The sequence below is a fragment of the Carassius carassius genome, chromosome 40 (assembly GCF_963082965.1).
Source record: "Carassius carassius chromosome 40, fCarCar2.1, whole genome shotgun sequence".
In the NCBI taxonomy this organism is placed as follows: Eukaryota; Metazoa; Chordata; class Actinopteri; order Cypriniformes; family Cyprinidae; genus Carassius; species Carassius carassius.
Window position 1 is genome coordinate 26,096,338 of NC_081794.1, and position 110,281 is coordinate 26,206,618.

The 110,281-nt window shown below is 35.7% G+C and overlaps 1 protein-coding gene across 1 annotated transcript; it reads left to right on the top strand.

Moving 5' to 3' along the window:
* Window positions 1–8,957: 8,957 nt before the first annotated feature.
* Window positions 8,958–94,634, top strand: tcerg1l (transcription elongation regulator 1 like). Its single transcript, XM_059532786.1, has 13 exons — window positions 8,958–9,265; window positions 13,196–13,342; window positions 13,954–14,134; window positions 33,991–34,167; window positions 77,258–77,383; window positions 80,945–81,027; window positions 82,437–82,525; window positions 87,524–87,675; window positions 89,270–89,345; window positions 90,564–90,672; window positions 90,887–90,976; window positions 91,310–91,428; window positions 93,189–94,634. The coding sequence occupies exons 1-13, from the start codon at window positions 9,008–9,010 to the stop codon at window positions 93,343–93,345; spliced, it is 1,764 nt and encodes a 587-aa protein (XP_059388769.1). The 5' UTR covers window positions 8,958–9,007; the 3' UTR covers window positions 93,346–94,634.
* The last annotated feature ends 15,647 nt before the right edge of the window (window positions 94,635–110,281 follow it).

Sequence of the window (110,281 nt, forward strand, 5' to 3'; positions counted from 1 at the left end):
ACCACTTTAAAGTGTGTACATTATGATAGAGTTGGGCTTTAAGCATAAAAAGTGGTGTTGTCGCAATAACAGTAGGTCAAAAATCATAGAAAATAAAGAGAGCAGTTTTGCTATTGAATCGGTGACGACTTTAAAAGTAAAAGCTGTGTTTGTTTACATTACCATTTTTCTTCCCATGTGTGTTTATATTTAATTCTTTCCATCATAATTTTGTTACTCTTGTCAGCTAGAAAATAAAACTGTATGAAGAACGTCATGTAAATTGAAAGTAATGCGCAGCCCTATTGGAAAGCCGTCCATCGATGTGCAGATTCGTCATTCGAATGCTGAATGGTAATATAAGAGGCAGGACAAAAGCATTATCGTTTTCCTAGAAGATTAAAGCTGTGTCTCTTCAGAAAGTGGGCCACAGGCTCTCTAAGAGAGCATCATCGATCTCCAGTGTTGAGCTCGGCTGGTTCCTCCGTTCAGCTGAGGAGGCTCATCACAGTCTTATTCTTACTGGGTCTTCTGTTGCCTTGATGCTGGGTGCACAGGGATAGAGAGTCGCTAAAAAGCCTGGCATTTAGTATTCAGCATCAGCAGCGTTTGAGCAGGCAGCAAAGAGATGAGCTGGAATGGGATTGGATTATTTCAGAAGCATTTTTATGGCACAGAAATTGAATTTGCCTTGCCCAAGAGCTCATGAGACATTAGATGCAGGCAGTCATCAGCCGAATATTATTATGAGTTTAGAACAGAGCCGGCTAATGGGAAGCTAGTGGCTGCCAAAGGAAGAGTGCAAAACTGCACATAGCCAATTATCTCATTAAACTAGCCTGCTTATTAAAGCAGTATACGGGCGAAACCATGCGTGTTGGTGCAGTCTGCATTATACTTGATCACTTCTGTGCTTTTTGGATTTAGATCTGGGACTGGCTCCAAAGCTTCTTGTTTGTTCCAGCAAATATGTAAGGCAGAACATCTCATTCCAGATTGATTTTCTCTAGTATAACAAGTCCTGATTTCCTTCAGTTATATACAGCTGACAAAAGATGGATCTGATACATGATTGAGAGCAAATCTAAGATTGTACTGTAGATGCAGATCAGAGGGTCAAGATTCGACTGGTTTGTCCCAGCAGAAAGATCCTGGAATAACATAATTATGTGGTCAAAACATTGATAGACATTCAAAATTAGCCATGCATTTTCTGAATAAATTATGAATATTTGTTTTTTTCTTTTTTTCTTAAAGGATTTATATTTTTATTTAGCGTGGATGCATCAGATTGATCTAAAGTGAGAGTAACGACACATAAAGACACATTTAATTCACATAAATCTGGTTGTTTCTGTCTAAGAATCATGAAATAAATATATAATTTATAATAATAAATGTTTCTTGACATTGCTGAAAAAACAGCTTTGTCATTACATGAATTATGTTTTAAATTTAGAAACATTTAATTTATTTTAAATGGCAATAATTTTGTACACAAGTGTGTGTGTGTTCACTTTAACTTGAGTTTATTTTTTGTTAAACTATTATTATTTATTTTTTTATTACTGTTCAATTAATTTTTATATCAGTTTTAGTTTTAGATCAGTTTTAGTTTTTATTAATTTACAGTTTGTAATTTTAGTGCTTCAACTTAAACTTATTTCATTAAGTTGCCGAGCCATTTTTTTCACCTAATATTTTATATATTTTTATTTTAGCTTTATTTTAGCTGTGTTATTTAAGTAACACAATGTTCAATATTTTTAGGTCATAGTTCATAATGCATAAAAAATGTTAATTGTGAGAATAGCTTTTGCATCATTTGCTGCAGAGGCCAATTGCCTTGATATTTTGCTATCTAATGCTTTAATATTCAGACATTTAAATTGTGACTGGAATCTTCTGGCCACTTTATGCAATTTACAATGTGGAACATTTATATATATATATATATATCTTTCATTTCATAGCCCTAGCAGCATTAGCAATGAAGCATCAAAGTGTCTTTTGATTAGGGTTATGATCAGAAAGGAAATGTAGGTCATTTATAATAACTGCAAAACCATAGTTTTGCTTTTGGGTCTTTTTTTTCCTGTCTAAATGGAGCATTAGCAGACGTTTCTCAGCTCCTGCATGGCAGGTTAAGCAGATGCCTGCTTCTTTAGATAAAGTGTGACAGAACCTGAGCGAAAGGTAGGAGCTGATTTGATCTGAGGGTTTATGAGACTCTTGGGGGCTGAATCTACCCTGCCAATTCCAGTAACAGGCCTCCCGTATGACCACTATCACAGATGTGCCAGGGTCCACAGGGTATCATGGGTAATTGTAAGTGAAATAGAGCAGGCTGGCTTCATGATGGAGTAGCCCTTGACTCCACCGTGTGCAAGATAGAGTTTAGAGATGGAACGCTGAAGGAAGAAAGGAACAATTCTCTTGATTTAAGCTGTCAAATTTGACAGGTGTGGGGGACAACGACAACAGTCCGAAACATGAGCCATTTGTTGTCTGTCTCAAACTCATAATGTGCAACACAATCAATTACTGTGAGAAGCATTCATCAGTCTAACAAATTTCATATTATATCTTTTTTCACACACATCATCAAACATAGCATTTTTTTCTAGTTATTTCAATGGGGAATGCACATACTGTAAAATACATGCGCATAGTTACCCTTCTGACTATGATAATTACAGAATCATAATTTCCTCGCTTTCAGTTTATCGCATGGGCTAAAATCCACCCTTTTGTTTCCCACTCCTAATGGATGCATTTATCAAACCTGTCTTCCCACATGGCAAAGGTGTCACCCACCCTTCAGAGTCAAGGACCACTCAGAGTCGACCAGGGTCCTGAACACAATGAGTGATGTAGTTATGGGTCGGTGTGCAGGCAAAGCCACATGCCTACCTTCGCCAAATAAAGTCAGGCTGTAATTTGTCCAAAGTGGCAAGGGATACAGAAAAGCACTGAAGCAGTTATCTGCACAAAACACATTTACCCACACTTACCTTCTTTAATGTTTAATTGCCCCAAAAAAATTTTTTACCTCACAAAAACAAACACCGATTTGTACAGGCATGCTTGGAAAGGAATTTGTCATGAACATCTACAAAAATCTGAGACATGATAATGTGAGTATAAGTAAATGTAAAATGCTTTCTTACGAGGTCAACAAATTCACAACAGTTACAAAACACAGTCACAAACACGCCATGCATTAGAATGTCCTTAAACAAGCTTTATTCAAGGACAAAATGGACTACCATTGACATTTGGTGTGAAACGCACACATACTGGATCGGTGTGGTGTTTAGGTGCTGTGTTTTAAGGTGTCAAACACGCTGTCATTGGCAGAGCGAGAGAGCGGGGGGAAGCTGTCCCTAAAGGAATCACATACTGTCTGCGTGTCACACCAAACTGCTGTTCAACCACCTGTACTTTGCAAGCAGGAGGAAAAAAAATGTCTGAAGAAAATCTAATTTTCTGCTACTTGAAGATGCTTTTGATGGATTTATGGTCAAACACAATTTATATTTCAGAGAAAAGTTTCAATGTTCCTAAAGATCGCAAAAGTACTGTCATGTTTACACTCTGTCTCGTGTTACTGCTCACCTTACTTTTCAAAGTTGCTTTCATGAGTTTAATTGTAAGCAGGGGCGTCAGACTCGGGGTAAAACCAGTTCTGATTACCAGGGCCCCAAAGGAAGAGAGGGCCCTTGAGAAGTCTGGAATATATATTTTCGGGGGGGGGGGGGTTCATTAGGACTGCCAATGCATAGCAATTTGCATGCATGCAATTTTCTTCATCATCACTACAATCTTCAGTGTCACACGATCCTGTAAAAATCATTCTAATATGCTGATTTGCTGCTCTAGAAAAATTAAGTTGAAACAGATTTGCTGTTTTGTCACTGTGTCACTATGTTTTCCTCCTAGAAGTCAGAGGATCAATCAACACTTTCCTGAATAGGAGAAGCGGTACATCAATTTTCCAGTGTCTGCAGCAGCTGTGGTATGAACAAGCACTTCTGTAATACAGCACCAGTGATGGTGAATATTCCCGTTCCAGAATCTGGCAGGACAACAAACAATCAGAGCAGAGGGAAAACCTCTAACTGGTTCCCAAGTGATGTCTAAAAGAGGTTTGTGGATAATCAGAGCGCACATGTAAATGACCAGGTTCAGGAAGAGTGGTATCCTCAGGCTATATCTCCATCAGGCATTATAAATACCAAATAACTGACAAAAACTCAACAATATACCCATTATACACATTCCACTTGTAGTTTATCTGCTTGGTTTCAATTTTCGTTTTTGTTTTAATGAACAAACTACACAATAATTATCTTTAAATAAATTAATTTACAGCTGCATTTTAATTAAATTATTTTAATATGATTTACTTTAAATAACTTTAATCATCTTACAGCTGTATAGGAGGCTCTCGCATGTTCTGTTGACACTGACACTTGTTTTTTATGTTTGGAGTCATAGAGACCTCAATGCTATATTTCCAAAACATATTTTCCATTGATGCTTTCTTCCTTCCTTTAAACCTCTGTTATATTCTAGCAGACATGCATTTTATTTTCCATATATATGACTCAAATGCCTGACAGAAAACCTTAAAGGTTGACCCATAATACACTTTCTTGGTCTTATTGTGAACTTTTCTTTTCATATGAAGCCTAATTTACGTTTAACCCCTTCTCTACCACAACATATTCCACACCCACATCAAGTCCCATCCTACATTTTTTTCCTCATTGAACATTCTGTTTACCTAAACCAAAAAAAAAAAAAAAAAACTCATGCTAGACTTATTTTGAGGCTAGACTTTTTATTTATTTATTTATTTTTTAATGGAGAAGTATTGGGAAACCTGCTCAAAAACAGTTATTTTTCCAATTTCGATTGGTGGCATGGATGACGCAGAAACAACACACTTCAGATTTAATTTTTACATATTTTTGTGTAATCAGTAGCAATACTGATTGATTGATAAATGTTCACTAAACACATAAGCATTCTCAAGAGTATGTTCCGCTGTGCATTAATAATTCTTAAATTATACAAGAGTATGTAATTGTGTCCAGGCCAGGGCATAAATACACCAGAATGACCCTGTAATTAACCTCGCCATGTGTTCTGTCTTAGCATAATCATTCGTCCAGCTGTGAGGGCATTACCATTCATGTTTTCTCTGAAACAAATAGCCCAAAGCCTTTTAATGTCAAGGCAATATGTTTCAATAGTCTTGCGGGCACTTACCAAGCCAGTTCCTCTGGGTAAGACACAATTTACAATGGATCGTCTCTTTTTAATACTATTAAAATATAAATTAATGTCCATGCATTTATAATTTTGTTATCAGCCTCTGCTGTTGTTCAGGTAACCAAGGTGGTGATTGTTGCACCTGCTTTCTAAATATTATTGTAATGCTCAAAATATTCTGACACGCTTACCCCACGCTCACAGAATCTAAAGTAAGACCGGCCTCAGGCATTAGACACACTGTGTGATTGAGAGTAAGGTTTTAACCAATCAGAAATGGATGGAAAATTTCATTTCTGCATCCAGATTTTCCCTTCAGAGAAATAGCGGCGGATGATCCAAACAACTCCTACGGCAGACCCCAAAACTGGAATATCTCAAAAGAACAGCCCCAGTCAAATAATCTCTATCACCACAGCACTGGCAGGGCCATATTCTGTGCCACGGACAGCCGCGGGTATCCAGCCTCTCTCTCCAACCAATCTAGGAGGACGAATGAAAGGGGCAACAGTCCTTAATTATGAGCGCAGATCCATTTTTACAAGGACATGAAACAGAGCTGCTGGAGAGCCTGGGGTGTGAGACCACACAGCTATGAAAATCAAGATTATTGTTGGAGAAAATTAAGAAGTCTTCGCCGAAGGGTTCCCTCAATGTCAAGTCAAATTGTTGAGTTCTCACTTACTCCAAGTACTCGAGAACCTACCCCAAATAGAAATCGGTTTGGACCACTTATCACCATAAATGAAAAATAATTCACAAAAGCACCATGAAGAACCTAGGGTTATGTGCATACTTCAGGGACACAGTGGTTTGGTTCATAGATTATACACTGTGGAAACCAGTCCCCATCTGTGCGCCACTACACCATTTCACACTAGACTCCAAACTAAAGCCTGGTTCACACTGCAGGATAATGAGGCCGATTTTAGCCCCGATTGACACCTTCCGACAATCTTAAGGATGCTCCGATTATCGTAAAATAATCTGATCAGATATTCCTGCCGTGTGTGGTGTGTTAAGACTGCTCTCCTCTGCTCGGAAGGACGTCGGGAACGCTCCGATCTCAAATCGGGGATATCCAACATGTTGGATTTATTTGGCCCGATTTCTTCTCGTGTGTGGTGTCCCCCGAGGACAAACGATCACGCAGCCTGTGGAATGTGGCATGTAGCCAATCAGAAAGCGAGGTGACGAGGCGGCGAGGAAGTACCGGGAAACAAAACCAAAACAGCCGGCGGCATGGCGCACCAGAAAGTCCGGTGGACGTCGGAGATGGAGGACTTTGTCTCCACTTCTTTGACCATCGCCTTTTTTGTTTTTCTTATGGTTTTTTTTCGGTTACAAACTATGGCCACTGCATCCTCTTCGTCCGCCATGATTGTTTACTCTGAAGTAACGTTTGATCTCGAGGGATTTTGCGAGATTTCCCGTCTGACCTGGGAATGCTCGGGAGTCACATCGGTTCGTGTGTGATGTGTTGATTTTGCCGTGTGGCTGCACACCACACACTGTATGACCAAAACTGTTAGACCCGTGATTTTTTACCGCCATGTGTGGGGTCTCTCAGGTTTGGAAATTCAGCCAACAATTTTAAAATCGTCCCGTGTGAACCAGGCTTACGGCTTGGCTGTCAAATCTACTTACGGTGTAATTTTTGTTTGCACACAGCGTTTTGTGACATTCACAGGAGTCTAGGTTGATCCACTCACCAGGAGACGCCCAGTTGTGGGCAAAAGAGAGAAAAAACTTTGTATAACCTCAATTTGCTTCTGTATGGCTGTTCAAACATCCCCCTTGGCGGTATAAGAAAAATATGATGACTTGTGCTTCAGAGTCGCCATAGAGGATTGATTGATAAGAAAAAAGTAAAGAAAAGCTCTTTGGCTCTGAGGCCCCCCATTGACCAAGGCAATATTCAAATGCAGACTAATATATTTCCTGCTGTAATGATGACAAAGCTGCTTGTGTTATTGCTTTTATGACCAGAAGCACTTACAATAGATAAAAAAAATAAATAAATAACCATGATCATTTATTTATTTATACATTTTTTTAGCTTAATTAAGTATTTTGAAATACTAATAATATTATAAAAGCCTTTATTAATTATTATAAAGCTCGGACCTAATCACAAACTGGCAAATGATTTTAAGTTGTATAATTTATTTGAATGCTAGCTTCAATATGTCATGAACTTTTCAGATATTTGTTCATTTTAAATAAGTTTATAAAAAACAAAAAACAAAAAAAACTTCCAAATAAGTTTTAAACAAGGTAAATCGTGTCACTGTTAGCAGATTAAAACAGTTGTCACAATATTCTAATCATCCCAATTCATCAGAGTGCGAGTTGCGCGTCCTGACGCACTGTGTTGTGCTGCGCACGGCGCCATCAGACCCGCTCAGAAAGCAAATGCACCCGGTCTGGACTGTCAAGAGGACTTTCAGCAGAGCAAAAACACAGTCGAATCTGTTCATCATCGAGGATTGTCTACATAACACACACAAGTTCTACAAGCATGATGAGAAACGGGGGATTATAATGTAATGAGGGGTGATTTTGCGATGCTTTACGAGGCACCACTGCAGGAGGCTGGAGAATCATCGGCTTGACAGTGAACAGATTTCTACGAGATTCCCACGGAGCTCTTGTAAGCGAGATGAGCAACCCGCGGGTGTAATCGTGCACATGGAAAGCGCGATCCACGGCGCGTGAACGCACGCACGGCGATCCGTGTATTCTCTGCGCTTTGGACACTTAGGACACCTTTCTTACTGGATATTCTTAGAAATCTTCGACTGTAGATACGTTTCAAGATTTAACTTACCTGTTTGTATTGTGTGTCATTTATTTATTTCCAGCGAAACACCAAGCGACAGATTATGTTGAACTAGAAGGATTTTTCAAACCCCTCATAGGTGAGTTTGCATCTAATTTTTGGTGCATCTTAAAAAAAAAGGGCCAGAATAACTTTTTTTTTTTTTAAAGTTAGGACAGCAAAGCTCTTGATTATTGTTTAAGTCCATGCACGTGCTGCAGAATTTTAGGAGGGGGGTCTGTTTATTAGATTTCAATGTACTTTTTAATTTTAGTTTTATCAGATTCTGATTTCCGTGATAGCAGTTTAAGGTTTAGGATTATCTGTGGAGAAAACAGGCAAGTCATGTGGTGATGAGTTCTGCTTATGTGGTTAACATAATTTATGCATATGCGTTTTTGTGCTTTTGTTAGGCCTATGTGCTAAAATAAGCATTACTTTCAGAGACTTTTGGACAGCACATTAGAAAAAACACGTTGGTTTATTTTAGTGAACGAGCCAGAATAACTTTTCCATTTTCGCTTTTTTTTTTTTGATAATGCGTTTCGCATCCACCTGTTTTAGCCCATGAGCATGCATGTGCTGCAGAATTTGGGAGGGGAGTCTGTTTATTATGTTTCAGTGAGCATATGTTTTATTCATATTCTGATTCTCAAAGTAGGCCTAACAAAATGAGTTTTGCATGTTTACAGCAAGATTGTCTGTGACCAGTGCACACGTTTGCTTATACAGACTCTTACGGAATTCTCTTGAGTTTTTACCATGCATTTAAATAAATAAATAAATAAATCCGTCTATTTTTGTCGCTGGGGTGCGGCTAAATATGCGATATCTAGTTATCTTTCTGATTTTGTTTGTTTTTTCCAGTGTCACAGCTTTCTCGGTATCCATCCATCCTTCTTTTGGGCTATATAGAATGCAGCACTAATGATCCCGGTCCAGCGCGTTAAAGCTCAGCCTCAGCTGTGGCACGTGAGCGCCGAAGCTCCTCCGTGGCTATGGATGGTCCCAAACTCCTCCGGACTGTGTCGGGCGGCTCCTCCCGTGCTCATCTCCTCTCGCCCTCCTCCGGTGATTCAGACGGTCTCGGGATGGCAGATGTCCTGCGATCCGTTTGTGCCCGTGATGCGCGCGGCCGCCGCGGAACCCGCGACCATCAGTCAGTTCTGTCTGCCCAGTGTTCAGGTAACAGGGCTTGAAATAAAAAGCCTCGCTTTCTCTACTGAACATTTATATGAAACTGAGCTGATACATATATAACAGTAACGATAATGAATATGATAATACAGATAGCAATATGTAGAATATAGACAGGATGTTCAGTCCCCCGTGTTTTTGCACCAGAAACATTTGCTTCTATCAAATCAACTGAAAACTCATAGGGACTTCTTTTTCACTATGACTTTGTTTTGCTCTTAAAAGTTTTTGACTTTTACTCTGTTGCTGCAGGGTAAGGCTTTAGGACCTCTATGGAGTTACATGATGCCAACAAAACATACAGTATGCCTTTAATTTAAATTCTGGCAATGTCCTGAAAAGTAATGAATTATTACTGGAGATTTTACCTGAAAGTAATGTTAAGATATAGCACTATTCAGCTTATTACACAATACCCCGTTGATTAAGTGAATGTCAGTACTGAAATTGCTAAAGAATTAAAGGCTTTAAGATACCATCTTGATGCATTAAACACCCCAAGTACTATTTTCTTTTTTGGTGTGATGACGTGTGATTTCGTATTGAAACAGCAATCTGGGGTAAAAACTGAAGGACTCGTGCTTATTTTTAAATAGCCAGAAGCCTTTAGTTTGCATCACACCTGCCCTAATGATTTGCTACTTGCTGTTGAGATCTCAGAGAGAGAAAGATTCTCATTCCAGAAAGCAGTTTATTGGGGGGAAATAAAGAAAATGTATACAGCCCTGTGGAAAAAGATGAGTCATACATAATTGTGGTCAATTTTCTAAGAAAACACAATCAATTTTACATGTGTATATTTTGTTAACTTGTAGGAGAGCATTTGGAAGATCTCAGAGGAAACAAACAGACTGAAATCCACAAAACTTGCATTTTGATCTTAGTTTGTTGCTGCTGTCTTCACATGCTGTCTGGAAATTCTTATTTCTCACTTCAGAAGTCATAGGGCAAGTCAAGGGCTTTCTTGTTGGAAGGAATATGAATGGTGGAGGACACTAGGTTGATTTTTTGCCAGTTGGGGGAATTCCAAAGGGAATTGGAAAAATCTCATTAAAGCCAAATGTATTAAACATATTTCACATCTAGATAGTTATCTAGTCATAAAGTTTCTGTAAAATAAGTGTTGTTTTTGCTGTGTAAAATACAAACAAAATTCATCGTTATTTATATATGTAAATATACAAGACTGTATTGGCAAGAAAAACCAGTGAATATGTTGTTGGAACAAAATGTAATTCACTAAAGCAATTGTTCTTTTAGTAAAAGTCTATGGTTCACCTAATTCACATATTCAAATTATGTCAGTTTCCCATTTGTAAAGACAACTTGAGCGGCTGTTCATATTCAGTTTCTAACTGGGAAACTGGCATTTATGATAATAAAAATAACATGTAAAGACAGTATAACTGGCTCAGGTCGAATATCATGTCACCTATTAGTGTGTGCATGCGGTGAGTAATATTTTGCTATCTTAATCTATGTACTTTTCCTTTTTGTACTTTTTTTTTTTTTTTTGGTCAAAAACATTATTTTTCTGTGGTATTAGACAGTGATCCTATAGTAATTTTTGCATAAACATGATGTGCATCTGCCATTTGTTCAGTAAATATAAATATGCTGTAAATCGCTACTTTAAAAGTAGTGTTTTCCAATCACTGGCACAAAATGAAATCTCTTCATTTGAGCATTTGGAATTTCTGTTGTAATGAATTAGTCAAGGTGACAAGGTCAAGGTCTTGATAAAAACTTGAAACAGTAGTTCCCTTTTTTCAGATGGACTGGCAGCTGCTAGAGTATGCCTTTAGTAATATGGCCAGGAAGGACTGAAATGTGCAGGACAATATTTGATTTTGATAACATCTGATCACTTTTGGTGAACTGATGCCACCCTTAAAGCAAAAAAAATCTAAATTCTGTGCATTACCTCCCTTCATCTCCACTGCTTCACCACTAGAGGTGCTGCGCTAAAGATGACCCTTACATCCGCAGTTGGTTCCCCCTCACGACTCAAACTCAGCGTGACATTTAATCTGTGTGCTGGGCAGAGGCATGATCACCACTGCTCCACAGCCCTGGCATTGAGCACTTTCACATCATTAAAGTACCGTTCAGAGGAGGTGGCAAGCATGAACTCAGTCGCACTGTACTGGAACCATAGAGAGAAAGAGAGAGAGAGAGACAGTGGGAGGAAAGAGTATATTATTTAAACAGAGACTTCAGTTGCAGACAGCCTTCAGAAGCATTTGATTGACTGCTACTGCAGAGAGGCATTGACGCAGAGCCGAGTGCAATAGAACAGCTGAACGCAGAAAAATACAGCATAATCTGCAGAGAACTTTCCTAGCTTCAAAGTCAAAGTTTGGATCAGGAATGGGTATTAAAAGGCTAGTTTTGATTTCATAATGAAATAATTGTTGTTTGTTTAAACTGAGTTTGAAGGGCAGCCAAAAACAACAGTATCTGACAATGAAGATAATCTTGAATACATGGCCTTCAGATCATCACATTTCTCATTCTTGAAAATAAAAGTTGACCGTCAGAGTGGCTTGTTTTCCACAAAGAAATTCAAAAATTTATTTATTTGTTCTTTAGAAAAAATCTCTAAACTGGTGATTCAATGAACCTTTTTTAGGCCATTTTTTTGCCAAACAAAAAACAAAAAAAAATATGTGTGGGGGGGGGTAGGGCGTTCCCAAAGGAACTTTTCAGTAAATGAGCAATTAATTATTTATTTATTTATTTTTTGTGATTTTTTTTTTATGTATTTACCTCTAAAAGTACCATATTTTTATATAGAATATGCTTATTTTTAAGTTATATTTAATATTTCTGATACTTTTATAGTAAAAGATTAAAATTAAAATAAAAGATTAATAATAATAATAATAATAATAATAATAATAATAATAAAATCCCAGTAAATTCGGACAGCCAAAACCTAAAACTTTTGATGAGTTTGGTGACATCTGGTTACATATGGTATAAAAATATAAAAAATATCAATAGCCACTACAGTATATGGCTGTAGTACTCAATGGCGGCATATAGGCTGAAATCTATAACCATTTGTAACAAACTTAACCTGTTTATTTTTAGGTTTTATCACAAGTTAAATGTGTAGAATAATAATAATAATAATAATAATAATAATTATATATATTTATTTATAATTTTTTTTTCTTTGTGTTGGGTGGCACTATAGAAAGATGCCAAAATATGCTTACAGACAAATCTGACCATGCTATAAGGAAAAGACAAAGTAGGAGAAACAACAAATCTTGCAGTATTATTATTATTATTATTATTTACTTTGAAGTGTGTGTGTGTGTGTGTGTGTGTATGTATGTTTATTTGTGTGTTTTTGTGCATGCAAAGTGGCTCAGTTGCACACACACACACACACACACACACACACACACACACACACACACACACACACACACACACACACACAGCTATTTTTCTTAGTATAAAGAACATTAAAAACAATATTTTTAGAACCTTTAATAATAAAAAAAAAAAGGTTTTGAAAGGTTCCATGGATGTTAAAGTTTCTTTATTGAACCACTGATGCCAGCAAATGAAGTGAATTTCCCAATCATCTCACAGTAAAGAACTACTTACAAGAGGTTTAGTGGATTCTCTGTTCCAGAAAAGTCTGCTGCCATAAATGTCATGAGGGAAAACCATTTCGTGTTTTGTGCTGATACTTGGGAACTTATCACTTCTTCTGTTGCTGTTGGTTTAGAACAGCAGGTGTTATTCCAAAAAGACTTCCAAAACATAAATGACCGAAGTGATTTCTTAACATCTTTCATTCCAGCCAGGCCCGATGCAGTTCTTCACTTCTTCTTAATGAGATGGATCAGAATAGATCTCAGCGGTAATTTGTTCTTCTCTTCTGCTTGGCTTTCCCAGTGGGAGATCCCGTCCAGGCCTCATGTGTTGGGTTTCCAACCTTCTGCAAGTGTGGATCTACTTCCAGTGTTTCCTCATGTATACCGGACGGTCCTGCCTCCACATTACAGCAAGGGCTGGGTGGAAAAACGTGTGCCTGACTACAAGGTAAAAAGAAGCATTCATGGGATGGTATTGATTATATTTTGTGAATCTCACGAAACCTGTCAAGAATGCCATATTTCACCTCTAAATCAAAAGAAAAAAGTAATTATAAGCCTAGTTGCTGGAACATACAGTTATATTATTTATTATCATAATTCAGAATGTTTTCTCCTAATCTTTTGTCATTACTGATGCAAAGAGTCTCATCCTGTTTAATGCAAAAAAAAAAAAAAAAAAAAAAATATATATATATATATATATATTTAGTAAATGCATAGTTTTTGTATGTAATATAATATAATATAATGTATTTTTATATAATATGGGTGTAATTATAAATGTAATTACAGAAATTAATTGCAGATGTAATTACATACAAGTATTTAAAAATATATTAGTACAATGTAAAAGCATGCATGTAAACAATAAGTGCATTGTATGATTAATTTAAATGTAAGTACATAGTAGTTAAGGCCACCTAATATAAAGTGGGTCCATGCAGTGTATATTTAATGGAATCCTCATATCCGCTCTTGGGCAAATAAGAACAACTCTTCTGGGGAATCTCCATTTTTTCATCATTCTGTAACTGATTTCTCTTTTCTTATTTGCAGTTTTATCTAAACAACACTTTAGCTCTTGAGACCACCTGGATCAGTCCGGAGGAAATGGGAATTTTCCAGCATAAGGAAAAGCCACTGCTGCGGACAAATCAAACAGCGTTGAGCATATCTAGGCCAGCTGCAGCGTCCAGGAATATCCACACTCTACTTTTGACACCCAGGCGCGTTTCAGGTAGGAGGGAGAATTTATGATCCCAGCACCCATTTTCCTACCTTTGTGATTCTGGCTCGCTGTTTGGCTAACATTCATCAGAGGGCTTTATAGAAATGCTTTCTGTTTCCTGTTTAGTCCCTAGACTCTTTCAGGTTCTGCTTCTAGTGCATCTGCTTGTCTCATTGGTTTCTTTTTAAACAGCTTTTACTTTGTTACTTTAATCTTCTTATTTAACTTGATATAACAATATCAGAGGATTGTCAGCTGAGATTTTACTGAGCAAATACCCGAAGCGAGGCTGTCACTCCCTCCGTCTGTGTGTTTGTGTGTGGGAAGAAAAGGGGTTTGATTTGTGCTTATGAAATGAAACCAAAATTAGTTCAAATTTCAGCTCTTTTTAATCATAGTTTGGTTTAATCAACCAGAGCGTGCACTGAAGTCTGCTTAAGAGGGCTTAATGAAGACCCATAATGAGTATGCAGTACAAGCGAATTATGCTATTTGATTCTGGTAATCTGACTAATGTATACTACACGCTTTATATACCAAGCATCTTAGGGTCATTCCTGTTTTGCGGAATCTTTTGAACTCTGAACCTTTGAAATATTTAATAATGCATGTGTTTAAACTAAAGTGTTTCTATAAATGAGTGTAGCTGACCCTTTTATCCCTCTGTGACTGTTAGTATACATTATACATACGCTTTAAGACATTTCCAGAGTGCAGAATTGGCAAAAAAATGCACTTACACATGATTTCATACATTTAATCACACAATGAAAAGAAAATGAAGAGAATGGAAACATACAACTAAAGTTAATTGAACTCAGTGATTGACCAGCACAATCCAATTCTAACTACTTTACATTTTGGAGGCTTGGGATTTGAATTCTAATCTTTTTGTTTGTTTTTTTTGTACGATTTCATTCAGCATTCGTTTTACAGCCCAGTGATGTTTTGTTTAGCGGTGGACTTTTATGCTTAGATCGACAAACCCTGAACTAAGCAAGAAGCACCATTTACATATTACACAAAAATGGTGGCGAATGACAAGTATAGCTTAAAAAAACTTTATTTTAGGTTCCAATTCTCACTATTAACTAACCATTAACTATGACTTTTGCCTCAATTAACTCCTTATTTGCTGCTTATTAATAGTTTATAAGGTAGTTGTTAAGTTTAGGGTATTGGGTAGGATTATGGATGTCATGCATTATATGTACTTTATAAGTGTCACGATCATTAGATGGAGTACCCATGAGCTTCAGTAGAGGGCACTCCACTCAGGACCATTCCACCCATCAACCACCAGATGTCAATTGGACACTAGCACCTCTCATACTGTTGCACCACACCCGAACTACATTACCCATGAGTCACTGCATCACAATCACCCTGCCAAACCTGCACCTCATTCATCAGCCAATTTCCTTGCCACACCTGCACCTCATTTACACACACACATAAAAGCAGCACACTCACTCTCACTCACTGCGAAGTCTTGTTTAGCCAGTCTGACATTTCCGAGCGTTTTTCCGTGTTTGTTATTCCTGTGTTTTGACCTTTGGACTGTGTATTCCGACTCTGATTCTCCGCTGCCTGTCCCGATCTCTGCTTGTTTCTGGTTACGATTCTGGTTATCCCTGACACACCTGACGCCGTTCCTGATCTCTGCCTGTATTACCTTTCTGTTGAATAAATGCTGAATATGGATTGAACGCCTCCGACTCCTTGTTACAATAAGCACTAATAAACAGCAAATATGTTAATAATAGACATGCTAATTAGCAACTAGTTATTAGTGTGAATTGGACCCTATACTAAAGTGTTACCAAAAAGTTTATAATGTCATAAATGAAGTTGCTTGGATATGCAGTAATCAATGCATTTGCATTGCATTTTTTAATGTAAATGTGAGTCTTTTTGTGTTTATGAATTATATTAGGCATAACTTGCATAAAAACACAATGTATTCTTGTTCAATCATGGTGCCACCTATTGGTGTACATGTAAAAATAACATTTCATTTACTTGAATGCATTGAGTTCAGAAGTGGGAAAACAAGGTTTAAAACAAGGTTATAAGCTTAGATTCACACCACATAAACTTTGCTCTTTACAAAAGAAACATCATCATGCAAAAGTTTGTGAGCTCCGCAATCCAAAAATGAGCGAGCACGGGGATACTAGATCAGATCCATTTTGTGGAGATGCATTTATATGGCAAAGTGTGAAATCTACACACCCAGCAATCCAATCAATCAAAGAGCATGAAGTGACCCCTTAAAATATTACATTTACCCACAGTGAACAAGTTAAATTGAAAACAGACCAGGGATCCAGATGCAGCTGAGCGATGTATCATATAGCGCTGAATTTAATTCCAACCACTCTTGCCCTCCAGCAGAGCGCCAGTCTGCTACACCTGTGCTCTTCCCTGATCACAAGTCTTTAGCTACAGACACTTACAGGTAAGCAGTGATGAATTAGATTGCAGATGCACTCAAGTGCCGTTCAAAGATTAGTCCTTGTGAGATGAAAAGTTCACTCCTGTAGAGGGTTTTCTGTCTTTCAGATGGCAAAGTCTGTAATGAGAGGAAGTGAATGGAATATCTTAGCAGCAAAGTTCCTGCACAAGCTCTGTGAGACTGAGGCTGAACTGACGATAAAGATTTGACCTTTGCTACTATGCCTTTACATGTTTAACACTTCAAGTGTGCTTTAGAATAGAGTGAAGTTTTGAAAAGTGTTAATAAAGACAATAGATATTCTGAACAATGTTAATGTTCTCCTGGTAACCTTCAGTTCATTTTGACTTATAAAATAAAATCAATATCACTTGAAAAGCTCAACTTCTACTAAGCAGGAAAAACATGCTAATACTTCTTGCTGTGAACAATTTTCATATCTTAATGCCTATACAATTATTTAGCAAATGAATGTGACATGTCTTATGAAAAATATATGAATGCAGATACAAATGTATTTATAAATGTTTAGTGGTCTGTTTAGACAGGATTTATTTAGCAAATTGTGCATATAATAATAACAATAATAATAACTGCATAAAATATTATTACATAATATAATTAAAGATTATTATATCTATATGGTTATTTATAAATATTGTTTACATTAAGATATTGATTTTGAGGTTGAATATTATATTTAAAAAGAGTGTTATGTACGACATATAAAAAAACTGCAACAACAATATTAATAATAAATACATATATAATTATTACAGACATTAATTGTAAATATTTTTCAATCACGATATTGAGTTTTTTAGAATAAATATTAATAATATTTTAAAAGAGAGTTATATAACCAGAAAAATAAGTAAACAAATATACTTTCGAGTGAACATGCAATGATTATTCATTATATTTGAATGCTTTTCATTATTTATCAGACATATTTCAATTTAATGTATTTTAATTCAGCTTATAAGACTGCAGTTATATCTCTTTAGAGTCCAATCTAAAGATGCAGTATTTTGTTTTGTCTTCTTGTAAAAATATCATTCGCTCAAGGTTGTCTTGACTGTTGTTCTCCAGCTGTTGTGTCAGGGTAAGTTAAACTGTCTGAAAAGAGTTTCTCTCTAAATGCTGTCTCAATTTCTCTGTCTCCGAACAGCTCGAATTTGTCTAGCCATTTGGATCGTAATTAAATTAGGTTAAGAAACTGTACATCCATGTTACCCTGCTGTAAATGTGCCTTTGATGCCTTAACTTGCAGTTTAGATAGGAAGCTCATTCAGGGAGCAGAACTACTAAGTAGTATGTGTTTCTTTAGTCAACCCAGCCATGTCCAATATAGTTTCATTCAGAGATTTCTATTAAGAGGCTATGAGAGATGTATTCCTGACAGTATAAGAGAGAGTATATTTGTATGTGTGTGTGTGTGTGTTTATAGAGGGGGTTGAGATATAGTCAATATACTTTTTTAACACTGAAAAACACTGGTGCATCTCGACTAGCAACTGAGCTTTGACAAATGGTCTCTTTCTATAGCCGATGACAGTTGTTAGACGTATACCACCCTGAATAATCTCTCGCTCAAGTTCAGACTCTCTCCACAGATGGAGCAGTAACCCAGTTTGAGTCTCTCCAACCTGTAATGTATATCTTTACCCTACAGTAACTGTGTAAAGATGTAAAGCCATAGAAAACGCTGATTTAAAGCTTTCCTTCCGGTCAGACAGATGAATCATACCTTTGACTAGAATCAGATGCAGACTCTAACTCTAGAGCATTAGAACCGTCTACAAATTCAGTTATCAAACTTCAAAGTCAATCAAAATGAATTTGAAACCTACTTCACTATACTAAAATATATGTCCATATTTGTGTTGTCATTGCATGTTTTAAAGGAGCAATGTACCAATTCTGTCAAAACATGCCAAATATAATTTGTTATTCACTGAAGATGTCTCAAATCTCACTCTTTATTTTGTCTATTTAGAATCATACTGAGTTAATGCATTCAACAATTGGTGTCAATCTTCAATGATGAATTTGAATTTGAATAGGGACACACGTGAATTAAAGGTCACGGTTTTTTGAAGCTTTGATTGTGTTTACAGTGTGAAATATAACATGTGTTCATGTTTCATATGTAAAAAAACACAGTATTTTTTACACAATTAACTTATCTGTATAACGCTGTTTTCACTGTCATAAAAACGGGCTGATGTCTTCCTTGTTCTATGAAGTCCCTCCTTCAGAAATACGTAACGAGTTCTGATTGTGCCAGCGGTTCCTGTGTTGTGATTTGACACCAGCTGAGCGCAGGCTGCCCTCCTGGAAATGCGATTGGGCTAGTTTTGGACCTGGTTTTGAGAAGCAAGTGGGCAGGATTTGTTTTGAAAACCTGGCAATCCTGATCTGAACGCACATGCTGGAGATGTACTTATAATCACAGGAGCGTTTTTACTGACGAGATGCGCATGAAAATTGCATTCAATTTTTTTGCACAGCCCTACCATCTAGTTAACAAAGCTAAACTGCGTTGCCCTTTGTGTAATAAGTTACAGAAACTGTAAACGCACCAACTTAAATAATAAAATACACTTACCGGTTGTGGTCCATAAACATCGCCTTCTCCAGAAGAAGAGAGAACTGCTCAATCTTTCAGGAATAATCTTTGTGCGAATCCGGCATTAAACTGATTGAGATTGAGGAAGCTGTCCTCAGCAAAATGTGCTGCACATAGTTTTACATGTGGATTATAATTTTCGGGAACCGAGTTAAACATAAATTGTAACCATTGATCTCTAAGTACAGCATCCCTGGGAAGGCCAAACAAAGATGATTGGACTCAGAGATGAAAATAACAGCATTTCGATGACATGGCGACAAACACACTACAAACACAACAAGACCACGCCCCCTTTTTTGTGAATTCCTGTGGGCGGAGGTTAGTCAAAAACGGTTCTAGTGACGTCATCACTGCAGGAACTAGAGGGATGTAGTCAAAACTGGTCGTTCGATGTAGGCAAATTCTGTTAAATAAAATATCTCGCTTGGCATTGAACTTTGAGCTTTAGAATTTAACAGATATTATTTATACTCTAACAACAACATTAAACACTAACTAAAGTTTAAAACATGGGATCATGAAGAACGGGACCTTTAAGGTCTTCCATAGAGCAAAAGATCAGATATATGATCAGATAATAAAAAAAATCATTATCTTGCACTGCCACTCAAATGTTTGGTATTGGTGTGATTTTTTAAATATTTTTAAATTATATATGCTTATGCTCACCAAGATTGCATTTATTTGATTTATCTGATTTGATTTATTTTTAAATATTATTATAATTCAAAATAACGGTTTTCTATTTGAATATAATTTAAAATATTATTTATTCCTATGATAAAAGCTGAATTTTCAGCATCATTACTCCAGTCTTCAATGTCACATGCTCTTTCAGGAATCATTCTAATATGCTAATATGTTGCTCAAGAAACATGTTTTTTTTAGCAGTTGTGCTTCTTTATATTCAAGAAGTAGCATTTATATACTTTGTTATTAAGGATTATTTGATGAATAAAAAGTTCAAAAGAAACCATGAATCTCTACACAGGAGCAGGTATTGGAGCTTCAGTGTAGCGTGCGCTTAACCTAAACCATCAAGGTTTATGTGGTTTTGAGGTAATAAAGAAAATATTATGATGGAAATAACAGATGTGGGTGTGAAAGTAAAGTCTGCTGCAATCTGTCAAACACTTCTACGGTTTGTGGTTGCGTCTGTATGCTTCATAAACCAAAAATCATATCTCTACACCCCATCACCCAAAAAGCACCAGGAGCCTGTTTCTGTGGCTGAAAAATGTTGAGATGGGAGGAAATTACTTTTTTTCTTTTGCATATGAACATCTACTTGTTTCTTTTGGTTATGAATATCCACATGGAGTTTGACAGGCAGTGTGTGATTGAAATATATGGAAACTTATTTCCTCTACAGGACGAAAAAAAAAAAGTAATTTTGTTTATCTCACAATTCGGGGGTTCTTTTCTGAGTTTGTGTGTCTGTGCATTTCCTCCACAAAAAAAAAAAAAAAAAACACGGAATTGCAGAGTTTACATCTAGCATTTCTGACTTTTTTCTTCTTCAGAATTTTGAATTTACATTTCACAATTCTTACTTTATTTTTCTTTGAATTCCGAGTTTACATCTGGCAAATTCTAAATTTTTTCTCATAATTCTGGGTTTACAGTACATCTTGCATTACTGACTTTTTAAATCAGAATTCTGTTTAAATGTAACAAATTCTCAGAATTCAAAAAAGTCATTTTTCAGTTTACATCGCAATTCTTACTTTTCCTCAAAATTATGACTTTGCATCCTTCAATTCTTACTTACTTTCTCAGAATTGTGAGATACAAACTATATAATAACCTTTTTTTATTTTTATCCCACAGCAGAATCAATCTACAGAAGTGCTAAAAAATCGAATTGGACACTCAAAACTGTTTTTAAATATGCAAAACTTTCCTTTTATGACTCTTTTGGGGCATAAAATAAGCATTTATTCATCTGTTGCCTGTCTTTTTCTTTAGGCCACAGGCAAGTTGCCTGAGAATTTAAAAGTTGATCTTTGATCTGGAGAATTACAAAATCTACTTGATATTTGTCTTCACCTTTGATAAGCTTATCTCGACATGAAGGTGAATGGATCAAACCATTTTCTTGCACACACCTCGGTGTCAGTTACAAAGCGATAGTTATTCACCCTCAGCACAGCAAAGCTTTGGGAAAAATCTGAACTTCAGAAGTTAGATGTCTGTGTCCGGGAATCAGCTGTGGAGTTGTATTGAGAGTTGTTCTTACAAAGCATCCTCACGGGCTCGAGCCGTTGATGAGCGTTAGCCGAGGCAGTAATTGGTGCCAGAGGGTGTGCGGCATTCTCACAATCGAACAGTGTGAGGAAGTCCAATTTGTGTCCTCGTAGTCACACTTCCTTACCGCAGGGAGAAGGAAGTTCTTGACGTCTGCAAACACATCCACACAGGTCAGCAGCAGTTAAAGAGCTTTTTCCCTCAGGTAACAGCTTACTTTATTAGGGGCGCTAGATAGTCTCAAGATAAATTGATGCGGCACTCATAGCATTTCCCTGTCTAAAAAAGGATTGTGTTGTTCCTGTCATAGTGCTGATGTCTGTCATACTGTGGTGTTTTCCTCAACTTTCTCGATTTTAATAAGCCTACTTCTACAGTCTTAGTCTCACGTCACGCCCACAGTTCTTTAACAGATTGTCTGATGCACATTTCGTACAAAACTGCTAAATACAATTCAGTCGGAAGTTGCGATCTGCTGTCTGGTATTGGGGAGAATGCTCTGAAGAAGAACTAATCAATGTATTTATCAAAGTTAATAGATGTATCACATTTGGCAAAGATATCATTATTTTAAGATACTTAGCTGCAAGTAGAAACAAATGTCCACAAGCAGAACTGTATATTATGCTATTACTATTCAGATATAATCATGCTGAACTTTCTCAGTATGATTCTCTTCAGACTGTTTGACAGTTGGCAGATGTTTCACCTGAAAATACACATGAAAAAAGATAATTGGTAGACTTTTTTAAAACAAATTTCCCCTGAAAGAGACAATTAGCTAAATGTTCACCTTTCACTCTAGGGTGACCACCTGACAATAGATCTGTTGCGGGACAATAGGTGCGATTTTGTGGGACAAAGCGGGACATGTGTGAGACAGATACATTTACTACTGGTAAATACTGAATTACAGTGTAGGGCTGCCAACTCTAACGCATTCGGCATGAAAATCACCCAATTGACACTTTTAACACCCTCTCACACTCACACCACACGTGTGTTTTCTCACGCAGTGAAAAGCACCCTCAGTTTAAAACTTTAATAATAGGATACTGGTGAAACAGATTTGGTAAACGCTCTAGTGGGCATTTGTGTTTGCGCTCTGGAAAGCGCCAAAAGATTGTATTCACAACGTGTTTTCGTAGCACTGAGCACAGTCATAACTGAAAGAACATTTTCTTTTTTTGTTGCTCTTATGATGCCTTGTGAAATATCTTTTACTTTACAGAATTATCCAGAACATGGGCAAGTTTGTTTTCAAATACAAAACAAATATTTTTCCCTTCAAAATTTGCCTGTATTAGGCAGTTGGCAGATTTTTCACCTGGAATTTTGCCTGAAAGAGATAATTATCTTATTGTTTTTACCTGAAAATTCAGATGAAATAGACCAGTGGCTACATCACATCATAGTTTCCTGTAGCTTTGATTCCCAGGGGGCTGCATGAACTTAATTTAAAGTTTTGAACCTGACTGGTTCATAATGTAGCTATCAAAGCAACACAAGTCCAATTTGGATAAAAGCATCTTCCAAATGTATAAACGCAGAAGACAAAACTTCACTCTTTAACACCTCTTGTGGCAGCAGTAAGAATTACATGTTCACCTACATTTTTTAATGAACTTCAGTCTGACATTTTGGAATGATGTACAAAATCCTGCTTGCGTAGCTTGAAACATCTGTGTACACATACTTAGAGTTTGTTACAGGCTTTAGAGATTAAAGTAAATAAAAATACAATTTGCTTGCATACTTGTTATTGGAGGGAAACAGGTATTTGCCATATGCTGTTCAGATGTAGCCTTTGATTTGCATGTCATATTAATTATAGGTTGTTTAATAATATTATTTTTTTCTTTTCAATAACGCAAAAGAAAATTAGAATGCTTTTATATTCTGAAAATGACTGGTGAAGCTGCAAGCCTGAAAACTCCAACATTAAATCGTAGCATAATGAAAACAGAGCAAATCAATATCTGAAGCAAATAATTTCCTGAGATTCGGGCATTCTTCATCCACCCAACACAGAATCTGCCGCCAGCTATGCATTCCAGGTCCAGCATTAATAATCTGTGTTCTACAGTGTTTACATCCAACCAAAGGAAATAAGAAATATGTTCAGTACAAAATAGAAGCTGTAATAGCTCAGACTTATATTTCCATCTTCAGTGCAGTTTCATCCCCCAGGGCCAACTCCACCAAACTCCACCTTCTGAAGGTTCACATGTCTGTTCAGCGGAGTAAGTTATGTATCAATCCATAATAGTACTTGTGCTGGCTGTCGTGTACCGATAAACCAATATTTTATGCTGATTTATTTGTCGTATGTTCGTCCTTTTTTATTCACATCAGCGTGAAAATTAACCCTAACCCTAACCCTAACCCCGTGCCTTGTGAAAGTATTTAATCCCCTTCGGTTTTTTTTTTTCACATTTTGTTATGTTGCAGCCTTGTGTTAAACTGCTTTAAATTACTTTTTATTCCACATTAATCTACACTCCATACACCATAATAGCAAAGCAAAAACAGAACTGTCACAACTTTGTACATTTTTAAAAATTAAAAACTGAAATAAGTACATTGCATAACCCAGTACTTAGCTGAAGCACCTTTACAGCCTCAAGTTTTTTGGCTATGATGCGTCAAACTTTGCTCATCAGCATTTGACAATTATCTGCCATTTTTCTTCTCACCTCTTCTCCTCTCAAGCGCTGTCAAGTTGGATGATGGCAGAAGCACATGTTTAGGTTTCTCCAGAAATATTTGACTTGGTTCAAGCTCAGGCTGTGGCTGGGCAACTCAAGAATATACAGTACACAGTGTAGTCTATAAGCCACTCTTGCTGTGTGCTTAGGGTCACTGTCCTGTTGAAAGGTGAACCTTCTTCCAAGTCTGAAGTTCTGAATGCTCTGGACTGGGTTTTCATCAGGGCTATCTCTATATTTTGGTGCATTGAGCTTAACTTCTACTCTGATGAGTCCCTTAGTCCCTGCCGCTGAAAAACAGCCTCACAGAACAAGGCCGCTCCCAGCACACTTTATGATGTTCTCGTTAACAAAGTTCGGGAGAAGCGCGTCAGATACTTAGCCTAATCAACACAGGTGGACCACAATCTAGTAATCAGTCCCACAGTATAAATATTGCTGACTTACCTCTATCCATTGACGGTTAATCAGCATTCGATTCGCTCTGTCTGTCATCCTATCACAGACCCAATCTTCCTTCCAACGAAGAGATCTGTACCGGGGTTTTTCAGATCTGCCACTTTTTCCGGACCCACGATCACTCGTACCTTGCCAAACACTTGCTGGCCGCAAGCGAGTCTCATCCATCAGATGTCCCGATTATCGACCTCCCGTCGGATGTCGCAAGAGTCTCCTTGTCGGTCAGCCCAAAAATCTTTTTATCTGCCAAACTGAGAGGACCCAGACGTCCGTCGTCCTGAGTCTTAATTTCCAGTCGGAGGCTTCCTGGGCTCTCTCAGTCAGCCATTTGCCCTTCGGCCTCTGAATAGCAGGGGCTTATCAGCCAGTAATATACCACGCCACTCCTCCTCATCAGCCGGTAGGACTCACCGTTCCAACGCTGTGAGCCTCCGTTGAGCATTGGCTCGAGCCCTACCGACCGGGCGCCTCTAACCACATAGTCCAGTACCTGCAGCCGGTAGGGCCTACCTTCCCAACGCTTAAGTCGCTCCCATTGGAGTACGTAGGCTCTTCCGGCCCGCCAACGAGTTGACTTCTCAGAAAATAAAATCAGCCCCCGCCAGAACTCAATGCTATTTTGGGGGGCATTCTTAATCTGGGGCCTGTCCTCTTGTCCATTTGCTTTTTGGGGGGTACTCAAGGTTCGGGCCGTTCCTGAGCTCGGAGCCCTTCCCCGGACAGCACGCCAAATACACATACCATACCTCAGCTAATTATATGTAAGCGTGAACTCGTGAAACTTTTGGGATGCTACTTTGCAGGTGATGAGCAGAACTGGTTTCCTTCATGTGATTCCTTTCCTTCACATTTTGCTTGGAATCGAGGTTCATCAGGCCAGAGAATATTGTTTCTCACAGTCAGAGGGTCCTTTAAGTGCTTTTTTGCTTTGTTTTTATGCATCTTCACTGAGGAGAGGATTGAGTTTGGCCACACCACCATGAAGCCCAGATCGGTGGAGTGTTACAGTGATTGTCCTTCTGTATATTTCTCCCATCTGCATATATGATCATGGAGGTCAACTAGAGTGACCACCAGCTTCTTGGTCACCAGTCTAATCAAGGCTCTTCTCCATCAATTGCTCAAGGAAGAGTTCTGGTTGCTCCAAACATCTTTGATTATGGATAATGGAGGCTACATGTCACGCTGTCTAGTCTCTGTTTCCCTGGGTGTCCACTAGTGGGCTCACTTCCCCTTAGGCACTTCACCGTAGGCACTAGAATTCCACTAGTCTTGTCCTTTCATCACAGTAATTGCACTCCTGCTAATTGCACCAGGTGCCTTCACTCTATTGTCATTAGCCTCCCTATATTTACCAGTCTTTTCATGTTGTCTGTATGGAGTCCTTTCCTTTCGTATCCCAGTCTTCTCGTCCTCCGAGATTCCTCGTCTTCCGAATTCCCATTCCTGTTCCCTTTCTTTGTTTGTTTGTTTATGGACGGCATTCTTGTTTTGACCCTTATTTAAAATAAATAAATAAATAGTAAAATGTGTAAAAATGTATGAAGCTATAAAATTAAAATAATAAAATTTGATAATTATATATCTATATACAGACCAGTTCGAGTCACTAACTCAAGATTTGATGGCAGTTTTGTGATCGTTTTTGATAGATTTTTTATTTTTTTTGCAATCAAGAGAAATATGTGTTTTCTTTTTAGTGTCTGTATTTCGCAGTGGCCAGTCTTTTGTTATTTATTTTGCTGAATCACTGTAGAGATTCCGTAAAGATGCATAGCACTGCTGAATAATGGTGCAGGAAACATTGAAATTTAAATGAAAATTATTTGGTTCCTGTATTTATTATTATTATTATTATTATTATTATTATTATTATTACTTAGACTAAGCAATCAGTCCAAACATAATACGTTTTGTAGCAATTAATGAATATAAAATTGGAAATTTAAAAAAAAGCCTCCAAATAAAGGTGATTGAGGCTACCAGACTAGTTCAGGCTTTATTTTAGCTCCCTTGCTGTCATTCATTTATCATCTAATGGGTGGAAGCATTAAAATACATCCTTAGGGCTTTCTGAAAAGGACTTGTTCTGTTGTGTGCATTTTCAGGATCTACAGTGTGGTTTCTAGGCCAGAAAGTCATTTTTACTTTAACCCACCATTCCTCTGCTTCACAGACCTGCTCCGAAATCTCATTTTTCATCTTCTTGAATTTTAGCCTGGTCTTATTGACAGGACCTAATGGAACGTAAAAAGTCACTTTGGTTGCCTTGTCAAGAAATACGCAGCTTCTGGAAAATAGAGTTTAAAAGTTGAGCAGGCCATTTAGAAGAGCGCAGTGAAGCGTTTTGGCCCACCTTAAATGGATCACGCCGAAGCTCTCGTGGGAGCTTTTAATGAGGTTTTAAACACCTTCACATGGAACGTTTCATGTTCCATTTTGTGCCACAGTAAGATTCATAACCAAGACTTAAAATTTGAGAAATACTTCGATCTCATTAGAGATAAAGGCTGAAATCAATAACATGCCATTCATGCTAGCACATCAAAATATGTAGGAAACAGAAAGCAACTCTGTTTACTCTAGCTGTGCCATAAGAATCCACCGCAGTGCAACAGTCACACGCTCCTTCGCATATGACTCCAGCTAGTTCAAACAGAATTCTTCCCATTTGAAATAAGAAACATTGATTTGTCTGACACACTTTCACTGCAGACTATGTGTGAATACTAATTATATACTGTGGAATTTTATTGGTATATTCCAGGATGTGAATGAAAGAATGATTGTGAATGAAAATAAATGTCTACAAAATAGTTTTTTAGGTCATTTTCAAGGGCATAGTCTGTTGAGTGGTGTCTGAAGCAAACCCATAGGAATTGAACTGATAGTTTGCTCTTTTATATTTTAAGAGACATAATGGAGCTCTTAAAGTAGTTTTATTTAAGTATATCAACAGATGGTTCTTTTAAAAATACTTTGAAGTAAAATTACACACAGATGAGACAATTGTTGATATATACAAAATAATTAAATAAGAAATGGTTGAGTTTTGACTTTTGATTGCACACTTGCATTTGAGTTCGTTTGGGTCTCTCTCTCTCAAAAGAATCCACAAACCAAGTTCACTGGAAATACATGACTGCCTACATACATTTCTGCAAAACCTGAAATGTTTTGCTCTGGGTAAATTTTGCTGCATTTTTCAGGTGACATGATATTACTTTTTCTCCATTGCTCAAAGTCACATATTTCCAGTCACTTTATGTCAAAACATTTTTAATTGGCCTGATATTTATACACCATAAGTCACTATCTGAATGCATATTATTCACAAAATCCATGCAACGACTTTCATTGATCGAAAGTGTATATGCAGAGCATGCAGCAATACTTTTGCCCTCCATTAAGACAAATCAGCCAATCAACACAATTTAAAATCAATACATATTGGCACCTGTTCATATCCTGGCAATGCATTTGACCTCAGCCAAGACCCCTAACCCTTTCCTGGGTTTTAATTTTAATTCAAGTTTAGCGCTTTTTATGACACAAATCATTGCACAGCAAGTTTACAGAAAATTATGTTTCTACAAAACTTAGTTGGAAAATGTATTTAATTTGGGTCAAAATGACCAGAACACAACATAAGGGATAGTGTGAAAATCAGGTTTGCCATCAGGGATTTTTAAGCCTCTATGTCAATGGAAATATTAAAACACACAGAAAGAGCTGATCAAACTGTCAGAGCTCAGAGGAAACAGTGGAGCGTTAGTAATGTATGAGCAGAATTAGATGATGGTTATTAGATTTCCTAGTATTACTGGTATTAGAGCTGTAGTCAGTGGTAAAAGACAGAGAAATGAACACGTGTTGGATTTGCCTGACTGAAAGACATTTCAGAGTTATTAGATTAGAAAGGCAAACATTATTTTATTCTAACAAGGCAGATTAACTGTACAAATTATGATCAAGAATAGTTTATCTAAAAATGAGCATTCAGTATTTATTTTCTTACCCTTGTCTTTGTTGTGCTTCTACCAAACTTCTTAACTAACTTTATAAATGACTGTTGAAAGCCTCTTTTTCAGGCAGTTACCGTCGATCCATCCACTTTTACTATGAAAAGAGGTGCTCAGCATTATTATCTGGCCTTTGTGTTGCATGAGGAGTCCGGGGAGACAGATAGCATAATTCAGCAAAATAAGATGTTTTCAGGGAGAGGGTATGAAGTAGGTGGTTTGTTAACCAGTTAAATGAGGGAACAGTGGGAGGACAGCACAATGAGAGAGACAGAAACTCCAACACTGAGCCTCTTTGTGAATCAAGATGATGGCACACGTAAGTAGCCGAAAGTCTCACAAGTGCAATCACTCGCCATTTCAGCTCCGCAGCAGGACGGACATCTCTAGAGCGCTGAAGGCTCCCGCTACATTTACCCTTGTCCTGGCCTGAATCTTTAATGCTCAATTTGTCTGAAACAAGACCCCCTGACAGAGATGGGAGAGACTGGTAGAAACATGTCACACTCACACATGAACACACACACACACACAAATAAAAGGGTGTTTCTGCACCTATTTGCAATTTTGGCCCTGTGGACTTTTAAAAAGGAAGCTCTCTTAAAAGTTTGTGGGTTTTTCTTAAAACACTTTTTACACTCTCACTATTTTATTTAATTTGTCTACTGACAAAGTCCAAAATTTACATCCATAACAGTAGTATTCTGTCTTTCATTTACACACAGTCATTTTATGCTTATTTATATACTATTTTAGTATTTATTAATATTCTGAATTATCTTACATTTTTATATTTCAGTTTCATTTTCATTTTAGTGTAAGTTTTAGTAACTTTGTTTATATATATATATGGATAGATAGCTGTAATTTGTTTTAATTTCAGTGATTGTAGTACTCCAGCTTCAACTTTTCATCCAATATTTAAATTTTATAATATTTCAGCTTTATTTCAATTAATAGAAATTATTATTATCATTATTGGTTAAAATAGCGATTTATTCATTATAATAACGGCACAATTTCCACTGAATCCATAATTATGTAGTAATTATGCTATGGTGAAAACAAAATTTTAAACATTTAAAGTTCATTTGGTTTTTATTAATTTCAGTATCATGATATTGTATATTTTGATCTTTAATCTTTTTATTGTCTTGATGCAATGCTCCTTGTAGTTTTTGTACTTGTGGAAAGTTGATATAAATATGTATTCACAAAAATATTAAAATGGTTAAAATGTTTATTGTTTGTTTTTCACTTTTTGTTCAGATTATCATGTTTCATAAATATAGGCCTTCTAATTAATGTCAGATGACAGACATCAAATGTTACTATTTAAATATTACAGCATTTGAAGTATCTGGGACAAGGCTTAAACCGTAAAATCTAAAGGCTCATATATATATATATATATATATATATATATATATATATATTAAGGCTGTCACGATATTAGATTTTTCATATCACGGTTATTGTGGCCATAAGAATTCACGATATCAATATATCGTGATATCTATAGAAACCTTGGGGGAGGGGGGATACTATCAAGTTCAACGGTATGATGAATAAATATTAATGGTAACACTTTACAATAAGATGTCATTTATTAACTAACATGAATGAACAGTGAGTCAACAATACATTTATTACACAATTTATTAATCTTTGTTAATATTAATAAAAATAGTCGTTCATTGTTCATGTTAGTTCATAGTACATTAATGTTTGCAAACACAACTTGAGATTTTAATAATGCATAAGTAAATGCTGAAATTAACATGAACTAAGATTAATAAATGCTGTGAAAATATTGTTCATTATTATTTATGTCATTTATATGTGTTAAATTATGTAATTAACTAATGAACCTTATTGAAGAATGACCGCAGATGAGGCATTAAGTGCATGGCACTGAAACCAACTTAACATTTTACAGAGTTTAATGTAGAAATGTGGTCGCTCAGTTTTTCAAGATCAGTTTTAATCATGTAACTGTTAATAGATTTGAACGAAGAAATAAAGTGTTACTCCAAACAGGCGATTTATTGCAAATAAAAAAACAAAGACAAGTAAAGAAAACGCGGTACTTATTAAGATAGTCACCCTTTAAGTATATGAACACAGAAAACCGCTGTTAATATGTTATATAATATTTCCCAGTCTATGACTTGTAAAATAATGTCAACTTACTCTGATGAACACGGCTCTCCTCAGAGCAGCTGTGAGCGCTGCGTCGTCTTCTTGTGTGACAGTGTCAGCGTTAAGGCACAATACTGCCACCTGGGCATTCAACCAGGTACTGGCGCTTGAGTATTTAAATGTGTTGTTATCATAAGAGAACTGTTCATTTTAAATATTGAGGTATATCGTCACACACGAAATTAACACGATATCGATAATTGTTGCTTTGAATATCACGGTTATCGTCAATACCGGTATATCGCGACACCCCTAATATATATATATATATATATGTATATATATTCACATTTCTGGGACAACTCGTACTGTAGCTTGAATGATCTCTTTAGATATACTGTATATTATCATGGGGGGGATGTCAGAACAATCATTGGCTGTAGTTCAAACGTTATTTGTGAAAGCATATATTGTAAGGACTTGTTTTGGGCAGGTTTGAGGACACTTAAAGGAGAACAGCAATAATTGCTCCCCTGGAGACTGGAAAAAAATGGCCTCATTCCTGCAGCCTTTGGCCACAGCAGTATTTATAGTGTATCTCCCTCTTTGTTAAGGCAGAACCCAGCACCAAAATAAAGAAAGATATTATATACTGTATTAATATACATGTACATATATATACGAGTGCTATTTATTGACCACTGTGTTACTTTTTAGGATTTACCTCTGTTGAAGTCACATGGTGTGCTGGGCTGGCTTTCAAGCTAAGCTCCCGGTGGATGTATAATTCAAGGTTTCTATTTCATGTCATGTCTGGAGAGAGCATCTCCTGATGAACGATGCATTGTTTATGTGATCTGTGCACCTGTCACTTCATCTCCAGCGGCTAGGTGTTTAAGTGAAGCGCTTAGACCCACATTTATCATTACTATCAAGCTAAAAGGTTAGTAGAGTTTAATCTGCAGTCCCCATACCCTTTGCTTGGGCTGTCAGATGACAGACTATTCCTTCCCCCCAACCCTCAGTTGTTTTTCTCCTTCTAAAGCATTCTTGCAGTATGGGAGAGTCGATGTGCTGGAGCCGTTCCATATGATTTATTCCCCAGTGGCCTGATTTCCAGTCCAGTACATGTGCATGCTAACTGCTCTGGTTGGCTGTGATCCGCCCACTCAGTACCATTTGATAAAGTGTTTCTGCTGCTTATTGTGGAAGAAGCACCCGCCTGCTTACTCCAAAGATCTCTTCAAGGTTTCGTTAAATAGCATTTCCCTCGCTCAGGGAAGGCAGGAGCTGAAAACAGTGGAGATGAGACGGGCACATGTGTGTTAGCTCACCCAGGTGACTAATAAAGGATCATCATCATGGTTTTGACAACACAGTGATGTTTGGAGCATTTAGAGCATGACTGTTACTATCTTTGAGCTGCCTTATTTTTCATATTTTTCTCCTTCTAAGGCTTTTCAAAAAGATCTGCAATAACAAGCTACAGTATGAACCCATGCGGCCAGATAAATCACAATGAAATCTTAATCTGAACCAAAATATTTGAAAATAGTGCAATCAAGGCCAGGCGATTCAGTGTGTTACTTGCTGTTTCTTTGTCATTATTGTATTTGTGAAATTGACTGGTAATTCCTGAGTGAAAATTATTAAAAATAAATCACCACCATTTTTTTTTCAGTGCACTTATTGTGTATTTTGAAAAGATGTACAATCATTAATTTTAAAACATGAGCCAAAGCAACCAGATGAACCAGATGAAACCTAAAAAAAGGAAAAAATCGTGAAGAAATGCACGAGCCCGCATAGTTTTGATTTTAGATCTTTAGATCAAAAATTCATATGCTGAAAAACAAAATTGATGTAAAAACAATTTTCAGTCCGAAATTACTACTAGATTTCATATATTATTACAAACTGCAAGTAACACATTGATTTAATTTGAAATATAAAAATATTTTTATTAACAGTGTAGTTATTAAAACCATTTTACCATTATACTTCTGCCTTGTACAGGATATAAAGAGATGGTAGAGCTTGCAGTAAGCAACAACAAGGTCATGGCTTTGATTCCCAGCAAGTGCACATACTGATAAAACACATAACTGGAATGCCATGTAACTTCATCCACATAACTTTCATGCATTTGCTACAAACTATATCTGTCAAAAGCATAAATGCATTTTAGCTTGCAGTGTGTTCATAACAATACTCAGTTACAAATCACATATTTTCTAATGTGTCTAATGTGCAGTTATAGAGTTTGTCTTGTTCATGCACTCACATATAGTAGATATTAGTGTGTGTGTGTCGGGGGGGATTGTATGCTCAGATTTGATAAGGCTTCGATGAAACACAAAGGCAAAAGCCCATAAAAAATATTTGGTAGCCAAGAACAAAGACAGGCCTGCTCACAGTATCCAGTGGGAAGAATACACATACTTTATGTTCAAATCTCCACTGATGCAGATCATGGAATTATCTCTATTTATAGACAACTATCTCTATATTATAGACTCATTTTTAGACAATTTTTTTTTTTTTTAGAGTTTAAAGCCAAAATGTACCCTCTTTGATTTCTCACAGTCACATATTATGTTTTTTAAGCAGATTATAGATTATAATGATTAAAACTGATTAAAATCACTTCAGTATACAATTAACACCTCCAAAAACATTATGCATTTAATGTCTGCATAAGAGTTTGTGATCATCTTTTCTTCCCTAGTATGATGTATATGCAAGTGAAGCGTTTTTTTTTTTTTAATAAGAAAAAAAAAAGTATGGTGGGATTTCATTTTGTCCATTGCGAACTGAATGGATCGTTATTTGTTAATTGCTGTGCTCTCATATGATTATGCTCTGGTATAATTTGATTAAAGTTTATGAGGGCACATGAATTCAAAATAATAGTTATGTGCACACATAAATCATAAACAATACAGTATTCCATAAAAAAAACTATTTCCATTTAATGGTAACTTTAAATAGTCAGCATGATGGAGTAAAAAATCCACACTGACTCACAGTACTGAAGACACATTTTTTCCCATCCTAGTTCCTAAGTGTAGCGAACAAAATAAATTTTTCTCAGCACATTTCATTAGAAAAGTTCTAGCAGAAAATACTGTTAGGCATTGTTCTGCAAAGCACAGTAATGCACTTCTTTTATCCATCTTTATTTCTCGTTTCAGGTTGTCCTATGGCCATTAAGCGAGTAGGAAGTTCTAAACGGATCGCTCTGGCAGCAGCAGCCATGATGGCGATGGATTCTGACGTGACACAGGGACCATCTGTCTCTTCTGCTCACCCTCTCCACCTGCTCTCGCTCTCACCCCTCAATCTTCCCTTTCTAACGTCACCTCACACAGGTAGGAATACAAAAGAAAATGCTTTCATTAGTGTCCTTTTGCTTGTGAAAAAAAAATCCCCAAAGGTTGCTTATCAAACACTGCCGCTGTTCCAAAGGATTCTATAGCTGCGTTTTTGGGGAGTAACTAACTAAAATAGCAATCCCTTTAACGCAAAGACAGAAGCTTGGCTGTTTTCAAATCTGTGAAGATTTTCTAGTAACATATTGTGATAGAACCGTACAGTGGCACGATGGCGAATATTTTATTGTTCAGACGACTCGGGTGAGTGGATAATTCAATGACTTACTTGTAAGGACACATGTTTTGTAACCGAATTGAATTAGGGATTCAGTCACTGTTTGCTACCTACTGTGACATAATGATAAGATCAAAAGAAAGAATCACAAATAGAACAGATTTTTATTATTATTATTTGTTTAATTTTTAATTAATGTACTCATGATTTTGCATAAACCAAAGATTACATATTTGGTTTGGTGCGCACAAGATTGTCTTGACTAAATTGTACCGGTAAATCTCTTTCATCATCATTGCTTCAGCTTTTTTTCTTCTGGCTCAGGTTTAAACCAGCCTGCTTTGTGTTGTTTTGTCTGACCCACTTGGTATGATTCTTGGGTTCATAATGAGGGCCTGCTTTCTCACAAAGCTTCTGATGTCCTAATTGGTGAATTGTAATTGCAAATGCCTTTCGTTATGCAAATATCACAGTTTTTTAGTCAGGGGTTGTCAGAAATAGTCTTTTTCCATCACTTTAAACTCAGCACGCATGAAAAGCAAGGTTTTACAGTGCATTTCAGTAAAAATGATTTAGTGTGTTTGCGTACACATTTCTGTTTTGAGTTTTAGAGGAAATTTGAGGGTTTTATGGTTGTCAATTTGGACTTCCCCAAGCAATTACTAGAAATGTTGCTGCTTGAGCACCCATCTTCTTGCTGAGTTAGTTTTGGTGTTGTTCTTACCATAACATTCCCATTTCTCTGAAAGGAGTAAGAGTTTCACTTTGCTGAAGTGGACATGTTTAAATCAAGGGTCACTGCATAATGACTGAACTGAATTCGAGTACGGCCGTGAAACAGACAGAGCGTATCCTTTTTATTTTCCTGTCTTTCTTTTTCTCACTTTCTCTGCCTTCATGCATATTGATTAACTGTTTCCTTCCTTTGTTGTTCAGTGAACTTGTTCAGTCCCTCTTGCGGCTGGATTGCCTGAGGTGAAAAACCATGCGCAGGTGTCAATAAGAGTGTGTGCATGAGTCTGAGTGCAGATCTATATATTTTATGAGCAAATGTATTTATTTTTCAGCTCTGGTCTTGTACTGTATGTGGGTGTGAGGGATGAATTCTCTGCTGTGAATCAATAGGAAATGCGGCCGTGGTTGTCAACATACCCTGTATGGATGACAGGAATCCTCCCCTGGAATTACTTCCTTTTAGCCAGGCCTGAAAAGCAACATTAAAGCAAACAGGCCAGCAAACCCCGAAGGGCTCTTAATTTAGCTCTAACGATGTATATGCATGTTTGTCTGATGCTGTGGCAACTGGATCACTCTTCATGTCTGGTCCACGCAGCATCAGCCCACTGCATGTGAACTGTAATGATGCTTTAAATTATTCTGATTGCAATGTAGTAGTTAAGGCAGAAATGATTATCGTACAGTTTGTGTGAGGGGAGATAACGGAGGTGTATTTCTCTCTCTGGATGCAGGGTTTAAGGATTGTATCTTACATAAGACACAGAAGGGAGCGAGCTGAGTAGATGGTCTTATTTATTAACCTACAGTACAATCCACATTGCAGATATCATTCTGTCTACAGCCTACAGTTGACTTTTAAGTTAGCATCTTAATGGAAATGGAATCTCAAGCTTGTGCATCATACAAATAGCGGTACTCATGCTTTATCGATTTAACTACACTGCATTGGATGAGAACAAAATCTGAATTGAAAATGGATAGTGACACTAACTTGCAAAATCCACACCATTATTAAATTGAATTGAAACAACTTTGAACTGACTTGAGGTCAATAGTGGCACTACTATTTTCTGTCCTGTATTTGTTTCATAACTGATGAACATTGACATGTTATTTAACTGAATTTTAACATGATTATCTTCTGTAGAACTGCTTTATAGCTAAAATTCTAAAATTTTATGTTTTATAATTGATTCATTTGAAAACATTTACAACATTATTTCCTGTTTATTAATGTGAAGCTGCGCTGAAACAATCCGTGTTACTATTTAAATAAATATGAAAAAAACATGTTCCCAATCTAATGATGAAGCATAAAAATACACAGCACATTCAAATACAGTCATTTTTAATCGCGAGATGAATTTTATTAATATTTTTATATTTTTAAATTCTGAATAAATAAGTATTAAATATTTATATATATATATATATATATATATACAGGACAGACCAAAAGTTTGGACACACCTTCTCATTCAAAGAGTTTTCTTTATTTTCATGACTATGAAAATTGTAGAGTCACACTGAAAGCATCAAGGGCTATTTGACCAAGAAGGAGAGTGATGGGGTGCTGCGCCAGATGACCTGGCCTCCACAGTCACCGGACCTGAACCCAATCGAGATGGTTTAGGGGTGAGCTGGACCGCAGACAGAAGGCAAAAGGGCCAACAAGTGTTAAGCATCTCTCGGGGGAACTCCTTCAAGACTGTTGGAAGACCATTTCAGGTGACTACCTCTTGAAGCTCATCAAGAGAATTCCAAGAATGTGCAAAGCAGTAATCAAAGCAAAAGGTGGCTACTTTGAAGAACCTACAATATGACATATTTTCAGTTGTTTCACACTTTTTTGTTATGTATATAATTCCATATATAATTCCACATGTGTTAATTCATAGTTTTGATGCCTTCAGTGTGAATCATAGTCATGAAAATAAAGAAAACTCTTTGAATGAGAAGGTGTGTCCAAACTTTTGGTCTGTACTGTATATATATATATATATATATATATATACATCAAACGATTTCTTTCACTTTGTCTGGCAACTAAAATGCATTTATTTCCATCATAGATGGCAAGCACAGTGCATTCATTTCATGCAATGATAACTTTGAAAGCCAATCGGAAGGTATTTTAGAATAAATATGCTGCCTACCTTTTGGAACAACCTTAATGACAGGAGCATGCTTATGATGCCTTAAGTTGTTGCATATGTATGCAGCTCACTAGGTTTTGAAACAGAGCCAACAAGGAGTTTTGTGGATGCTGAATTATGTCATAATAGATGCATGATTTTGAAGCAGATGTTGATATTATATCAATATGAATGAGTTGAGTTTGATCTCCTTATATGAGTTTATTATGGTCTCTGTCAGTGCCAACGCTGTGAGGAGTCTTTTAATGCCAATGGAGGCGGATTTGAGCTCCCTTCAAATGCCTGAATTATAGGAGTCCTACACATCTGTGCTGAGAGATTAGGCTTTCAACCGATGCCCTGAATGTGACGCCATTGTTGCCAAACCAATTTTTTCCCTGCAAGTAAATGATAGAGGAATAGTATTGTATGACCAAAATCATGTATCACAGTGTGAAAAGTTTTTGAGCAGGATAACAGTATCAGCATGAAGTTGAGTAAATAGAGACAGAACTATTTCTGTGTTTGTGTCAGAGGCTTTTTGTCTATTTATGTCGAGATGTTGCAAAATAAGTTGAACTAATATGTTGTCTGCCAAATTCCCAAAGCTCATGATGTCTAGATGCCTTGTACTGATGTGGGAGAAGTTGTTCTTGGCTCAGACATAAAGATGTGTTTCTGCAGTGATAAAAACAAAAAGAAACAAAACTGCAAATATCTGAGTCATAATTACAGCACATTACATCATATACAGCTGTGATCAAAATTATTCACACCCAATGTAAATATGATTAAAATAGGTTTTGAAAATAGATCTGCATCGTTAATCCTTTTGATCTTTCATAAAATATATATTTTTTAATAATTTCAAAAAAAAAATTAATCAGAAATGTTTCTTGAGCAGCAAATCAGAATGTAAAAATGTTTTCTGAACGATCATGTAATAATAGAAAATAGTTATTTGAAATTGTAATGATTTCTTAATATTACTGGTTTTACTATATTTTTGATTGTATTATAGTGTTATTTTAAAAACTTTTAAACGATGATGTAATTCTGTCTCTGACTTAGAAATGTGGATGGAGTTTTGAGTCTGTGTTATGCAAATGCCACTCGTGGAGTTTTTATGACTTATACAAGGTGTGACCCACCAAAAGCCAAAGGCCGAAATTTAAACAAGCTGGGCTGCTGAATGAGGGGACAATTATGCAAATTACATTATGTCTGATAACAGCAGCATTAGTAGGTCATGATTTACATAAGAAGTGTATTCACTGCTTGGGAGATAACACTTTAGAGATTATTTTGGAGTTTTCTGAGAACACCTTCCCTGATAAATCGTTACTGTGAATGAAGGAGATAGAGCGGATGAGTCTATGCTCTCTCTCTCTCTCTCTCTCTCTCTCTCTCTCTCTCTCTCTTCTGCTAATTTCCTAATTACAAACTTAACTCAGAACAGTAGTGGGTCAGTCCAGAGGGTCAAGATGGTTAAATACCATAACTACAGCATTCTGCAGACAAAACATGTGACATTATATTAACATGCATATTTTAGGGGTGTAATGTTTCACAGAATTCACGGTTCGGTTTGATACAATACAGTGGTACGTTTTCAATATAGAGGTGGGGGGATACATCGCAATGTTGGAAATATTTCGGTTTTAAACCATAATGTTTAAAGACGTTTGGAATGTCTTAAAGGTCACGTTCTTCGTGATCCCATGTTTTAAACTTTAGTTAGTGTATAATGTTGTTGTTAGAGTAAAATAATATCTGTAAAATTCTAAAGCTCAAAGTTCAATGCCAAGCGAGATATTTTATTTAACAGAATTCGCCTACAAAAAACGACCCGTTTGAACTACATCCCTCTAGTTCCTGCAGTAATGATGTCACTAAAACAGTTTTTGACTAACCTCCGCCCACAGGAATACACAAAAAAGGGGGCGTGGTCTTGTTGCGCTCCGACGGAGAAGAGGAAGAGCTGCGTTTGTGTTTGTCGCCATGTCGTCGACATGCTGTTATTTTCATCTCGAAGTCCAATCACCTTTGTTTGGCTTTCCCAGGGATGCTGTACTTAGAGATCAATGGTTACAATTTATGTTTAACTTGGTTCGCGAAAATTATAATCCACATGTAAAACTATGTGCAGCACATTTTGCTGAGGACAGCTTCCGCAATCTCAATCAGTTTAATGCCGGATTCGCACAAAGATTATTTTTGAAAGATGGAGCAGTTCCCTCTTTGTCTGGAGAAGGCGTTGTTTATGGCCCACAACCGGTAAGTATTACTGTTTTTTTTTGTATTTTTGATCAAATAAGTGCAGGCTTGATGAGCAGAAGAAACTTCTTTCAAAAACATTAAAAATAGTAATGTTTCCAAACTTTTGGTCTGTACTGTATATATATATATATATATATATATATATATATATATATATATATTTATTTATCAATATATATTTATTTATTTATCGATATATATAAACTTTTTTTAGACTTTAAAAAATGAAATAATTGAAGTTAACTTAAAACAATTTTCATATAAACAGATTATAAGAAATAATTTAAGTTAACTTAAAACAATTTTCATATAAACAGATTATAAGAAATATACAGTGCCCTTCAGCAGAAATATACAGAAATTTAAATTTAAGTTATAAAACACTAATTTCTACATGAAATATAGATGAATCCTTAGCTTTAAAAGTAATTGATTTGTTCCTTGTTTTTCTCTTTTTGATGAACAGCCTTCAAGCAGCTGGTTATTAGCTTGTTTTGGCTGCTATTTCTTTAAGAGCTGCCGCTGCTGAACGTGACACGGGTCTGACAAGCATCGCATTTTCTCTCAACTATTTTTACATTTTCTCACTCACTTCGTCTCTACTAATGAACTGACAAGTTAAATCAGGTGTGTAATATGAGGGCGACAGTGCTAGGCTGCTCCAGGACAGTTTTGAAAACCATTTCAGAGACATGTTCTTAAATGTGATTCATGTGAATTATATTACATGCGTGCACAGTTTTAAGGCAGCTTTAATCACCTTTTTGGTAACTTTAATGACTTAACTGACCACGACATTGCATGCATGTCGTTTAATGCGTGCTTTGATATAAAATGATAAAGACTACAGCGCGCATCAGCGCTTTTGTGCTTGAAATTGAAGATCACACACTGCGAGCACAGTACCGTTTCCACACTAGTTTGAATAGTGCCTGTCATGAATGAAGTGGAGAGAGTGTGAGTGTGTGTATATACAGTATATATATATATATATATATATATTCATAGAAATGCATGGCTAAAGTAGTTGCATAACCATATAACTTCGCCAAATGATTTCAGTTATTTAAAAGGTCCGTCCAGCCTACGACAGCAAAATAACCAAAATTCATAACAAAACTGATTGAGCAACCATTTTCATTATATGGAACCTTTTATGCAATAAAAAGATTCTATGAACGTTAAAGGTTCTTCAAGACTCTTAAAGTGTGGCATGGACTTATATTTTAGATAAGAGCATCTGCTAAATGAATAAAATTACATATTTTTAAGCAGTGCAAATGTTATTAAAATTGTTTCTTGAGCAGCAAATCATACTGCATATTGCCATGATTTCTGAAGGATCTTGTGACACTGAAAACTGAAGCAATGATGCTGAAAATTCAGCTTTACCATCACAGCAATAAATAACATTTAATATACTAAATATACTAAAATAGAAAAGTTTAAATGGTTATAATAGATGAAAATGTTACTCAGAGGTTTTTCCAAAAACATTCAAATTAAATGTAGAGAATCCAATCTTTTGAATGGTAGTATATATATAAACACACTGTATATATGGTAAAGGCTTTTGCTCAGCCGCAGCTCTCAGCTCTCCCAGCTCTGGACTTGTGGACTGCTTGTACTACTCTTGTTCACACTGATCAGGTCAGCCTTACAGCTTTAATTGATTGAAAAGGTCACCGGAGAGTGATAAAGAGCGAGAGAGGGAGGATGATTAAAGTGGAGAGGTCTCTAGCAGAGCTTTCATTAATATTACGCACTCAGACCGAACTAAGAGAGATTCACTAATGACTCTGAGGATGCTTGCTATGAATTTGGTACCACATTTAGATGAGCGCTTTGCCCCCTGGAAATTCCCTGCATGGATTCCTGATTTAGCAAATCTATCAGGCTTGCATGACACCTTAAAATTGCTCTAATGTTAAATACTTCCTGCTGTTCCAGTTACATGTAGATAGACTACAATAAAACAATTAGAGGTTGATTTCAATAATAATAATAATAATAATAAACAATTATTATTATTATTATTATTACTAGTAGTAGTGGTATATAGTAAAATGCAGTTGTTCTCAGGAAAATAATGTGTAGTAATAGTAGAAGTAGTAGTAATAATAAAAAATAACCTGATGATAACAATGATGATAAACAAAATGTTGTTATTACTAATACTTTATTTTTAATTATATTATCAGTAGTAATAGTAAATAGCAAGTGAAGAGATTGTGAAGCAAAGGTAGCTGTGTATAACAGACATCTTTTTCAAATTACAAAAGTTTATTTATACATTTTTAAATTAATCTTTTTGTTATACTTTTATACAATAATGTGGCATAAGGCATGATTTTGATGCTTGTATACTGCAAGGCAACAAAGGTGTATTGTTGTCTATCAAATTATATAATATTAGTATATGTCTGCCTATGACATCTTTGAATAGTAATGCTAAGGGTGCAAAGGAGTTTTATTGTTTTTTGTTGTTGTTGTTGTTTTTCTTCTCCAGATTATTGACAGCGTGAGCATCATTCTCCACCAGACAGAGAAGAGATCAGGTGCAAATGGCACATTTGAATGTGTGCCAGTCAGTTATTCACTGTGTCGCTCGGTTGTAATTTGGGTATTTTGGCATCACACTCACTCACGGCTTCATTACCTGTGATTTGTTTCTGAGCAGCTGTACATTTGTGTCAGCGGTGGCTAAACTCACCGGCACCGCAGTGACACTCTGGCTTCAACACGTTTTGTGTTTTATTAATAATTGAAGACCGGATTGAACTGCTAATTTCACTGGTAATGTGATTCACTTAAACAGAATGAACATAGACAGATAAACTATTGAATCCTTATGTCATATTCAGGATGTTCTTTTTTTGACAATAATGACTAGAAATGGTACAATAGTTGTTATCCAAGCCCTGGTTTGCCGTCCTATTAAAATCAAGGGTCTGATGTATTTGCAGACTCTTTTCACAAGATGTATGCCACTGAGCCTTTGATATATGAAATTTTCATCATTGGCTTCATTCGGTTTGCCGAGCAGGAGCCATTCTTATTCCAGGGCAGTGGCTGTACTGTTAAAAAAACTAGTTAGTTTAACTATCAGTACAGAAAGAAAGAAAGAAAGAAAGAAAGAAAGAAAGGCTGTTTAGGAGTTATGAAATTGTCACTGATGCCATGAATATGAATCATCTTATCCTCTAATTTGCATCCAAAATAATCAAATGAGTTGAAGTTAAATTCATGTGTGAAGTTTTAATTTAATGCATTATCCAATGAAATAGGCATTTCCATTCATGGTTAATATTTAACCCATTTTTTATTTATTTTTTATTTATTTATTTATTTATTTATTTATTTAATTTAATTTAATTTAATTTAATTTAATTTAATTTAATTTAATTTAATTTAATTTAATTTAATTTAATTTAATTTAATTTAATTTAATTCTTTTTTTGTCATTTACTACTTCAACTTAAACTTGTTTTATTTCAATTAGTAGCCAAGGCAGTATTTCTGATTTCAATTTAAGTAAAAAAAAAAAACATTCATTTAATGCTTAATTTATAAGTCCACTGAGGTATGAAGTATGAAAGGCCAAAATATGTGGAATATTATTTATTTATTTATTTTTATTTTTTTTACTTTTTTTTTTCTTTTTTTTTTGGCATAAAAAGTAAGTTTCTTTTTTGACAATGTCTGTTTATTTTTGCATTCAAAATAATCAAATGAGAAATGAAGGTTTAATTAACTGGATTATCCAAAAATTAGCCATTCTTACTTGGTTATTTAATACTGAAACTTTTTCAAATCTAATTTCAAAGAAAATTGAAGCAAACATAACTACTAAATGGCGCATTTTTCATTTTGTTTTAGTCATTTTGTCATGTCATTTTGTATTTATTTTCTATTTCTATTAAAATTTTTGATTAAGTTTTAATTGTAGTCATTTCATTACTTCAGCTTGGCTATTAAATGTTTAAAAATTGTATTTATTAAAAAAAAATCAAGCAAAAACTATTATATTGTCATAAAATGACTCCTACAATGGTATCAGATTTTGGTCATTTAGGTGTTTGGATCTTCTAAATGGCTGGTCATCATGTTTGATGATATGCTATTTTCTAAACACAGCACCAGATTGTCTTCCAACAGAGCCCATAATTACAGTTTTCTCTGAAGGAATATTTTATTGCTTAATTGACAATTCAAGAAAACCCTCCTGTAGATCACTGGGACATTGATTCTCACATTGTTATGCTGAACAGTTGGAGATTTTGCAGATTTACTGTCTGCAAACCAGTTTCCCATAGCACAGAGAATTACTCACCAACCGAAATCAATTTAGCCTGTCAAGTTCCCTGCTTGCCTGAGCCGCTGAATAAAACTCTTATCGTTTTTCCATTCCTACTGTCTCCCTGTTTTAATGTGGGCTCATATCTTATCAGGATAGATGCCCCCACAATTTCTAAAATGAGTGAACTCCACCAGTATCCTATTGTTTGGATGGAGAAAAGAAAGCTATTACCAGTGGCTCCTGGACAGCTGAAAGAGTTCTGAACTCTTCTTCAAGACTTCTGAAGAGGGTCACTCCTTTCCTCTATATCTGTCCCTTTGTAAGCCTCCACATTAAAATTCCCTTTCAAATTTTATCATCAAAAGGTAGGGAAAAAACTCAAGTCTTCAAGCTGTGTTTCTGATTGGTTGTCAGAGTAGATGAGGGTCTAATCTCTGTGGGTGATGTCCTAATCTCTGACCTCTGTTTAGCTTTCACTCGGGTCCCTCAGCGGAATATACTCAAGTCCGCTTCAAGGAGAGTCTTGAGCCCACCACGTCATGACCCATTGGAAAGTAAAATCAAGAATGATGTTTTAATAGCTCAGTTGTTAGTCCTAGACAGCAATGAGTTCCCTGATTAAGTCTCCTGATTTTTTTTAATTTATTTTATTTTTTTAATTCAGAAGAGTTCTCAATATAGTCCACAATCAAAAGTCAAGATTTCAATATAAAACTTTATAAAACTTTTCAAAAGGTTATTTGAAAATGCCTCCTTTATTTTTGTGCATATGATAAATACAGTAGAACATTTTTTGCATTATTTATAGACTAGTTAATAGTATGCTTTTATTTTTATCAAAAAAAAAATAAATAAAAATAAGTAATTTTATGTGCCCTTGGTATTTTATATTAAGATTCCTTTCTTTTTAGCTTTTATTTTTATTTTTCATTCGGTTTGCCGAGCAGGAGCCATTCTTATTCCAGGGCAGTGGCTGTACTATTAAAAAAACTAGTTAGTTTAACTATTTAAATATTTTTTATATTTCAGTTTTAGTTTTAGCCATTTTTTCAATTTTATTTAAACCAGAGCCATATAGAGAGAGAGTTGCGACAACTCCATTGACTCCAATGGAACGCTTTTTTACAGCAATGGCGGCTCATGGAGCCTCTAAATAGTTCCCGGAAGAAGCAGCAAACCGATGCTGTGCCGTAGAGATGCACCAGGACAAACCGTTTGCGACGCACTTTTAAAAGGTAAGACGTTTAAATAATAAGATTGTATATTATCAGTACATCTTCATAACAATAAATTGTAAATTAAAACCTTCTAGTAGATTATCACTCATTAAATGAGTAGATTTAAGGGATGCTATCAGATAACTAACAGATTAGGCTAGGATTGGAGTTGAATAAAGTTAGTAACGAACACCCTATTAATTGTAAAATCTGTTAATTCATTTTCATCCATCGTGTTTGGAATTAGACAAAAAGGAGTCTAAACATATTTTTTTTTTTCAGGGTGGGGAAAGTTAGCTAACGTTACATAGCCTATTACGTTAGTTCAATATAACGTTTGACCGCGTGTGACAGCGGTGAGGGGAAGTGGTAAAAATTAGGTTATAAAGTTTGTTCCTTATTACACGTATTAAATAATTAAATTCCTTAATAAAAAAATGCACGCTATTGATATAAATTTAGAGTGAATTGAGTTTGCAAAAACATGGGTGGAGTGTTTTTAGTCATTGTGATTCATTGACTATTACCTGTCTATATTATCTAACCTGTCTATATTATATAATACTACTGTATTATATACTTAAACTTGTTAGTGTATAAAAATAACATACAGTAACATTCTGTGGGTGCTGGTAGGTGGAGGATCAGTGGTGCCACTGGACTGTTCTGTGATGGAGCATCAGTGAGGATGCAGGTCAGGAGAGCTGAGGGTACCTTTTTGAGAACTGCATTTTCATTCTTTATTTTTCTTAGTGCTGCCTTTGCATTTTTTGATATTTTTTCTTGTCTCTTAAATTTTTTTAATAGACCCAGGTAACTGGCTGATGGTTCACTGGAATGCTGACTGACTTGCTGCTGGTTGACTCGGCAGTGTCACCTGTCCCTGTCTGTCCTCTCTAGCCATGTCCTCTATTTCTTCACTGTCACTTTCCCCTCTCTGAGTGTCCTCATTCTTTTTTTCCTCAACTTTTGAAACTGATAGAGGCAGAATACATGGTATTGCTAATTTTAAATATTGAAAATATCACATCACTTCAAAATGAGAAATATTACTTCAACTAGTACGAGTTTGTACTTATTATATATGTATCACCTGAAATAATATAGCTGTAATCAGCAGCCATTTGCTGTATGTTTACAGGTCTAGGGGTGCATCGTGGAGCAGGGCCCTCCTCTTTTTGACCACAGGACGATGTACAAAGATTGTGGGAATAGCATCTGGTCTCAGCCTACTCTTGAATTTTTTGGTCATGACAAATTTGTTTGCCTCAAAATGAGCCTGCAGTGACGAGTTTAGTTTCCACACACAACTTTTTTTTTTGTCTACCCACATACAGTACATATCACATGGTGGTTAAATGCACAGTTATAAGTAACACTAATGTCTCACCTCCCTGGGTTTTGCAAGGCTTTGCTTGTTCCTTATTTCTAGTAAATAATTTTCCATGCAAATAAATCTAAGTATAATTACCTAACAATTTTTTGTTGTTGTAATTTTTATTTATATTTAAATTGCTCCTGCTGACTTGAGCCAACCATTATATTCTCCTCTCCATGTCAGCGGGGAAGCCATACATTCGCACACCTTTCTCTGACCGAGTGTAGCATCCCCATGCAGCACAGTAAACCATGGTGGAGACTATGCAAGGACAACATGAAAGAAAGGACACATACAAAATGCTTGGCATGCTAATAAATTTATTAGAAATGTATTCATGAATTGCTGTAAATAGTTAATTGCATTTATTTGAATAAAAATACAAAGTAATCTCGTAATATATAATTACAATTTAAAATAACTGTTTTCTATTTTAAAATGTAATATACTCCTGTGATGCCAAGCTGAATTTTCAGCATCATTACTTTTGAATGGCAATGTACATGTTTATATATGAGTATGCTTAAGTTGTTTTAAACCTTTAAAGTATTGTAAGAATTATACATTAGATATAATATCTATAATACATAATTATATTACTATATGTAATTGTAAGAATTATAAACAGTAAGCTTCATTTTACATTTACTTAACATGCTAATTACTATTGCTAACAGTTAATTGACCAATAGTGCGGTGCGAGCTGAAAATCACCTGTCACCAGCCTGTCTCTGTACTACCTGAAAGTCATCAATATGACATTAGTTAACATGAGATCAGTAAAAAAAGAACAATATGTAACGTAAAAAGGCAAGAGAAACCCGTGTTTATACAACTTAACGTTAGCCTGAAATAAGTTACGTTTTTAAAATAACGGTAATTGAACACTAATCTTCAAAAATGACCTGATTTGATATTTTAAAAGCAACATCGCTAAAACTACATACTCATGCTACATACACATGTCGTTGTGTTGTATAAAAATATAAAATAAATGCATTTATTTACCAGAAATCGCAGTTCTGTCACTCTACTCTATCAGTTTGAATGGCCGCCAACGCACTTCCTGGAACTATTGGAAGTCGACACGAATCACGTGACAACCAAACATTTCGAACTTCTGTTGTCGCAACTCTCTCTCTATATGGCTCTGATTTAAACTAACTTTATTTTTTAAGGCAATACTTATCGTTTTCATTTAAAATCCAGTTTTTCATATAATAATATTTATTAGTCCTCTGATGTATAAAATATAACCTTTTTTTCTGCAGGGATTTTTGTGATGTGTATATCATAAATACAGTGAGCATTTTTTTATTATTTATGTACTATTATAGTATTTATTATTTTATTCATTTTTGTTGTTGTTCTAGTTAGATCTTGTTAAAATCAAAATACAACATTTATTAATTAATTAATTAATTATTATTTTTCCTCCAGGTAATTGTTAAGGCAAATATTTCTGATTTCTGCTTTTCGTGAAATGTATATATTTTATTTTAGCTTTATTTATAAACATAAATGAGTTTTAAGTTTTAATAATAACAACACTTCAGTTAATTCCAAATCTGACCACATTGATGATTTGAGATCGATTTATTATTATTATTATTATTATTTTTATTATTATTATTATTATTATTATTATTTATTCAATCCTGTAAATAACAGAACATTTTAGGATTACAAGAAAGTTGTGAGATAAAGTTTGTGAGTTAAATACCTTTTTTTAGGTCAGTATTCAAATGTAAGTAAATTTGGGACACTAGTCATGTGCCCTTAATCAGATTTACAGATTTACCATCGAAGCACAGGAGACAAACCATTGACTAAAGCATTTTCAAATGCTACTTTTCAATTCAACATTTCACACAGTTTGTTTTTGTGCAAATAATTTATAAAAACAGGGGGAAAAAATATTTGCAAAACAGTAGTATTCTCATTTGTGGTCCCACGCTTTTTGGATCCCATGCACTATATATATGCATTTATGCTATGTTCTGTGCTTATATTTTAAACGCAGAATCATGAATAAAAACAAGCAGGTACAGAAAGAGTTGGAGTTAATAGCAGAGTAGATGTTATATTCAGGAACGGACCTTTATCTTTACATAATGTGTATGTCATTTTATTCAAATAATGCACCATAAAACACTACTGTGATCAAGTAGAAGTGTTGAATAATGTATTAAATGCCTGCCATAGTCTAGAATGAACCGACACACATGGCTTTGTAGGCTTGAGTTCTCACTAGGAGTCTGTGCTGATGGTGAATATGACATCTAATGCAACCAGAATATGAATAGTTAAAAAAAAAAAAATCATCTGTAATCAGATTACTGTCATTTAAATCAGGGTGTTTTTTCCTCACACCATTAGCGTCAACCCTCACCCTAGTTCTGTGCAATTAAGTGGGGAGCTGAAGGCAGACTAATTATATTAATTTTAATTATGTAATATGCCATCATTATTATATTTTAATATTTGTTTCATTGTACTTGATAGTGAAATGTAGATTGGGTTAGCTGATTATGACAGACAGGACGCTTGGTGTGGCACTGCTTTCTCTCCAGAAAAGGCCATCTTGAATTCCCATGCTGGTTTATGCTGGTTAGCGCTGGTTTATTGAACCAGAACCAAATTTGAATAGTTAAAGTAGGGATTTAATTAGGATTTCTGAATTCTGGTGCCCTTGGCAGGAACCGGCAGTTCTGAGTGTCATTCTGGGTAATTCTTACCGCTGGCTGTAAGATACTTTTTTTTTTGCAATACTACACATAAAATGTCCTTGCAGCTGACAGATATCACTGAAATAAGTGTCCTGAGAAATCACACCTGTCTCTGTGACAGAACCAGATTCTGTTAACAGCAAAAAGAAGAGTCAGGGGAACAGCCCACACTTTTTTAACCAATCAGAAACACTTACTGCCTGTTGAATCATTTTGTGCATTGGAGCTTCTGACATCTGACATGTCAGTTATCAGACTGGTGGAAATTAGTAAAGCGGCACAAATTGCTTTCAGCATGGTAGTCTGGCCTGCTGGTTTCTTTTGATATAGTATTATTTAGAACAAACTGCAGTATGTTTGTGTCTTTGAATATGATTATTATGGCAGCTGTTCACTGCTGTATGTGATGACAATTTTCATTGTGGTCCATTTAAATTTTCATGTTTCACAAAACCATTCACAAATGGTACATTTTTGTTAATCTCTTTACATTTATTTGTGGATCGTAATCTATTTATTTGGAATTAAGCAACAATTCTATCTCCATAAAAATATGCCCTACACCAAACAAATGCAATGCCAAAAACTCATATGTACTTATTAGTACGTATTACGCATCTTGCAAAGTTTTTGCCATGAGATCAGGTAGACTTTAAAATAGTAAGCTTTTAATGTATAAATTACAATGTATTAAAGTCAACACAAAAATACTATAATAAGTTACTTCAGTGACATCACTGATTTCAATGATGAACTGCCTTTAACTGTTTTCCTAATGAATGTTGTTCAGTTGCTTTGACACAATGTATTTTGTTTAAAACGCTATATAAATAAAGGTGACTTGACTTGACGTTACAATATTCATGTATTATAGGTCAAATTTTAACAGGGTGTCCGCGGGGTTTTAAAAAGTATTAAAAAGTGATAAATCAAAATTGTCAAATTTAAGGCCATTAAATAATCAAAGATCTTTCGTCTCCGTCTCAACGTATGTTTGATGCTGACGTCATATTCAGTGGTCGTTCGGCATCATCTCAGAACACTGTGCGCTCAACAGAAGTGGCTGGCTTACGTTTTATTTTAGACTTGCTTCAAGGCATATCTTCAACGACTGGACAACCATCGTCGTCGTCATGGGCAAATGCAAGTTTTCTAATAGCTGGGTTAACGACCCAGCGTTTAAGGACTGGCTCAGGCCTGTAGTAGGGAATAACAGGCAGGCTTGTAAAAAAAACATCAATGTCAACTGGATGGGAGCTAACGCACTTTGGATCTAAGTTTTTGGGACATGGAAGGGCCGAAGATTTGTTGTATCACATAAAGGTTAGTTCTTTTTTAATATAACCCTCATTTGAAGAGTTATTTATTCACAAAGCTTTTGTATATTATAGGATGATGTTGGCTAATTTACTGTTGGTTACACAAAATAATAAAATTGGCTAAAGTCCTGCAGTTACTTGAATGAAACCTGTAAGCCCACCTGCATTTATTGACCTGTGGGGTATATCTCCAAGGTACAAGAAAATTGTTTTTACTAGTATTTTGTTAAATTCAACAACTTATCACAGTTATAGAAATGTAATATTTGGCTCAGGTTTTGTTGTTGGAAAAAAACACTAAATAATTTAATTGCTGAATTACCAATTATTAATTGAAATCAAATGTGTATGCAGTAATGCTTCTCCTTAACCAACCTTTGTGAATGTTGAGATCTATTTTACTGTGTCTGAATGATTACTTATAACAGATTTCCTCCTGGTGTTGATTCACAGGAATGTGTCACACAATTGAATATGAGGCAACTGCTATCAGTTGGAATGGATGGCCCCAATGTGAATTTCAAGTTGGTGGATCTACTCCAGAAAGAACATGCAGAGCTCTATGAAGGTGCCCAGGTTGTCACTGTTGGAAGCTGTGGACTTCACACCGTCCACAATGCTTTAATGGCAGGCTTTACTATGTGGCAGTTGGAACAACTTCTGCGAGCCATGCACTTCCTCTTTCATAATGTGCCTGCCAGGAGAGAAGAGTTCACCAGTTCATAGAAGATGCCAGTTTGTGAATCCGCAACAGTTCATAGAATCCACAACAGTTCATAGAAGATGCCCGTTTGTAATGCATCAACTTGCAGTGAATGCCAGCCAGTGTGCTGGAACTATCCATTCTCTCCATTGCACATTTTATGTAGTTTGTTTTATTTTTATTTACTAAGTGAAATAAATGTGCAATATGTTGTCAACATCAGTCTCTACATCTATTCTTTTTTGTATGTTATATATGTCAAAATCAAAATGTAAATAATAGAAAGGTCGCTGATTAACACTTGCAATTCAGTGTCGTGATGGTTTTAAAAAATATTCTGAAGGTAGTAAAAAGGGTATTAAAAAGTAGTAAATTAAACTTAAGGATTGCTGTATATACCCTGTTTAAGTGCAACTCTGTTTTATGTAATATCTAACTGCTTTGTTTTTCTGTCCACCGAGGTCGAAAGCAAGCAGTGTCCATCAAATCCTTTTCATGCTCTTCTTTTTTAGGCTCCTACAGTTTCTCCATGCATAGCAACACTCATTCATATGTAGTTTGGTCCATAGAGTTACTTTGCCGTTTTTATTTTGTCTGTTTTTAGAAACTATTTCCACTCAGGCTCGTGAATGGAGCAGCCAGCTGTGACGCGAATAATGTTTAATTCACAGAGCAGTCAGACATAAAGTGCTGAGATAGTGCTCCCACTGAATTCTGTTTTGATACCAAATTTATCACAGCTTTTCTGGCAGGCCTATTGTAAGTCTCTGAAATGCCGGTGAAGTCCTGCAACCCTCATAAATGGATATTCAGCGGTATGCACAGAAACGGCTGTATTACAAGTCTTTGTGTGTTATGCATCTGATTGATCTGTTCTACATAGGTCTATATGCAGAGCCACAGAAGACTGGTGTTGTTCTGAAGAGATAGGCTTTTGTGGGCTCTGACAAACAGCACTATGTATATCTGCTTCTGAACCCACGCCAACCCTGGTGCTCCGTATCAGACAGGATGTCCTGATTTGTATCTGCTCGCTGTGAGTGCTTCTTTAGTTGGCCAGGTGAATGACAGCTCTGCTATTCTCTGAAGCGACAGCTGTTTTTAGACCTGTGCTGGGAAGAGCTCATTTTTTCCACAGTTAAGTGTGAATGGAAGAACGATAGAGAGACATAAGGAGAATCACAGCTAAACAGAGAGGCTTTTAACTGATAAGTCATGTGTCTCACACTCTCGGGTGCGTGAAAAGAGCGTGTTGGGTCACGGTGCAGAAACGCCATCCCAGGTGCATTATAAAAAGGTCTTCTGCAAATCTGTGTTCTTGTGGTGGGAAACAACCTCAACTGACCTTTTGCTTTGAAAGAAGCTGAGGTTAGCATGCAGTCTCATTGCTACAATATGTCTATGCTGGACTGAATAGCTCGTGGATTTTATGATTCATTGATTCATGTGGTTATGGCACTTTTTTGAGAATACCTAGTTATACACCGAGTACCTTTCTAAGTTTGCGGTAAGATTTTAAAAATATATTTATTTGATCAAAAATACAGTACAAACTGTATTATGAAATGTTAGTACAGTTGGTTACTTTGATACACATTTAAATTTCCAGCATCATTTCTAGTCTTCAGTGTCACAATATTCTTCAAAAAATCACTCTAACATGCTGATTTTGGGCTCAATAAAATGAATGATTGAATGAATAAAATGAATAAATACTTTTGAACACAGTGAACATTATGTGCTTTATAAGTACTAATAAATGGCCAGTATGCTAGTATTATGCATGATTATAAGCAACTAGTTAATAGTGATAATTTTTCCTTAAAATGAAGTGTAACCAACATTCTAAATGTCTTTACTGTCATTTTTTATATAATGTGTGAATAAAAAAAAAAAAAAAAATACTGATTGCTGATGTCTGGATATATGTGTATATATTCACTTATATTTTTATATATTCAGTCATTTGAATTCAACAGACAGTAACTTCAATTTTCTGAATGAATCTACAGTATGTTTGTGAATAAATTAGTTGAGTCAGTGTATGATTCTTTGTCTCATACAGACATGGTTTATTCTGGTTATTGCTGTTAAGCTATTTAGGAACCTAAACCACAACATACGATCGTGACTGGACCGACATGCTTTTAAAAGTACATCATGTCACTACATACAGTATTCAACTGTATTATGTACAGTTAGATTATAGTGCTCTACTTCCAACCCTTTTTCATAAAACATGCCTCACAGTGGACTCTGTACGGCCTCCAGCCAAACCCACCAGCTCGTTTCATCCATTTTTCTAGGCCGAGATCATTCCGTCCGCCACATGGGCATGCTCCTGAATTTCTCAATCAAACTCGGGTCTGATAGTCCCTCCGTTAGCACGACTGCAGATGGATGACTATAACACGAGAGCCACGGTGCCAGCCATTGGTCCATGATGGAGTTTGAATAATTTAATGGTTGGTTTAAGGTCAGGATGGACTGGGCTTCAGGGCTTACTGTTACATATAATAAGGCCACTGTTGCATTATATTATTGAATATTGCAGAATCTTCCTTTTGAATCACTGCCAGCGCTGGGTTGATTTAGCACAGATGCTATAATTCAGACAAAACACTCAGGATTTGAGAGTGGGTTAGTGTTAGCATTAGGCTGTGGAACTGTGCCATGAATGAAAGCTTAGGGGGGTCACAGCAGATGTGCTCAGTTGAAGAACCAGTGAAAGTTCAAAATTCTGAAGGTTGCTGCTGAATGAGTGGAGGATGATTACTATGAATTTTAGCTATAAATACATGGGATATGTCTGTAATGGTATACTGCCATACTATAACATGATGCAAAGTACACTTTGTTAAATACGGTATCCCATATAGTGCACCTGAAATCACCTGGCATTTGGTGATCAAATACTATTTAAAATTTTGCTCAAAATTGGAATATATGCAAAACAGTAAAGTCATATGAGTAAAATATACAATACAACAATCTTAGGGCCGGTTTTACTAATGTCGGGATTTACTAAAGATGGCCAGTGACAAATTAGTGCTGAAAAAGCATTTGTATGACTTTTCAGATACAAAATTTATGGGAGGAGATTAATTAAATGAATCATGCAACAGTAGGTGAAAAGTATCTGGATGGCTTACTTCTTCCAGCAAGATTCTGAAATGCGCATTTGAGGAACACTTTACAGTTCCATGAGGCCATGCAATGCAGTAACACAAGGCAATCCAACTGGCACTGGTAGGTCACATGACAGTAACAACATGCCTGATGTACAAATTTCATTCATACTACATAGAACATTTATTTATTTTTTAACAGTCACAAAACAAGTTTCAAACCAAATGTAGTGCCTAGACAGTAGTCGACTTTGGACACAGCCTTTTTGTTTAAGTACTACAACGCAAAGTGTGTTTTGCATGGCATTTTTAGAATGCAATACACTAGTATTCTATTCCAAGCATAGCGATAGACTGACTTCAACACACTGAAGCCAGTGTAAATATGTGTATGAGTATGTGGGTGCATAATTGGCATACTTAAGTTAAGTAAACTCAAGGAAAATTCATTTTTTAACAAATGTTGCTGCATTATGTAAGATGAAAAGTGAGAACTCATGTTAGAATGCCCAGTACAGTCTCAGAGACAGATACAATGTGATCAAGATCACCTAAAAATTATAATTCTGATGTGATTTACTCAAACCATTTATGTATGTATTTCTACTGTGGAACATTTGGTCTGATCCATTCCTCACACAAAGCTATCATATGGCTTCGGAAGACTTACAGTGAAGAAAATTCTCTAAAAAACATTTAATGTTATATTTTACTCAAATAACATTTTTTAATAATTAATATTTTGGCATTGTGATGTTATTTTATTAAACTTATTTCTGATTATTGGGATGCAAGAATGGGTTTAAATCAGTAAAAAAAAAAATTAGTTTATGCAATGCAAAGAAAGTCACATGTGGATGTTGATAACAGAATTTGGGTGTTTTGGGTGTTGGGTGAACTATTTCTTTAAGAAAAGCATTGTTTGTGTGTACTGTATGTAAAATCAATTCTTCTTTCCTACAATTGGTCTTGTTAATGTAATATAAGAAATACTTATCAAGTAAGTTTCTAACTGAAATGGCATTGTTCCTGCAACATTGCTTCTATAGACCTTTTTTTTTGATGCAGTCAACAGAAATGCAGGCCTTTTAATGGCAAATCCATTGCCACATGTGAGAACAAGCCCCTTGTGCTCTTAAACCTGATTGGTTATAAAATTTTAATTGCGCTGAACCAAACATCTTTATCACGCCATTGTTTGTTTAGATGGGAAGCTGATTACTAGCTGAGGTCTGGGTGTGGGGAAATTAGCAGGCACTAGAGGCTCTGTGCACAGATTGCACTCCGTATATTGAAAATGTGCTGCACGCTTTCATTGCACACAGTTCAGACATCTCCGTCTCATTTTTCATGTCATTATTTTCATACAATGGACTGTTGCTTCCTAGAGAGCAGAACTTATTCTGTGTCATTGCATTCTCTCTACAAAACATTGGGTGAATAACAGCAAAGAATCACTAGAGGTAGAGGCACTGAAGGACAGTGTGGATTGAATGTATTTTAGTAAACAGAGAGCATAGCTTTTTGGAGTGAATGAATCAAAGTAGAGATAAACTTATCATGCTTAATAATGCCATCTCTCTCTCTATCTCTCTCTTTGGAATGCAGTAATTAAAATCAACAAGAAATGGTTTTAGGCTATTTAAATATATACATAAAAAATAATAAAAAGGCATTTATTAATAAAAAATCTACACTACTGTTTCTAAAGTTTAGATTGGTTAAATATGTTAATAATAATAATAATAATAATAATAATAATAATAATAATAATAATAATAATAATAATAATAATAATAATAATAATAATTGCTTACATTTATATAGTGCTTTTCTGGGTACAGCTCTTTACATGAAACGGGATGGGGAGGGGGGTTTCTCCTCAAACACCACCAGTGACATTAATGACTCTCTTGCACTCACAGCAGACTTTAGTTGATCAAAAATAATAGATTGGAAGTAGTATATAGGGAGTTTATATTTATAAAATAATTATAAATAATTATAACAATATATTATTATTAAGAATTATTTATAAAATAAGTATTTACTAATTCAATGCACTGTATTCTCTAAATAACTTTTGAAAAGTGCATTAAAAACAAAGGAAATTGCATTAAGAATAAAGGAATAAATAGGGTTGTTTTTTTATTTATTTATTTTATTTAGTGTTTATCATAATCTGATTTTGCAATAATTCCAGCATATTTGCAACTAACTGTAAAAAAACTAAAAATATTCCCTGAGAAACTACATGATATGGTGGCCTGTCAGCCTGGCTGTAAATGACATGTAATTAAGGCAGAGGAAGTCATTCGTATCTATCTCAGTTCCTTCTCTTCTCCTTCAGATCTAGATTACGGTGTGACTGTCTGTGTTTGACGGTCACTCCCACACTCAGAAGTCTAGATGAGAACTGCAGGCGCGTGTTTTTTTTTTTTTTTCAGCTGATTTGAGATATATTGCATTTCTGGAATGGATAAGGATCCTTTCTGAGTGAAAAGCCATTCGACAGACTTACACTTGCTTGAAGCTGATCTGTTTTCTACTCAGGAGCGCTGCCAGCATCACATGAAAACCTATAAGAGAGAGTGCGAGGGAGAGACAGAGAGAGAGAGAGAGAGGAATCAAGAGACAGTGATAGCAGGAGGTTGAAAGAGGACAGATTTGAATAATTTGTTATTGTAAAAGAGATTCTAAATTTGCTCTGAAGTGAAAGCAATGTGACATTGAATTGCAAAGCCAGCCAAAGCCTTTTTCCTTGTTTTTTTAGAGGTAAATTTCAGGGAGCCTTAACCTGGTACAGACTTTTCAGGCTGTGACAAAAGAAAGGACTGTATCACAGCTGAGCTTTCCGATATAAGAAATGAATTTGTTCTAAAATCTCCTTGATACAGCGACTCTCTTAAGAAGACAAATGAGAGGAGATTAATGAAATGTCGCTGCATAATGTCCTGAATTGATGCAACTAGTTGACACTAGTCTCATGGTTTTATTCAGACCCTCTCTGGGCTCTTTTCAAATGAAAATTAGAAATCTGTTCTGCCTGTTCTCCATCATCTGTAACAATAGATGGGTCTCTGCATTAGAGCGACTAAAGCTTCCTATTTATGCCATTAATTTGACACTTTAACTAACTCAGACAAACAGACATCCCCCAGACTTTACCCGTTGTGCTCTCCAGCCTAGTGGCTTTGACAAAACTCTTTTGTTTGGACCCCAAATCAACATACTCCTGAGGCAGTTGCTTCAGTAATTAGATGAAGCTAGAACGATTGATCAAGGTTTGTAAGGCCAGGATCAAAATGAAAACATTTAATCAAAGGGATGCTCTGGAAATCAGGTTGGGGAACTGCAACTTTTCTCATGAGCAGCAAAGACTGCTTTAAAAGTGTTTTTGTCAGGTTGCAAGCACACAATCATAATTCAAAGTAGTCAAAGAGCTAGTTGTCATGTTATACCCAAGAAATTGCGGGTAATATTCACTATAAAATTCAAAGAAACAGCAAGTAACACATTAAATTAAATGGGAAATTTTGATGGAAAAAGACTGTATATCTTTATTTTTAAAATGTAATCTAATGATCTTTGTTATATTTACAACAAGGACTAAAAGTGGAATATTATGATGTAAAATTACATTTTAAAATATATTATAAAGATTATTTAATCATGTGATGCATGATGCATTTTATATAAAATTGTACTATTCAAAAGTTTGGGGTCCCAACTTTTGTAATACTTTTATTCAGCAAGGATGAATAAAAAAAAAATCTAAAGTGTCAGTAAAGCACTTGATAATGTCACAAAATATTTTGGTTTCAAATAAATGCTGTTATTTTAAAATTTAAAATGAATAATATAGAAAAACGTGATGATGAAATGTTTGTTGAGCAGCCAATCTGCATATCAGAATGATTACTGAAGGATCATGACTCTGAAGACTGGAGTAATGATGCTTAAAACTTCAGCTTTATATCACATGAATAAATTAGTACATTTTAAAATGTATTCAAATATAAAACAGTTATTTTAAATTGTAATAATATTTAGATTTTACTGTATTTTCTTGATCAAATAAATGCAGCCCTTTTCATGAAAAAAGATCTTACCATCCCAAGAACTTTTAAACGGTAGTGTATTTATATAAAATATGGCAATGCCTTAAAATACTGTCTTCGTAAGCAGCTGACTAGGTTTTGGACAAGAGCCATTGTCTGTCTTCTCGCATCCCTCAATTCCACTGCTGCCTTTCATAGATTCCACAGACACCCGCAGCAGAAAGTTCCTGCTTTATTTTTAATGAATCCTGGCTCAAAGTTGCCCTCCTGTACTCTCACCATGAAGTCTGTTCCCCTCGTAGCACTTGAATCCTCCCACATTTACCTCAGCGCTACACAAACTCTCTCTCTCTCACTGTATCTTGACCTCGCTCTCCATCCTACATATTTTCATACATATTATTAGACCTCATTTTCCAACAATCTCTCTCTCTCTGTACTCTACTGCAAATTATCACACTCTCTCCTCAAGCTGCTCATCTCTCTGCTCTCCTTCACTCCACTACTTCATATGTACTTCATGTCAGAATCATCTCTGCTTGAACGGCTTCTAAAACAAAACGGTTTTTCTCTCCAAAATAATTGTTATGATAATGCTTGAGCAGTGTGTTTTTGGTGTCCAATCATGTTGCTGTTGCAAAGAGTCTTTATATAGTATACAAAGGATTCCATCTTTCTAGGTAAAGCATTTGGACCAACAACACAATATATACAACAATTCAATAAACAACAAGTAAATATTGAGTAACTTAGATTTCATTTGAAGTTACTTTGTCGATTTAGCAGAAAAACAGAAAACCGAAAAATAAACCACTGTGGGTCTCAAAAAAAAAAAAAAAAAAACGGCTTTCTTGAAAGAATGAATAAGTGGCTTTGAATGAATCAGTTGAGTAAATGACTCATTATGAAAAGTGAATCATTATCAAAACAATCAGTTCGAAAAGAAAACATTTATTTTAAATTGTAATTATAGTTCACAATATTACTCTTTCTGCTGTATTTGTGATCCAATAAATGCAACCTTAGGAAGCATAAGAGATTTCTTTATATAAAGATTTTAGAGTGTATTTTATTACAGTATTCTGTCTTTCCAGCTAAATCAAGTAAAACCCAGACATTGACTTATGAAACAGTTAGTTTTGCCACATTGAAAAGTCTGTATTTAGTAAACAGAAGAGGCAGAATCACAGTTTTTCGCAGGCCTTGTGTATAATTGTTTCAAAGTCAGAAAGTCAAAATACACCCACACTATTTGTGAGAAAATGACTATGTGTACAATGTACTTGACATTTATGTAAATGATTCTATATCACATCCAGTGTCTAAATAGCACCTGTCACCGCAAACATCACACTCCCACATAAAGTTGTTTTATGTGCATTAGAGGCTGTATTTATAGACTTCCTAGATCCTGACTTGCACTGAACGCATCTTATTCCGGCCAAGAAACACCCACAAGAAGAGGCTGTCTGTTGACATGTAAAGTGACTATTCACTATAAAGTGATGCACTAATTAATGTGTTGTAGTTGCTGTTCACTTAAAAATAAAGGTTATTTATTGGCATTTATGTTCTTTATGAACATCCACCTTTAAATGTTCTTTAGATTATTTAAATGTTCTTTACACTAAGACATGTGGTAATTTTTAAGAACTGTTTAATGAAAGATTCTTCAGGAACCAAAAATGGTTCTTACGGATCACAGTGGATAAAATATATGGAGTGTTTTCAGTCTGTTCTGCATCTAAACACTTTCTGAAACACATACATATAATTCTGATTTGTGTGCGAGTTCACGAGTTTGTGTCAAGCATGTTAATGCAAGGCTCAAGGCAGGTTGAATGGTGAGGCTGATGCAAAGTAATTAGGCCTTCAGAGATGTCAATTAGGCCTTTAGAGAAATCAAGACTTCAGTCTGAGGCTTCACCTGGCCACTGCTTGAAAAAGGCTGGGTGTAAATCAGCTCAAGAAACCTTTTTCAGTATGTGTGTCAGGTAGACTCAAAGAGGCATTAATGTGTCAAGCTAAATCTATTTGATAATGGTCACTGGGATGCCCATACACATCACAAAGGCTTTACATCATAACCAAATGTGAGATGCATGTATTGAATGAGAACAGTGAGCTGTGGGGAGATTTTCAGCGAATAACCTACATAAAATTATGACATTTTCCTTACACAAATCTATTATATCATTTCATAAGACTTGGAATATAGAGCATGAGTCATATGAACTGCCTTTATGCTGCTTTTATGGTGTCTTCTGGCTGTATTCTGTTATTACAAACTGGCATATGAAATAAAGCTCTATGAAGTTTCTCCTGGAGTTTTTGGAGTTATATGTAGACTGGTTTTACCACGAAAGAAAGAAAGAAAGAAAGAAAGAAAGAAAGAAAGAAAGAAAGAAAGAAAGAAAGAAAGAAAGAAAGAGAAAGAAAGAAAGAAATTAGAATTTTAATTGCTACTTTTTATTTCACAATTATTGTTTTTTTCTAGCAATTCAGAGAAAATTGTCAGTATAAATTAATATAATGTTAAATAATGTTAATAAATAATATTCAACTGTGAGATTAATTCTGAGAAGACAAATTGAAATTGTGAGATATAAACTTTCAATTCTAAGAAGAAAAAAATCTAGAATTGTGAGCTAAAAAGTTGCAATTACCTTTTTATTTTTTTATTTTTTATTCCATGTCAGAAATATAAAAACATCAAAAATTTAAATAAACAAATAAAATGAAAGCAGAATTGCAAGAAGTAAACTCAAAATTCTGAGGAAAAAGTGAACTGCGAGACAGTGAGCTGAAAAATAAATTTGAGTTTATATCTCTTAATTCTTATTGCATGTAAAAAAAATATATATAATTGTGGGATATATACTGGAATTTCAAGAATAAAAGAGAATAAAAGTCAAAATTAGTGAGATAACTCAGTTAACTTTATTATTATTATTATTACTATTATTATTATTTAACAAGCTTTAGAGATGAGAGTAAATAGTGTAAGACTTATTTATTTATTTATTTATTTATGCATTTACGTATGTTTGTATGTTTTGATGAAATATTAAATTAGAAACATTTAATTTAATATTTTGTTCCTCATTTGTAAGCTGCTTTGGATAAAAGAGTCTGCATAATGCATAAATATAAGTAGTATAATATTACGATATTTTAACACAATAGTGGCATTATGTAAAGTGACTTATTTAAAATTAAGCTTGATGTTTAATTAAACTACACCAGTCTTCCTAACTGAATAATTATTGTTTGTTTCTTGGGGTCATTCATTTCTTTTGTAATTAATAAAATTCTATAAATATTTTCAGAAAGTCTCCTACCTGGGAGTTCAGTTTAAATGATTGTATTTTCTTCAAATTAAAAGTTTTAGGACCCGTCAGGCTGCCTACAGGAGGAAATTAATGAGCATATCAGAATGAGCTTTGGCATATTTATGGATCTCATAGGCCTGACAGATGGAGAGATGGGGGATGTTTGGAGAGTCTGTTATGGATTGTGCTTATCCCGCCTGCAAACAGAGAAAAACAACAGGATCTGGATGGATCAAATACACTGGTACTGTTATTATAGATTGGCGAGTTTGGTGTGAAATGGGCAAATTTAAAAATCTGTCAAACATTGTGCCTTCACACTCTGAATTCTCATACCAGTTTCATGTCAAATTAATTTCTGAAATGAATTTGAATCTGAATTGAATTATAGAATTTGATCCACCCTTGTTTTATGTAGATCAATTTACATTCACGTCTAACATACTGAGCAATATTACCCAGCCAAGAGCTCTGGTAAAAGATGCTTTTCAAAGAGTTTTTACAGTGCAGGATGTTCAAGGACTAAAGGCTGAGGACTATTGATTATGAAGGTACTGCATCTGCTTACCAATAATGCAAGTCTTGCTCCATAGACAAAGCATTGCTAAGAGAAGTGATATTGCTTTATCAGAGGGAATATTGTGCCACTCTGAGTTGTCAAAAATGGCCTTTCAGTTTCTAGTATATATATATATAAATCAGGTCTGGGGGCGGGGCCAGTGCATTAACTGCATTAAAATATTTTAACCATGTGATTTTTTTCATAACTAATTAATTAAGGCGTAAAAACTGGCAGCCCTAACACACACACACACACACACACACACACACACACACACACACACAATTAAAATGTACAGGAAGCGAGTCCAAAAAATATCGATGGCTAATTTTTTGAAAATACATATACTGTAAATATATTTGTATATATTTGTAATGTAATATATTTGTAATATATGTAGCATTAAAATGTACACGGAGTCCCAAAAATATTGATGACTCATCTTTTGAAATGACATGTATTTAAATATTTGTAAATATTTGTAATGAACTTTGCAATTTATTAAATTTAAATATAATATTTAATACCTCACTAGAGTTAAAATTATGATCAAGTACTTCAGATGTACTTATGTAAGTAGGTCAACACATTGTAATAAGTGTAGTTGTTTAAAGCATGGCAAAACAATTATAAACAACATAACGACTTAAAATGTACTTTAAAGTAAAACTTTTAATTTGACAATGTTACTGTATAGGTGTACTCAAGAAACAGGAAACAGTCCAGCTACAGAGAAGGACAGCAGCTTGTGAGTGTTTTGTCTTGTTTTCATTAGACTACTGTGTGATCGTCATTGCTAGGAAAGTTTTAGGTTTAAATTGTGTGTGTCTTACCCTGTTAAATACGTGCTGAAAGTGGCGCTTGGTTTTGCGTTTGCCTATCGCGGGACTGCCTGGTTTCGATCTGCTAAATAGTGAGGCGTGGCCAGCTGACTTCAATCACAGGTAATCAGGCAAATACAAAAGCGGTAGGTTTCACCGCGGCAGCCCTCGTGTGAATCCTCCTCGTGTGAAGACCGACGAGTGTAAAGACCATCAACTCTACCTGTGCGACTCCACCGAGCAAGGACACCGACATGGCACTTGAGTATTGCTTTTCTCTTTTTTCTTCACTTTTTGTATAACTTGTTCTCAAATATTTCTTACACTTGTAGTCACTATGTGCTTTCAGATCTCTACTATAACTACTAACACTCGAAGAGCACGCTACGTACGTCGCAGGAAGCCCTGTCTGACAAACCTATGGCCTGTCCGTCTGACCTCTACTACTACGTTCTCTATTCCAGTTGGTCTCTGGAACTGCCAGTCTGCAGTTAACAAAGCAGACTTCATTTCTTCTATTGCTACTCATTCCGGTCTCAACCTCATTGCACTGACTGAGACTTGGATCAAACCTGAAGAAACTGCCACCCCTGCAGCCCTCTCCACTAATTTCACTTGTTCCCACACTCCTCGTACCACTGGGAGGGGTGGAGGTACAGGTCTCCTTATATCAAAAGAATGGAAATTTGATCTTCAGCCATCACCTACAGGTAACGGTTCATTTGAATCACATGCCACTACTGTAACCCACCCTGTTAAAATCTACTTTGTGGTCATTTATCGTCCCCCAGGTCAATTGGGAAACTTCTTGGAAGAGTTGGATGTGCTGCTATCAAACTTTCCTGAAGATGGTACTCCTCTGGTACTACTTGGTGACTTCAACATCCACCTAGATAAACCCCAGACTGCTGACTTCAAAACTTTGCTCGCCTCATTTGATCTCAAGCTAGTGTCTACTACAGCGACTCACAAATCACGCAACCAACTGGACCTCATCTACACGCGCTGTTGCTCTGTGGACAACTCTTCAGTTGCTCAACTGCACACCTCAGACCACTTCCTCATTACTGCTAACCTAGCACTTACTCCTGAAGCGCCTCACACTCCAACGCAGGTCACCTTTCGACGGAACCTACGCTCACTCTTTCCATCTCGCCTATCTTCTGTGGTTTCATCCTCACTTCCTGCAATCTCTCAGTTTTCAGCTCTGGACACGAGCAGCGCTACGGACACTCTTTGCTCCACTTTAACATCTTGCTTGGACAACTTTTGCCCACTGTTGTCTAGACCAGCACACATCGCCCCATCTGCCCCCTGGCTGTCCGAGGTTCTCCATGAACATCGCTCTAAACTCAGGGCTGCAGAGAGGAAATGGCAGAAAACAAGAAACTCTACAGACCTCAGTGTGTATCAGTCTCTCCTCTCTTCGTTCTCTGCAAATGTCTTCACGGCTAAACATCCTACTACCACAACAAAATTAACAGCTGTTGTGACGCTCAGACACTCTTCAAGACTTTCTCTTCTCCTCTTAATCCACCGCCACCACCTCCTCCATCAACTCTTACAGCGGACGACTTTGCAGTTTTCTTCACAAATAAGACAAGAACCATCAGTGACCAATTCTCCCCACCGCAGACTGAGGGCAACTTCACAATGACCGACGCACACTCGTTCTCCTCCTTCTCCCCACTCTCAGAGATGGATGTCTCCAAACTTCTCCTGTCCAATCATCGTACTACTTGTCCACTTGATCCGATCCCCACTCACCTCCTTCAAGCGATCTCTTTTTCAGTCATACCTTCGCTTACTCACATTATCAACTCCTCTCTTCACTCTGGAACATTTCCATCAGCATTTAAGCAGGCTCGGGTAAGCCCACTGCTCAAGAAACCATCTCTAAATCCAGTGCTTCTTGAAAACTACAGACCGGTATCCCTTCTTCCATTCACTGCAAAGACACTTGAGCGAGCTGTGTTCAACCAGCTTTCTATGTTCCTTGTACAGAACAACCTCCTGGACAGCAACCAATCTGGCTTCAAAAGTGGCCAGAATTTCCTGTCCACCCTCAGAAAGATGGGCATCTCTGGAACTGCACTCCTGTCGGTTAAGTCCTACTTCTCTGACAGATCCTTCAGTGTGTTTTGGAGGGGTGATGTTTCTAAGTCACAACACCTTGCTACTGGGGTTCCTCAAGGCTCAGTACTTGGACCACTTCTCTTCTCCATCTACATGATGTCATTAGGATCTGCCATTCAGAAGCATGGCTTTTCTTATCACTGCTACGCTGATGACACCCAACTCTACTTCTCATTCCAGCCAGATGACCCGACGGTAGCTGCTCGCATTTCAGCCTGTCTGAGTGACATTTCTAGCTGGATGAATGACCATCACCTTCAGCTTAACCTTACGAAGACAGAACTCCTGGTGATTCCAGCTAACCCATTGCTTCATCACAACTTCTCTATACAGCTGGGTTCATCAACCATTACTCCTTCGAGGACAGCCAGAAACCTAGGAGTTGTGATGGATCATCAGTTAAGCTTCACAGACCACATTGCTACAACGACCCGCTCCTGCAGGTTTGCCTTATATAACATTAGGAAGATTAGACCCTTCCTGTCAGAGCAAGCCACCCAACTTCTTGTCCAAGCTCTTGTTCTCTCCAGACTGGACTAGTGTAATGCTCTCCTGGTGGGCCTTCCTGCATGTACTGTCAAGCCTCTACAATTGATCCAGAATGCAGCAGTGAGGGTTGTCTTCAATGAGCCAAAAAAAAAGCTCATGTCACTCCTCTCCTCATCAGGTTACACTGGCTACCAGTAACCGCTCGCATCAAATTCAAGGTACTGATGCTTGCCTACAAGACGACCACTGGCACAGCACCAAGATACCTAAACCCACTGGTTAAAACTTATGTGCCCTCCAGAAGTTTGCGCTCTACAAGTGAACGACGCTATGTGTTACCATCCCAAAGAAGTTCAAAATCACTCTCACGGACCTTTTCCTGGACTGTGGCCAGCTGGTGGAATGACCTCCCAATCTCAATTCGTATAGCTGAGTCTTTACTCATGTTCAAGAAACATCTAAAAACTCATCTTTTTCGCATGCACTTAACCAACTAATACTAGCACTTTTTCCTTTTCTTGTCTATTCATTTATATATATATATATAAAAAAGCAGCTATGCGTTCTATACTAGACTAACTGAGACTTGTCATGGCACTTGTATACTGTTGTTGTTCTCTTGTTGATCTGACTGCTTCTATTGTTCTCATTTGTGAGTCACTTTGGATAAAAGCGTCTGCTAAATAATGAAATGAAATGAAAAAAATTAAATGAAGAAACGTTTAAATGCACTTAAGTGGCCTTGTATTAGAATTTCGTTTTATTATCTGCAAGTAAAGTTTTCAAAAGATTTGAAATACTTTTTCAAGTGCACATCCAATACATTTAAGCACTTCTTTTCAAGAGTAAAAAAATAGCAGATCATCGTTTACAGCTGTGACATGAACTATAACATCTATTGGCTATTTTAAAAAGAAAACTGTTCCAATCAAGCCATTTTAAGGAGATACTGTTGTATCTCTGTTAGAAGTATACATGTCTATGATCTGAAAGAGTATGTCAGTATTGCCAGTATCTTGCATGCTGGCACTACAACAGTTGTACACGTAAATGGAGGATATCTGTTTTCTCAACATGCCAACCTTACAAAGTATTACATCATGAAATTGTCCTGATCACAGTCTCTTTGATTTAATTTTCCACTCATCTCTGAGAACTGTACATCAGACGCTCTTCAGGATGTCTCTCTCGCTCAGTCTTTGTTCCCAATTAAGTGGAATATGTTTAGAAACAAGGCCAGCGTTGCAGACAACAGTAAAAGTGCTAACTCAGTAGTCTGTTCATTTAACCTCTGTGTCCGTCACTAAATGGCTAACACTTATGAAATTTTCCGCAAAGTACCTGTAAATCCTTAAACGTCCAGTTGAGTGCTTAGAAACCCAACAAAAGTAAAATGTGTTTCAAGTGTTAGTTCATTCTTAACGGACCAGCTTAGATCGACACTAACTTCTATGCAGTTCAAGGTTGGTCTGGCTGATGAATCCTTAAAAAATTTTAAACAATTTTTAACCAGCAAAAACTTTCCTGCCTCACTGATTTACAGGGCATCATTTTTGACACCTTTTAAGAAGCTGATTTCTATGCAAGACTCTTTTAATTGCATCTTATCTGTTTGTTTCTCACAATTCTGATGTTTTTCTCTTTTTATAATCACAATTTTAAGTTTATTTTGCAGTTCTGACTGAGTCTTACAATTATATTTTCTGCTTCCACCACATAATGTAAAAAAAAGTTATTGAGGATTTTAATCTCATAACTCTATTTTTTTTTCCTCAAAATCTCACAGTTCTGACTTTTCTTCTTAGAATTTTAAGTTTATATCTTGCAACTGACTTATTTTGCAGAATTGCAAGATAGAAACAATAAATAGTGAAATATAAATTCTGAATTTAGATTTATGAAATAAAAAGTTGTAATTTAATTAATTAATTAATTCATTCATTCATTCATTCATTCATTCATTCATTCATTCATTCACTCAACTATGTTTATTCTTAAAACAAAACAAAAATAAAAAATGCTTGTCTCTTTTGCATGTTAACCTAATGTCTGGTTTCTGTCTAGTTTTAAACAAGTGACAGATGAATTTGCACTGAAATAATGGTTTGGTTAAATGCAAATCTTAAAAAAAAAAACGGTTGCATTTAATTGTATTCAGCATTGTTTTTGAGAACAACTGATTTAGATCTTTAGACATTGAATTGAATTCAGACATGACTTTACTGAAGAAGAAAAAAAACGTACACACAAAAGTACATTATTGTCATTTAGGTTGGCTTGTAATTCTCCTACTCATAAATGCTCCAGGAACGTAGATGTCCAGGAGCAAGATTGAACACCTGTCTAAAGATCCTGAGTGACCTTTAAAGCAGGAGATGTTCTTCACAGATGGAAAATGGCTGGCATTTAGTATAATTGACTTACTTGTAATCTCTATTGATCCAGCACTTCCCTGGGACAAGAGTGCATCCATGTCCTCTTATCTAGATCTCAAATTAAATCCAAATTCATTAGTAAGACAAACAGAACAGGGCACATAACGAAGAGCAAGCAAACAGTCATATCACAGAAATGACTTTGAATGAAGGTCTTTGCAGACTATTTTTTGCTCATTTATACCACATAATGATGTTCTCTAACAAAACATGCTGTAATGTAATAAATTATTTAAAAAAGTGTAGTCCTGACCACATGGTGAGAACTCACTTGGCATGAACAATTGCCATCCATGTTTCTCTTGTACTTCTTTGCCTCTCTCTACATAACAATTTAGGAAACAATCAGGGATTGCCTCCTCTCAGATGTCTGGCTAAACTCTTATTGTTCAAGGATTTCCCAAAAGTTAAACCTCTTTACAGTCACAAAGACTGGGGATCATTGTGGGAGTTGCATGCATCAGTATTTGAATTGAGTCAAAGCTTCTGTGGTTTCCTAAGCACCCTGTACCATTGTCAGTCCACGTCTGTAAAATCGAATACATGAAGTGCTTATCAAGAATAAAAAAAATAAAAATATAAATAAATAAAAAAAAAATCATTATCATATACCACCCAAAATATTTAAGATACGCTATCATGCACCATTATATTTATGCAGTGTGTAGTTGGGCCAGAGCTGGAAGTGTTACTTTCTATGCAGAGCAGCCTGGTTTCAATTCCCTGTAATAAATGTGTTACCCCCCTTTTTAATAAATCAAGTAATCAAGTAAAATTGCAAATATATACCAGTGGATGTATTGACAGAAGGAGGATCTCATTTGGTTTAATTTTAGTTAGTGACTTGATTAACAACCTGAAAGCAGTGATGAATACATTTCAAAGACTACTGCTGTTAACATTACTACAGCAAGTACTCGTAGGTCTATGGATAAAATAAAATTGGCATTGTGGCCAGTAAACTGTATGTACTATTATTATTATTTTTTTATGTTTTTGAAAGGAATTTCCTTTGCTCACTTCAATGCTGCATTTATTTATTTTTGTATTATTATTAATGTTTTGAGCAAAGCAAAATATTCTTTATCCTATATATATAATCTGCACATCCTGCATTAATTAAATGCATGTGTTGTCTTTGGATGCATGATTATAGCATTTGGTCAATATAAAAATTTGATGCTTGACCAACAATGAGATGTCAATGAGATGATTGTTCCCCTACTCTTACTGTTGTTTTGATGCTCTTACTAGAGCTATTGGTCTTTTTAACCAATGTTTTGATTTTTTAATTGTCTTTGAAGCATTGAGCTTCCTTGTTTCTTAAGTCTGAGCTAGTTTGCCCATTATTGCCCCAGAAGTGAAGTGCCCTAAAGACACTTGAACTTTTGTTCTAGTGGGTTATCAGAATCAAGCAGTAGGTATTGCTTTGTGTTTCTTGCAGACTTCGATGTCCAGCATCTTTTATTTAAACTGCTGAGTTCAAAAAGGCTAATTTGTCTCTTCCACATCTTCACATATACACTTAATGTATTTGTCCGCTTAGCTGATGCAGCCTAAACTGGTTTGCACTCCTTTGCTTGATCTTAACCAAGGTATCATCCATCTCTCTGAACCAATACATCGATAACCTCATAACCAAAGGAATAATTCACCCCGATATAAAAAAAAAGTAGTGACATCACTGACTTTTATTACATGATGAAAATTTGTATGTCTATTATGTAAGTCATATAGTTTTATATTATCATTTAGCATATTATGGTGAGTAAATTATGACAGAATTTTAAGATGTAAAAGCAGGAGTCCCTGCATAAGGAACAACTGATTTACATTTTTTGGAATTTTGAATTAGAGCTTTTGTTAATATGGAATTCAAATGTCAATATTCAAACTGCCTGGATTTTGTTGAGTTCCTCACTGTTCCTGTCTCTGTGAGTTTGTGCAGTCCTGCTGATCCATGTAATTCCCAAATTAATGTCACGCATCTGAGGATGTTTGTTTACCTGATCTTTAGACGGATCTGTTCGGGGAGATTAGCAAGGACAGGGGTGGCAACCTTGACGCGACAGGTCTGACTGTCCTCCCACAATGCACTGCTGAGGCATGACATCCTTCAAAAAGAGAGAATGGCAGATAGGTATCAGAAGGCATAGGTCGACAAGTCTGTGTACATGTGCGTCCATGTGCTTATGTGCAATTTTGTGACTGTATAAAACAGTATTTCAATCGGTTTTCCCAAATATAGAAAAAAGACTGATTAAAGTGCCACTCGATGGAAAAATTACACTGAGAGATATTGAGCGCAGGCAATGCCGGAGTGCAGCAATGACGAGAGCTTGTGAAATTGTGTTATCATTTTTATATGACAGGGTGATATTACAAACAGGAACTCATCTTTAAAGTTTTGGAGACATGACAGCTTAAAAGGGGTAAGAGTCTCACTTTTGGCCACCATGACAAACTAGATATTTGGATCCAGGATTGACAGTATAGGTTGCATAGCCACAACTTCAGAGAGCACACATCTTAGAAGCCTTCAGAAGCTGTATCTGATAGCGTATATCAATTTCATGGATATTATAACTGGGATTAGTTTTGGCAACAATAATGAATGCAATGATACTTCAGAGTGAAACCCATTATCCAATCAAAGGATCATAGGCTGATGTTGTAAAATATAAAACTCATTTTGTTTTTAGCGGGCTCACACCCAGATAACCTAAATCTCTCAGGCACTAAACTCCAACCCACACTGGGCTTTTCATAATAATTCCCAGAATTAATTAAAGGAAGAGTTTAAGCACAGCTTTTAACATTCAACTCATCTCTCCCAAAACACTCTCGCCCTTGGGCCACTGTGTTTAGCTCGCAAGAGGGAGTTCTTGATGCCTCCACAAAGGAAGCCTTCGGTTCGGTTGCGTCTTAAGGCCAACAGGAGTCTCCGGAGTTGAAATGCTCGTGATTCTTGGCAGATGCACAGCACGTCTTCGCTCATTGATTCTGATGTGCGTTTGATGTGCCGTGGGACTCAACTAGGTCACATTTTATTCCTTTGTTTCTTTGATACGACAGGTTTTGGCAGGGCGAGGTTTGAAATGGAAGGGAGAGGCAGCCAGCTCACGGAGACTCTTAGTTTGTCGTAAATAATATGACTCACAAAATGGATTATGAAGCACATAGTTTTGAAGCCGTAGGTTTAATTATCTCACAGCATGTGATATTATTACACATTATACGTGAATAAAAGCAGCATCATTGTTCCCTAGAGTTTGAGAAAGCAAGAAGCAGAAAGGTGATTTATATGGTTTATTGCTGTGCAGCACATCAATACTTATTAAAACCACAATGATATCAGAGCTAGAAGTTCAAATGACCCAAAAGGTGTTTTGAGTCCAGAAAACTTTAAACTCAAGTAACTTGAGATGTCTCTTCATGTGCTGTTGGGAAAAACAATTGGACCATTGAGAGATTTGGTTTATTCAAAATAATTTAAATTGATTGAGACAAAATCTTCTCTAGACATTATGTTTCCTTATTGTTCAGATTTTAATATCTAACTTTAATTTCCACAAAGTGTCTGGTTCCTGGATGATTAAACTACTTTTAAAATTTTTACTCTGATTTCAAGACGAATTTGGTTTTAGGTCAGGTATGTACACCTTTTTTTCTGTAGTATAGTAGTTAAATAGACTTCAGACAGATATTGAAAAAATTTAATAAATAAATAAATAAAATTACTGCCTGAAATCTGAAAGTGAGTGTTATGATTCATGCGTAAATGAAATTAGGGCTGCATGATTATGACAAAAATCATAATTGTCCATTATTCCCTTGAAATTGTAATTGCGATTAGTAATTACGATTATCAGAATTGACATTGAAATATGTTTATACCATTGTTTGATGCAACTACATGCTGTATTTTTATATGAAAATAAGCTGAAAACACTCTAACTGAAAAACCTTTAGTGCGTTTCTATAGCATTATGCTTCAAATGTCAAATAAACATTGGATTGGTTTCTTTTTAAAATTATAAAAAAGGTAAAAATATGAATGGTGTTATAATGTTATACTAAAACTAAAACAATGGAAAAACTTTGAGCGATTAATTGCCACTTTGAAAGATTATGTAATTGTGGCATTCATAATTGTAATCGCGATTAGAAATTCGAATGATTGTGCAGCCCTAAATGAAATGCTAATTTAATGCAACAAATTTGTTGTTTTTCAGTAAATTTCATAACATGATGATTATTTACCTTGACTTACAATAATATAATCCATGGTATTTCCCTTATATAACTTGAGTCACATTTGTTTGTTCATTTTCAGGATAATTAGTTAGCTCCTTCATGGTGGTGATCTTGTTTAAAGGGCTGGTGATGTAATAAAAGGTCCATAAAAATTGATCAGCTACCCGGCTCTGAATGAATATAATCAGAAGTTACAGAAGCGTGTCCGATGGTAAGGCCAGTGAATCGTCTCGTTGAGCAGATACCATCAGGTAAGGGGCTTCAGTCAAGGTCCAGTGTCAGCAGCAGCAATACATTCTCATTCATAATGAAGAGGCTATTCTGATTCCCAAATAAATAAACATTTATTATTCTGTTGGTCGCATGAGCATGACAGGAATTGTAAATTGATACAAATTACTGGGATACACAATGGGTACATTACAGTTTCCCTCTTTCTTTATGACAAATGCATCTAATAAAAGATGTGGTCCGCTCATAAATAGACTATGCTAATATTTTGAAATGTATACACATACCTGTGTGCAACTTATAAGCTGGCATGTCTGGAAGCCAGCATTGTAACAGATCTTCACTGCAATAAGCTGAATGCTTTTCACACGTAATTATTTTAGTTATTATTTCAGCATGGATGAGACTATCTGTACTTTTTCTGTCCAGTCCCTAGTCCCTAGTTTCATGATGATTTCCTTAACATATCGCCAACAGGATTTGTGCATTGGGTTTTGAATTATTCCATAAAAGAAGCTCTATGACCAATAAAAGTAATGATTCTTGTGCATTTTGTTCATCATTTGTTCACAAAAACATATGAATTTTGAAGCCTAAATACAATCGCCAGGAGTAACAAACAAAATATTGTCTATAAAACAAACCATTCACCACCATTCAGCTTTTTTTTATTTTTTTAATGTACAAGTTGGAAAGTTCGTGTTGGAAAAGTTTGCAAGACTGCAAGTATAAAGCGGATGAGTTTTCTTGTTCAGTGTAATGATTTTTGATGTCTCTGACAACCTCGGTAGTCCCATTCAGCCACTTAACCTTCCATTTTCAAGACATTAAAAAAAGTCAGCTATTACTGGTGTATTATATATCCTAGAATAAAACATGAACCATAGACCGTATTTCAAACATTTAACCAAATCCTCATTTAACAATCCCATTGACTTGACAATGGAATGGCAGATGTTTTACAAGTCTACAAATGTAAAAAGGTCACTCAATGCAGTTTTGCCCACTATTTGTGTGATCTGTGTATTTTTATGCATCATTAGCATAGTGACATGCTAATGCCAAACTCTATTTGGAATCAATTATGAGTCAAATCTCCCATGCAGAATTGCTGCCTATGTAGAACGCTCAAAATTGGTACATGAGGTTTTAATTTCTGTTTAAATGCTGCCTATACAAGCTGTAGTCTTAGACTAGCCAAAAACATTAGGCTAATATACCAAACCAAATAACGAACAGCGAGCAGCAGAATGCAGAGATTTAGACCTTGGGTTTTAACCTCAAACATTCACCATGCATCATGTCGAATGTAAAGGTCTCCTCTGTCTCTCACCCCTAGCAACCATTTGTCTCCTACAGGTCATTCCGAAAGCTTTCACTGCCTCTGTCTGATGCCTTCATAACAACAGATTACAGATAATGTCCTCTTGTCACCCCCTGTCCCATCAGTCCTGACATCAAAACATATCAAAGTCTCTTAACCTTCCCAAGAGTAATATCAACTGATCGACCCTGTTTTGATTCGCTCGGTTCAGGGTGAAGACAGGACACCTATAAACCTTTATGAGCAAATTAATCCTTTTTTATCCTCAAAGCAAAAAATTTAAAATAAAGGGACAGCTCACCCAAAAATGAAAATTGTGATTGTTTGCTCAGGCTCATGCCATGGGAAAAGCGGTATTAGAGCAGAGACAGAGAACGATTCGCTCTCGTTGTTGATTTTAGTAGCTTTAATCAGTTTTCAGGTTTTTGATCATGTGCTTTTAATTATTTAATGACTATGCTGGAAGGTGTCTTTTTACTGAAGCCTGCATGGCTGTTATTCAGCAATCTCATCTTTTTATATGTAAGACAAGCAGCTAATTCAAGATTGATGAGATATGTGTGAGACGTGTCCTCAAAGAGTGTGGGCCTCACAACATATAAAACTTTGAGTGAAATAAATGAAAACGAATGCCCAGTAACCTAGAGACAAGCCAGATATCATGGGGGTATAGTAATGATCAGTATCTACCCAAGGTTATCAATCCAGCATCTCTCTCTCTCTGTGTGTGTGTGTGTGTGTGTGTCGGTGTGTCTCCCAGATCTGAAAGTAATAGCAAGAAAAGCCATATTGTTTCGGTGAACAGATGCAAATCATGAGTTCATGCATCATTAAATGTTTTAATGAGCAGATCTCATCATCTCCCTCTTCATTTAACTTCTTATAATGCACAATACATCTTTTCAAAAAAGTAACTGACAGGACACAACGGTGACTGATATTCTTTTATAATGAACTGAGGCTCGAGAGGCAGAAATAATAACAAATGTAATGATTTATCGTCACATTTAAAGTTAGATTTTGAGAAGAACTTCATTTCATATGGACAATTAATAATAATAAATATATATTTTATGCAGGGCATTACACCATATTTTTGTCTAGCTGCAAATGATACATATATTCAATACATATTTTTAATATAACAAATATATATATATATATATATATATATATATATATAGTTTACCATGGTGTCAGAATTTTACACACATTTATTAATAAAAACAATACTAGTATCTCATGGTACTAAAATAAAACTGTCTATGACTGTATTATTGAAAATTTATTTAATTCTATCTATTTTTAGTATATTTTATTGTTCCTATATTGTATTATTTTATTTTTCAAGTTTAATTTCTTTCAATTGAAGTCATTTAACGTCATTTTCACGTTGTGGCTTAAAAGGGCAACAACAGAAACAGAAAGGGCAATGTCACTTATAATCCAGAAAGCTTGATAACTTCAGCCGTTTTTGTGAAGCTGAACATCACAAATGCTTTAAAAATGCATCTGCTTTCTGCGCTCGTGGAAATGGCACATACATATTCAACCTGACAATCTGTCAACCCCTCTGGATTTCAGCAATGCCCAGCCCAGAGCTGAAGCCAAATGTAATTAACCTTTATGAACAAGCGGAGTCTGTTGAGCAGAATTTGGACAGACGCTAGAAAATTAAAGGTTAAATATGGCCCGGTTGATGAGAAAAAGCCTCAAGCCTCTTCCAGCATTTTCAGTGTTTAACCATTCAGACGAACTTTTGATTGAAGCTTTGATCAGTTTAATAAGTTTAGAGAGGAAAATGAAATGCTCTTTTGATTCCCAATGATGAAAGCAACATTTATGTCGATCTAGGGAATTATTTTGCTGATTGTCCTCCTGTAGGTTTGTTTATGCGGGTTTGAGATTTGGGAATTTAATCCATAGCCTTACTGGCTTGTGGAAAATGGATAGCCAGACTGATTTGTAATGCATAATGTTTGTGTATTTTGCAGTGTGTCCTTGGCATCATCTCTAATAGCATTACTTTTCACAGTTTGTCACAGTTAATAAGAAAGAACATGATTTAATGCAATCCCTGCTGTAAAAAGAAAGAGATGGAGAGAAAAAAAAGCTTATTTCAGCTGAAGCAGATCCAGTGTTTTTTTTTTTTAAGGGGGGGGGGGGGTGTTTGCTGTATGAATGTATGTACAGTACAGACCAAAAGTTTGGAAACATTACTATTTTTTAATGTTTTTGAAAGAAGTTTCTTCTGCTCATCAAACCTGCATTTATTTGATCAAAAATACAGAAAAAAAACAGTAATATTGTGAAATATTATTACAACTTAAAATAATTGTTTTCTATTTGAATATACTTTAAAAAAAAGAATTTATTCCTGTGATGCAAAGCTGAATTTTCAGCATCATTACTCCAGCCTTCAGTGTCACATGTAACATCCAGTCGATCACATGATCATTTAGAAATCATTCTAATATTCTGATTTATTATGAGTGTTGGAAACAGTTCTGCTGTCTAATATATTTGATGAATAAAAGGTTAAAAAGAACTGCATTTATTCAAAATAAATAAAAATTCTAATAAAATATATTCTAATAATATATTTTCTTTACTATCACTTTTAATCAATTTAACACATCATTGCTGAATAAAAGTATTGATTTTATTTAAAAAGATGAAAGAAAAAAAGTTACTGACCCCAAATTACTGACCAGTAGTGTATATTGTTATCACAGAATATTTATATTTTAAAAACATAGCTTCTTTTTTTTTTTACTTTTTATTCATCAAAGTATCCTAAAAAAGTATCACATGTTCTGAAAAAATATTAAGCAGCAGAACTGTTTCTAACTTTGATAATGAATCATCATATTAGAATGATTTCTAAAGGATCATGTGATAATGATCCTAAAAATTCAGCTTTGCATCACAGAAATAAATGATAATTTAAAGTATAATAAATTTAAAAACAATTATTTTAAGTTGTAATAATATTTCACAATATTACTGTTTTTTCTGTATTTTTGATCAAATAAATGCAGGCTTGATGAGCAGAAGAAACGTCTTTCAAAAACATTAAAAATAGTAATGTTTCCAAACTTTTGGTCTGTACTGTATGTATGTATCTATGTATACACACACACACACACACACACACACCAACTTTTTAGGGCTTACCATTCGGTTTAATCTGTAATTCTCTGTCTTTCTCTCTCAGTAGGTCTCTGTGCTTCATGCATATTAAATTCTTCTTCTATGTTCTCTCTGTGGCATACAGGAACACGGAGGAGCTGGGAAGGCTTGATGGGACCCATCCTGCCCTCTCGGATCACCGCAGTAACATCACTCACTGCTCCTGGAGTGACCCTACTTACTGGAAACTGGAAAAAGCAAAGAGTAACAGGTGAGATAGCATACATGAAATATAATACAATCTTAAGTGGCATTTTCACAATATGGTTTCACAAAATAATAAGCAACAAAACTGTTTTCAACATTAATGCTATTAAGAAATTGTCCCTGAGCAGCAAATCATAGAATGATTTATGAAGGACCATGTGACACTGAAGACTGGAGAAAATGTCACAGGAATAAATGTCATTTTATAATATTTAAAATTTTACTGTAATATTATTTCACCATATTACTGTTTTAACTGTATTTTTGATCAAACAAATGCAGCCACGGTTTACAGTATGATATTTTTATTTTATTTAAAAAATACCTATGCAAAGAAACTTTTTTTTTTTTTTTTTCAGCCCAGGCCATTTTTACTTAATGGAGTTATTATTGTGCCATGTTTGAAGTGAGGAATGTTTTTGAAATTGCATCAATTTTTAGTGATTTATTCGACAAGTTTGTTTTACAAAAATAAATTAATAACTAAATAAATAACAACCTTGCAGGCACTTCTAAAGGAGGCTTTAATTAAAGGACATCTGCTATATAGCCTTTCACATTTATTAATAAAGGGATCATAGAGAAAAGGATGAAAACCATTTTTCACTTGCTTTTCCAGTCATCATGAAATTCATTGCATTTTTTACTAGATACATCTGAGTCTGCACACTCTAGTTAAACAGATATAACTTGTCCAGCAATGTTCAACAGTCACACTCCTTCCTTCCTTCCCTCCACATTATGGTGTAGTTCCATATTCCCTATTTGACACATATTTTGGACAGCAGCCTTGTGTTTATCACGGCATAAACAGCTTGTGATTCAACTAGTCGCCACACAGATTTTCCTCTCCATTGTCTTCCGTCTACATAAGACCTCAGAGTGGAAGCATGCCATGGAAGTGTCTGCACTGACAGAAACAGATGAATGGTTTGTGTAGGCGTGGATGAGAGGTTTTCCATCAACGCTTCCAGCTCTGTGATGATGACTGATATAAATCAAACAGAAGCTTCATTCAGCCTTTATTGCAAAGCAGTTGCTTGTTGTTACACAAAGATGTGCTATGGGGCCAGAACAGTTTCATCTAAGTTTAATCAGGATGTGTCAGCGCAAGTTGTTTTATATGTCATCTATTACTTGCTGTTCCCATCATGCCCCCATTAACTGTATACATAATACTTCCGTTCAAAAATTTTAGCTTTTTTTTTTTTGAAGAAGAATCCGGATCAAGTTTGACACACTTTGGTATAGGCTTGCCTGAAATTTAAATTAACATTTAAAAGCTTGAAGTGTGGAGGTTATACTTAGCCTGAAAATGCCAGACAGGCCAATAAAAACTCAGATTTTAGATTACTTCAGACCCTATCAGAGCACTAAACCACAAAAGACCACTAGACCTTTAAAAGTTTCTTACGTTTTTTTGTCATGATTCAACATGTTGGTAGATATTTTAGCAAAGTTGCTAGCATAGCATGTTTTATTATGCTGTTTACATATTTACACATTTTTTATCATATTTTAGCAAGTTGTTTTAGCACATTGTCGGCATGTTTTCACAAATTGTTCACATTGTTAACATGATCAAACACATTGCTAGCATGTTTCTAGCATGAGTTAACATGTTGCTAGCATGTTTTAACAAGTTGCTAGCATAGCACTTTTTATCATCTTGTTAGCATATATTAACAAGATGATAGCATTTTTAACATTGTTTGCATGTTTTAGCAAATTATTCACATTTTAACATGATCAAACACATTGCTAGCATATTTAAAGCAAGAGTTAACATGTTGTTAGCATGTTTTAACAAGTTGATAGCACAGCATCACAGTTTTATCATCAATCTAGCATATTTTTGCATGATTGTAGCATATGTTAACAAGTTGCAAGTATTTTGTAACACATTTTTGTGTGTTTAAGTAAATTGTTCACATTTTTTAACATTCTAACACAATTGTTAGCATGTTTCCAGCACAATTTAACACGTTTAACATGGCAAGGCAATTTATTTCTAAAGCACGGTTAAAAACAACAAGTTGACCAATGTGCTGTACAGATTCTAAAAACATAAATAAACAAACAACATATACACAATAAACATTTCACAAATAACAACATATCACTGAACAGCATTTTGCAAAAAAAGCCTGGGAGAATAAATGAGTTTTTAACTAATTTTTAGGAAGTTTGTTTTAACAAGTTGGTAACATGTTTAGTTCTTGCTAGCACATTTTAACATACTATGAATGCAGATGGTAGTTTACAATGTTAAGAAACAAGTCTATATGACTGATGCACTAAATCCAAGTCCTCTGAAGTCATTTTGCTACTTTGTACGAGGAAAAGACTGAAATGTATAAGTTGACCATTTGTATTTCCTGTCAGAATTAATTGTTTGCATGCCTTGTGTTTAATTTTACAGAATATGTAGAATCAAGGCAACCTTCAGCTAACGTCATTCTCACCTCTGAGCAAGAGCTTTTCTCCATGACGCTTCTTTGTTGTTTTTAAAGCTGCTGAATTCAGTGTGCAGCCTGTTTGAGTTTAATTTCATGCAGGACAAAAGATCAAGCAGCGCATCTGATTTCCACTCCACCTTATGCTTGCCACATCTAACTTCATACCTTTCCTTGGAGATAAAGTGAAAATTATTTTGGACTAGACTGAGTTTGAGTGTGTTCAAACTATGACTGACTAACGACATGGGCCGGCTCTAGGTTATTTGATGCCCAAGGTGTTATTTGGCGTTATAATACATTATTGATCTTCTGAATATTCTGTCAATATTCATAAAGAGCAAATGGCATTTTCATTGTTTGTACTCAATGTAATACGCTGTGTATCTGTGTGTGAAAAAAAATGATGTACTGTAGAAACAATTTTCACTCAGAAATTGCTAGTAAATATCATAATTAATTACAAAGAAATGGCAAGTAACACAGTGAATTAAACTAAGTGTTGGAAGTAAGTTTGGGCTCAGTAAGATATTCAGTATTTTGAAAGAAGTGTATTCTGCTGTGCTATTGTTAAGTGTTATTACATGTTAATATAACTGTTTTAATATATTTTAAAAAGTCATTTATTTCTTTGATCAAAGCTGAATTTTCTGCATCATTACTCCAGTCTCCAGTGTCACATGACCCTTATGAAATAATTTTAATATGCTGATACTTTTAACTGTTACATTTAAGTTGTTTATACAGTATGTCTGCTCTAAAATATTATTTAAACTTAAAATAACTGCTTTCTATTTTATATTTTAAAATATAATTTATTGTTGCTTTCAAAGCTAAATTTTCAGCATCATTATACTGCAGAAAGTTTTTCAAGATTTTTTAATGAATAGAAAGTTAAATAAATATACACACATACATATGTGTGTGTGTAGCTCTCAGTATAAACTGATTTGCAGTGTTTTCATTATGGGAATTCATTGATTAATTTGATCCCACAGACATTTGATTTGTAGATGAAGTGAATATGGGAATTTAATGAGGTTGATTTCTTGAAGAAAAAATGTGGATTTTGGCATTGGGGGATACTGAGCATTTATCTCTGTCCTCAGATAAGATTTTGGAATTGAAGAAGCCATCCTGCACAGATGCCTTAGTGCTCCGCCGTAATCCAAACCCAGAGGCTAAAGCTGAGGTTTGCAATCCTCATCATTCTTTCATCAGTCCTCATATCATTCTCTCATTAGCTGTATTTGATTCTTAAAACCATTTTAGAGGATACATTGACATAATTGCCATTGCCATAATTTTAATTCGCTGCTAGACCTTGGTCTTTGTAAAAAAATGTTCAGGATTGTCTTAGAGGCAGAAAGAATATCGAACTGATTTATAGAAAAGGTCAGACTGCGGGCACAATCAGATCTGGAGTCCAATTAAGATTGAGTTAATAATCTCTTTTGTTGAAGAGCGCTGTACCAGAGTGTCCCCATAGGTGACGGCTTTTAAAATCTTCTCAGCCAGATTAATTAGCCAATTCCCCTAGAACGGTAATTCATTTGACCGTTAAAAGTGTGCAAGCCTGCTGGCCGACCTTATGCAGAGAATCAGTAATCTGCATCATTCGGTCGTGCAGGCACTGGATAATTTGTTGTTTGCTGAGTGTGTGTTCAAGGCTGAACACATCTACACTATTTATCAGATTGATGATCAACACTATATTTGATTATTACACTTGTACCGTATTTTTCGGACTATAAGTCGCACCTGAGTATAAGTTGCATCAGTCCAAAAATACGTCATGATGAGGAAAAAACATGTATAAGTCGCACTGGACTGTAAGTCGCATTTATTTAGAACCAATAACCAAGAGAAAACATTACTGTCTACAGCCGCGTGTGGGCGCTCTATGCTGCTCAGTGTAGACTACAGGAGCACTGAGCAGCATAGAGCGCCCTCTGGCGGCTGTAAACGGTAATGTTTTCTCTAAGTTCATTTCTCTTGGTTCATGTGAAATTAATTTTGATAAATAAGTCGCACCTGACTATAAGTCGCAGGACCAGCCAAACTATGAAAAAGTGCGACCTATAGTCCGGAAAATACGGTAACCTGTGTTTGGGGTGAGATAATTGAGGTTCACTTTGCCTGCATAATAACAGAGTAGAAAACAACATATGTGCTGTTTTAAAGCCTCGCAGTCTGCTGCAGAACCAAACTGACTGATTCGATTTCAGATGTGATTTGGAATTATCTGTATATACCGTATTTCTATAATAAAAAATAAGATACTCAAAAAAAGGAGTATTTAGATTTTTAGTTATTATTTTTAAGTTTAGGTATTTTTTATACTGTTAGTTAGCTGTATTTTTACTATATTTTACTTAAAAAAAACACAAATGCAGTTTGATTGAGATTAATTGAAAGGCACGATGTAAAAAAAAAAGATTTTTTAGAATTTTTAAAAACATTTATCTGTTTTTGCAAATTAACTCTTCATATTTCTATTTAAGATTTCAATTTTAGTAATTTAATCTCTCTCTCTCTCACTCTCTCTCTCTTTTCTCTCTAAATTTAAATGTCAAGCTAATATTCTTTTTGTGTGTGCAGGATGGGCCTTTTAAAGTCAGTATGGATGAGGACAGCTCGCTCAAAGACAAGCGGCCAGTTGCATCTACACCTATACCTGGATCACCATGGTAATGACCCGTTTTGTCCACGAAAATATGATTGTATGGCTCGCCATCAATTTGATGCATCTTTATTGCTAATAAATGACTCTCTGCATGCAAGATAATGACCAATCGATCTTGTTCACACAGTTGTCTCTGTGTCAACCTACTCTTTTAAATGCCACTGTTGTAAGTGCGCTGTTTTCTCCTCTGTTTTGGAATGCTTTAATAGCCAATTTGTTCTTCTATAGTGACAAAGATGTTTGTTTTATCTCCTCTCATTCTGTCATAAATGTCAGCAGTTTTAGCACCATTTAAATGATGCATGCCGCTTTATAAGTGTTTGATGACAGTAATACATGCTTGAATAAAATACAGCAGTGCACATGGCAAACGTCCAGTGCTAAACAGATGCACTGACACCCAATCGAAAACCTGCATTAGGACGACGTGTTACGCAAGTCTTCCATTTTTCTCTGCCAAAGCAGTGTGGGCTTTCCTTCACTGCAAACAAATACTCACACACACATTTTCTAAGCCCAGGAGGTGTCATGGCTTATCGCGTTCAGCTTTTGTTGAATCACACAAACTGGCTTCACTGTTAAATTCATTTAACATGTGGTTGATGACACCAGAACTGGAGCTGTTGTGTGATTATCCAGATATTGATGTTGGTTAGATTCCTTTGTTAAAATTTAGAATGTAACCCAAAGGAAAGCTCATATGGGATCTCTTTAGTGTCTTAAATGTGTCAAAAGTGAGATTGAATGGAGGACAAACTGAGATTGTTGCTTTATTGCTTATTGTTGTCAACTTGTTGGATATTTATTTTATTTATAATTCAAGAAGAGACCTCAATAATGTCTCATATTATATCAGGACAGATCATTTGTGAAGGTTTTTTTTTTTTTCATTTGGGCATAGTTAATTTATACATGTATATTTTCTTTAGTTAGCTAATTCTGTAAATTGCATGGGAAACCTTGGAATATTAGTTATATCAGTTCATAAGTGTTGTTTGGGATTACACATACATGTGCTGTATGTTTTGATCCTGATTTGTTCTGCACAGGCTGTGCAATACATATTTATTCCCTAAAAAGTACCAGTTCATAAGAGTCCTCACAAATCAAACTGGTAATGTTGATGTATGTTTTTGATTCAGTCAAAGTCACCTTTATTTATATAGCGCTTTAAACAAAATACATTGCGTCAAAGCAACTGAACAACATTCATTAGGAAAACAGTGTCAATAATGAAAAAATGATAGTTAAAGGCAGTTCATCACTGAATTCAGTTATGTCATCTCCGTTCAATTAAATAGTGTCTGTGCATTTATTTGCAATCAAGTCAACGATATCGCTGTAGATGAAGTGTCCCCAACTAAGCAAGCCAGAGGCGACAGCGGCTAGGAACCGAAACTCCATCGGTGACAAAATGGAGAAAAAAACCTTGGGAGAAACCAAGCTCAGTTGGGGGGCCAGTTCTCCTCTGACCAGACGAAACCAGTAGTTCAATTCCAGGCTGCAGCAAAGTCAGATTGTGCAGAAGAATCATCTGTTTCCTGTGGTCTTGTCCTGGTGCTCCTTTGAGACAAGGTCTTTACAGGGGATCTGTATCTGGGGCTCTAGTTGTCCTGGTCTCCGCTGTCTTTAAGGGATGTAGAGGTCCTTTCTAGGTGCTGATCCAGCATCTGGTCTGGATACGTACTGGATCCGGGTGACTGCAGTGACCCTCTGATCTGGACACATACTGGATCTGGTGGCCACGGTGACCTCGGAACAAGAGAGAAACAGACAAATATTAGCGTAGATGCCAGTCTTCTAATGATGTAGCAAGTACATAGGGTGTTATTGGAAGTGTTTCCGGTTCCGGTTTACCTAATTAATGCAGCCTAAAAAACCTTTAACGGATTTGGATAATAAAAGCATATTAGTATGTTATGTGTATGCCAGGTTAAAGAGATGGGTCTTTAATCTAGATTTAAACTGCAAGAGTGTGTCTGCCTCCCGAACAATATTAGGTAGGTTATTCCAGAGTTTAGGCGCCAAATAGGAAAAGGATCTGCCGCCCGCAGTTGATTTTGATATTCTAGGTATTATCAAATTGCCTGAGTTTTGAGAACGTAGCGGACGTAGAGGATTATAATGTAAAAGGAGCTCATTCAAATACTGAGGTGCTAAACCATTCAGGGCTTTATAGGTAATAAGCAATATTTTTAAATATATACGATGCTTGATAGGGAGCCAGTGCAGTGTTGACAGGACCGGGCTAATATGGTCATACTTCCTGGTTCTAGTAAGAACTCTTGCTGCTGCATTTTGGACTAGCTGTAGTTTGTTTACTAAGCGTGCAGAACAACCACCCAATAAAGCATTACAATAATCTAACCTTGAGGTCATAAAAGCATGGATTAACATTTCTGCATTTGACATTGAGAGCATAGACCGTAATTTAGATATATTTTTGAGATGGAAAAATGCAGTTTTACAAATGCTAGAAACGTGGCTTTCTAAGGAAAGATTGCGATCAAATAGCACACCTAGGTTCCTAACTGATGATGAAGAATTGACAGAGCAACCATCAAGTCTTAGACAGTGTTCTAGGTTATTACAAGCGGAGTTTTTAGGTCCTATAATTAACACCTCTGTTTTTTCAGAATTTAGCAGTAAGAAATTACTCGTCATCCAGTTTTTTATATCGACTATCTAATCCATTAGTTTTTCAAATTGGTGTGTTTCACCGGGCTGCGAAGAAATATAGAGTTGAGTATCATCAGCATAACAGTGAAAGCTAACACCATGTTTCCTGATGATATCTCCCAAGGGTAACATATAAAGCGTGAAGAGTAGCGGCCCTAGTACTGAGCCTTGAGGTACTCCATACTGCACTTGTGAACGATAGGATACATCTTCATTCACTGCTACGAACTGATGGCGGTCATTAAAGTACGATTTAAACCATGCTAATGCACTTCCATTAATGCCAACAAAGTGTTCAAGTCTATGCAAAAGAATGTTGTGGTCAATTGTGTCAAACGCAGCACTAAGATCCAATAAAACTAATAGAGAGATACACCCACGATCAGATGATAAGAACAGATCATTTGTAACTCTAAGGAGAGCAGTCTCAGAACTATGATACGGTCTAAATCCTGACTGGAAATCCTCACATATACCATTTTTCTCTAAGAAGGAATATAATTGTGAGGATACCACCTTTTCTAGTATCTTGGACAGAAAAGGGAGATTCGAGATTGGTCTATAATTAACTAGTTCTTTGGGGTCAAGCTGTGGTTTTTTGATGAGAGGCTTAATAACAGCCAGTTTGAAGGTTTTGGGGACATATCCTAATGACAATGAGGAATTAATTTTAGTCAGAAGAGGATCTATGACTTCTGGAAGCATCTCTTTTAGGAGCTTAGATGGTATAGGGTCTAACATACATGTTGTTGGTTTAGATGATTTAACAAGTTTATACAATTCTTCCTCGCCTATAGTAGAGAATGAGTGGAACTGTTCCTCAGGGGGTCTATAGTGCACTGTCTGATGTGATACTGTAGCTGACGGCTGAATGGTTGCAATTTTATCTCTAATAGTATCGATTTTAGAAGTAAAGTAGTTCATAAAGTCATTACTGCTGTGATGTTGGGAAATGTCAACACTTGTTGAGGCTTTATTTTTCGTTAATTTAGCCACTGTATTGAATAAATACCTGGGGTTATGTTTGTTTTCTTCTAAAAGAGAAGAAAAGTAATCGGATCTAGCAGTTTTTAATGCTTTTCTGTAGGATATGTTACTTTCCCGCCAAGCAATACGAAATACCTCTAGTTTTGTTTTCCTCCAGCTGCGCTCCATTTTTCGGGCTGCTCTCTTTAGGGTGCGAGTATGCTCATTATACCATGGTGTCAAACTGTTTTCCTTAACCTTCCTTAAGCGTAAAGGAGCAACTGTATTTAAAGTGCTAGAAAAGAGAGAGTCCATAGTTTCTGTTACATCATCAAGTTCTGAAGTTTTGGATATGCTAAGGAACTTGGATACATATGATGAACATACGAGTCATTGCCTTATGAATTAGATTATGCTGGTTGTTCTGTATGTTTTCGGTTCATTTAAAAAATGTAAGTTGATAGGAGCCATTTGCTTGTGGATTGGACTATGATAGTGTTTTGCATTTTTCAGGGCATCTGATGTAAGAATAGCTTATAGTTGTTCTGCATAGTAACCCGGGATGAAACAAAGGCATAAAAAAGTTTTGTATTTTAGCATGAAACAAAATACACTCTTTTGCATCTTCTAAGCCATAGAAGAAAAACCCCAAGCAATAAAATGGTTCTTGGGTAGAGCTCTTGCTTCAAAAGTTAATTTTATAGTTATTGTTTTATATGGAGGTTGCATAGAAATGATTTAAATCCCTGCAATATTAATGGAAAGACAAATGAAGCATGTGTCTAGTGCTAACCATATGTTTGCACTATGAATAACTGCATATGAGCAGAGCGGGTGCTGCGCTTCAAAGATTTTTTTTTATATCACTGGGTCAGTCATATGGTATAGGAAGGCACTGCCGATCTCCCTGATCCAATGGGGTTGCAAAATGAAATGTCAGGATTGGTTTGTCATGGTTGGCATGAGGTTGTATCAAATTACCTCACAGACTACTGCAGAATCCATGAATACTTTATCCGACATGCCCTGAATAAAGCCTGAAATGGCTCTTAAACATGCGGAACATCTGAGAAATTGGTTGCTTTTGGATTTGTGACATAAAACTTAAATGTTTAATAGGCTTGTAGATACTTGATGCTGGACATATTGTCGATTTATCCATTTGACAATCTTCTGAACCTGTTGAAGACTGGCGTTTGTGACCCAGAATCCTCTCTCTGGGTCACTTTGGTGCTGCTTGGACTGTTTTTCGTCATCAGGATTTCTTAGTCACGTAGTGGGAATACCACAAACAGCCTGTTGGATTGTTTCTGTGTGTATATGAATGTATCAATGCATCTCTCGTTCTCTTCTGTAGGTGTGTAGTGTGGACAGGTGACGACAGGGTGTTTTTCTTCAATCCCACCATGAATTTGTCAGTATGGGAGAAACCAATTGATCTAAAAGACCGTGGAGACCTCAATCGAATCATTGAGGACCCGCCACATAAACGCAAGAAAGACTCTTTAGGTAAGATTTTGGCTGGAAAAAATAGATTATTCAGGCATATTTAACAAAATCTTTAAGCATACCATATGATTCAGGACAATTTTAGATGCCATTTAGGATGAATAGTCTACAAATTGGTATGCAGGCAATGTGTTTTCTGACCCATTTAATGGCAAATTTATTTACAAATGAAATTCAGATGACACAAAGTGAAACATAATTTAACATCAAAAGTTTAGCGAGCATGAATTATAATTGAAACATCATCGTATTTAGACAAAAACTGTTATGCAAGATTCAGTAAATGTGTTAACTGTGTAAAAAAAAAAAAAAAAAAAATGTGATGCCATAAAACATATTTTATCTAATTTCTATCTAAACATATCACCCTGTGATTTCACTGCATATTCCAAGAACCTGACATAAAATAAGAGTTCATTCATTCATTCATTGAAAAAAGTCTCCTATGCTCACAAAGGCTGCATTTATCTGACTGAAAATACAGTAAAAACACTAATGATGTGAAATGTTTTTACAATTCAAATAAATGCTTTATATTTTATTTGTAAAAAAAAAAAAAAAAAAAAAAAAAGACAAAAAAAAACCCTGCTTAAATATAAACCGGAATAAATTAGTAATTTATTACTGTAATGGCAAAACTTAATTTTCAGCAGTCTTTAGTATCACATGATCTTTCAGAAATCATTCTAATATGTTGCTTTGCTGCTCAAGAAACATTTATTGTTTATTAGTAATGTTGAAAACAGTTTTGCGGCTTAACATTTTTGTGGAAATCATTATTTTCAGGATTATTTGATAAATAGAGAACAGTATGTTTTGTGAATAGAAATCTTTTGTAACATTATAAATGTCTTTACGGTCACTTTTGATAATTTCTTTAAAAAAAACAAAAAAAATACGTACTGACCCCACACTTTTGAACAGTAGCATAATACTAATGAGATCAGGTTGGCAAGCCCTACTGTAGCCTCAAGGTAAGACTCATTTATGTTCAGATTAAGTTGCTGAATCAGTGAAGTGTAACTCACGACTTTATGATATGAAATACAGGAGCAGAGTCTGTATAAAGGGATGAAGTTGACAGAAAGTTTAATCCTCACAGTGTGATGACTCTCAAGCAAAAGTTTTAATACACCCAACCCACTGACAGCAGAACTGGTGTTCTCGTGGATTAACTAAAAGCAGTAATCCAATGAATTGGCTCTGCAAATATTGAATTAGTCTGGATCTTGTCTGGAAGTTATTATACGGTTGGCTTGATTTCCCTGTAGGTTTTTCATCTTTATTGATTTAGCTTTATTGCCATTTCGTGGAGATTATCTATTGATGACCTTAATCTATCCACCGTCTATAATTTAAATATGTCCGTTCAAGTGAATGTGTTCTTATTGTACTTCTCGGATTAACAACCTGGCATGAGCCGGGTATATCAATACAGATCAGCTTTGAGTTGTGTGCATAAATTAATTTACAAGCTTCTGGCATACTTTTACTAATTTATCTCTCATTTCTTTTGATATTCTGTTTACAATGTTAAATCCAAGTACAATTTATCACATGTAGTGATCTACTGCCTGATTTGTTCCATCAACAGACGATGGCTCAAATGCTGATGCTGATGATGAGGATGATGATGAAGAGGAACATAGTTTAAAGACTAAACGCTACAAGTAAGTAGGGTCGAGCCATGTAAAATATGACAGCAGATCTGAGTCTGTTTTAACTGATGAGGAGGATCTTGAATCAGATGTGTTGTATGTCACTCACTTTAATAATCGCAGCTCAACAGGAAGTCTCCGGTTTTTGGTGGGCAACATCTGCACTCACAGCTTGATGTGAATTTCTCATTCGGTCTCTCTTGGAGATGATTTAAATTGAACAGTCAGATGTTTGAAGTACACCCAAATGTCTGCGTAGAGACAAAAAAACATTTTACATTCCAAGAAAATATTGAAGAGATTTTGTTTATTTTGTATATTTCATTTACAGCCGTTTGGATTTGTTCTGGATTTTTTCCTTGAGGTTAATACTGGTTGGGTGATATGTTTTTGTTTTTATTTTTTCAAATACTTAATGAAAAAAGTAATAAAAAAATGTTGTTTTAAAAATAAGAAAAAAAATCATAGTCATGATTTCAATTTGTGTTCCAAACTTAAGATCATAAGCCTTTAGATCAATAAGTTTTGAAGATCAAGAGAAACAAAGTGTGTCCAAACTGTGCAGTGTATGATAAAAATTAATGATAGCAAAAGAAAAAGAATTGCTGAAATTACAAGAATATTTAATTTACATAATATTTATTGCAAAATAATTGAAGACATTTGCGTGAGTTATCCATTTACAAGTCTTTAATCAGCTAAGTGTGCTTTTCTTGATAGTTTGGGCAGAATCAATACACTGTAAAAATGATGTTTTAAAGTTATAAACATTATACATATTACAAGAAAATACTTGCTTCTTGCCATTTCTTTGCTTGTGAAATTAAAGCTGCAGTAAAAGCGATTTCTGATGTTATGCCCACGGTGGGGGCGTAGAAACCACTGAAAATGCTGTTGAAAGTTGATCGGACCATGCACCAAATTACACTTGTAGCCAATCAGCTGTAAAGGGTGTGTACACTTATGATCGGGAAATTACATGCATTGTGAACCATGTTCATTCATTTGGGGGTGAGCTATATATCCTGTCCTTTTGGGTAGGGGTGCATTTGTTTTGGTGATTTTAAATATCAACAGTGTCTCAGAAATCACTTAATGCACCTTTAACTGCAAAAAATGCCTTTTTTTTTCTGAGTGAAAATTGTTTCTGCACCAAATTTTTACATTGTATTTGAGAAAAATATGAACAGAATTACACATCAAAGCTGTTGTATTTCCATTCCTTTGAAGACTGGACCATCCTGTTGAGTGTGAAGGAAAAAATGGATCATCTCTTCGGATGGTTTTGCCGCTGGAGCACCGGATCGGCCACTTCAGAGACATGCTTCTGGAAAGAGGGGTGAGAAATCCAGTGATGGTAATGAAACTTCAGCCTTAAAGAAATAAATGAGATAAACGTTAATCAAGTTATTCACCTAAAAGTTACAATTATGCCATTATTTGACCCACCAAAAATTCTACAGACTTTGTATATTTGCACACACTGTGAATCTTAAAATGAAATGGCATAATTATTCTGGATGAGCATTATTCAACCTGTGTGTTTTAAACAGGTGTCTGCGTTCTCCACCTGGGAGAAAGAACTGCATAAAATTGTATTTGATCCACGGTACCTACTGCTAAATCCAGAGGAACGAAAACAGGTATGACACAAAGGTTTCACATCAACCTCAAACAGTAATAAATCTTCAAACTTCATTAACTCTACATTTCCACAGACCTACTGTGGTTTTGAAAGTAGTAGGTGGTGGTAAGAACAAATGTCTTCCATCAAGGTAACTATATACTGTATATCACATCATTGAGGATTCGTACATCAAAAATGAATTAATATTAAACTAATTTATTTTTATTTTTTATATTTTTTAAATAAATATTGCAATTAAAAATAAATAATCTTAAATCCATTTATTTTTAAATGTAATAAAATAATTAAGATTTATTTTATGTATTTTTATTTTTTATTTGCCCTTTAGATTTATGATCAGTTTGTCAAAGCAAGAATGAAAGAGGAGCACAAAGAGAAAAAGTGCAAACTCCATCAAGCGAAAGAAGAGTACAGAAAACTGCTAGAGGAATCAAAAGTCACATCCAGGTGAGCTTATGAAATTAGTGTGACTGCTTTAGCTGATGCATTAATAAAATCCTTCTCTAGAGCGGATTATTTATTCAGCAAAGGTGTTAATAACTGATGGTCTTTGCCGTTTGGGTCCTCATTTCCTTAGATTCTGTGTATTTGATGATAACCTTGTTTCTTGTTAAAGGTGTCACACAAAAGTAAATTTAAACACACCACAGGGATTAACACTAAGTATGACGTTTCCTCTTTGCAGGATGAACAGAGAACTTCTTTCATTCATTTCTGTTCTTTACATGATTAATTTATTGTGAAATTGTAACTAAGAGACATGAATTGGTGCACTGTTATTAACACATTCACAACTCCTGTCCTTGAAGCAAAACAACATATTTTTAAGAAGTGATCATCTTAAATCACTGAATACTCAGTAGATGGAAATACGATATAGATGCACGTTTGCATTAAAGTAGAACACCACCAGTTTTTCCTTATTTCCTTATTTCACCTTATTTTCCTTTAAGTTCTTCCCTCAACCGTCTCAGTGCATGCACTTAATTGCTGCAGTGCGCGGCACCACTATGCTAGCATTTAGCTTAGCACCATTCATTCCTTAGGATCCAAACAGGGATAAATTTAGAAGCCACCAAACTCTTCCATGTTTTCCCTATTTAATGACGGTTACATGTGTAGATACACAAGTAACTATGGTGTCACAAAATAAAACGTGGTGATTTTCTAAGTGGATAAAAAAGAAGAAAGAGAACTTCGCAGCTCTTCGACTTCGGAAGTGCAGTGATATCATCACTCCTGAAAACTCTCCCAAACTGCTACCAATGGTGCAGGAGTGCAGGGAGAGCGAGAGGGGAGGGGAGGGGAGGGGAGGGGGAGTTTTCAGGAGTGATGATGATATTTCTAGTCTTGCCATTTCTTTGCTGGTGAATATATCCCCCTATATCCGGGTCACGGCACCAATGTAACCCACCCGCTCGCTCTAAGTGTGTTTTCCAAAAGCACCGTTAGATAACTATGATTGGAAGGTCCATTGAACTCTGTGAATAAAGATGGAACTTGCGGCTATAGTTGCTTTTGGAAAATGCACCCCTTAGCAGAACTTGAACCAGTTTCCAGCATGTGAGCCAGGCGCACTGACAAGGATGCTAAAGACAGTATCCTCTATTGTCAGTCACTAGTGTACCTCTTGAGATCAGGGGAATAAGGTTCACCTGTATATCTCTTACAAACTGTCCTCATTTACATCAGCATGCTCTCATTGCAAGTTCTCACAAGGAAACAAAACTTGAGTGATATCTTTCTAGTAAGGTTTTTGAAAACCCCTAATGCTAATATTAAAATTGCGTTACTCTTAACCTATAATGCTAGCAACATGATTTGCCCCAGTAAACAACCTCTCAGAACACCCTTGCAAAACCCTGATAACCAGCCAGAACACCATATCTGTGTGTTTAGAACACCCTAGAGAAATCATAGCAGCATCCTAGCAACCAGTTTGCAACCCCCAAGAAAAAGATTTTAGTTAAGATTTCAGGAGATAACAAATGCATCAAAATTAGGGATGTTTCTTCGTGATATTGTGCTCTGCTGCTTTATTGTGCTTGGCTGCTTTATTGCTATGGGCAGGTTTCAAAGTCTGCAATAAAAAATAAAATAAAAAAAATCAGACCTCTTACAGCTGAACAATAGTGGACCATAACACTGATGATGTAAAACATCTGTTGACTGTCAAGGATCTCATTCTGATTTTCTCTTTTGAGTAGGTCGACGTTCAAAGAATTTTCAGAAAAGTTTGGAAAAGATCCGCGATTCAAACAGGTTCTGAAGAGGAAAGACCAGGAGCTGTTTTTCACCCAGTTCATCAATGTGTTAAAGAAGAGGGACAAGGAGAACAGAATTCGTCTGAGGAAGATGAGATGAGTGTTTGCAGACAGGGCTGTGAACTCTTTACAGTACTGTGAACTGAGTTCCTGTGACTGTTTATCACAGTGTATACCGAGATACCATCTGCCCATATTTCTGACCAAACCTCAGGGCAGTTTGCTTTTCAATGACTTGACTTTCCAACAAACCGAACAAAGGCAGAACCAGCTGAGTATAAGCAGCAGTTTGGAAATGAACTCTGTATATCTGAATGTGTTTCATATTGAAGCTCTTAATCTCCGGAGTATTACAAGGTTCTTAAATCACAACTCTCAACATGAATACAGAGTTTGACTCACTGGAAGTATCTAAAGCCATTGACCTGTGCACACAGGTGGAAAATGATTTTTCTATTAATTGTACATAAGTGTTGACTTGCCTGGCGCTGTACTTAAAGTGGCCGTTGTAGTGAAACCATTTTGTCAGAGTGTGACACAGATTCTCCACAGCATCGGTGAGAATCAGTAAGTGGTGTTGTGTATCCATAGTATTTTTCAAATGCTGTCTAACGGTTTGTTGTAATTACATTTGTCATGATATCTTAAAAATTAAAGTGATACTTTTTACTGAAAATTCATGTACAGTTATATGAAATGTTGTAATACTTCACCCAAAATGAACATTTGCTGAAAATGTACTAACCCTGAGGCCATCCAAGTTTCTTCATCCAAACATCCAAACTATGGGTCATCTGTAGTGAATGGGTGCCGTCAGAATGAGAGTTCAAACAGCTGATAAATTTTCAAACAGTTTCTCCTAATCTGTTTTGATGAAACTCATCTACATCTTGGGTGGTCTGAGGGAGAATACATTTTCAGCAAATTTTCATTTTTGGGTGAACTATGTCTTTAAATCAGAGCAAGTGGATTCAGTTTTTACGGAAAATTAGAAATTTTATGGAAAGGACTGTTTAGACTTGTTTGGATACATTCAATTCATGTAGCTATTTATAAGTATGAATGAATACATTATTTTATTTTGTATTTGTATGGTTGAAATGCAATTTTACATTTTTTCTGACAGCTTTTATACACACCACAAACCGGGCTCAAAACATGGTTCAACAATATACAGATTTCCCCAAAAGGTTCCAGTTATTTCACTGAACTGATCTTAAATAGAAAACTATTACAAATTATTTTACTCACAAAAGATGTGACCTTTTTATCTATTAGTTTTTTATCTTCTAAATACTAAATTCAAGTTAGAATTCTAAATTCAAGATCAACTGTGAGATATAAAAAAGGTCAAAACTGCAATGTATAAACTAACAGTTCTGAGGGGGGGGGGGAAGAATTGCAAGGTGTTAACTTGTAATTGCAAGAAAGAAATTGTGATTGTGAGATGAGAGGTCATATATATGTATTTTATGGCAGGTGGAAAAACAAAACAAAAGAGCCTGACGTAAACTGACAAAAAAAGAGATAATTCTCAGTTAACATCTCGCAAATTTTAGACTATAGCTTGCATTTCTGAATTTTTTTTTTAAGATAATAATTTTAAGATTAAAAAAAAGTAATTATTATTATTATTTTATGTATGTACTGTATGCATTTTTATTCAGTGATGGAAATGGGCTTCTATTGCATACAATGGCAAGTTTCAATACTTAGAAGATGCATTTGAAGAACACTGCAAATCTTTCTCAGTTTCAACAAATCACTTATTTTAGCAAGAGAGATAACAATAAAGTTCAAAACATCCAAGATACTTCAAAAGTGAAGTGGTTTCAGGCAGCACAGAAACTCTCTCTGACCCCAGGCCTTCATCTTTGTTGTTGAGCCTTGTTTTTGTTACCATGTAACAAGTACATATGTTATCATATTGACATTTATCACAGTGTTAAATTTTTATTTAATTTTTACATTATTTTTGTCATTTTTACTGTAATACCTCAGTTAAGAGCTTTCAATTTGCAAACATTTTATTTATAATATTTTTTGTTGATATTCAAATAAAAGTTGTATTGTGGAAGATTAAATAAAAAGTGGATTTCAAATAAGCCAATTTCTGATTATACATGTAATAAACATGACTCTAGCAAATGGTCACACAATGTTCCAGGCCACAGAAAACATTAACGGTTCCTTTATTAACTTTGACACTCCAAAAGAAATGCATGCTTAATATTCAATTTCATGTGTTTCTAGATGTTTCTGTCAAAATTAGAATTTGATGTGACTAATTAAATGTTGATAAATATTTGTTGCAGTGCACACATTTGTCACATTAACAAAAACTATTTCTCAGGCATCAAATTTAAAACATGATCACTGTTTTGTATATACACTCTGAGTGACATTTCTTGTTTGGATTGCTATCTTTATACTGTTTTTTTGGAAAGAACATTAGGCGTCTTCTGTGAAGCACTTAGGTTTAACGTTGTGGCCTGTTTTCAGCTGTATTGCTTGCAAACACAAAACTCAAATAAATAATAATAATAAATAATAATAATAATTCATTACATTTATATAGCGCTTTTCTAGGCACTCAAAGTGCTTTACATAGTCTGGGGGTATCTCCTCATCCACCACCAGTGTGCAGCATCCACCTGGATGATGCGACAGCAGCCATAGTGCGCCAGAACGCCCACCACACACCAGCTTACTGGTGGAGAGGAGACAGAGTGATGAAGCCAATCAGCAGATATGGGGATTGTTAGAATCCATGATGGTCAGAGGCCAAAGGGCGAATTTAGCCAGGATGCCAAGGTCACACCTCTACTCTTTTCGATAGACATCCTGGGATTTTTTTAATGTCCACAGAGAGTCAGGACCTCGGTTTAATGTCTCATCCGAAGGACGGTGCTTGTTGACAGTATAGTGTCCCCATCACTACACTGGGGCGCTAGGGCCCACACAGACCACAGGGTGAGCACCCCCTGCTGGCCTCACTAGCACCTCTTCCAGCAGCAACCTAGTTTTCTCAGGAGGTCTCCCATCCAGGTACTGACCAGGCTCAACCCTGCTTATCTTCAGTGGGAAACCGGTCTTGGGCTCCAGGGTGATATGGCTGCCGACAATAACCAACAACAAAGGCTGTGTTTCATCAGCAGCACCCTTATTATTTTAATACCAGAGACAGTAAGACAAAAAAGGCTGAACATTTTAAAAACATGATACTAAGGCTGAAAATAAACTTGCATTTTTAAGCCATAGCCCAGTGATTATTTAAACCATTTTCACAGTCTTGCACTAGAGATGCTGGAGAGACAGCTTAATACATTTAGTAATTGTTCAGCCTGTCTTCAATAGATGTGGTTAAGGAAATCAAGAGGCTAATGACATCCGCAGCTATCCAGATCCACAAAAATGGGAACCAGTAGCCAGCAGGGTACAAGTCCTGACATTTAACAGTGAATTAGAGAGGACACATTATGGGGATATTTACCTTGAAATTAAAATTCATTCAAAACTGTATGACTTCAGAATACTTAAATGAACTTGGATTTCTTTGGACTACTTTTATGGTGCACTTTGTCAGCATCACAGTCATGGTAAAAAAATAAAAAAATAACCTTTTGACGATTCTTATGAAACCACTTCTTATGTGTTCCAAAGATTAAATAACAGCATACAGTTACAAAGTGATGGTGAGTAAAAAGTGATGGTAATTAAATATTGGGGTCAACTGTTAATATAGGCTCATTAATAACCTGAAAGAAAACTGAAATGACTTACACTTTGTTTAAGCTTAAATCAAAATTTGAAGGAAGAAATAACACTCCATTGTAAAGGACACTGACAGTAAAGAATGAAAAATACATACATTCAATTACCTTGTCCAGTCATATTTTAGAGCCTGTTTATTGACTTCATATAATAAAATAGCAAATTAAAAAGTACCACAACAACTACTGAAACATAACACATCTTAATATACAGTAGTAATATGCATTTGGTTTGAACTTTGTTCATCAAAGAATCCTGACGAAAATGTATCAGGGTTTCCACAAATATATTAAGCACAGCTGTAGCATTAATAATAATAATGATAAGATGATGAAGACGACATTTTCTTGAGCAGCAAATCAGCATATTAGAACAATTTCTGAAGGATCATGTGACGAGGAGTAATGATGTTGAAAAATTCAGCTTTGCATCACATACAAAAAATTACAATTTAAAATATATTGAAATAGAAAATGTTTAAACTGTTATATTATTTCATATTAAACAAAATAATTGTTATATTAAACAGTTAACAATATTACTGTTTTTACTCTATTTTTGATCAAATAAATGCAAACTCGGAAAGGTACGAGACAATTTTTTTTATTTTTTTTTGGAAATGTCACAATGCCAAAGTGGCCTTTAATGTAGGCTTTAATTTAATCGTGCAAAAATATTTATTCTCAGTATGACAAGAACAATTGGGTCAGTCTCACACGGGATGTCAAAAATGTCACCGAGAAACTGTTATTCCCATTAAAATATCATCAACCGTCTACATTTACAGTGAACCAGAAAATTATTTCCTTGCATATCGTGTTAAATCAAAAATCGTCGACCTCAAGAGAAAATCGCACTTGGATACACTTCCACCAAACAAATGTATTTCTCTCTTGCAGGCATGCAGACATGGGGAATGATGGAGAATTTGGCTACTGGCATTGAGGTCCAGTGCTCGTTTACTGGGTGACAGGGCTGGAGTGTGTTCACGCCGTCAGCAGAGCCACATTCCCTCTGCGCCTCACACAGGCTGATTGAACTGACTCACTGGTGAGGAAAAGTCAACAGCCCTTCTCCATCAGTGTCACCTCAATGAAACACAGCTATAAATAAGCACAGGGACAGCAGACAGTGTGCTGGCAAACTGTTTTATGGGGGAGTAAACTCCATTATGGCTCCACGGGACATCCATGCTCTCTGGCTTCATTCCAAGCATGCATCTACTACTATCCATTAATGAAACTGTGGGTGACTCTGGTGCAGAATCAGGGAGGGAAAGTATAGGGTGAGAGATCACTATACAGTACCCGACCAGACTGGAAGGGCATTGCTGTAGAAGTTTACCACATGAATATGTGTGTCCCAGGAAAAGTAAGAACCATTGTGGTGGATCTGTGAGTTGACAACTGGAACAAATGGTTGAACTGAAAAGAAACAGGCTTCCTTAGAAATGGCATAAGTGTGAGTCAAAATGACAAGTATCAGTAATTTGCTAGTCTTTTTTAGAGCTAGAGAGAATTTATAAACGGAAGCCGATTCTTGCACTTTATTTAACTTAACATTTTATATGCACTTAATATTCAGTAACAAATATATTATCTAATCCTAATGAGGACATCATGCAAAACATAATTTCCTTTGCTCTTGAACTAAAAGTGTTTCATTTACTAACATTTAAAACACCATTGATGGAAACAGCTGCAAAATCAGATTTTTTTTTCTTTTCTGAAAGCATCATTATATTACAACCTTGAGCACTTTAACATTCACAGATCAACACCTATTTGGTATGCAAAGAGGATAGCCAATAATAACAGAGGCCATTTGTAAATCTAAGTCTTACAAAAGTAGCAAACAGGGTCTGAAAGTGGGAGAAACATACTGTAAGTTTCAAGAGATTATGGCCTTTTGAAGTCATTAAATGCTCAACACAAAAATCATTAAACAGCATTTACTAAGTTTTATCAAGAAGAATCAAAGTTCCCTTGATCTTTTCGAGTCACAAGAGTTCATTGTACCAAGAAGAAATAGTGTAACTTTCAAAACTTTCTCCTGCAGTGAAAAAGACTGTTTGAAACTAAGCTGTAAAAATAGCTCAACCAGCCAATATACATCAACATATGAAGTCATGGTTAAACTATATAATGAAGTCTTTACAAAGAGGCTATCAGTGTAGGATGGGGATTTATAAAACTATTACATATTGCAACAAACAGCAAACATGGTGCCTGCAAATATCTGGTTTAACATGCAAAGAGAGTATAGCAGCAGCTAAAAATAGCCTATTTAATTCTACGGGTGAGAAAGGGGGTGGGAAATGGTCATAAAAATCTAAAGAATGACTTACTAACTGAAATATAAATAAAAATCAATGTTATGTTCCCTACTTTGTATAAACATCATTTGAGGTCAAACACAAACCAAACAATCCTGCTTTAGAATAAATCAAATGGGTGGGTCAGTGGAGGAAATGCATAGTCAGGAGATAAATTAGACACGGCATCATCTGTGACCCGTCTGGAGTGCTGACGCAAGCATATATCTCTTGAAAACAGAGGAAAATGAGCGCTTTAGAATCAAACCCATACAGAAAAGGAGGAAAGGACCAAAGAAGAGGTTCAAATGAGAGTTTGTTGGTTTGAGCGAGCGCAGGTGCAGCACTTTTGTGGTAATGCATAACAATCAATATTGATCAAGATGTGTAAATCAGACATCTACTGTAAACTAACCGATGTCAGGAATTCTGGAAATGCAGACATAATTTTTCAATTTGCCACTTTTGCATGTATGTAAAACTCACAAAATGTAAATGATGCGAACAGAAGACAAACAAAATTGAAAGCATTTATATTTTTCATCTGTTTTAAAGTAAATCCAGTTGCTTAGAAACACAACAGCACACTTCCTCTTCAAAAAGCTTTTCTGAGAAAACGAAAACTTGCTTAAAATGTATTCACCCTCAGGCCATCCAAGATGATTTTTCGTCATCTGAACAGATTTGGAGAAATTTAACATTATCACGTGCTCACCTATGGATCCTCTGTATAGTGCATGGGTGCCGTCAGAATGAGAGTCCAAACAGCTGAAAAAACATCATACTAATCTACAACAAATCAACATATCTCCAGTCCATCAATTAATGTCTTATAAAGAGAAAAGCTGTACGTTTATAGTAAACAAATCCATCGTTCAGAAATTTTAAACTTCAAACAAGTGCCTTCTCAAGTCAAAATGATGTCTCATTTGAATCAGAAGAGAAATATGCACAGATCAACTGAAAACACTCCAAACAAATTCTAAAGAAATATGCCAGTGGATTTTGTTCCATTTTGATGGCACCCATTCACTGCAGAGGATCCACTGGTGAGCAAGTGATGTCATGCTAAACAACAAACTCATCTACACCTTGGATGGCCAGAAGGTGAGTCGTGAACTATTCCTTTTATGTCCGTTACATGTGATGTATTATTCACCTTTGCTCGTTAGTAAGTACTGATGAAAAGAGTGGTGATGCAATATTTTTGAGCAATAACTATGCTTTCTACAAGGACCACTAAAAATAAACATCTTTGAATCATAAGACTGTGAAGAAATTATAGTGAGAAATTCACACATTTATAAAAATTTTACCAAGTTGGTACTGTACACATGTGGTGATCCCAAAACTATTTCCCATGCAATATTCATGAGAGTGCAGTATCGCTTGCTTGTTAGTGGCTGTGAGAGAATCATCCTGCTTTGGCCAGCAGGCGTGTTTAGGCTGTGGACCCCTGGTGCCGCTCCTTCCACTAAACAAACTCTTTGAAGTTTTGGTGTGCAAGTCCCCTTGTTATAAAAATCCACACAACTTAAAGAGAATGAAGACAATGTGTCCCTCAGTGCTATCTGATGTGCTCTTTCTGCCAAGGGGGTTTGTATTTCAACATATTTTGTGCTGTTGTGTTATAATACCCAATATGTTTTTTGTATCTTGTACTGCATGTGGAAAACTGAAGTAATTATGTTAAGGTCATGGCATTTCTGGCCTTTTTCAGTTTAATTATTCATGGATTTCAACTCTGAACTACATCAGCCATCATTATCTGTATATATATATATATATATATATATATATATATATATATATATATATATATATATATATATATATAGTATAAGTTAATTAGCAATACAAAATATGAAAATATTGATACACAAAACCTTAAAATAGACATATAAACAACCACATGAAGTGATATATGCAAAGCTTCTAAAAACTGTGGATTTCAATGTTTTGATTGATTGTGAGCAAATGCATCTGCACCTGTGGCCATTTTTGATGAAGCATCTGATGTCTGATGTACAGTAGCTAGCATTTATACCAATCCCTGTCACAAAAAGCTCCACTTTAGCCCTACGTCTCCATGATATCTAACATGCAAATACAGCTCTGCTCTCTCCAGATGCTCTGTCATGCCAAAAAGACTTTGGATACAGTATATATATATATTAGGGCTGTCATAATTAACTCATTAACGCCAATTACAATCCTTAAAATAACAAAATAATTTAAAAATAATTTAATGCAGTCAACACAAAATTACTGAAGGACAAGTCATTTTCATTTCATTGATCACATCATTTTAAGCTGCTAAAATCCAATGATCCAGGAAGCGATTCATACCAGTGTGTTTCGCATTTAAACACGAGCTCACAGTCATATTCTGTGATTGTCTCAGAAGAGCACCAGCTCTTATATGTTGAGCTGGGTGAAGTACAGACTGAACGGATTGTCAATACATCCCACCGCTGTATGGCCAGAGACGCAAACTACATATTCTCCACTGGATAGCCTAGCTAGTAGAGTTTTGATTGATGAAGACTGCAATCAAAGTAAAGATGATTGCCATAGCATACAGGAGTCGTACAGTTCAGTAAGCACTTGTGAGTCCATTATATTAATGCGTGTATATTTGTGCTCTTGACGCACTGATCGTACTTTGTACTTATGCACAGCACAGACATTTCCATATATTCACGTTGTTTCCACACAAATTCACGATAGTGTTTTAATTTGTCAAATTGTCATGTTTATGTAGCTGCGTTTAGTTTTTTTCTGAATGGATCTGTGTACTCTAGTAGATATATCCAGTAGATATATGCACTCAGCCATCGGTTCGTTTATTTTTTTATTTTTTTTGTGCATCTCGTTGTTGTACTGTTCGGTATCACAACTTGACTTCTCAAAAATGTTAAAAATCTTTTTGCTGTTACACTGTAGATATATTAAATTCTGAAGGGTTTTTTTATGGGTTTTATGGTTTTTTATGGGTTCCTTGTATCATTTGGTTCTTTTGTGTCCTTTTGGAGATTCTAAGTGTCCTTATTTGGAAAGACATCTAAATTTATCTTGAAAAAAATTAGCAGAAAATACAGATTTATGAGACTCACCCTTTAATCTTTTGGTTTACTTTGCTAGATATAGCAAATGATGTCAAAATAAACATTTGAAACAAGATAAATGGTCTAGGCTTAATTTCATGAAGTGTGCGATAAATCGCGATTAATCACAAAAAATTATGTGATTAATTAGATTAAAAATGTTAATCGATTGACAGCCCTAATTGACAGTCCTTATATAACATGCAGACAGTTTTACAGCTCAGATATTCAAATCAAATCAGATTTGTGTGTAAACTGGAAATGAAAGATGACAATGATGCTCCTTGATCATGCACTTTAAATATTTTAACATCACATCAAACAATCCAAACTGCTCGTTCTGTGTTTCCAAATTCTGATAAATATTTAGCAAGCTGCTGTTTGATAGAGCAGACTCTGTTGGGGCTAATTTCAGTTTGCTCAGTGCTAATTAGTGGACATCCAGTAATCAATATCAGAGAGAATACAGATGGTATTGAATGAACAGCAAGCACTGTGATGTCAGTAGGTTTCTAAAGATGACACATCCAATGCAATAAATCTGATTATAACCTTATAATTGTATCTTTAAAATAGGCAGGGTGCACAGCATGATGCACTATGTTTAATGATAACAGTGAAAAAAAATGACCCAGTTTTAACAGATAATCATGGACATCACCAGTATGAGGAATTTGTCCTCATTTACTCCCAAATCATTCCAACTCTCATTTTGTCTCTTCCATGAATCACACACACACACACACACACACACACACACACACACACACACACACACACACACACACACACACACACTCATATTATTTATTTATTTTTTTTTTTTTTTGCCACTAAACCAAAATCATTAAACTTTCCTGAATGCCACTTTTTGTCATAACTTAAAGGGAATCTACAATTATTTTACAATTATTATTATTATTATACATTTAATTATTTAAGCTTTTCTTGTTTATTTTATCTATGTATTTTGACCATACACTATCATTTCAGAGTGTTGCATGGAGGTTTTTGTAATAACCAAAAAAATGTATACAGAATTTTCTCTAATGTTTATATTTCTAGGTTCTATTTTTATAACTATAATCTAGCCTCCCCAGAACATTTAGGAAACTAACATTTTTTACTTTGATTTTAGGATGCCACAAATATATAACTGGCATGGAAAGAGGCAGCTAATACCTCATTCATTAATGATTTTCATACGCATTCATGCTGTGCATTACTAAATATTCCACTCAGTTTAACCGGCGGGTTTAACTAGACAGTATCTAACCATTCTAATTCAGTGAACATTTTCACCGATGATTATTTTGTTGCATTCTTATATATCTGAATATTTACAACAGTCTAACGAATCCAAACCCCCAGCCTTCACGTGCCTCATTATACAGAAATAAATTAAAAACCTGCGACTTAATGTCCCTTAAAATGAAGAGGCTTTGTGGGGCTGACAGCTGGTATTATTCTAGCTGACAGTGCATTGGTCATTTAGCAGACTGAGCTTTTGCTGTTTCGTGTCTGTGTGCAGCTCTTGCCAGATGCCAATTCATCATCCAACTATTTGCATATGCAGAGCAAGCAAGACAATCTGTCCCAGACCATTTTATAGTTTAATGGTGAAACACAGCCGCTAATGAAACACTGTTCAATCTAATTTTAATAGTTCAAGAAAGAATCCAAATGAGACATTAGTGCACTTCATGGGGCAGTAGTCAGCACAACACTCTTGATCCAATAACCTTCTCCTGTTTAATACATTTTCTGTCATTTGAGGCTAAACACTGAAGTTGCATGCCCCCAGTTGTTCTGAATGACTTTTCACTTTCTTCTGCCTTGGAGACCCAGTGGGAATCTTTGGTAAACCATAGATATGGATGGTGCAATGTGAAGTTTGGCATATTGATTGAACCCTTCAGTCTAGAAGCATTTTTCATGCAGAGTACTTATATAATCATTTATGTACTGGCCCAGTGTGTGTGTGCTGTTTGAAGCTCAAGTGAATGCACTGTGTCATTCTCTCAGAAAAGCACACATAGTATGTAAGCTGACAAAAACATTCATATAACCATTTGTTTTTCTATTGCTGCTCAACTTAATGGACCTGATTCCAGTCCTATCGGCGAATCAACCACTACATTGCTGTCTACTGTCTGCGAAATCTATCTACAGTCTGTAATGGTCCATAAAACATCCCAATTCACCAAAGAACATTTCCAAGCAGCAATCGCCCAAGATACATAAATGACATACCATGGACAAAGAGATACACAATGGATCAATGGACAGCAGCCCCTCTTTGCCGACAAATGGAAAGTCAGGAAGCTGTTAGACAGCTGGAAAATCACTGGAAATTGAGTGAGAAAGAATCCCGGCAAGCACTATACCACTAACTGGAGCTTCACAACTGCACTGTTACATATGTGTTGGCCAGAACAAGACAATATTGCAAACTAATATATAGTGGGATCTTAAGAGCTGAGACCAAAAATAGAGGTTTTATAATCTTGAAAACAGTTTAGGCTGTAAATAACTTAATAATACCAATTCATACCAAACTTCATTCTGGTGAAAGTCGTCTGAGAATTATTTGTAAACTAGCAAAAGAGACAATATTTTGGAATTAGCTCTTCAAAATGAGTAAGCAGCAAATATTGGATTTTATTCAGCAAATATGATGCAGGGCCACATAATCAGCATTTCCCAATAACTTGTAAATGTGGCTCAACCAATCAGAATTATGAGACAGAACCATCCATAATCATCTAATAAAAACAACAGGCCACTTGAGTCAATCTGAACAAAAAAAAATCTGATTCGAGTGGAAGGAATTACATGCCAAAACTGTTTGTTTCTTAATCGAATGCACATTTTAAATGCCTCAAGTGAATACTAGAGAAATTCTAAGAATTTCAGACCTACACTTTCATATCAGACAGCAGCTCTTTTGACAAATAGTTTTGTGTGCGGTTTATGATTCATATGACTCATTTCTCATCTGAAATTCCACGTGTGCTTTCTGTAGCGAAAATTGTACTGTTATTTCCCCTGCAAGGCACTAAAATATTTGTCTGCAGCAATTTGTGTGGATACATCAGCAAATCACATACTGAGTTTTGAGAAATGAGTGGGGTTAAACAAAGGTTACACTCACATAAGCCGCCCGACCGCATGTTGTCTGGTAATCTAACAGAAGAACAAGGGTTTGGATTTAAAAACAAAACCTCGTTGTTGCTTTTAAACATGTTATCCTCACTCTTCCCTTCTGCATGCCCATGTGAGGTAAAAAGGTTTCTGGCTTCTCTGAATATCTTAGCTGTGGTCTGTAATGGCCAATCTGGCAGGGTGGCAAATGGCTCCCTGACTCTTGAAATATTCACCAAATCCCCAATTAGAGCTTCGTGTCACCTCTCCCATTTGTCAGTGCCTCATTTGGCTGGGGTTTTGCTCTCTCTAGCAGAAGATGTGCCACTTTCGATGACTAATTAATCAAATCTTGGCACTTTTTCAGGGGGAGAGGAAAAGTAATCTTCTGTCTATAGGGAATGCGTGTAAAATGTTTATTCCATACGCTGCTTTAATCTATCATTTACAGGTGATTCGCACAAGGACGAGGCTGACCATACGCTGCTTTCTCAAGGGGACCATTAAGAACTAAAACAAAGAGCTTGCTTCATTTATTTAAATGTTTATTAGCAATATTAACTAGAAAATGCAACATATCTATGTTCCAGAAAAAGCTTTTTTATTTTTTTTTAAATAATTAAATTAAATTAGTATGCAAAGTCTGAGTACCCTAGTGAAAATACTTTATTTTAATCTTTATTTTTGAATTTTTTTTTCATGTATCATCTGCATAACCATGTGAGAAATAATATACTGTATTGGTTCTGTACATTTTTTTATGTTTTTGAACGTTTTTAATCCTCCAAATTGTGCGCAGCATTTATTTGATCAAAAAACAGTAAGAATTGTAAAACTGTGAAATGTACCAATTTAAAAACAACATTTTTGGAAACTGTGTTTGATTTTTGATCAGTGTTTTACGCACTTTCGATAAATGAAATGTATCCTTGCTGAAAAAAAAAAATACTCCAACCTTTTTGACCCCAAACACACAGTTATAATGTACACTGTAACACTGGTACTGTAATTCAAGCTCATTTCTACAGTGCTTGCAGACGTATTTCCTTATGCAAACAGGTTCAGTTCAGACTTCACAAGCATATTGGATTTGCATGGAAGTTCGCTCTGTGACGCTCTATCAAATATTCATTTCAACCATGACATGTCCTACGTTGACTTGTGTGAGTTCCACCTAGAAGATAAACTGAGCAAATTGGAAAAGCATATATCCGATTGCTACAGGTTTCATTTAGAGCTCTTTGATCATGGCAAGGTGCTGGGATTGTGAATATTGAATGAGACACCTGTGAGTCAATCAGCTGTCACATAATTATTGCATCTAAATTCAGGTGCTTCAACATATACAGCTACTTATAAGTGGTCGCTCTTCTAAAGCAACATGACACCTGAAGTCCTTCGTCTTTAAATGCAGACGTGATAAAGATTTGTCTTTTTTAATGTTAAAACACAAGAAGTTTATTTGCAACTGTAGGAATTTAATGGGCTACAAAATAACAAGCAGTAAAATAAACAGATCATGCAGTACCATGAGATTATTGACTGCTCATTCAATATGCAAAACAACTATTTTATCATTGCATAACTAAGTTTATTTTTAGTGTCTGTGTCTGCACCTCTTTCTTTTCAATGCCACATTAGCGAAAGCAGTGAGTCAGATTTATTGCAGTGAAAAAGCATTAGAAAATAGTCAGTTAAGTGCATAATGAGCTCTGGTATGCCATGTTTATGTTGCTGACTAAATGACTGACACTGCAGAAGAGAGTATTTAACAATGTATAGTTCTGAAATGACTAACTCAGCATTTAAGAAGCCATTCATCTGAAAATGAAGTTTGTCCCATTGTTTTTTGTGGATATCTTCATGGATCTCATTTCCATACATTGGGTGAAATACTTTGCTAATGGCTATTGAAAATGTTTAAAAATGCAAACTGACAGCATTCAAAGTGTATGGTGTTCACATCTCATTGGCAAGTAATCATTCTGACTTCATTCACCTCACTGACCAAGTTTAGAGGACTAAACAGAGTTACATTAGTCTTTGGGTGGATGTGGCATCCCAAGAATGATAGTTTAAGGAACTAGTGGAATGTTTTTCATCTCAGCAAAATTGCCATGTTTTAGCAATTAATGTCACAGGCATAAAGCAGAATGCATTTCCTTTGTGGCAGAGAGATTCAATAATAATTACCAGTGCAGCAACAAGAGGGTAAAAATGTGTTGCATATTGTTTGACGTGAAGAAAAATGTTGTCAGTCAGAAGAGGAAAAATGCAGTTACATTTATCGTAGAGCTTTTGGAAGCTCACCGCCAAATACCAACACATATATTCACACAAAGCAGTTATCAACAGATTATAAAAAGCTTTTCATTATAGAAAGAATGAACGCCATTCAATAGTGCTAGAAATGATTCAAATCATTATTAATCATTTCTAAAGCTAGACTTTAAGGCCAAAATTAGTAGCTAAGTGAGAAATTACTTTCAACTGATAACTGCGCAAGAAAGATCGTTAATGTAAAAAAAAAAAAAAAAATGTGATTTTAGCAGAATATGACAACTTCCATTTACTGTTCGCTCTTTGATTTCACAAGATGCTAAAGCAAATTATGCTATTAAATATGACTTTTCATACTGTGAATCTGAGGATCTTTATACATTTCTAATCAGGTAAAAATTTGTATGTATGTTTTTGAACACAGATGAACAAGCTTATGAAAAACTAGGAGATAGATGAAAATATGACTGCTGGATGGATGCAGGCTGCAAGGTTCTGGACAGAATGGTGCAGAAAATAATTAAGCCTTTTTTCAGCTAGACTGCTTCAGAGAATGCTTGGCAGATTTCAATATGGGGCCCTGCAGGAGAAATATGGAAATGAATCCAAAGAGGAACCGGGGTGAAGGAAGCTGGGAATTTAAATCAGCCTGCAATGATCTAGGATACATACATCATTGAGGGAAGAAATCATGCTACGACCAAGAAATGATGTCTCACACAATACGTGCCAAGAGCTTTTTTTGTCACGAAACCAAGACTGTCAAACCTCAGTGAGGTGGTAATAATTCACTGCACTTAAAAAAAAAAAAATCTTATTCTTTAGATGACAATGTACAACATTAAATGATTAGTCCTGAATCAGAAAATACTACGTTTACTCACCTACATGTCATTCCAAACACAAAAGATCCGAATCTGAAGAGTGTAAGGTTTTATTTTTATTTTTTTATATGCAATTTCAATGAATAACAATGAAGCTCCAAAATGATTACAATGAAGCTCCAAAAACGATGTAAAAGCACCATTTAAAAAAGGTCATCCACAAGAAGTGTGCACTATATTGCAATACTTCTAAAGTTATACGATACATTTATACGAAGAACAAAATTTAACCGAAATTGAAATCTTCTCTTCCAGTGAGCTGTTTTGCACCATTTTTTTTTTTTTTTAATGAATGAATGAATGGTTCAGACTAGTGAAATGAAATCAGTTTGTTCATTTAAAAGAACTGACTCAACTAAGGTGGATATCAAGCTATTGTGGATGTCAACATTTTTGGTGACTAATGACTTCAATTATGGACTTTCTAATTATAAAAAGCAGCCAAATAACTTGTATGGAACAGTTTGGTTATGCTTATGTGAGCTTTTTAAAGTTTAAAAACTCTAAAATTATATTTTCAGAATCAGAATCAGAAAGAGCTTTATTGCCAAGTATGCTTGCGCATACAAGGAATTTGTTTTAGTGACATAAGCTTCCAGTAAACAGAGACAACAACACACAGACAAAAAAAAAAAAAAAAAAAAGAAAAAGAAAAAAAAATTTACAGGAGAATTACAAATTGGCAAATAAATAAGTGTATAAACAATTGTGCTATAAATGATAATGGAATAGGATTGAGTGAGATGCAGGAATGTTCTAGGATGGAGGGGTAACAAATAAATATTAGGATATTGCACATTTTTGCATAAGCATACGTTTAAGTGGGAAACATTTAACTGTTCATGAGGTAGATTGCTTGGGGGAAGAAACTATTCTTGTGCCTTGCTGTTCTTGTATTTGCGGCTCTGAGGCGCCGGCCAGATGGCAAAAGTTCAAAGATGGGGTGACTTGGATGTGAGGGATCCAGAGTGATTTTCTGAGTCCTTTTCCTCACTCTGGATGTGTACAGTTCTTGGAGGGTGGGCAGGGGAGCACCAATAATCCTTTCAGCAGTCCGAACAGTTCTCTGTAGTCTTCTGATATCTGATTTTGTAGCTGAACCAAACCAGACAGTAATTGAAGTACACAGGACTGACTCAATGACGGCTGAGTAGAACTGTTTCAGCAGCTCCTGTGGCAGGTTAAACTTCCTCAGCTGGCGAAGGAAGTACAACCTTTGTTGGGCTTTTTTCACAATGGAGCCAGTGTGATTGTCCCACTTCAGGTCCTGAGAGATGGTGGTTCCCAGGAATCTGAATGACTCCACTGCAGTCACAGTGCTGTTCATGATGGTGAGTGGGGAAAGTGCAGGGGGGTTTCTCCTAAAGTCCACAGTCATCTCCACTGTTTTGAGCGTGTTCAGCTCCAGGTTGTTAAGACTGCACCAGACAGCCAGCTGCTCAACCTCCTGTCTGTAAGCAGACTCGTCACCGTCCTGGATGAGGCCGATGACTGTAGTATCGTCTGCAAACTTCAGGAGCTTGACAGAGGGGT

Excerpts from the sequence above, each read along its gene's own strand:
- tcerg1l (XM_059532786.1), top strand. The coding sequence starts at position 9,008 with ATGATCCCGGTCCAGCGCGTTAAAGCTCAGCCTCAGCTGTGGCACGTG. Across the intron at positions 77,384-80,944 it reads GAAAAAGCAAAGAGTAACAG|ATAAGATTTTGGAATTGAAG; the intron begins GTGAGATAGCAT and ends CTCTGTCCTCAG. Across the intron at positions 90,673-90,886 it reads ACATGCTTCTGGAAAGAGGG|GTGTCTGCGTTCTCCACCTG; the intron begins GTGAGAAATCCA and ends TGTTTTAAACAG.